Below are 137,803 nucleotides of genomic sequence, written 5' to 3'. Positions count from 1 at the left end.
CCCTCATTCTGCAGGAAGCCACTGGTCTGCTTTCTGACACAATAATTAGTTTGCATTTTGTAGAATTTTATATAAATAACATAAGTATTTTGAGATTCATCCATGATGTTGCATATATCAATTGCTCGTTCCTTCTTACTGCTAGGTAGTACTTCATTTCGTCGTATGAATATACCGTAATGTGTCAATTCACCTATTGTTAAACATTAGAGTAATGTCTAGCTTTTGGCTACTGTGAATAAAATTGCTAAGGGCAGTCATGTGCAGATCTTTGTATAGACGTACTCCCTCATTTCATTTATGTAAACACCTAAGTGAATGGCTGGATTTTATGTCAGACCTTTGTTTAACTTTTTACTAAACTATAGAGCCATAGTTCTGGAACATAGTCCTGGGTTCACACCCACTTCTCTATGGCCTGGAAACTTGATGCAAGAAAATGGATTAATCATAGGGCTCACCGCTCTTGTTTTCTGTTTCTCTGGGATCACTTTCTTTTGTTGCCTGATGTTCAGTATGTTGGCAACCACTGTTTTCTACATGTTGCCTAGTTTTTTGTTGTTTCAGGCAGGTGGGTAAATCCAGTCCCATCTCAACCATATGCAGAAGTGTACCTTTTCCTAAGCTTTAAATTCTTTTTTATTTTTGTCACTCTTTAAAAAAAAAAATAAATACATTTAAGGCTACAATTTTTCTGGTGAATATTTTTTACATATCCCCTGAATTTTTGATACTTAGTTCCTTTTCTGCTCATTTTAATGGCTTCTAATTTCTACTTTGTTATGTTATTTCATCTATTGTCTAAAAGACCTTAAATGATTTTATTATAAAACATGCCCCAAATTTCAGAGAACAGTGCCATGAATGCCTACATACCATTTCCCCAGATCCAGCAGTTTAACAAGATTTTTCCACATTTACTTCACCTATGCATGTCTGTTTTCCTTTTCTTTGCTAAAGTATTTTCAAGAGAATCCTAGACATGTCATTTCCCTCCAGCATATTTTAGTCCCTAAAATATAAAAACATTTTCTTCTTTAATCACAACGTTATTATCACACGTAATAAAATTAACAATAATTCTTCAGAACCATTTTATGATCAAGTTCTCCTGATTATCTCAAAATATTTGTACACATTGTTTATTCAAAATAGGATGGAATCAGGGTCCACTCATTACATTTGGTGGTTGTGCTTTTTAAGGCTCTTTGCATCAAACTGAGGCCTCCCCTTTCCTCCACCATTGGCTTGTTCAATAAGCCAGACCAGTTGTCCTGTAGAATGTCCCACACTCTGATTTGTGTTTTCGTATCTCTGTGATTTTATTTAACTTCTTTTCTATCCCCTGTATGTCTTCTAGTTCGCCCTAGAGACTTGATTAGATTCAGGTTTAACTTTTTTTTTTTTGGCAAGAATATGTTACAGCTGGTGCTGTGTTCCTCATATTGCATTACATCTGGAGGCACCTAATGTCTGGTTTCTATTTTTAGTGATGCTAAGACAGATCAAAGGGTTTGGGTGGTGACAGCCTGATCTCTCCATCATAGCTCCCCACCAATCATTGGTCAAGTGATATTATCCTTTGATGACTATTGCCTGATTCAATTATTTCATTAGGGGTGGCTAAGTGATACTTTCATATCATTTCTTTCGTATGTATTAGCTGGAATTCCTCTGTAAATAAGAACTGTCACTCTTCAGTTAGGGCTATTTGTTTATCCTGAAAGGCAAGATAACTCTTTCCGGGGCTTCCCTGGTGGCGCAGTGGTTGAGAATCTGCCTGCCAATGCAGGGGACACGGGTTCGAGCCCTGGTCTGGGAAGATCCCACATGCCGCGGAGCAACTAGGCCCGTGAGCCACAACTACTGAGCCTGCGCGTCTCGAGCCTGTGCTCCGCAACAAGAGAGGCCGCGATAGTGAGAGGCCCGCGCACCGCGATGAAGAGTGGCCCCCACTTACCGCAACTAGAGAAAGCCCTCGCACAGAAACGAAGACCCACCACAGCCAAAAATAAATAAATAAATAAAAATTAAAAAAAAAAAGTTTAAGATAACTCTTTCCTTCTAATTGCCAATTTTCAGAGTAAGAAATTGGTGTCCTCAAGCGGGAAGCAGCCTCATAGCACAGGGAGATCAGCTCAGTGCTTTGTGACCACCTAGAGGGGTGGGATAGGGAAGGTGGGAGGGAGGGAGACACAAGAGGGAGGAGATATGGGGATATATGTATACTTATAGCTGATTCACTTTGTTATAAAGCAGAAACTAACACACCACTGTAAAGCAATTATACTCCAATAAAGATGTTTGAAAAAAAAAAGAAAGAAATTGGTGTCCTCAGACAAAACTACAATTCAAAAAGCTACATGCTATGATCATAGCAGCATTATTCACAATAGCCAAGACATGGAAGCAACCTAAATAGCCATTGACAGATGAATGGATAAAGAAGATGTGGTATATATATACAATGGAATATCACTCAGCCATAAAAAAAGAATGAAACAATGACATTTGCAGCAACATGGATGGACCTAGAGATTATCATGCTAAGTGAAGTAAGTCAGACAGAGAAAAACAAATACCATATGATATCACTTATATGTGGAATCTAAAATATGACACAAATGAACTTACCTATGAAACAGACTCACAGATGTAAGGAACAGACTTGTGGTTGCCAAGGTTGGGGAGAGGGATGGAGTGGGAGTTCGGGGTTAGCAGATGTGAACTATTATATATAGAATGGACAAACAACAAGGTTCTACTGTATTGCACAGGGAACTGCATTCAAAATCCTGTCATAAACCATAATGGAAAAGAATAACTGAATCGCTTTGCTGTACAGCAGAAACTAACACAACGTTGTAAATCAACTATACTTCAAAAAAAACAAATGAAATTGGCTCCCTGGTACTTCCAGTGATGTCCAATGAGCTGGGTCGCTCTCTCTCTCTCTCTCTCTCTCTCTCTTTCTCTCTTCCACATATTCAATTGGTTAAATTAATTGAAAGAATACATGTCTCTTATTAATTCCCCAGCTGTGCCCCTTTGTGAGTTGAGGGTCCCCTAGAGCCAGCAGCTTGGCTTTATGGAAGAGGCGGGGGATAAAATTGCCCTCAGAGAGCTAGCGGCCACTTTTTCACAGAGAGCTGTGACGCTGCAGGCTCAGGTGGGCTGAAACCTTCGCAAGCAGGGTTTGTTGGGTTCTCCGCACCTTGTAGTCATTGAGTTCAAGTTTACCCGCCTCAGATGGGAATATCAGGCAGGAGGGTCACCTGGCCTTCATGAGAGCCCAAGAGCCTAGCAGCTGCTTTTCAAAAGCGGGAACGCGGGGTGGGAGCGATCGCATCGGGGAGTGACACGTTCAAGACCCCTAGGTTTGCGTCTGAGCAGAGGCTGCCTCTCTTTGCCCGAGACTCCAATGGGCATAATCGTTAGTCACAGGGACTTATAGCTCGGAGGAGTCAGGATGACAGGTCCCCAAGGGTGGTAGTACTTCTCTACGTGACCAGAATCATTCCCTCTGGCACTTACGGGACAAGACGTACAAGCACATAACACATCAATGCGTGCCATACGTCCAGATGTAAAAGCAGCTGCGCCAGCAACATTCATTAACTCCACACCTTATTAGAGAAATATACATTTAATATACTTGCTGAAAGGGACACTTGCTGGTATCTACTTCTGCTTGGGTCCAGTCAAGAGAAAGAAACCACACCTTAATTTAAAAGGGAAAGTTGAATGTAAAGAATTAATAACTGTAACAGGAGATTGGAATGATGAGGCGAGAACGAAAGAATGTAGAAAGCGCAAAAACAGGGAGCAGCCACTGTACTTAGGGCTGAGATGGAACCCGCTTTTCTCCACTTACCCCACCAGGTGGGCTGAAATCCGCATCTTGTTGAGAGGGCGGCGGCTTGCTGAGAAGTTGTCGTGGTGTTGTGCTGGCCATATTCCTTGGAAATCTGCCCTAGAGGATGCCAGGGAAAGGTGCTCATGAGGAAGGACGGAGCTACAAAACCGCCCAGGAGTGCCGGGGGAGAGGGCGGTACGCTGCTGCCGCTGATGGAGGAGCCGTGAGCTCTGCGGAAGCTGGGTCCTGGGCAAGCCACCGGCTCCAAAGGAGGCTTACCTGGGGATGTGTGTTGGGCTGAGGGAGACACCGGAACTAGGAGGCAAACCCTGTCCTCCTGCGTCCTCTACCGACAAAGTTTAGCATTGTTCCATCTGGCAAAGGAAAAATCTTTAAAGGACCCACACCTATTTTCGCAGAGCAGGCAAAAAAGGGTGAATGTGAAGCAGAAAGTCAGGAAGCCCGTGATTGGCACCGTATACCTGTTGAAAGGGACCTTTGCTTGTATCGATATTTTGAAAAAACCCAGAATAAAATACAATAAAATGTTAAGTTAAAATGGTAAGTGGCAGGACTTTCGGTGTTTATTATATCCATTTTGTAACTTTCTAGATATTTTAAATCTAGTCTTGGTGAGAAAAAGTGCTTGATATATTTCTTAAGCTTGAGAACCCTTGAGCTGGTAGATAAATCCCTCTACGTCTAAAGAAACTGATCTACATGAAATTTTTAAACTTGTATGATCTGAATTCTGTTGAAGAAATAAGAAAGAACTTGTTCCCATCCTTTATTCATACTTTAATTTATTCATTAAACATTAAGAGCATCTCTTCTATGCTGATAACCATACCGGGTCCCAACACTCCTGTTCCTCACATCCAGGAGGTGAGAGACAAAATCTTGGCTAGTTAAACTGGACAGAAGAGAATGCAAGAGACATTTACACTCAGAAGGAGTTTTGGAAGTCCTCCTGGTACAGTGGTGCCTGTGTTGTGCTGAAGGAAATAACAAGAATTATCCAAGAGAGAATATTTCAGAGAGAAAAGCAATTGTTTGAAAAAAAGTTAAAAGTCTAGCTCAATTTTCACCTATAAATTAATTAAACCAAGAGAATGGGAAAATGTATACTCTAAATAAGAAACACCTAAAAATTTTAAAATGAGATATAGTCTAAATAAAGTGAGTAATAAGTTTGATGGAATTGAAGCATTTATAAATGACCTGTGATCCTACAGCTCTCATTGTGCCAGAAGAGTTAAGAGAGAGAGAGAGGCTAAATTTGGGTCACAGTCAATTTTCTGACCATCTGCAATGCTAAAAGTTGTAAATGGTTGGGATAACTCAGCATGCATTTCAGACTAGAACCAACAGATTCTGGGACAGGTAACACATACACCTTTCATGAAATGTGCATTTAATCACATTCATCTTCTAAGTGAAAGAACATTTGCACGTTCTCTCCTGTCTATCCTGGGCTTCTCAAAGAGATACTGCAAGATCAGATCGCTGTTTTCCATGTGTGTGCAACTGAGTATTTCCGATCTTATTGTCTATGTGTTGAGGCATCCTGCAATCCTTTCCTTTGGGAGAAGCCACTGTGCTGTTATTCCAATACCTAGCGTGATTCATATGTCTGGAATGAAAAGACGATCCCAAATTGGTTCCACTGATAATGCCACTGTCATTGCTGTGCTTGGCCAGAGGACCAAGACTCTAATTAAATTGGCTGATCTTTTGACACGTGTAAAACACTTAAGCTGCCCTGCCATTCGGGGTTTCAACTTGCACTGACTTGTCGACTGAATTCTGATTTCTACTCAGGGTTTTCTGTAAGGGGTTAGAAAAAGATTGACTTGTTAAATTTGTTTCTTGCAGAACACTAAAATGGAATCCATCCTGTACTGCGATTAAAATCTCTTAACTGAAATGTTAAATCTTGAGGCTTTTTATTGTCATTTCCTTTTTTAATTAATAACTTTATTTTTTAGAGAAGTTTTCAGTTCACAGTAAAACTGAGCGGCAAGTACAGAGAGTTCCCATATACCACCCCTGCTCCCTCACATGCACAACCTCCATCAACATTTCCACCAGGGTGGTACCTTTGTTACAATCTATGGACCTGCACCAATACATCATCATCACCTAAAGTCCATAGTTTACATTAAGTTTCATTCTTACTCTTGTACGTCCTATCACTTTTTTTTTTTAATTTATTAAATTTATTTTATTTTTGGCTGCTTTGTGTCTTCGTTGCGGTGCGCGGGTTTCTCATGGCCGTGGCTTCTCTTGTTGTGGAGCACGGGCTCTAGGCACGTGGGCTCAGTAGTTGTGGCACGCGGGCTTAGTTGCTCCGCGGCATGTGGGATCTTCCCGGACCAGGGCTCGAACCCGTGTCCCCTGCATTGGCAGGCAGATTCTTAACCACTGGGCCACCAGGGAAGTCCACATCCTATCACTTTTGACAAATGTATGATGGTGTGGACCCAGCATGACAGTATCATACACAGTAGTTTTACTGCCCTAAAAATCCTATGTGCTTAATTCCCCTTTTTATCCCTAACTCTCCCTTAACCTCTGACAACTACTGATCTTTTTACTATAGTTTTGCCTTTTCCAGAATGTTGTATAGTTGGAATCATACAGTACATAGACTTTTCAGATTGGCTTCTTCCACTTAGTAATACGTATTTAAGATTCCTCCATGTCTTTTTTTAGCTCATTTCTTTTTTTAGCGCTGAATAATATTCCATTATCCAGATGGATCACAATTTGTTTATCCATTCATCTACTGAAGACCATCTTGTTTGCTTCCAAGTTTTGCAATTATGAGTTTATGAGTAAAGCTGCTATCAACATCCACATGCAGGTTTTTGTGTGGGCGTACTTTTTCATCTGCTTTGGGTAAACCAAGGAGCAAAGTTGTTGGATCATATGGTAAGAGTATGTTTAGTTTTGTAAGAAACCACCAAACTGTCTTCCAAAGTGGCTGGACCATTTTGCATTCCCACCAGAGGTGAATGAGAGTTTCCGTTGCCCCATATCTTCACCAGAATTTGGCCTTGTCAGTGTTCTGGAATTTGGTCATTCTAACAGGTGGATAGTGGTATCTCACTGTTGTTCTAATTAGCATTTCCCTGATGATATATGACATGGACCATCTTTTCATATGATTATTAGCCATCTGTGTATCTTCTTTGGTGACGTGTCTGTTAAGGGCTGTGGCCTATTTTTAAATCAGGTTGTTCATTTTCTTACTGTTGAATTTTAAGAGTTCTTTATATATTTTGGATAACAGTCCTTTGTCAGATACATCTTTTACAAATATTTTTTCTCAATCTGTGGCCTGTCTTGTTCTCTTGACATATATTTGTCCTTTGCAGAGCAGAAGTTTTTAATTTGAATGAAGTCCACCTTATCAATTATTTCTTTCATGGATGAAGTTTATTTTTATTTGACCCATTATTTTACTTTTAACCCTGATAAACATTGCTGTCCTCTAAGCTTGCCGCTGCCCTCATAGAGATGATTAATTGAAACTTTCCTCCTACACATTGATGCTGTTTCTGTGGATCCCACAAAATTGCTGTGAGCATCAAATGAGACGATGTTTATGAATAGGTTTTGGAAACTGAAAAGCACGTGTTCCCATGTCAGGTAGCATTACTAGTCTCTTGATAGCAAACACACTTTTATTTTTTCTTTGGCCAATGGACTGTATTCATGATACCAGTTAAAAAGAGATCAAGTTCATATTACAGTCGACAATACCATTTGGAATCTAAGAAATAAGAGGCAGCAAATGTCATCTTTAATTCCAGAGGTTGTCAACTTTCACTCTCCTACAGAGAGAGTGGGTCTATTTCAGTGCTTTCTTCTGTCTCTGGAAGCACCAAGAATTATTTTGATTTTGCAAGATTTTCCCAGTTTACATTCATCTCCTGCTTCAGGATTTTCTTTCCATTTATTTTGGTATAACTAAATAAAAGTGCAGTACACTTTAACTGAATAAGTGAAGACAAGAAAAAGAAACCAGAGAGAGAGAGAGAGAGAATAGGTGACGCTCCAAAAGTTTCTGAGTTTTCTTGCTGAAATTCTAGTCAACAACTATAGAAAGAAAGTGTCATTATTGGCAAATGTCCTAATGAAGTGGTTTATGACAGCTCATGTTACCTCTATCCCACTGTAATGAGAGTATATATTTGGAGCTGTCTTTCCACTAACTAGAGGGAAAGATCTTGAAAAAAGACAATTTCTTAGAGCATCTTCAATAGATTTATTCCTTGGTTCCTTATAATTTTGGTTATGTTGCAAATGGCATCTTTTAAAAATTATCCTTTCTAAAATGTTGTGGTTAGTGTATCATATAGTTTTGTACATGATCTTGTACAAACTCGAACTCTTTCATCAGTTCTAACAGTTTGTTGATAGAATCTATTGAATATTCCATATTGGAAATCCTATGGTATGAAATTTATTTCTTCCTTTCTAATCATTATACCTCTGACTTATTTCCTTGCTTTTATTGTAGTGTCCAGACCTGCAGCACAACACTGACTACAAAGAGTGATAGCAGATACCTTTTTTTTTTTCCTGTCTTTGTCATTTTTCTCCATTTAATATAATTCATGCTGAGGGCTCTCAGAGGATACCATTTATCATGTTAATGAAGTTTTCTGGCTCTTATGTTTGTTTAAAAAAATCGTGAATGATGTTGACTTATAACAAATCTTTTTTTTTTTTTTTTTTGGATCTTTTAAGGACATCATATGGTTTTTCTCCTCTAACCTGTTAAAGGGAAGACTTACACAAATAGATGTTTTTTCCAACAATGAAGGTAGAATTCTTTTCTGATTAGCTCAATAATGGGCAGTCACTGGAGAAAATTCAACCAGTATATGAGTGTGTATGAGACACGCCTTGTGCGGCTCTTCAGATCATGCTTTCCTGCTCTCTGCTGCCTGACCCTGGGCTTCTTCAGGCCAGGGGGTCGCTTTACATCATCAAGAGAAAGTGCAGAGAGCTTTGCTTGATAGGAACCTATTATTAAGCGAGAAAACAACTCTTTACAAGCGGGGAGACTTGGAGAGGAAAAGTGGTCAAAGCTGAGCTCTCACCAGCTACAGCTCTGCTAGTAAAGAGCAAAGAAGAAAGGAAGCCTGTTGCTTTCTGCTGTGATGGGTCCCTAGGAACTTACATCTCTTCTAGGGTAGCACACTGCAGAGGCCTGCTTGTTCCAGGCTGACCGGCCAGGATGCTGGAAGGTTACCCGACACGGGGAGATCTTGTGTTCAACTTGAGTTTTCTTGCTGAAGATCCAGCCAACAACTGTAGGAAGAAAGGTCATCATTGGCAAAAGTCCTAACGAGGTGGTTTATGACAGTTCATGTTACCTCTAACCCACTGAAATGGGAGTTTTGTTGAAGGTCAGAGTTAGCATAGTGGGGAAATCAGGACAGTTTAAACTTTGGTTATGTGACTATGAGTATTTGGTGTAGGGCAGTTTTCAAACTGGGGCTTCCATTTTGGTTTTTCTTTAATAATATCTTCATTTCCAATATTTTTACTGACTGCCTGTCTCTCTCCATCTATATATGAGAGTGTGTGTGTGTGTGCGCGTGCACATGTGTGATATGTGTCCTTTCTCTCTTCGTCAGGTATGTCCCCTTAAGTGCATTAATTTTTCCTCTGTCTGCGTCTTGAAGTTCAAGTCCACAGATGCCTGGAGTTCATGTGCTTAAGCATAATTCTCCTACCAGTTAATAAAAAGGAAGGAGTAATATGAACACATTGGGAAAAAAGATTAAACTTCTTACTGTTTAATATTAAATGCTGACACTGAAGAAGATAAAATAAAACTTATAATTCACTACAAAAACAAGGGCATAGATCACAATCTGGTCAACGAGTGTTGTCAATTCAAAGAATATTTACAGCCAGTCTCTTCATAATTTGAGTGCCCTGTAATCTTACAAGTCATGTATGAAAGAAGCAAATTTGATAACAATCTAAAAATTCACATGACATTACCAATAATGGGTTACAAAGCTAAAAGAAATTTTATCAAAATATCATTAATTATAATAGATTTAAATTAATCATGCCAGAAGAAAAAAACTTTATTAATGTTTTATCTTCTCTAAGAAATATGATATTATATTGTTACCATATAAAGTAATCAAAAAGTAGGCAGGCAAAAATTTAGGAAATATTTTTAAAGTGTGGTAGGAAGTTTATATATTGATAGAGTATTTAATATATTATTATATAATAATGATTATATTATATAGTTATAATTATATAATGTATTATATAGTTATAATTATAAATTATATACAGTAAATCATGATTAATATATTATTTTTATGTACACTATTTTTCCTCTTTAAAGAATTTTTTTATTGAATGAAAGAGTCTTTAATTCTATAGTGCTTTACAATTTTCAAAAGTTTCACACACATGATTTTATATAATCCCATGATAAGCCTTTTTTTTCTCCTAGCCCTGTATTTCCCTCTCCCTGCTGGTAACCACTAGTTTGTTCTCTATGTCTATGAGTCTGCTTCCTTTTTTTTGTTTTATTCACTAGTTTGTTGTATTTTTTAGATTCCACATATATAATTATTATATAGTTATATTATGTAATGCATTATATAGTTATAATAATTATATTTATTATATATAGTAAATCATGATTGACATATTATTTTAAAAATACTCTTTTACATCTTTTAGAATTTGTTAATTTGGGTGATTTCTCATTTTGAATAAATATTACTTTTGTACCAAATTTTGGATTTGTAATTAAACATGTTTTTCCTTAAAGAGGACACTCCCCCCAGGTTGTATAAACATCAGGCCCCGCCCCAAACCTGGATTTACGCTCGCCGCACACCCTGTCTGCCCGAGGACGCATCTTCCGTCCTCCAAAAGCATCGGAACCCCAAAGCCTTTGGATGCCAGGCCTGCACCCAAGTCTAACACACCCCACGCTGTGGTGGCGCGCATTAGTTCACTTATTATTGTGGCTTTGATTTCCCTCTTCATTTATGGCATCTGGGGGTTTCCCTTTCTTTCAAGCTTGGATATGCATTTCTAAAGCATCTTTGAAAATACTTTATTGGGTATTTTATGTGTTGGGAATGGAAAGGAACGCCTGCACCATGTTCATCAGTACGTGGCCAGAAGTGAACACTTGCTTTCTTTCGTAACTTTATTGACGCACACATGACATAGGATCCAAATTCCTCTTGAAGGAACTAATGATAATGCTGAACAGGCCTTGGACTTTTCAAAGCTCTTTCATATACTTTGTTTCATTTGGCCCCTAATGGTGAAGGGGCCAAATGAAAAGGATCTATGAAGGATCAAATGAAGGATCTATGCAGTAAGTATGTAAGAGGTGTTATCACCCCTAACAGATGAAGGAAAGGGAGCCCGGGGCCGTGACTTCTCTGGGATCCCACAGTTGGAAATTGGGAGGTGTAGGCTTCCATGGAACTGCCCGCCCCTCTCTGCTCCTCCACGCCCCCTCGCTCCTTTTACCTGGCTCGGCACTGAAATCATTCAGCGTATCTCCCCAAACCCATGACAGCACAGCCCTAGATGAGAACCCGTGCTTCTCAAATGGAGTCTGCCCTAGAATGAGGGGAAAGAATGAAAGGAATTCTCCACTGTGGCCCATCCCAGAAGAGTCCCATCAGGTAAACATTCTTTCCTAGTAGAAATCTGTTGGGAAAAAATTATCTTTCTGAACACAGGTCAACTGCTGTTGCTAAAATTGGAGCATGATTAGTTACCACTAAAAAAAGTCCCTCTAAAAAGTGCCATTTCCAAGCAGCTGATGGCAATATGGAAAGAACAGATGGTATTAGAGGCATCCGCGTCTGGCGGGGAGCTGGAAGGGTTGTTGTAGTCATTTCTGCTTCCTGGGTAATAAAACTGGAACTGGGGGAAGGATCATCTCCCATCCTCATTCTCAAAGTTGAATTATTGTGAAGGGATTTTTTTTTCCATACTGATAGATTCATTTGGTTCCATCTATCCTACGATTAAGGTGAGCATCAGAAAGCTATTGTTTATTAAATGTTAACTTAAGAGGAATGTTACTAGCGAACTAACCCTTATTTCGTAGACATTTCGGTCAGAATTTCTTATCTAAACCTACTGCCCAAGCATTATGTTCCTCCATGTGACTAATATCACAGGTTTATAGCTCAGCTCCAAAGCATTTTTGTCTCTTTTGATGACATGAACCCTGGCAATTACCAATTGTGATTTACACACGGTTGCAGTCGAAGATTCTTCTAAAACAGCAATGACATATCTTTGAGGGGAGATCTGTTTTAAGAACTGGCTTGAGAAAAAATTAAAAATAGAAACAAACAACCAAGTACATCCCTTCTTCGAAATGCATGTAAGTCCGTCAAGGTACTCATGGTTTCCTGTCAGAGCCACTTTGTAAGGCGGATAATTTATGGGGAGCCGTGCCTTTCCGTGTGGTTAAGTGTGGACTCAAATGCTCAGGACCCGGCAGGTGCTATTTTTAAGATGAAAGGGCTATAACTTCACTTGCTGTTTCCAAACATACTGGATGATTTCACTCATACTGTTTCTTCCATCCTGACTGGTAATGTTTGTCATTATATAAAGGGCATTTAAAATGAAATAGAAGCAAATTCTTCTATGTCCACAAGCTTGACAAAATGTAAGTGTTGCCTGAATGTGTTTTAACTCCTACTTTAGAATGTCTCACGGTGGTCTCTCTTGAACAAGACAAGCAATCCATCATCTTCATGTCTCAGTCAAACCAAGACAAGAAGAGTCCCATTTTAAGGTCCTGCTGTGCAGGCTTCCCATGTCTGAGCCTCCACAGTGCTAGCTGGTCTAAATCTTTACATCTCCCAGAGCAGCGTCAATGAACCCTTTCCTCTGGCACCCTCAGGGGCTCCCCGAGAAATCTGGCAAATGAGGGGAGGGGGCATTGCAGCAGCCCTAAATCATTTGACAGAACGGATCATGAACTTCGAGCCACTGTGTTACCAAATAGTTGAGGGACCAGAAATTCTGGAATTGCACTTCACTGTGACTAAATATTTTCTGCATAACACACTGAAAATCACACACTTTTTGAATGCTAGTGGTTACCAGGGTTTTTCAGGAACTTCTAGTTTTCCGCTGAGACCCTCACCTCCCTGGAAGTGAATTACCACCGTAGCCTCCCTTATAAGTAAGGATGGTGGACATATATCTGTCTCATCAGCAACCCTTCCGTTGCAGAATTTTTGGGGAAGGTCACGTGAGAAGCATGAGCCTCTCGTTCACATTCTGGGATGGGACTAGCGGCCTGTGGTAAATGGTGATGAAACAATTAAGTTAGTGTCTCTGGTCTCCTGGGAATGCCTGCCTATTGAGGGACAAGCGTGGAACTAGTGAAGAAATGCCATTGTCTAGAGTTTTCAACTTGAAGAATGGCTCCATTCTCTCCAGATGCAATAGCCAATGAGACTAAGATTATCTTCCATTATAGAGAGGATGGGTCCCCATTTTGAAATTGTATTTATGAAAATAAGAAAGTGTGTATGCATAGGGTGGCAGGGAGGGGAGGAGGGCCACACACAACTCTTGCTTGTTATGGGCTCAGCATCCCTCCCGGAGTTGCCTGCACTACTCCTTGTGATGTGGTCGGATGCTTCTCTCACCCCGACCAGCCCTGACTATGAGGCAGAGCTTAGGACCAAGTTAAGACCAATCAGAGTCATGTCCCCCAGATCTTGAATCTACAGTTACACAAGGCGGAAGGTGAGTGCAGTGAGGCCCCCAGAGCACTGTTCAAAGAGAAGGCCATGAACGCCTGCTGCTGCTGAGATACGTGGGACCAGAGCCACCCTGGGTCCGTTATTTCTGAAGCCCCAGTGCTCAGCCTTTCCATTTGATTCAGAGAAATGGCCCAGAGCCCTTCCAAAGAACCCTGCTTGTCCGACCCACGACTTGAATGGCATACAATTTAATACAAGACATATTACTGATGACCTTCTAGGACACCAGACGCTGTGCCAGACTCTTTCAGATGTATAAAACTTCACTTCTTACCATGGGTAAAGGAATGACACCATCTCACATCCCTCGGACACATCAGGGCGCTCCATCCGCTGTCTCTGCATCTGTGCCGATGTGTTGGTGTAAAGACAGCCCAGAAACCCTCTGGACCTGGAGTAGAATAGTTCTGAGGTCTGTATTTTGCCTCATTTCCAAGTCTTCCCCCACGGGATTAAGTCTTTTATCATCCCCTGCGGTAGGTATTGCTTCATAAACACCCATTGCTGGTGGCCTCCCTTGCCCTGGATTATTCTCCCTTCCTCACTTCCCCAAATAAACTATTTTCTCTCAAATCCTTGTCTCTGGGTCTGGTTCTGGGAGAAACCAGACAAAGCCAGGGGCTGCAGCGTTGGATCTCTGTGAGGGTGTGGCTCAGAGTCTGTTGTGTATGAGCCACTCGTAAACGCCAACCCACCCATTTCATGGATGAGGACGCTGAGACGGAGGCGGCAGGGATCAGCCTGCTGGTGGATGGCATTTGCAGGACGGCGATTAGAATTTACCCTGCATTCAACTCCTACCGATCGCCTAGACTGGGGTTCTCAGCCTGGGCCCTGCTGACCTTTGGGCTGGATGGTTCTTTGCTGGGGGCAGTGGAGGGAGGCTGTCCTGTGTAGAACGTCTGGCAACATCCCCGCCTCTCTGTACCAGCACCCTCCCCCAGCGGTGACAAGCAAAAATTGCCAGATTGTCTCCAAATAGCCAAACAGCCCTGGGAGGAGGGCAGGATTCCCCCTTGTTGAGGACCACCAGCCGAGAGAGCCGGAAGAAAGCCCGGTGATCCCGCGGAGTCCACGCTGATGGGGAAGTGCAGAGTGGAGGCATGTACGCAGCGTTCTCCTTGACCCTGCATAAACCTTTATCCAATCTTGCATCCTCTGACTCCAAATCTGGCCCACTTTCCCTCCTGCTAGGCTCCCCGAGACCAGTTGCTCCATTGCTCGGCTTGTTACAAAATTCTTTCCTGTTGCACCCGAATCTTCCTCCTGGGGACTTACTTCATCAGCGTGTCCTGCGGGGCCAGGCGGGAGGCTAATCCCTCCTCATGAACTGGCACTTCAACTATGGGAAGACAACCTCCACGTCCCCTGCCCTATGATGGACACTACCGCGCGCCCGTGCTACAGACACGCCGGGAACAGCTGTCAGGCGGGGAGTGCAAAGTCCTAGACGCTTTCTCCGATCTTGAACAAGAACTTCCAGGAGCCCAGAGTCTATGTACTTTAAAGCTTGCAGTTAACTCTGAGGTACCCTGACCACAGCACAGTGTTTAGGACCCTCAGACTAACTTATTCCAGCTCCGGGCAGTAGAGTTCTGATTTGTTTCCTAAAGCAGCTACCGAAAAGATGGTTTTTGAAGAAAGTATTGAAAAGAAACTCTTAAAATAATGGACTAGTCCATACTAGGTCAGAGAGATACATATTTCTATCTCCAGTTTCATTTTCAGTCAAATAGTTTTGATAAGGTTTATACAAAAAAAGCCCAGAAGTTGACACCCAAAAATGTTGGTTCAGTTTCCTTCCCCAGATAGAGGGATTAAAGGAGATTCAAAACATTTTTCTTCTTTGTTCTTTTCTTCATTTTAAGGCGTGTAGAATAAACGTGTGTGTGTGTGTAAATATATATATATATACATATATATATATATATATATATATACATATATTCGTATAAATTGCGATCAGTTTTTGAGTTATTTATTAAGTTGTAATGATGACCATCTTTTTGCTGTTTCTTATAGCGGTGATGACACCTGGTGGAAATAAGTCACAGAAGAGCAGGATCAGTCACAGGTCTGGACCATCTGGGGAATAAGAAAGTGTTCGAATGACAGGCTTGGAAAAGACTGCAGGTCACCTCCCTTCATTTACGGGAGTGAGAAAGAAGATAGTCATGGGGCCACAGCATGTCCAGATGAAGATCCCGAGTTAAAAGAAAGGGACTAAAGAAAAAAAAAGTGACAGCAGAGAACAGACTTCCAAAGTTGAGTAAAAAACTAAATAAAAATAGGCTCGTGTCGACTCGAGCTAAAGCACTCACTTGCTCACCGGGTAAGCGCAGTCCCTCATAAATGTGAAGGATTATTCAATTCTCATTTGCCTAAGGCTTTAATTTACATGCCCTATATTCTATTTTAAGGGTTTCCAGTCTTCCCAAATGAGCACATGATTTTCTTCCTTCCTTTTTAACTGCCCCTTATTCAAAGAAATTATTGACAACGGCTGGCTTTTTTCTGGGAAGAGTTTTCTGATTTCCTGTTCACTGTTGCCCCAACTAACTTTACCCCTTAGGCAACTTTAAGCCTTTGACTCACATCCCTTCTTGTGGATAGATGTTCTCTCGCCCTGCTCTCAGGAGAGTCTTAACGTTCTTTCTGGCTGCTGGAATCAGGATCCAGGACAGAGCCCACGTCAGTCGTGCCCCTCCCTTCAGCCACAGGAGTTGGGCTGATGGGCACCCAGCTTGCAGGTTTGTACAAAACTCCACCTGTGCACCCGCCCACTCCTTTTTAAAATGAAACGTGAGTCTACATTTCAAACCGCATCACAGCCACTGGATACCACAGAGGACAGCCTCTATTCTGCTGGAACGATTTTCTGGATCTTTTGAGAGTGATTCCATTTCATGTTGAAAGAAGTGTGTGTGTGTGTGTGTGTGTGTGTGTGTGTGTAAGACAGAAAATTGAGAACTGAGAAAGGGATAGAGAGAAAGAGAGAGAGTAATTCTAGCAAAGTAATGTGTATGGGTACTGGTGGGTAATGCTACCCTAAATAACTTGGACTTCCACTGGCTGGCTTTTGTTCATAAAATGCTAATCCTCTCAGGTGCAGACCTATATAAAACATTGGGGATTAAAGTCTGCACAGAAATCTCAAACCTCTTCTGCTGCATAAGGTAAAGATATGTTTAAACTAACCGTTCGAAGTTATTTTGAGGGTACTAACAAGGGGTCCTTTTCAGAACTTCCCAATTCTTTATTAAATACTAACATATGATATAGATCATATGATGCGTTGAGCTACTAATGAACACTAGGTAGATTACTGTAGTTATTTTCTAGGTTGCTTTTTGGGGAAAGAATTAATGTCTCACGTCAACTATAACGATGGGGGAGGGGAGTCATTTCATTTCACAAGGAAAAATACTACCTGTTATTGGAGGGAAAACAGGTCTCCTTTTCTTGCATGCAAAATGAAGAAATGTCTAACTTTAATGCACAGAGTCCCGCGGTGCTGGGTGGGTGTCCTGTAAGGAGTGCTGTCTTGCCTGACTACTCTCTGGCTTTGGAGATGAGAATAACAGTTAATACTGTTTGCGCAAGAGGCTTTGCACAGGTTATCTCACTTAATTCCTACGACCGTCATGTGAGGTCAGAATCACCATTATCCACAATTTCAACAAAATTAGCACGTGGCAGAGCCAGCATTCAAATGCAGGGCCCTTCACCGCAGCGCTGAGACTCTTCCCTGGAGATGCTCTGGGTACTCACCAATAACCAGTCAGCTGTCCTTTAGGGGAACAATTAACCTCCTGGAGTCCGGGGCAAGTTGATGAGAAGGAGCAAGTAAGTATCTGCAAGAGAAAAAAAAACTTCCTGAGTTGAAGAATTGGGGTAAATATTTGACTGTTTGGTTCTAGAGCCGGTGAAAATGCTAAATTACCTTCACAGGAACCTCACTGATTTGAAATCCTGTTGCACATTAATGTGAGGGGCACACAACCCCTCCAGGTGTGGAATAGTTAGTAATGCTGTGGCTGGTTGCCGTCCCCAGCTGGCCAAAACAATATGATGGGGCAACTCTGGTATATAAAAACAAATTAGGAAAACGATTTACATTTTGTAAAAAAAAAAAAAAAAAGACTAGAAAACGTCACTGTGACAACTAAGCATTATGAGTAATTTCAGGGCAAACTCAGCCAGAAAACCCACCGCTGAAGCAAGGCAACTCAAGCCGTGTCCCACCTCATGGCCAAGAATATAGATCCTGCAGCTGGACCTCCTGGATTTGACTCCTGGCCCTGCCCCTGGCCGGCTGCGTGCTCCTGGGCTGCTTTTGAATCTCTCTGTGCCTGAATTTCTCTCATCTGAGAGGAGGCATAATAATAGCATCCACTTCATAGGGTTTGTTGTGAGGATTAGATGAATCAATTCGCTAAAAGCACAAGAACGGTGCTTGGCAAAAACACGCCAAGTCCCGCAGCGATGTCACGTGTTCTTATTTGGATGCTGATCAATGATCCCAACAGCCAGGTCCTCTTTTCTTAATCAGGAGAGTCTTCCTGAGCTGCACTAATCACTTTGGCTCCCCCGTTTCTTGCCCACAGCCCTAGGAGGCAGGTAGATGTCAGCCTTCCCTTTTCTGCTGATGAGGAAACGGTGTGCAGGGGATTAAGTGAGTTGCCAAGAGCAAGAGTGGGGAGCCAACCAGCCTCCTGGCTCTCAGCCCCCAGCGCTTTCTACTACCTTGCGCTAAAGCCTCCGATGAGGAGGGAGCAGCTCCGCATCTGGGGCAAATCCATGATGCCATTAACCCTGGATCCACAAGGTACCCTTAAAGACGTGTACGGCTGGATCAGACCTTCTTCATCAAGATTCAGTTCCAAAAGCTCTTAGGAATACACCCTAGACTGCAGCAAGGCAGCACCTGTCTGGCTACAGTGGCCCTGCTTTTGCGTTTCTCCAGGCGATGGAAAGGCGGGGTGATGTTTCACGGTCTCCTTCCACTTTGCTCTGCAAAACCAGGATGGCAGCGCCCAGGGCGGCTGCTCTCCCCACCCCACCCCGCCCCGCCCCGGGGAACTAAGCTGAAATGCAGGTGTTCTTTCCGGCCCAGCAGATGCTAAGGCGATAAGCTGCACCTTGCAGAGGCTCTGGGCGAGTCAGACCCGGAGGAGCGCTCAGTCCAGGCCAGCTCTCTCCTCCCTGGCGGCTCCGGGATGGATGCGTGTCTGCGCTCAGGACAGCAGTCCCAGTCCCTGGACGAGGCACCGAGACCCCCGGATGAGGAGGGTCTACAGACAGACGGCAGCAGCGAACCCCCGGGAGGTAACCTCCTTCCTCAGCTCCACATCTTCTCCCCTCTTTTCCTGGGGATGGCGTTTTGCAGTGAACCTCAGGCACAAGAATATCCATTTCCTTTTAACCCTAGATCTTTTTCTTATCATGATGCTTAGTAGAAAAATGCCTTTATGCAAGCAGAAGCATGACACTAAACGTAACCCCTATGTTTTTATTATTTACCTATCAAAGACCAAAACTTTGTTTTATCCAAATCTGAGAGAGTTAGATTTTTGTAACAAGAACTTTTAAAAAAGAAATGAAATCTACATTCCTTCCTGCTTTTCGCCAAAATGTATTCCTGGCAGCTGTGTCCTTCGGTGGATCAGTGTAAAGTCAAGTGTACTTTCCCATTATGACAACAGAACCCTTTAGTGTTGCTTTTCTGGGCAGGGAATCAGTAGTAAATAAATAACAGACATAACAAATAATGTCATAAGAGCCAAGATATAACATTCAAAACATTTACAGTCAACAGTGAAAAATTATGTCCCAACTCTGTAAAACCAGGATGGTATTCATTTTTACTAAACTGTTTACATAAAAATGCAACTCTGCCTATCCTGAAAATCTGATGTCTCTAAAACTGTCAGACGAGCATAGATGCAATAATTGAAAATCATGCGCAATCAACATAAATTTCTTTTATCTTTGTAGCATGGAAAATGGTCTTATGGAGAATATTTATATGCCCATGTTTCTTTACAATGTTGATCCAGAAAGTACAACCATTAGCTTATGATCTGTCATCTTGTGAAAGGATGAGCCACTTAAAATCAGCACATAGACTTTTCCTACAGTCTTGAGAGAAAAGTTAGCCTTCAGCCGGTTATTTGTGGGAGGAGAGGAGGAAGGAACTGTCTGGGTGATATCGAGGGGACGGAAGCTGGCAGGAGGTGGCCTGGGTCCCTGACGGTCTGGCTGCTCCAGTGATGACAGGCTCAGAGGTAAAGAGGGCACCCGGTACCCACTCCTCATACCAGATGGCCTGTACCAGCGCCTGCATTTCAGGACATCTGCGAGCTGATTGTTAGACATGGCCATTGTTAAAATTTAAGTCATGTAAACGTACAATGAAATGGATTATGTAAAAGGTAAAGGAATCTGAAAAAACTTGGGTAATAAATACTCACGTCTCATCAGGAATTATTTTCCTACATTTTACGATGACCTGTGCCCTTGAGGCTGTGGAGGGAGGTCGTATCCGTGTGGTAGAAATGCCTGTGATGCTGAGCTGCTTCACCTCTTTCCCAGGGATGGCCACTGTGGGAGCGTCGTCACCATGGTGACGGCCAAACCCTACACGTCAGTGCTTCCTCACCGCCCCCAGGCTGCTTGTTAAACGTTTCTGGGCACAAGATGGTCTGTTCCTCTGCCTTCTTATTTTCTCTGAAACAGAACTCAGAGTCAGCCTCTCAGCCTATGGGAGAAGCTGGGTCCTCTTTGTTGAGTGATAAATTTCAGGTTCATGTTTTTAGATGTTGGTAGTTTCCCTTGTAAGACATGGGTGAGGACCAAAGGTCCTCTCCTCTCCCCACAGCCTCTCCTGGGGCACATGACAGGGAAGGATGACATCTCAGGACTGACTTGGCCACTATTCATCAGCAGGTTCTTGCAAGCTCAGGGAAGTCCTGGGTTTCTGGAAGCTCGCCTTTGTGGTCAGGACAGAGAATTCTCCTTCCAGGAGATCAGAACCCACGGCCGAGAGCTGCAGGCGTCATTGTGCTAATTTACAAACTGGTCATTTGGCCCACACTGTGGTCAAAGACCATTTGGACACTTTTTTGTAAAATGCAACACAAATGAATCTCTGGAAGAACAACATGAAAAGAAGTACAAAGACATACACAATACAAGCTTTGGTTTTTCGTAATCAGATTCAACAGATATGGTCAAGTTGTTGTAAATGTTTCTAAGTGTTCACTGCACATTTCTGGACTCTTCTGGCTGTGACCCTGTTACAAAGCGTTTGCAGAGCCGTGGCACAGAACCGTCTAGTGCGGGTGGAAACCAGTGAAACCTGAACTCTGAGGGGTGGACCCCTGATTAGGCTTCTTCAAAGGCCCCCTACCCCTCACCCTGCCCTCACCCTGCCCTCACCCTCCTCTACCTCCTTGAGCGTATGTGTCTGGTTAGAGACCTTCAGATGCGCACTGAGCGCTCCTTCCCGCTACTCCATCCCTGGTTACGCGTCCGCAGGTAGAGCTCAGGCAGCCGAGGCTGGTCTCATGCAAGTTCCCCCCCAGACTCCTCGCTGCCCGTGCCTCTCACCGAGGGTCCCAGCAGCCCCCCGTCTTCTGCGCACGACCCCTCCGAGGGTGCTCAGCACCCTCATTCTGACCTTATTCCTCGCTGTTCTTTTTACGCTGAAACCCCCTGCGAAACCTTTGACATTCTGGGCTTCCATGATGTCAGCCCCGATCAGGTGCTCTTTTCCGCTCATTTTATATGACATCTGAGAGCTGCCTGAGTGGGTCATGAGCGTAAAGGAGTATTTCAGGAAGAGTAATTTAATAGCTGGAGCTCATCTGACAACCTCCCCCAGGACTGCGGAGCTGGCTCGTCTTGGGGTGACCTGTACCTTTTGAGGAGCAGTTGTAGAAGGACTTAAGGAACACGTTCCAGCCAACATGCGGGAATGTCGCATCACTTCAAGACCCAAAAATAGTCAGGTCCACGCTTGCCTCGGTCCTCCTTATGCAGATGGCTCATTCGTGCCATTCTGTCCGGTGGCCTAGCTTCCTCCTCTCACCAAAACAGAGGGAGGGACGGATCGACACCGCACTGTCTTCTCCTAAATCGAGGGAAGGGCCCAGGGCATCCTTGGGCATTTTGTCATATGATAAAAATGTCTCATAGAAATGTGAAGTCCCTGTCACCCCATATCATTCAGTTTGTGCTAGTTTGCAGCCGTTGTCACTGATAGCACTCGCCCCTCTGCTTCTGGAAGATTGCTCAGTCTCTTCCCATCTGACTAATTGTACCGAGTGTAGATTTGCACTGGATCAACAAATCATGAAACCGATTTAATTTTCTGTCCCACAGATTCTAACAAGATAGAACCATCGCCTCAAAGCCTCCAGAAATTTGTTCCTATGAATTACGCCAGCTACACCCAGGAGTACTATCAGTTTGCAGGCAAGAAGATTGTCATTCAAGAATCGATCGAGAGTTACGGAGCGGTGGTGTGGCCAGGGGTGAGGGAGCTGTCACACTGGGGTGTCGGGGATCCTGGGGATGAGAACAGCGATTTTGTACAACTGTGGTGCCTTGGACGACTTGCCATGTGCTCTAACGTCCTGTGCTTCTCAAACTGAGGGTCCATGGATGCCCCCCCAGGGCTGTTGCTGGTGTACCTAGATGCTGCAGAAACACGGCATCTTTCCTAAACACAACGATTTTCCTCTATGCCATGTTTCTTGAAACATTATTTTTTCACATTAACATAAACTTGAGTATATTGGGAAGTAGGATGAAAAATCCATATGAATTGTTAAAAACTCAGAAGAAAAGTCTGTAGAGTTTAGATTTCGTAGCGGCCACCTTTGGGCCTCTCCCACAGACCATCGGGTATCCACTCGCCTTTTACATTGTGGCTAGTCCAGTGGAGACGCTTAGGAAATGGTGCTTCATCTCATGCTCTCCCTGCAACAGTCCCCAGAGGATGGAGCTGAAACAGGGGCAAACACTGAATTCAGAGCCAGAAAACCTGCTATGTTCTGGCTGAGTGCACTGTTTCCCCTGGCGGGGCGCGGTGCAGAACCAGGCTGGGACGATGGACCTCGGAGGCCAGTGCCTTCGTTCTTTCCACTGCAGAGGTTCTCAGCCTGTGCTTAGAGAGGCTGCAGGTCAGAACTGCTCCACTGTTAGCTTAGATGGGAATCCTTCTGGGTTCTTGTTAAATGCAGACTCTGATCCAGGAGGTCGGGCTGGGGGAGGTGGACCGGGGCTGCATTTCTGACCCACTCCCGGGCGACGCAGACCTGCTGGTCCACTGCGTGGCTGTGATCAGAGGTTCCTTGGAGCGCCCTTTGCAGTCTGGGTACCAGCGATGGGGGAGATGGAGGGGGGGAGCAGGGGAGGGACAGCCAAGGGCTCCAGGCTCTTAGAGCTCCCCCCTCACTGACCCCAGCCAAGGAAGCTTGATTTTTACCCCTTATGCTTAATATAAGTATGATTTCCTTCAGCTAAATGTTTTTCTTTGGCTTAACAAGTTTGAAACCACCAAGCGACTCCACAGCTTTGTAATATAGTTGGCAAACAGACACCCAGAGCTGGGTGATCAGAAATCAGGAGTGGAAAAAGACGATTTGTCCACTGGACTGTTTTATTCTTAATAAGGCCTCAGCCTTCCGTGCACCAAACCCTGGCCCTTCTCGGGACCTCAGTTTCCTGAAGGCTGCAGAAGAAGGATCTGTATCGTGTGGGGAAGCACCCTTTCCTTGTGTGACTTCAAGAGCAGCTGTGAGAGATGACTTTTCGGAGTTTGCTAATAGGACTAAGAAGCGGGGGAGTGTTTGCTGAAAGGTGTAGCTGTTCCCGAGGGAAGATCCGTCCCCAGATGGCACCCACCGGGCCAGCCTGTCACAGGGCAGGGCCCTTCGGGAAGGACGCCTACAGCCACCCCTTCAGGAACTCCTCAGAGCACACGTCTTGGTGGCTCTGGGTGACACTCTTCCAAATATTGAAACCCCACACAGTGAATAATGCTCCTTTCTCCTCAAGAACCAAAGAAGGCCTCTCCTCAAAACTGCCGCCCCCAGCTGCAGAGCTCCTTGCCACGGCTGGATGCTGGTGTCACCTCGCACCTGTGCCGTCCCGCCTGTCCCCCCCCCCCACCACTCATCCTCCAGCGCCCAGGGCCCCTTGACGCCCCTCACCTCCCTACCGTGCCATTGGGAATTGGTTTCCGTCCTCCCCCCACCCCCGTCCCTGGCCCCCGACTCCCTTGAGAGGAGCCTAGGAGGAAAGGGAGGGACCCAGGGGCTTGGGGCTGCCACCAACCCTGGCGCAGGCCACCGTGAGCGCGGCATGTCTTGCCCCCTACAGCAGCCTGGGCCCCAGACGGAAAGTGAGTCATAAGGAGCCCAGAGCGTCTGCAGGAAGACAAGGGCTAGAAGTGTGTGCAAACGAGAGCGTTCACGTTGCCTTTTCAGCGCAGGATTCGCACTCCCAGCTCCGGCAACGCCCTCGCGCCTACGTACCTCTCCCCAGTCTCCCCCGTCCGCGACATCACCAACCGACGCCCATTGGCTCACACGGGAAGGGACCTTGATCTCCTGTATAGAAATCGATCTAAATTTATTCATTTTTTTTTTTTTTACTGTGTAAAGGATGTAACCTCCTTGCTGCTACCCCCCAAAGTGTGGTCCGTGGCTTGTTAGAAACGCAGCCTTGAGCCCCGTCAGCCCCACTACACGCGGCCGGGCGTCTTTCTCCAGGCCCCCGGTGACCTGCGTGTGCGCTAGAGTTTGGGAAGCACTGCCCGGCCAGTCGAGTGTTTCTTAGATGAACTGCTTTAAAAGAAAAATTCCTACGCAGTTGCTCAGTGCAGCAGGCAAAGTCCAGAGCAACCTGAACGTCGGTGGAGTCAGGAGGCAGGGGATGGCGCCGCTCACAGCACAAGTCTTACAGCAGGTGGAGGCCTGACACGACTTAAGCAGAGCGAGGGCTTGCTGCCCTGCGGCCCCTCGTCTCCTGGTTCTGGAAGAGCCGAGCTGACCTTCCTGTTCCTGGAGGCTGGTCAAGAGTCTTCTGGTACAGGCGCTTTCACAAGTCTGTGTCTCTCGTTCCTCTGAAGCATGTTACAGCCTTCATATTCCAGAGGTCAAAACACGCCGTTGCACGTATATTTTGATTCTTGTGAGCCCCCAGTAAGCTGAAACTGTTAACATGTCTTTTGAGTATTTAACTTGCGGTGGGGAACAGGGTCCCCGGTTTCCAGTGTCCAGGTGACAACTGTGAATGTTTTTCAGGCCATGGCTTTGTGCCAGTATTTGGAGGAACACGCAGAGGAACTCAGTCTCCAAGGTGCTAAGACGCTCGAAATCGGTGCTGGACCAGGCCTCGTTTCCATCGTGGCCAGTATTCTAGGTTTGTCTGTCTATCCTCGGCCTTGTTTCAAAAGACGGTTGCGGTGACAACAGTGATAATAACCACTTACTACTGTGGGACGGGCTGTGGTTTAGGTGCTTGGCCATGATGGCGCTCCCTGAATCTGCCCAGATGTCCAGGCTAGAAGGACTACTGTTATCCCCAGAGATAAGATAACTGTGCCTTAGAGGCTAACTCCTCCAATCCATTGATTGTTACCACGTGAGAAAGTTGAAATTCTCAAGGTGTGACTCTTGAATTCCTGTTGTAAACAGCTATGTTATGCTGTCTCCTGCTTTTCAGTGCAACTATTATCAACTAATGTTTTGGAAAAAACGAAAAATAAGTGAGTCAATCCGAGGTGAAGGCAGATTTATACCCAAAATGCCAGTTGTGAGTCCTGGGAGCTGGGCAAGAGGCGGGTATGTCTGGCCTACTTCAGCCTACACTATTACAGGTCTTCTTCTATCAAAACCAATCTGGAATTATGATTTTGTGAACCTTTATCGCTAGCATTAAAATGCCTAAAAATTAATTTAATGCATTTAGTAGGGGGGAGAGTCATTCAAAATAGATCATCCCTTAGGAAAGAAAACTAGGTGCTGACACCTCACGTAAGAGAAAACCAAAATCTTCAGATAAAGACAGTTTGGGAAGGAAAACCATTATAAATGATGACAGTAATCAAACGCTAAGAATCCTGGTATGTTTAGTTAATTATTTCGAAATCTCTCAAAACTGCACCGCCGTTTAACTTAGTTTCTTAAAAGACGGGAATGTTATTCTATTTCAATGGTTCTTAACCAAAGGTGATTTTTGCCCCATGAAGGACACCCTGCTAAACATCTCACAGGGCACAGGGCAGGGCCCCCCAGGAGAATTATCCAGCCCATATGTCCACAGGGCCGAGGTGAGAAGCCCAGTTCCATCTCCCCCCCTGAGAGCATGTGTACCCTGTGGCTGCCCAAATGTTCCAGGTAATGCGTACAAGTTTCCTCTTTCTCTCTTAGGAGCTCAAGTCACAGCAACGGATTTGCCTGACGTCCTAGGGAACCTTCAATACAACCTTTCAAGGAACACACTAAACCATACAGCACATCTGCCTGAAGTGAAAGAGCTGGTGTGGGGAGAGGGCCTGGAACAGAACTTCCCCAAGTCCACGTGTTACTATGATTACTTGCTGGCTTCTGACGTGGTCTACCACCATTACTTCCTGGACAAGCTGCTCGCTACCATGGCATACCTTTGCCAGCCGGGAACCGTGTTGCTTTGGGCTAACAAGTTCAGGTTCACCACCGATTATGAATTTTTAGATAAATTCAAGCAGGTTTTTGACACAACACTCCTGGCTGAATTTCAAGAGTCATCAATCAAACTTTTTAAAGGAGTGCTAAAATGGGACTAAATTCAACAAGATGCCTTTCGAAACATTAGTGTGTCTTTTGAACAGTGTTAGAAATCTTATAAGATTGCAAAGGTAGTGCACGGAAACAACTTGTATAACTAGAATAAACACAATATTACAGCAACTCTCCAAAGCAACCAGTTTAGGATTACCTGCTTCATCTAAATATACACAAATAACATGAAAACATGAAAGTAGCTTTGTTGGCTTCCGAGAGTCTCAATTAAGTGTTTAATAAATTTTACACAAATAAATTAACAAACAAGTGGATTTCCCCTCGTTATTTCTGCTGGAAAGCATGGTCTTAAACCTGTCAATATACTTTTGTCACTTGCTTTTTGAAAATGAGCTTGACAGGGTCAGTGTATCTTAATCTGAAGAGTCTACTTTGTACAGACTTTAACTGTAGCAAAGGGAGAGGGTAAAGAGTAATGGAAAACAGTTCTAGGCTTTACACTGATTAAAACTGAAAAATACGGAAACAGTGCTGGAATGAGAAAATGGATGTCATCTCAGGGGCCCACAACTAGTGCCGAGCACACACTCTGCACCATCCCTAGTGCTTCTTTCACAAGTTATTTATTTGTATCCAGCTCTTTCCGTTGTTTTCAGTGGTGTGGTGCAGACATTGGTCACCATTACCTGAAGTAGGAAAACTGTCCCGACTTTTAAAAGAATTTGAAAAAGAATAGATACATGTATAACTGAATCACTTTGCTGTACACCTGAAACTATCACAACACTGGCAATCAACTCTACTCCAGTATATAATAAAAAGTTAAAGAAAAAAAAAGAATCCACTTTATAATATAAAAATAAATAAATAAAGAACCATTTTGTCTCCTGTTATCAATCACACAGAAACGTCATAGTTTTGCCGGGGATGGCTTCTCCTGGAACGTTATGTGTCGGCATGGAGGCACAGAATAATCTAGCCTGAACGCAGGGCTGACAAGGCAGCTTGGCGTCACCGCCCCAGACGCCGGTATCACCCACCACGGGTACCACTGATGGACCACCCTTTCTAGGAATCACTGTTCAAAGCAGACTTTGCCAGTCTGTGGCTGTCTCTTTAATTTCCACAGCAAACTTAATAATCTTCATTCTAAAATTTCCTTATCTGAGAAAGACTTACACCCCACTGAAAGAGAGAAGTAGTAATTACGGATAGAAAAGTCCTTGTTACAACAGAGAGCCGGATGTGGCTCATAGATTTAAAAAATAAAGAAAAAAATTTGCCTGTGAACTTTCACGATGTACTGCACGTCCTATTAAAAAGCGCCATTATTCACCACCTCCCCCTGCAGACATGTACCTCACTCGACTGCTTCTCACTACCAGTCAGGACTGTGAGAGTACGTCCAAAACCCACCATGAACTTCTCCTTCCACATTAAAAAATATAGCGAAAAGACCAAAAGCCGAAGAATAAAGTGTGAGAAATTAGGGAACTCTGCAACAAAGGTGATTTTCATGTAAAAATAAGTCATATTTGAAGGATACCAGAATTTATTGTATCTTGACATAACTCAGAAGGTAGTACTTCAAAATCAATCTATTACTAGGAAGTTTCTAACCTTAAAATTACACTAAAATTGGATACTAAAGGCATGTTCTAAAAAAAGGTGTGATTTCAGTGAAACTGGTAGAACCTTTTGTCAGTGAAAAAGCACCTCCGAAAATTCTCTCCTCCGTTAAAGTCATGAGAAAACTGACAAAAATTCTCAGAAGCACGTAGCAATCTTAACCAAAGGCATGTAGCAACAGGAAGCATGTTCACTCAGAACGGCTGAACCTCAGTTAAGAGAGCAACGTGCTTTGTGATGTTTTCGATGGCCCTGTCCCCGTCCCATCTCCTGCTCCACGGCAGCCTTGAAAACCAGCAGCCTGGCAATCCCTGGAGACTGTTCCCCAGAAAACACCACGGGCAAGGCCGTCTTTGACTGGACTCAGATCTCTCGCAGGCCGAGAAGCCTTTTCCCAGGGGTTTGTCTAGATGATTCCAGGCAACTGTACAATTTTGTGGCTGCCTTAGATGATGGCTAACCGTTGGGACTACTTAAAAAGCTTAAAGGGAAAGGCTGGGAAACGTCCAGAGGGGCTCAGAAAGCTGTCATATTCCTGGGTACCAGCCACGCACATCGCGGGGCTGAATGCATCCTCAGGGAAGACCTGGGAAGGACCCAAGTGCTCACCCCTGGCTGACCCTGAGGCTCTGTGCTGCAGGTAGTACTTACAGAGATGCCAAACCCGGTTGTAAAACACGTTCTCTAATTAACATCCAGCCAGCAGCACGACCCTGGGGAGTCACCCTACCCCTTCTGAGCATCTCAATGCCCTGACTGGATTGAACCTGTGTATGTGCGAACCTGTATACGTGTAGGTGAAAGTATGTGTTTGTCAGAGAACATGCATGCGGTTGCTCATGGGTGGACTTTAGATTCTAGATGGCTCAGAAACTGTGCAAAATGTCTGCACGCATATTTGCAGCACTTTTTCATAAAGGGTCTAACGTCTTCATCAGATAAAGGAGTCAATTACTCAAAAAACAGTTACGAATGACTAAGACCAGATCTCTGGTAGGCCTTTTACAGTAGTAAATTCTAAGGGAAGATTTAAAAACCATACACACACAAACACATTTGCTATAAGACAGTAGAGGCCTTTTAATATTGTCTATGTGTGTTTATTTTACGGAGGAAGGATGAAAGAAGTATAGTAGCCAGAGAGATAAAAATAAAAAATTAAACCTACACAAAAGTTAATCACATAATAAAATTCGGAAATATATTCAAATAATTGCAAGCCTATAAGAAACATTATAAATTATTTCATGTTGAATTTTTTGTCTATGGATTTAATATATTATTCATTTCTGTTCTAACCCCAAATTTTATTTATGAAAAATTAAGACCAACTTTAAGAAGCTTCAATATTCACTTTTATTATTTATAAAAAAATTACGGTATGAGAGTGCATATGGTGTACTGCGATCTTGGGTTTGCACATTTATTCACGTGTTTACATTATTTCAACTTTAATATAAACATACCATAAATGTATCTTTACAATACCTGATACAGATTTAAGCTGTCTGGCACTTATACATGTATTATTAGCTCATTCTGATGCTCTGCACGTCAAGAAGGTGTTAGAAGTGATCGGCCTGAAATAACTCCAAGATGAAGACTGACTGAAGCAGTTATGCTCCAGCGTCCGCCACGCATTTATTTGTGCCGGTTTTATTTTCTCCCCTTAATTGAATGTAAACGTTTGCCAAAAAAAAAAAAAAAAAAAAAAAAAAAAATCTGGAAATGAAGTTCTGTTACTTTTTAGTCTAATAAATAATTTTAGCTACGCTTAATGTAGCTTTTTTAAGGCCTTCATACAATTGAAAAAAATTAAAGTCGCGCATGTTAAAACCCTGTTCATTTATAAAATAAAAAATAGAATTTTATAGGTTTGCAGTTAAAAGTTACTGTTGAAAACCTCTCATGCATGTAACAGCTGCAACCCAACTGAAAGTCCTTGGTGCTGGCAGCCAGGGCACAGCCCGCTGCCAGCAATGTGAGGCATTAAGAACACACCATGATGTCAGAGGTCTAGATTTACATGTATTAAGCCACACACCAGCAAATTCTCTGATAAATACACATCATTTTAATAATCAGCATTTGATAGCAGATGAAAACATGCATTAGACTAAAAATGCCACAAATTTGTTTTTATATCCATTCACTATAAAACTTTCTTTTTTAAAATTTAAAGTCTTGGTTCCTATTTTAGAATACAGAGTAATCAGGAGGATACATGATGGGGAGCCAGTTTTCAGTAAAAGACGCACAATGGGTCCATCCAAGCAGCTTCATCAGCTATAATAAAACACACACAATTATTAAAGAACAAATGTTTCAAGCTCAGCATTTAGGGTAAATTCTGTATTAAATATTTAGTAATAATAAAGACGTAGCAGGTAGAACTTTCCTTCCATCAACTCACCCACCAACCTTCCTTCCTACCAACCAGCCTATTGTGGTGATTACCATCATCCCTGCCAACCCTCCTGCTTTCCCTCCCTTCTGTCCTCCTTTCTTCCTATCGACTTGACGTGACTTGCTCCTTTCCTTCCAACCACCCTAGTTTCCTTTCCCTCATTCTTTCTGAGTGCCTACGGTAGTCAAACACTGTTCTAGGCATTAGGAAAAATCACTGAACAAACTCACTTCCCACTTTCCGGAAACTTAAGTTCTATTCAGGAAAGCCAAAGAGAAAGTCAGCAAGCTAATGAACAGATAACAAATGAGTAAATAATAAGAAATGTATCAGGTATATAGTAAAAATAAAACTTGCTATAATACAGACTGGGAAGTGAGATGGTCAAGAAAGGGATCTCTGAGGAGGTGACACTTAAGCTGAAATCTGAATGACAAGAAGAAACCTACTCTGTGAAAATCTGGGGAAGAGCTCTCCACGCAGCTGGAAGAGCTGGGTCCTCGAGAGGGGAAGGGTGCGCGGTGTCAGCCAAGCAGAGAGGAGGCTGGGACGGCGGAAGCAGTGAGGACGCGGGAGTGCGATATGAGATGCAGCTCGAGAGGCCGCTGGCAGAGGCCGGACCACACGGGCCTTACAGGCCATGGGGAGGAGTTTGGATTTTACTCTAAGTGTGACGGAGCTTCACCAGGAGGGGTCTAAAGCCATCTTTTCCGGCTGCTGTGTGGAGAAGAGCCAGCAGGCAAGCAGAGTGGAGGGGAGACAAGTTACGAAACATCCCCTGATGTGAGCATCTGGGTGGATCGTGGGCTTCACAAATGTAAGAGCTCAGTTCATAGCCTACGTGATGAGAAGACATTAAGTTCCAGAAAGAGCTCTCTCAACCTCCTCAAAGATCTGAAGAAGTGAATTTGAAATGTCTTACAATTTGAACTGACAGAAAAGGTCTGAGAGTAAAGATAACCTATAGTTTACTCTAATTACCAGAAATTGCCCCAGGAACCTACAGGTGAGTTTTACATCCAAAGAATACCTTCAATATGAAGACCAGACCCTCGGCTGCCTTTGGCAGGACCAGCGTACCCCAACCTCCATATACCCTTTAAGCATAAACCAACTATACGTGTACAAAGACAAGGCGAGGCTGAAACAATTTCTGCAGAGTTCAGTAAGTTCTTACACTTGACATTTAATTTGTGCAGAGAGCTCAACCACAGAACTTCCCTGCATATAATACATGGTAAAATAAAAAATGGCCTATCATGTCAAATGAAGAATAAGATCAAACATAAACTCTAGAAGTTCAACCATTTTAGAACTGAGCCAACATGTACTTAAAAGAAATCATCTGTTTCCTTCATAAAGGAAACCTGTCTTCTAACTACACAAAATACGCAATGCATTTTGCCTATGTTGAAAACACTAAAAGCCAAAAATATAGGTTTTCTGGACAGGAGTGAAAAATGTTTTAAAAATTTAAACAGCTTACTGACTACCTTTCATGCATTTATTTTATAGTTCACGTTATGTTAATTAGACTAATAATTAGTCATGATAAAGTTGGTACTGTTTTATCACTACCGTAAGGCTTTCTATCTTGTCACTCTACAATACTGAAATGACACCCAACAGTGGCAATTTAAATATCACTTACTTGAATACAATTTTTCCAGTTTTCTTTTGTTGGTTTTTCTTCCACAAGTTTAGTTGCAAATTTAAGGCCTCTCCCATACATTTTATTTACGAAGGCATGCTTGTATGCAAATGTCAAAACCTACAACGTAAAACAAGATACAGCTTATCTACAAAATATTTACAATTTAAGGCATATTGCTTTAATAATGAAAGAACTGGACTTCCCTGGTGGCGCAGTGGTTAAGAATCCACCTGCCGATGCAGGCGACACCGGTTCGATCCCTGGTCCGGGAAGATCCCACATGCTGCGGAGCAACTAAGCCCGTGTGCCACAACCACTGAGCCTGCGTGCCACAACTACTGAAGCCCGCGTGCCTAGAGCCCGTGCTCCACAACGAGAGAAGCCACCGCAATGAGAAGCCCGCGCACCGCAACGAAGAGTGGCCCCCGCTCGCCGCAACTAGAGAAAGCCCGCGCGCAGCAACAAAGACCCAACGCAGCCAAAAATAAATAAATAAATAAATAAAAATCCAAGAAAAAAAAATAAAGAAGAAAAATAATGAAAGAATTGAGGCTTTAACAGAGGTGTAGCTTTTCAAATGAACATGTTACATCAAGTAAATTTTAACAACTTTTTAAAACAACAATTAACATCTTTAAAAGAGCTGGGTATCCCACAGAACAGATAATTTATTTGGGGAAAGAAAGCTAGTATGATAAGTCACTAGCTGTTGGAAACCATACCAAAATACCTCTCTGCAAAAGAAAGCAGAGCTAACATAAGTGATTACAAAATTGCAAGTCAGAAGTACAAAACTACAGAGTCACTACGAATTCCTAAAATTGCAAAAGAGGATAAAAGTAAACAAATGAAGTGTCAGATTATATAAACATGTTCTTACTTTCAACTGCTTCCTTTTGTACAAGTTTTCTACCTTTAATTACTGCATCTGTCAAAAATACTCATAACCATTTGTTTATATCTTTAGTCTCCACTTTTAGAATGTGGAGCATGTCCTCAAAGAAAGGAATCCTGTCACACTTACCTGTGTTCTAGAGACAAGGAAAGGGCTCAACAACTGTTGCTACAGACACAGTAAACAGACAGGTGACATAATGCACGCCCCTAACGTAAGAGCGCTGTGGCAAGAATAGAATTCTTTACGACAGCTTTACTGTGACGCTCATCAAGTGTCTATCGACCTGATGCTGGGCCAGGCTCTTATTCACCTTTTTCCCAGCAGCGAGTGCAGTGTCTGGCACACAGCAGACACGAGATAACTTTGTTAGTAGTAACAGCAAGTATTGCTGACGCCCTTCCAGGTACGTGATACTCATTCATAAAAGCCCGCGGTACGCGGCCCCACAGCCCCACATGAGCATTCAGTCACCCGCCTACGGTCACACAGGTCAAAGTGGCAGCGGCAGAATCCAAGCTCCAAGAGCCTGATTTCAGATCCAAATTCTTAACCTCTGGTGCTGCTTCCTTCAGTTTCTGGAACATTACTGAGTTCCCTCTATAAAAGCACTACTGTACTGAGGTGGAAAAACCTGAAGCAGATAGGAAGAATTTTCTCCTACTTCAGGAGTCTTTACTACTGTTCACCATAGTTAATCTTGAAAACAAGCACCTGTCTACTAAAAAACCCCAATAGTTTGTGCTGGAAGAAGAATTCCACTGATTTCATTTCCTTTTTTCTTCCTTTATGTTCAGAAGAAAGGAAGACTGGCAAATACCTGTAGCTATATAATCTCTACTGTTAAGAATTATAGTAGAGAGCTAGAAGGCATTTTACATGTTTTTATAATCTAAACCCAAAAAGTTCATCAATGTTACTTTTTCTAAACTGGGCTTTAAAAACTGATCAGGTATAAATCAAGATGATAGTTATTTAGAAGTTACAAGAGTTTGGAGAGAAATAACAAATATCTAAACTAACCAGAATACCCCCATCTCCATCCCTGACAAATGCGCACAGGGACAGGTGCGGGAAGGTACGAAGACAGCTTTCAGATGCCCTTAATTTTAGCTGATACATAAATGGCTTAACCAAAGGCCCGCCACACACGTTCTCCAACTGTCTCCCAAGCTAGCGTGGTCCACCAGCCACTGTGCAGACAGATCAAACAATGGTCAAGTGCTTTCTAAGCCGGGAAGACCAGGGAGGCCTCGCTAAGCGCCTCGTCTTCTTCGGAGCCCAGCTCAGCCTCGTTCCATTTACCCTCGTCCTCTCCGGCCGGGCCCGCTGGGCACAAGGGATCTGGGATGCACCCCCAAGAACTGCAGCGAAACAAGAAGGAGAAAGGGTACCTTACTGTCGAAAAGATCAGTCCATTTTGTAGCTTCCCAGAAAGTTTCCGTCAGAGCATCCAGGGCGCTCTCTCCCTCCTCCTCTCGCCCTTCCAGGTCGCTCGAGGCGGCGCCGTCCTGCTCCTGGGCCTGGAGAAGGCGGTCGGCCAGGGCGCAGCCCTTCCTACACAGGGCGTCCACGAGCGTCGACTTCAGCTTGTCCATGTCACTGTGCGCCAAACCGACACATTCCACACGTCAGGAGAGCGGCTTCAAGAGCGCAGCCTCACCCGAAATTAGCCTCAGGCCTTCTCTGCCTAAGATTTACAACGCAGGAATGCGGTGCGGCCACGGAGAGACGTCTGCACTGCACAACACCTGAGCCACTGTGTTCCACACACAGACTAAATGAGTTAGGGTCGTGTAACTGGCTGAAACAGCAGGCCCTGCGCAACACAGGGGAAAGACTGCTGGGTTCTCAACTCTGCCAGCTAAGAAACTCTTAGAACAGTATCTTTTAAGTGTTTCAACGTCTTATAAATGTCAGTCGTTACATACTTGTGTAGTCGTGAACTGTCACGCATACACAGAGCAAAGGAATACAAGGCTTACTCTAGCATTTTAACACATCAACTCATTTATACTCAAAATAATTCTATGAGCAAAAGACCCTCAGTTGCCTCTATTTTGCAAAAGAGGAAATCGAGACACACAGAGATCAGGCGATCTGTTCAAGGTCCCACAGTTAGGCAGCGGCAGATCCAGAACTCCGAGCTCTGCGGCCGGTCCTGGAACCCCTGCTCTTAATCGCCGGGGCCAACTGCCTTGCTCCAGGCAGGCAGCTTTGTTTCTGATGTGTTCCAAATGCCCAGAACAATGCCTGGCGCGGAACAGGCACCCAATAAATTGCTGCTGAATGAAATACAGCAACAGCCTACACTCCTGGGACAGTACTGGCCCCTAGAATGCTTATTTGACGCATCCTGTCCAACTCCTGTCAGATACGTCTAAAGACGAGGATTAAAAGTGCTGAGAAGATGACCAGGAGGCACTCAGATATGGGATGAACAAACTGTCTAACAGTAAGCATGATTTTGAAGGACCCAGAGTGAAACGTGCCACCGATGAAATCTGCTGGGACTATAAAATCAACAATTTGTACAAAAGACAATTTAAATGAGAAGAAGAAGAATTTAAAAAAAAACCCAAAACAACGCCAATAACCTGCTACAACCTAAGTTACCCACCTTAATACATTTGCAATGCAGATGAAATTACGCCTAAAAGATGCCCAAGAGTTTATGAGCAAAGAGTTTCAAAGTTTAAAAGAGCCAACTTTCACTCTCTTTCCTGGGAAGCGTTTCTGGGGACTTGAAGTGCTTGGTCACTGTGGACTTAGGAACGGAAGGATGGTCGGGCTTTCATTTACTGACTCCCTCCTCACCCCACCTCTTCGATGCCAGGCGGCGCCTGACATGTCTCGGCAGTACTTCACTCATGCTTTACAGCAGCCTCAGCGGTCAGCAGTCAAGTGCTTTCCCCACGTTGTGAGGGAGAACGGGGGCCGTGGAGCAGAACTGGGCAGGCAGGGCAGGTCTGGATATCCACTCACATACGGCATCCTGACCGACTGTCCTGGTCACCCAGAGGAGGGCTGCAGGATGCAGAGCTTGGAGGGCGAGCTGGGGTGACAGGCGTGCTGGACTCGCCAGGCCTGGATTAAATCACCTTTAAGACCCCTTTCTATTTCCGCATTCTCTGATCCAATAACCTAAATTCCACATATCTGGAATGTTCTCTTCCTACCCTCTTCTAATTTTGAACTGACCTGCTCAGATTAAATACCTATTAATCCATGACGGTTTCCCTGCTCTCCTTCGCATGGGCTTTCACAGTTTAAAATACTTATTATGACCGTTAATCACATTCCATCTAGCAATTATCATCTTCTGTATTAGGCTGTATGTTTTCTAAGAGTAGAGAGTGTCTTGTTCATTTTTTTTACATCCCTCTCAGTGGTGCTACATACAGTGTTTGGTCTCTGAATCAAAGTTAGTTAGGGACTGATCAAGGTGGTAATAGCTACATTTTAGGAAGCAACTTCAATTAGATACTTTAGTGGCCTAAGTAAACCGCAGTTTAATTAAAACTTAGATCCCCTACAAAAAGTTAATATTTTTAAGATTACAAAATGGCCATCTTGCAATTTTTGACACGAGTGACTTAAGCGAAAGCAGCTGGAAATGAGAAATGCATGCCCCAAATAATCCTTTGGCTGTAACTGGCATTTCATAATGCACATAACTGGCATTTGTATGTAACTGGCATTTCATAAATGGTGGCTGCACCAGCCACTATTATTATTAACAACAATAAAATAGCAATGTTTCGAGAAGGTTCCTTTGGAAAGTGTGAAAGGGTGCTGACAATGGCCAAGAACCTATTTTGAACAAATTTTATTCCGCTTGAACACTGCTGCTTGTAAGATTCGTTGAGACCTATAATATCAGTATAAACGATGTAAGGCCAAGAGTTCTAGCAGTTTAAAATCAAGCGTTTTGTATGTATATAAAAAAAATTCTGACCGAAGCAGATGGAATCTTTAAGGGAAACTACCATATTTTCAGGCAGCCTGCACGGTTTCAGTTTATTAGTTACAACAAAGCTAAGAGGAGGAAACTTCCACCCTTGTAAGTTAAGGACCCCCAGGGTTGGAAATAAGCCAAAGCGACAGAGGGGAAACTGGTACTGGGGGTGTTATCAGGAGATGATGGTAAGAGCTCGTGGAAGGGTGAACGGGAAAGCCGCCAGACCATCACACCAGCAAGTGGAAACCACAATCTCACAAGGATGGAGCCTTACAAATGCCTAAACCCAGCTACGTGTCTGCTGTACACATCACGTTAGAGTTTATTAAGGCTAAACTATAATTCCCCCACCCCTGTTCTCCTCAAGTAGTACTGTACTGTAAACCCAGTTTCATAAAACTGAAGTTGCCAGATAATGGTTTTAACCCAATTTTATTTCTTACCACTTTACTAATAAGCATTATAAACTAAATTTGGAGTCTGTCACGCTATTGGTCAATAAACACTTGAAAAAGTAGTTTTACAGGGCGCTCTGTGTTTCCTTCTCCATGTGTCCAGTTCACACATATCCCCCAAATGGCTGGACTGCTTGACCACTGTCACTCAAACCTCTCCACCATGACAGCACCTGATGGTGGAGGAAGCAAACGACTTTTCTTTTGCTTAATCTTAAACGACTAGAGAAAATTACTATAAGATATTTAAGGATGGAGTACCCCCAAATCGGTAACTCCAATGATAAGGATATAAAAAATACCAGAAGAGAAGGATATTTTCAATAATTAAAAAAAGTAACTAAGAAATGAGATGCAAGAAAGAGTATTTACTGGTTAGGTACTTTTTTATAATAGCTGCATCGGGCCTGGGGTCAGTCTTCATCGCAATGTAAACTGCTAGGGCCGTCTGATCTATGTGAGAGATAACAGCATTTGCAGCTTCGACAATTTCATTAAGTCTTTTCATTCGTTCCTGGGGAGGAAAAAAAGAAGAAATAAGAAAAAACTGGATGTACCCATGAGTCTCCTGACACATTTCACTTCTGTGGGTCACGCCCGTGAGAGTTAGGACTCCCGTGGTGCGGGACCAGGTAGGCTGTGCAGCCCAGGGGCTCCGCACTAGCTCCTGGTGTGACCTTTACGACGGTCAGCATCTCTAGAAAACCTGAGCTCAGACGGGAAAATACCTACCCTACGCTCCCCACTGGCGCTGAACAGAGTAATACGCAAGATACGAAGTTCACAGAAATCTAAACTGTTTTCTACAGAGGCAGCTCTTTCCTTGGGTAACTTAAAAGTTCAGAAACGTGATCAGCTATGTTACCCCAGTCCCACAGCACATGAAAACAGAAGTAAAAAAAGCACCAGTTGATGAGACAAATTCTAATTTATTACTGAAATCTCAGAAATGAGAGTAAACAGGAATAGAACCAACAGAGTCTCACTATGGGCACCGGGGTGTCCTGGTGTCCTCAGCAATCTGGCTCCTCACAGGGCCTTCGGGCTCACACTCAACCCTTGAGGACTCTTAACTGATTATGGCTACAAGCACTTTCTACAGCCAGGACTCCCAGTGAGAGCTGGTCCACTGAAGGCAGCTGGGAGCTACATGGCCAATTCTTAGAACTTAGAAACAAAGTTAGCCAAGTGAGTGCAGAGGAGCTCCGCTTTTGCGGCGGGTGCCTTAGACTTCCAGCAGGCCCACGACCACTGCCTTGTGCTCCTGGCTCTTCAGGTCAAGGTCAGAAAAGCCATCCTTAGGGTTTCCTAGCTACTCCTCCTCCCACTGACCAAACGTGAGTCCTGAGTCAGCTTAATGAAAATAGCTCAACAGAACATTCAATCTGAGGCGACACGTTTTCAGTCAGCAAGAAGAGAAGACAAAGACTGCCCCCTTATTCCAAAGGCAAACCTTATCTAATACTGCAAACAAAATAAGAGAATCATAGTAAAGTTGAACACGCCCAACCTTTTCAGCATCCAACTGATGGAGTCGTGCAACGTACAGAGGGAGATAATTAGGGTATGTTTCCTTCAATTCATTATAAATGTCACTAGAATCCAGCCTACATATGCAAGAAAGAGAAACAGTCATTATTTCAGTTCTTTTAGAAAGAAAATAATTTGTCTTTCATATTACTTAACATTGTTTTGAAGTTCCAGTCAATAACCTAAGGTATCAATCTGAAATATAATTACTGACAAAGATTGTATTTATTTGCAGGCAGTATAAATATGCTTACCGAGAAAACCAAAAAAAAAAAAAAAAAAAAAAAACCGGAAATTATTTCATTTATGAGTTTAATAAGATGGTCAGATGAAAGTAAGCATCAACAGCTTTCCATCGTACCAGCTATAAGTAGATTTATCAACAGGAGGGAAAAAAACATTCAAAAACAGTTAAGAAAGATTAAAAGATCTAGAAATGCCTAAGGTCTACAAAGAAGGAAAATTTCCACTGTTTTGGAAGAATCTGAAGTCCTGAATGAACAAAGAGACAGAAGTTCCACGTTCCCAGCTGGGGAAGCTGAATAAACCAAGTCTGTTCTTACTGACTACACGGCGGGAGGGGCGGCGGGAGGGGCAGCGGCCGTGGTTCGCCCCGCCTGGCGGGACACCACGGCTCCCAGTAGGGGCGGGGCCACCGGGCCTGCGTTCTCAGCAGGGCCCACCTGGCAGACCCTCTGCGCCACGAGCAGGGGCTGAGCAGGAGAGAGCCCCCGCCTCCCAACGCAATTCACCCAGGACTTGGCCTCAGCAGCAGGCCGCGGGGCTGGGGTGCCGGCCGACACGTGCCGACCCCCTGCTCCTCCCGGCAGGAGAGTCCTGCAAGCCAAGGGGACAGGAAGCCTGCGGTCCTGGCTGCAGCCAGTCTGGAGGAGGCTCCGTGTCACTGAGCTGGGAGCGGAGCGGGAGGACAGTGACCTTGGCTCACATACCAGAGTCTCACTTTTCTTACTGAACTGTTGTAGATAATTCTTAAATAGGTGTTTCTCCGTTTGCTGTCTGTCCTTAGGATCAATTCCAGAGGTTTAAAAAGGTTGTTTTAAATTTGCTCGTAATCAAATAGTAACTGGAAAACCAGGACACAGTATCACTCACCTGCTACATGTATAAATACAGAGACAGCTAATAATAACAGGACAATGATTATCTTTGGAAAGGGGGCAAAAAGTGATTTATTTTCTCTTTTGTACGTTCCAATAAAATTCTCTTCCAAGAGCAGGTCAGAGTAAGGATTACAATTTTAAAAATTCTTATCACAAAAGGGAATTAAAGACTAAATATAATTACAAGAAAATTGAAGAGCACTTGCAGGCGTATCCACTGTTAACATTTCTGAATATATAGCCTTTGCATACACACACCATATTGTAGTAACTGGGAAAATAGAAGTAAACGCTTAGAGGATTAAAATTCATTTAAAACTTACTTTGTCATCCACTGAATTTTAAGATCTCGTAATGCTTCAGTAAACTCTTCTTTTAAATCTTTCTCTTTTTCTGAATCTTTTTCTTTGTCTTTGCTGCCATTCTTAGTCTTTGTTGGTGGAGATATTAAGTAGTAATGAACAGGGATTACATCCTGTGAAAAATGAACGTGGAGAGAGTCTTAGATTAACATGCTTAATTTTCCTTATTTAAAAATCTTCAATAGCCGAACAGCACGTAACATCGGCTGCACTTGAGCGGTACTACACTGTATTTCAGATTCTAAGGGCCAAAAATACATCTAAAGTTTCAATCTGAGATCAAAGTAATTTTCTCCCAAACTTTAAAGCTCATGCTTCTAATAACTCCTTTAAAACAAGGAAATAAGAACAAACTTTTCTCCATTTAAGTGTTATTTGGTATTCTTAGTTTTACTTGACAGACTGACTACAAAAACGTACTGAGCTTTCACATTTTACATCTGAGAAGAGAAAATAATTAAATTTTAAAGAAAGAAAGAAAAGATCCGCTTTTCTAATTAAATTTAAAGAGAAATTTCTTTCTTTATTCAATCCACAGGATTTACTGAGCTCCCGCGGTGTGCAAGGGTAATAGCTCCGAAGAGGTGAGGGACAAAGCAGACAAGGGCCTTTCACCCTCTGGGAAGACAGCCAACAAACGTGTAGGTAAATAAACAACTTCAGGAACGACACGTGATACGAAGACGACAGAACAGAGTAAGGGGACAGAGCGTGACGGGTGGGTAAGGGGGGACCCGCGCAGACAAAGTGGTCATTGAGACACTCTGCGGAGCCGATGTCCGACCTAACGGAGCCTCAGTGACCTAAAGGAATAAACCGCAGTGAACCTGAATAACCAAAATGCGGAGAGGAGGAGGCGTGCGGGGACAAGACGAGCACCTGCAGAAACCTGAGGGGGGCGCAGCAAGTGCAAGGTGGGGTTCTGAGAAAGGGCAGCGGCCGCAGTAAACAAGCAGGGAGGACAGAGTATGGGTAAAAAAACACAGGTTTTATTCTAGGTGCCACAGGAAGAGCTGTATGCAAGGCAGTGACACGATTAAGGATCTTTGCTTTTTGTTTAATAACTCTGGATCCTGTATGGATTAAACACTTTGTTTTTTTTTTGTTTTTGTTTTTTAATAACTCTTGATACTACGTGGAGAATGGATGACAGAGGCCAAAGTGGAAAAAGAGAAAGCAAGTTGGGATGCAGACCCAGGTGTCCCTACACTGACTGGAACTAAAGGACAGGCTATAGAAAAGGAAGCAATAAATGGACATGAGATGTCCCGGGAAGGCAGGACCGATGGTGGTTGCTGGTGGTATTTAAGACGAGGGGCTGAATGAGACCAGCAGGGGTGGGGAAGGGGGAAAAGAGCAAGCCCAGGAGTGGTCCAAAGCTTTCCACTGCGGAGGGAGAGCCTGAGGTCACGGCAGCCCCGGGGAAAAGCCAGCATGAAGATGGAGCGTGGCCGGCTAGTGACAGCTTGCTGAAAGGCGGCGTCAGGTGGGAGAAGTAACTGTCAAACCTGACAGCACAGCGGCTGCTGATCACCGACAGAGCAAGGGCGGCAGGGGAGGCTGGCGGGGGGCAGGGGCGGAGAGTAAAGGCCGAGTGAGAGGGCGATGAGAAGTAAACAGGTATGCGTGGTCCTTTTGAGAAGTTTTGCTTTAAAGAGAGCAAGTGTAACTACACCTATTTGTGTCTATTTTATTAGCAAGTGAGTCTTGTGAAAAGTAATGCAGGATCTGGGAAATGAAATCACCCGTTATAGTTGCTAGATCCGTTTCTGGCACAGTAACTAGGTGTCCCTAATTAAATCATTATTTATTAAGACAATTTCTAAAACTCTATCTTTAGGTTTATATTAAAAACGCTGCTAAACTTAAAATCTTGTATTTGTTTTAATTAACAAAGTTTCTAAAATTGGAACAAATTACACTATCAAAATTGTTAAGGCCCTCATCACATAATTTCAGAAAAAACTCTGCACAGGTTGAGTCACAAACTAGTACTGGCCCCATCTTCCCTGAGGTGTAAATACTACATAAATGTGTCCATTTTAACAATTTTCACAATTAAACTTTATTTGGGGATATAACAGTAAATCTAAGGAGCTACTGTTGTCGTAGCTCTAATAAAATAGTAACCACCATTTCAGTACAAGCCATTTAAAGCGCAGAAAACCACTGATGGAGGAGAACCGCAGAAAGCCTTTCTTAGCCGTTTGAGCACCACTCTCCCCTGAGGTCAGGCAGCGAGTCTGCAAGCGCAGGTCTTCAGTGAAGTGTGAGCCTGGGAAGGGGAATCAGCCCTCCCGTGGGCAGCCTCCTTGCGGTCCCTGCCACCCATCCTGCGCTCCTTCTCGAGGTTTACTCTGCTGGGGGGACACTGCCCTGAGCTTAAGCCGAGTTAAAAGGGTCTGCAACACTGAGTGGGTAACTGACCACCAAGTTCTCAGGGTAACAGCCCACTTCAGCGTCCTCTGTTTAGCAGAGACAACGCACCTAAGCATTAAAGGTGTAAGTGGCCTCCAACATTTACTCTGTTAACAGGGCCCCACTTCCTTTGCAGTCAGGCTCCTGTGCCGCCCAGTGTGCTGGAACGTGCCTGCACCTGCGTTCACTGCGTGCACCCCCCTGCTGTCCCCTCCTCCTCGCCTGAGCAGGGAGAGGGACACACTTCAGGAGGCCAGGTCTCTCTGTTGTGAGGCAATTCTTCCTCTGAGGCTCAGAGGTTAAGGCATTTGCTGAGATGTTTTAGTAAAGAGAAAAAACAGAATTGAATTGAAAGTGAACAATCCATTAAACTTAATCGATGGTCAACAATGAACTCTAACAAAGATCTGCAAATAGAGAGAAACCAGATATAACAGCAACCATAAACTATCCCTAAAAATGCAAAATATACTGGGAGAGTTAATGATGAATGGCCTTGGGGTGGGGGTGGGGGTACCAAGATTTTGTAATCGGCATTTTACATAGTAAATCTGTACCAAATTAGTAATCATAAAGGCTGGTGTTATCCTATAAAATATTTCAGGACAAGAGCTGCTTCTTGTTACTAAATATTATGGACACGGTAGTTTTAGTCCCCGACCAAAAGAGACATGAAGTTATTTTTCATTTATTTTATCATGGTCATCTGTTCTTTTTGTCAGTAAGTACTTTTACAACTCAACTTCTCACGGGCTTAGCATAGGGTCCATTTAACAGAAATGATTGTGTACCATTAAATCATAAGAAATCTTGATTATGATTTAAAAAGACAGTCAAAGAAGACTCTTCAGAGCAGAAATACTACAATATAAGCTCTCTATAGCAGACACTTAACAGTAAGCATATTTTTTAAGAAAAAAATTACTCCATTATTACAAAGTATTTCAACAGTGTTTGAACTGAATGATATTTAGAAAATCAAATCTATCTGCCAAACCAATAACTATTTAACATACCACCATTTAAATTTCGGTTCAAAACATAATACCCTTAGCTCTTACATGATTAAAAACTATAAATTCAAAATTTTAATATCTTTACACAAACTAAAATAGCTATTTAAAAAATTAATGTCATATCTGAGTGCTATTTATGTTAAAAATAACTATATTCTTTCATATTACAATGAACTTAAAAAAAGGGTAACATACATTTTCAACTCAAAAGTCACTGAAACCCAGAGGACAAATCCATTGAGGATTATGTGTACAAAGTTGGTATTTTGTTCAGGCAATAAATTATATATTTTGTAATGTGACTATAAAACTATATAAAATAACGATTATTTTTAAAACAAGAGCTTCACGTGCACTCGCACTGAAGATGGGGAGAAACGGGAGGAAGTGACTCCAGCTGCCCAGCTCTAGAAGCTTCACTAACCGTCAATTAACAATAACGTTCCTGTTCATTTGATAGTTTCCCATCTCAAATAATCTAATACAAACCAAAGGCACCAAAACTCCACAAGATCCACCAAACAACACAATAGAAAGAAAAACCCCAGCTCTGCCTTCGGGACGTGCACCTTCTTTTTAGTAGGCTCTGAGAATGCCTGCTCCTCATTCTCTGAAGCAGTGGCTTTGAGGCTATTTTCAAAATGAATCAAAGATAATTTGTGCATAAAATGAAATTACAGTTTTATGAGTCTGATGAACGGACATTTTCTGTTTTTATTCTGTTTTTGTTTTAATGCTGGTTAAGTTCCATTAAATGAATTTACATGGCCTTCAAATGGGTAAAGACGCTCAGTTGAGAAATACGGTCTACAGAGAAGCCGATATTCCTTTACCTGGGAAGATAACCCCCAGTGGTGTATTTTGTTTGCACAAAGTCTTTACCACTACATAATCATATAGAATTTTAGAGGTCATTTTAATAAAGACATTTTATCTATTATAAAATGGTGGTCCCCAGTTTCACATCACTATGAATTAAGAAACACTGAATTATCTTTTGTTTCTTCTTAAAACACTAATTCTTGCCCTGCAGTGCTCCCTGCACGCAGGAGAGAAGTCCCTACGATGACGAATGATGTCAGCAGGTCAACAGGCAGGTTTACTTTATAGTTTCAAACTTGTGCTTTCTGTTAAAACAGCACCTCTGCCGGAGAGCTCATCAAATATGTATCCCTTTCTCTAAACTAGACCTGAAGGACCATTTTTCAAATTAAATTTGGCTCCAGCAGTCAATCAGAGATTGTCAGGTAAGCTGCAGAGAAGCTGCTCGGATCACCTACTAGTTACGGTCTTACAAGCTGCTCCTGCTCTCAGTGTAAGTTTTTTTTTTTTTTTTAAGATTTAATTCTTTTTAATTATTTATTTATTTATTTATTTATTTATTTATGGCTGTGTTGGGTCTTCGTTTCTGTGCGAGGGCTTTCTCTAGTTATGGCAAGCGGGGGCCACTCTTCATCGCAGTGCGCGGGCCTCTCACTATCGCGGCCTCTCTTGTTGCGGAGCACAGCCTCCAGACGCGCAGGCTCAGTAATTGTGGCTCACGGGCCCAGTTGCTCCGTGGAATGTGGGATCTTCCCAGACCAGGGCTCGAACCCGTGTGCCCTGCATTGGCAGGCAGATTCTCAACCACTGCGCCACCAGGGAAGCCCTCAGTGTAAGTTTTAATGTGGGGCCAGCAGTCCTCATTTCTGTTTCTGCTCCGCCCACTGCCCTTTCCGTCTCTGCCTTTCCAGGACGCAGAAGATGCAAGAGCAGGAAAAAAAACTTCACTTTAAACATTTTAATAACATTTTATTAATCAAATCATCCAATTTAAGAATGACTTTAGACTTCAAAAATAATTGTTCTGTCATATATAGCTAAAAAAAATCATTCACCTTTCTATAGGATTTTAGATATGCCAAAGTTCAAATATTATTACTTGGTCATACCTGCAGTAAGAAATGAATAGCATTAACATGTTCTCTATACACATATAAACCAGGGGTCTTCAAGCAATTTATGGTAGGAAAAAAAACTTTAAGAAAGCAGTTTGTCAACACCGCACTATACTGCAGAACTTAAAGAAAGGAAACTAAGGGAGAGATTTTTTTTAAAAAAAGATAATAGTGACAGAAAAAGAAGTTTAACTAATATGCAAATAAGGCTTTAAGACATCTTTTTAAAGAACTGACAATCAGTACCTTTTTAAATTTTCCTTGTCGTTTTGCTGCAGACTGCCCCTGGGAGTTAGAACGACATTCTGTAAGAAAACATGCGTAATCTACACAGGATGGAGATACCACCTCTGTCTATTTTTCTGCCAGTTTCCGTCCCACCTGTATGCGTCACAGTACTTAGAAGGGTCAGGTCTGTCATCAAAATGGCAGGCTTTTAAAGAAAGCAATACTGCCACTTTCATTTTTTTTTTTTTTAATAAAAATGGCACTCAAATGTGTTCTTCCTAAGGGTCAATGTTTTTCAGCTTTTTATTTCAAAAGTTTGTAGAGCAAAATTCATTAGTTACCCAAACAGTTTTGTAAACATTAAATTTAGGTGACGGTCCGCAGAGTCAGACGTTCAAGGCTGTGACAACAATCACACATGCCCATGCAGCACTAGAAACAGCATCGTTCGAGGTAACTGGGAATGTCAGAGAGGAGCAAGAGGGACAGTTACCTTCCCAGCTGCCAGAACCGCAAGGAATGCGCCACGACTGAGATCCGGTGAAATAAACAATGTGCTGGGAATTATAATTAACTCTACAGCTTTAGGTTTTCTCAAGAAAATCTACCCTGGTAAGTAATAACTATAGTCAATCCCACCTGTTTATAATTTAATTTCACAACGGCCTCTTAAAGAATGCAGCCAGGAAGCAGTAACTATCTCTGAATTGCTGAAAGCATACTTCTAATAACAGTGCTCTTCTGCTCTCTTACTCATCACAGGCAGTGGACACTTCAGAAGTTATCTGCATGAGAAGCCTCACTGTCGAAGCCCCACAGCAGAGGCAGCAATATTTCCCATAGCGGAAAATGAAACCTACTTAAAAAGACCTAGACCAGGACTTCTTAAATCAGTGCACCTATGAATTCCAGTAACTACTGATTCACTTCACATTCTACTAAGGCTATATTATACTGAAGTACTTATAATTTATACTAAAGTACATATAAGTAAATAGTACGGACTGAAATGAGACTCAAGAAATGTCAGGGCAAACGACTTGTTCTAAGCACAAAGTCCTACGTGATGACGCTCCTATGACAGCGAATAAACCATCTTTGGTTCAACAGCGGTAAGACATGAGAATCCTTGTGAAGAGGTTTGAGCTCTATTCATTTTGATAACAGCACTTATAAATTCCAGAATTAGGTGGCAGACTTACTTTGTAAAAACTAATGCTAAAGAGAAATGCAGAACTATAAGAATGACAACTTTTACTGGCATTGAGCTAAAATGACATTATGACAGAGGGTGATAGATTTATATAAACACTATTCTCACAATAAATTTGTAATGAAAACAGATGGGAAAACTAAAACAGGTACTATCAAACCATAACAATTATCTCTAAAATATAACAACCAGAAACATGTTTTTAACAAAAAGCACAATTTTGAAACTATAAAATAAACCTTAACGCCAAAAGAAATAACTACCTTGTAGTTAACTACATAACTACACAAAATTCCAATAAGAGAAAGATCTGTACAAGGGAAAAATACTGTTTATTAGTAGTAATTGTCCTGACTGGTTTTTAGAAGTCACCCAAGAAGATCTGATTTATTCCTATATCCACAATATTATGTTAGTTAAAACTCTATAAATTCTCTAATTTTAAAAACATCCCATTCACTTAAGCCAAGTTTGATCTGGACCTACATATTTCACAGGAAGTTCAAGTATATTAGCTGTGCAAGGCAGAACAGGTTCAAGGCCCAAGTACTTAGGCTTGGGAAAAAGAATACTAAATATATAAAAATACAACCAAATATTAATTGACCTTTACTAGCAACTTGGGGAAAAAAAACTATTAAATTTCTTTTTCCAGAGAGATCTTCTCTTTTACTCATTCTGAAATGTAGAATTAATTTCCATTTTTAAGGAAATGGAAATTTTGGAACAGGCACTTTTCAGTGTAAAAAAAAAAAAAACCTAATACTTACAGCTTTCTTTCCGAGTTCGGTCTTTGACAACGTTAAGGATCCTGCAAGGTAGCATCCAGGTCCTGCCCCTTTAGGTATTCTAATAAGAAGATTCAAAAGAGGGGAAAAGGAACAAAAAAGAAAGTTTGACAATGAGAATTAGGGGGAAAAACATCAAAACAATTGCATTCTGAAATAATTTCCGTAGCTAAGATTTCAAAAACCAAAGGGAGAAATAACCTTAGTCTAAAATGGCAAATGACAACACAGCGTAAGTGTAGCCTAATATTATAAACCAGTATTTAAGGACTACAGAGTATAAGATGGAGAGTGAGTGTTAAGCAATGTTATCACTTACTTGTCATCAGGTAAGGAAGTAACAAAGAATGGCTGGTTATATTTGGGTGGTAATGTCAAGTTACTTGATTTCTTCTTTCCTAGAAGTGCAAGACTATGATTTTCATGAATATCTAAGCTCAAGGTATTAGACAACCTATGAGAAACAATAAATGGAAGATCTTTAAGACGTTCCAAATCACTGATTTGCTCATGACGAATCTGTAGTCGAATTGTATAATCTCCTTTCTCCAGTTTCAAAGAATACTATAAAAGAAAAACAACATTTGGGAAAAGTAAGGTTTAGCCACATGAACGAAAATTACAGTAAGAGGATAAACAGTAAGAATTACCACTTACAGAGTGCTTACAGTATGTGAGGTACAGTGCAAGTTATGACACACACATGACACGCACACAACGTCCCGACTGGACGTCAAGTGAGCTGGCCAAGGTCACGTCCAGAGCAGAGGATAAGGGAGCTGAAGGCAGCCAAGCCCTCAGCCCTCAGCCCTCCCACAACAACAGGCCACTCCTAGGCGCCCAGCTGAATCAGCATCCGCTCAAGACTGGAAAAGGCTACGACTTTCTAGTTCCTGGGTCTTCACAGGCACGGATAAAATGACACCAAGAATGAGCAAAACTGAGGTGCTGTGTAATATCTCAGACAGACACACACACGGGTCTGGATACACATGACTGGTAACCTTTAGATCATAACCACCATGCCACGCCAGTTTACTGCAGACGGGAACGACAGGGAGCCAGTGGAGACACAGGAGTACAGATCTACCACGCTCCACCCAGGCAACCTGCTCAAGAGGACGGAACGCTGCATTCTGCAGCTGCAGTTTCTTCTGAGATTTTAAAAGCAACCAAAGGAATGGCTGCAATAACCCAGTCTGTACTGAGGAGACGTGCCAGGGCCTGGCTTTGAGGAGAAAAAGGAAACCATTCCTTGAATGACTAACTGAAAACCCTGCGTAAATTATTTTTATTATTTAGCATAAAATTATAAAGGTTACAGGAAATAGCTCATTTCTCTGTCACAGTCTTTCAATCAGGGATAAGATTTCTATAAATTATACGATTAAAAGATTATTTTCCCTTCCAAATGACAGTGCCAGGCATATAGTGAGTGCTCACTACACAGCTGACCAAGAAGAAACATATTTCAAAGTTCTAATAAACTGAAGACACTTGGCACTGTCGTTGTGCTCTGGATCCAGTTCAGACCTGGGATCACTTCAAGGGGCTCACATATCCCGGATGATGTGCTTTCACCATTCAGATAGGGGGAAGCACTGGGTAGGAAGGAGAAATACTAAAAATAAAAAGCTCTGCTGGCCAGCGTCTGCGAGCATCCCCCTGGCCCTCCTTTACCCCGAAGCCGGAATCAGCCCAACCGTGGGGCTGAAAAGCTGTCATGGTCTGTCCTGCAACAGACAGCTGAGCTGCTAGCCGTGTGTCCAAGTACTAAACGCACAACCACACTGGTGTTTAAAAAGCAGGCACGTTACCAGAGCGAGAATCTGGGCTTCATCAGCTCAAGAAACAGCTCCTGTTAATTCTAAAAATCATACCTGATGAGGGTAAGCATCGCCGGAACCCATCTGTCTTTTGTTCTGGTCAAATATAATCCACAGCTGGCTGTCAAATTCTGATTCATACAACAATTCACAAAGCAGGGGGCAGCTTGGAGTCACTTCCCCACTCTTGGGCTGTGGGGGGGTGGGGGGGGGGAAGAATGATTATTTGATGTGGTTTATATGATTTCTAATGTAGATCTGTAATATTGCTATTGATCAGACTTTTACATTAAAAGTATTAAAAATATTTTCTTGCAGTAACCAATTTCAAAAATGCAGAACACATCCAGGATTTCGCGACTAATAAAAGGTACTTCTCTTTTACAAGGTTTAAAAAACACAAACCTAGCTAATTGTATTCATTACTAAAGCAATACCTATTCTTCAGGACCCCTAATTAACTGGTTTTTTAATAAAACTAAAAATTTCTTTATGAAGTTGAAACGAGACAATCCACTGAAATCAATCATCTCCCCAACAGTAATTCATACTATGCTTCAATAAGAGTTTTACTAAAATCTTACTGATCCGCCATAAACTTCGATCTGATTTTTATGCCCATCTCAGCTACCTTTACCACCCATTCAACCTAGGAGCTATTCTGATGTCTCACTGTGCCAACACCTGCTTCACAGAGAGCAATCAGGCCTGGTTCCATAATCAAAAGGCATCTGGCTTTGACAAGACATCAAACCAGTGGACAGCTATCACAGAACAGGCAGGTGTCAGTGATTACAAAAACTAAGGCTCAAAGGCCAGGTCACCACTAAATTAGAATCTGTGACTTCAGATCTGAATGGTACTTAGATCGTTCTATATCATAATTTCCCAAAGAATAATTCTAAATTAACCAGGGTTAATTACTTGTTTCTATTTCATATATATGTATGTCTCACACACACACACACACACACACACACACACACACACACACACACTGAATACACTGTCCTTCCATTTTTGATTTTATGATTCATAGAACACAAGAGTTCTCTGTAAGGGTATACTTGGTTACACAAACACTTACTTGATGAAAGTTGTAAGTCAGGATCATCTCATAAAGTTGACGATTATTTGGCAAAACGTCCCTTGATCCTAAAGGTTTTGTTTTTGCACTCAGTGGGCTGTAATCAGACAATTGCATAAGAGTTCATTTAAATGAGAGAAAACTATAATCAGCAAAATCTATATCATATATCACAATAAATGACAAATGAGCATTCCTAGACGCTGTCCTTTTCCGTGTATTTTGTAATATTTTAATCATTAACTTATATAATTCTTTATTGACTGAACCACAGCAATACACAGTTAAATTTTGCAGTATTACAAAGGTAATCTTCTCATGATAAAAACATTTTCAACCATCAACTGACAGTCTCAACAGAATCAGATCCCAGGACTAGGTGACAATCCCTCACAGTGCTGAAGGACAGGGTTTGACCGCAGACAGCCCTGCCCTCGTCACGGGATGGGTCCTGCCAGGTGCCACAGCAAGGGCTCTAGGCACGTGTTACTTAAAGCCACAAGCTGCTGCTGCGGCTGCCTCTGAGAGACCCGCCGGGTTCCCTGGGCTGGAAAGTCATGAACTGAATTTTCACGTCCAGCGCTCACATGATTAAAAATGAAAGAGACCCTTTCCAAAGAGTGAAGAGACGCCCATCCCCCCACCCCCGTCACACTGATACCCAACATTTGCAGCCCTAAAACATTGAAGATACCGCAGTGTTTGGACCCAGCTCTTCAAAGTTATGCAGGGAGCCAGATCTTCATATTTCAAGGAGGACTGAACATCAAAACGGTTGATTCCTTCTGATGCGTGCTACAAAGGATATTTATCAAATTAGTTTCTCAAACTTTACTGAAAACAAACTGCATTTTTAAACAATACTTGGACCTAAATGTGTCAAACACAAAGTTTATAAGCACCCATGAACAAAGACTATTGTTATTTCCAGAACCATAGGTAATCTCCCCATTAAAATGTAAACCCAACCATTGAAATTATTTCACAATAACACAAATAACTGACATTAAAAATGATGGAAATGTGGAACTTACAATGTTTAACTGAGGAGCAGTACATACTATCCCATGAAAAGAAACGGTATAATCAATATTGACGTCGCTAAGACTTGCCCACCAACGAGCAATGCAAAACTCAATTGCCTTCCCACCCTGCAAGGAAAAATGAAGTTAAATTACCAATGCGTAAGTCACAAAACATAAATAGGTGCTTCAAAGCAGTTCTATGCTTTCAAACTTTTCCTATTCGTACAGCAGGAAAATTCACAGAACCTTATCATTAGCTATGCTTGAAGTTACACAAATCACAGTTGCTGAGACAGAGTGCAGGTATTTAAATACACAGTTATTTACTCATAATCCTAAACTGCTTGTCGTAAGAGGTCTGAGGTAGCTTCTGAAGTACATGTAATAAAATAACGGTGAAAACAAACTGGAATAAAAACTTGGGACCAAAGGAAAAATAATTAAGAACAATGACAAGAGAAGGGGTATGACAGCTTTGTGAGGCATATTCAATAGCCACAGCTGAGTTTTGGGCTCAAGAGCTGCCTGGCAACCAAAGTCAAATGAAATTATGGTCACTCATATCTTTCTTCCTATTAAAAAAATTAAAAACAAAAGCTGTTCTTTGAACACTGAGTTTTAAATTAAGTTTTCTAGTAATCAGTGCATTAGAAAGTTTAAAGTGAACCATATTACTCTATAACACATACAAGGACACAAGTCAAAGTTATCAGAAACATAAGAGATACAGGAAAGATGAGGCAGCCATCTGAAAACACTAAGTAGCAAGTTCAAGAAAGACCATCAGTGCATTCACCTTCTAGAAGGAAGGACTGGGCACCATCTCTAACACTACAGACAAGCCTGGAGAGCTGCCACACTTGAAGTAATTTGTAGGAAGGAGTAGCAGTTTCACCTACACAGCAAATTAACCTCATGGATTCTTAACAACAGGGCATTAATAAAATAACTAAAATAAGTAGAAAACACGGAGAAAAGTCTTAAACATGGATATAATCTACTGTACGATGAGGAGACAATCTCAACCAGGGTCCACTTTGTGATGCGTCAGCATCTAGCAGACCAGCACTTTCCTAAGAGATAAACATTTACCTCGACTTGGTCGCAGGTATCCTAGTAAGACGACCTATCTTCCCACGTTATTCAGCATTAATAAAATATACAGTCCCAATGTGCTCTGAATACAAACTATAAAATCAAATTCAAATACTCAGTCTTAGCCCACACCCAGAAAGAAAGGAAACTGTTTCAGGATTCCACACTGTTAATTAAAACTTACTAAGACAGGAAAAGCTTCAGTCAGCGTTCCTTTCTCTGGAAGGGAACAAAACTTATAGAACTCATGACTTCGATAGGCTCTCTGCTTCACAAGCTGCACCGCATGAAGAACAAACTTGGCAGACACCTCAGAAGAACAGGAGCACACCGTAACTTCTACGACGAGAAGGGAAGAAGCAACATTTTAACTGACAAGATTTAAAATGGACACAAAATGGCTTTCATAATGCCTACTTTGGGGGAAATACTGTATCAAGAGAATGAAATGATATATTCAAATGAAATCTGCATATTTCCTTAAAAACAATGAACTGACAGAGTATTAATAAAGATGAGAGGGTAGAAAATTTAGCTATGGAAAATAAATAAATCAGGACTAAAATAAGCAACCGCTATGCTGCAAACAGCAGGAAACAGCAAGCTGTCCACAGATGGACACACAATTATCCTAGTCAGGTAATTTTTTAAATCCCTCCCTCCTCTGTTACTAAGTTCAACCTTTCCTCTTGGTTTAGCTAAAAACCAATCAATTCTTGGTAAAGAGGGTATTAATTTTAGAAACCTCTATTTGTTAGCATGCCTAAGTTCCATTAGTATCCATTTATCCAACTTCACTGATAACTTTTCCTAGTCTCTCGCTCTTGGTTTATCTCCACTGTTTGCTTCTGGAAAGTATGACTATCAGAACTACATATGCTTAGCTGTGCTCTGCGGCTGAGCTGGAGATGAGCCAGGATCACCATGAAGCCAGGTCAGCAGCTTATCTAACGAATACCTGGCCCTGAGACAAGGAACTGAATTAATTCTCTGCTTCACAAGATCAAGTGGTCACAGGGCTCTGGGAACCTAATCACTTGCTAAGAACACAGAATCTAGTGTTATGACAATATGTCTAAGTATTTGAAATAGGAATCATCTGTAGTACATTTCTTTTTTTTCCCCTGCTTTAACTCTTTTTCCCCCCAGTTTTATTGAGAAACAACTTACATATAATATTTTCAAGTTCAGGGTGTACAACGTGATGATTTGGCGAATATGTATATGTTATGAAACAATCATCACAATAAGGTTGGCTAACACATCCATCACTTCATACAGGTACCAATTTTTTTGGGTGGAGGGAACATCTAAGATCTACCGTCTTAGCAAATTTCAAGTATACAATCCAGTATTATTAAGTACAGTCACCATGCTGGACATTAGATCCCTCAAACTTTTTCATTTTATAACAAAGTCTGTACCCTTGACCAACATCTCTCCCACCTCTCCACCTCCCACAGTATATATCTAATCAAAGACTGCTAAATGCTCTGAGCTACTTCTATTCTGGATGATCTGATCAATTCTTATTAAAAACAAAAAACAAACAAACAAAAAAACCAAAGAACTAATTATTTTCAATACCCAACCTAAACAAATCATAATTAGGGCATTATAATCACTGACATTTACCAGACATCATGTTCAATATGAATTAACTATAGATCTTTATTCTTTGGTATGATTAGCGCCCGTTTTATTAGAGTTAGATGTTACACAAGCATTGGGCCTATGTGAGTGGAAACCCTGAGTTGTACCACGATGCAACTCTGACTCTGATTGTGAACAGAGAAGGCATTATTCTGAACCAAATTAAAATCCTGACTATTAAGACATCTTAAGATAGCCTAGATCAGCGGTCCCCAACCTTTCTGGCACCAGGGACCAGTTCCGTGGAAGGCAATTTCTCCATGGACTTGGTGGGGCGGTGGGGGGGGTGGGGGGGTTGGTTGGGGATGGATGGTGCAGGCGGGGATGCGAGCGGTGGGGAGGGAGCGGCAGATGAAGCTCCGCTGGCTCGCCCGCTGCTCACCTCCTGCTCTGCGGCCGGGTTCCTAACAGGCCCCGGACCGGTACGGGTCTGCAGCCCAGCGGTTGGAGACCCTGGCCTAGATAGATGACTGACGTATGAGCCAAGGCAAAATACGACTAGATCTTTAAAAAGGTTTGAACCTAATAGCAAATCTAGGTGCCAGGCACCTATTACTGTTGTGAGAAAAGTCTACTGCAGATATATGAACTTTATATGGTCATAATCAGAGCAGAGATAGAATGCACATAAAGGTAAATGGGCAAGACAAGACATTAATTTTACTTACCAGCCCATGTTGCACCCTCAGGAACCTCAATAAAATGCCTTCGAATTTGACCAGGTTTAAAATGTACATCTGTCAAGGCTAGATCATAATGGGTTGATTCATTTACTCTGAAAATTAATAAAAATAAATGATTAAACATGACACTCTCATTAAAAAGCTTTAGATTTTAAGCCCATTGGTACTCTAGATTTCAACAGTTCATGAGAAATGAACACAGGGAGTTAAAAGCTGGTAACAAAACAGTACACACAATGTCATCTCAGTTTTGCAACATGTTAGCAGAGATACACTGTGGAGATGCTTTTTCTGCTTTTTACTTGTTTGCTTTATAATTTGTCTGAAGTCAGACACATAGCTCCCTCTTTTTTGGTTAAAGGAATTCTACAACATTCACAGGATTTTCCGGTTACCAGAATCTGGACTATTTTGAGTCCAAAATATTAAAATCAAAAGTAATGTTTTGTGCCACTGATACTGCCTTATAGTTGAGACTGATATTTAAATTTAATCTCTTTCGTAGCTTCAAAATGCACCCATGCCATAAATGACACAGTAAAGAAGAGAAAGTACTTCCATAGCGTTTTTGTGAGGGATCAGTGAAACATAAAGGTCAAATGTATAATTACCCAACCCAGAAACCTGAAGTACATACTAAGAACAAACTCTAGTCAGTATGACAAACATTTAATGAGTGCCTACTATACCTGAGGCACTGCTATTAGGTGCTACAATTACAACAATGAATATAATGTTTTCCTTTTCCCCAGCCAATCTAGTGGGGACGGAAAACCCAACAGGGACGTTGAACGTAATATGCTCTGGGGAGACAGGAAGCGTTAGTGGAGAAGATGCAAGGTTCCTGGTTCACGAGGAGCGGTCAGGGAAAGCTTCCTGAAGGAGATGAGGTCTCAGCCGACTCCTGAATCTTGTACATTACCTTGTCGAAGTTCCTACAGGACTTATAGGGAATATGCGGCTGAGAATTTAACTGTTCTGCAATTTTTTCATGTGTGTGTCACCTGTTACCTCCTCAGTTTCATCCTATGTTTCATATGGGCTGAGACCTACTGCATATTAACTATTACTGTGCAACTAACTCAATGGAAGCTGTTAACTCAGAGTTCTCAATTGTGTCCAGTACTCTCATCTCCATCTTGCCGTTCATGAACTGAATAATTTGTTTCGTACATTCTGTACACGAGCTCCATATGGGGTCACGTAAGATGCAGTCCCCGTGTCTTCCGTGGGCTCACAGTCAAATGGGGTGAATTAAAAATGACAACACACTAGCTAAAGTCTGTACCACAGGCATGTGAAAAGCGCCGTGAAGCAGCAGGGAGGGACTCCCTCCGCCCGGAGATGACCAAGAACACGCCTGGTCATTAAGTTAAGGGACAGGAAACTGAAGCAAAGAAGCCAGCTGTGCAAATGCACCCGTCCTGAGGAAACCAGGGGGTCAGCACTGGTGAGCTCGTGGAAACGTGTAATTTGGTGATGGAGCCGCGGCAAACACTGGCTGTGAAGCGCCACCATTTGCTATTTCAAGGAGCACGATCCTTGGGCACGCCACTGAGGTACTTTACACAGGAAGCAGTGGGATCAGATCTCCGGGGTAGAAGACAAGATGGAAAGGGAAGAGTCTGGAAATGAGGAGGAGATAACGGTAATCCCAGAGATAAGGGGGGAATGTGGGTCGGGGGTGGGAGGGGACAAAGTCATTGTCAAACACTGCAGAGGCATCAGGCCAGATGAAGGCTGAAACAGCCTCTCAATCAGGTGTCAGGAGGGCGCCGCCCTCCTGGTGGAGGGCGGGTGACAGATGTCATCCTGGTGGAGGGCGGGTGACAGATGCTGTCAGTTACCCTCACCGTGAACAAGGAACACCGTGACTGACTACACACCACCTTGAACGTTAAGCAAGGAACAGAACCAAAACCCAGTCACCTGGTTCTGGCCTATGGATCCTTTAAAAGTTCACCCCACTTCCATAAACAGCCATTACATAATTACACGTAACAGCAAGCTGTTGGTAGCTGGGCACTTACTTTGCTGCAATAGCTGCAGTGATTGGGACTCTGAACAGAGGACCTGCGTTAGGCGATGCTATATCATAGCCACACACCTTGAAAAAGGAATAAGTGTCAGTATCCATAAACAGACTTTTTTAAAAAGAGAAAATAAAAAAAAAGAAAAGGGTGAATCTACTTAGAGAATAAATTAATCTAATATTAAAATGTAAAGGTCCTAAGTACAAGTTGGCATCCATTTTCTGATGTCAGGCCACATAATTAATGGCAAACAGCCTGGACAAATACACGCATGACCACCCCTGACTTATTCAGACTAATGGGGAAATGGACTGCTACACAAAGACTTCTACACATTTTAAAGACTACAGAAAGTAAAAATGAAGACACCCCGATAAATACCTCTGTATAATGCAATCCTTCTCTTAAGCCCCTGGGATCCACACGTATGTTTATGTGTCTGCATTGATTCATGAGTTCCAAATGGCTGGGACACTGAACCCACGATGAATTCGAAGTTAAAGCTAAATGAAGCTGAAGGGATATTTTCTCAGAGTTTTCTGGAGTTAAAAACACCAAAAAGTAAAGATTAGTTATTTTTTTCCTTTTCTTCCATTTTAAAACATTCTGTCGTCTGTCAAGAAAACTCCGCAGATAAATGTGGTTGGCTGTAAAATGCAGTAGGCACGGGCTCCCGAACCACAGCTTACATAAAACAGCCACAGAACCTCCCTCACTCTTATTTTAGGATGCTCGGAATCCATTCATGTGTTCCCCCAACACGGCTACAACCTCAACACAAACCATTTCAGTGAGTATTTTTCATTACTGCATACAGTTAGCAGAATCTGACTAAGAGAAAAGACTCCTAAGTTTATGGTGATGACCATTTTGTTTACACTCGCTGAGCTGGGGTTCTCCCTGGCCACTTCTGCTTCCCACTCTCCAACCAAAAACTCTGTCTTACACCCAAGTAGTAAAAGTGGGAAAGAAAAGGAATTTGATGCTTTACTATCCACAATTTAATAAAAGCTCCAGGTCCCTGAAGGCCCATTCTACTGTTTTTCTGGTAGTCACACTGCTAACTGAATTGCCACTGTATCAGGATCCCTAATGGCCATCAGTGTCCCCTACACCTCTATGAAATACAAAATAATAACATTGTCAATTCCTGTCTTCTCTTTAGAACATTAGCCTAAACAGCATTTCTCTATTGTGGTACAATTCATTCAAAGCATAAATGTGAGCACATCAGCTTACTGTCTGGTTATTACTCACCAGTATTTTCTGGAAATACAGGTTCAATGCCAACACCGTGATCTGAAGGTGCAGCCACCTGAACAGGATCTCGGAGGTAGATGCCACGGTTATTTCCAACAGTAACAGTGAAACCTAATTTATTAGCAAATGATGTATTCTGAACGAGGTAGTCATAGGCTTTATCAACCTAATTAAGAGAATACAAACAGTAAGATATACACGGTTGGGTCAAGAAAGTACTTTATCACAGATCACCAATTCCTTTTCCGTTGTAGCAAAGTACAAGCAAAAAGTCAGTTTCTCCATCCGCCTCTCTGACCTACACGGAAACCCCATTTAGGAGGGCAATTCTACCTCACTGGCCAAAACACTGGTCTAGCCACTGGACTCGCCTTCCACTCCACCCTCTTTACTCCCAAGTGACGAAGCTAGGAAACCTCCACGTGCCGTGACGACTGGCCGGCTTCTGCCCTCTGCTGCTCTGCCGTGAACTCCACCCTCTACGTGCCCTACGTCTATTACGTTTCTCCATCTTAGCCCCACATATCTGTCTTAAGTACAAAGTTTGTTTTCATACCCTCTTTGCTTACAGTTCAGAGACTACTCTGGCATATAATCAATCAGAAAAACTCAATCGTCATTATAATAGGAATATTATTCAGTAATCACTAAAATATTATCCTGCTGATTTACAACCCGTTTTTCGTACAAATGACAATACCTGAATAATACCATGTCCTTGGGCAAATACTTCTATATTGTCAGCCTTCACTGCAGTGTTTTCGAGAGCTCTTCTGACTGAATGAACCGTGTAGTCAACATTATTAGCTTTCAGACCTAAAAGCCAAAAACAGAAAACAAGAAAGTAGTGTCCATCAGGTGAGCTGGTTACTTGAAACGCTCTCCGCTCACTAGTACGGATAGCGCGTACATCCTCTGGTTTTAACGTCTTGTGTTTCAACAAGCACTTTTAAATCTTTTTTTATTAAAAAAACCAAAACACCAAAAAACTGACAAACAGTCTGACTCAAGCTGCTTGGGTTAACGCAAAGACTTCATTCAACGAAAATTCCTGTGCGCCCACTAGGCAGCGGCATGAACGCGGGCTCTGCACTGGGAATGTAAACGTCTGAGCAAGTACCAAAAGGCATCGAGTGACACCTTCCTTAAAATACTGCTGGTCAAACAACATGGTCACTGGCAGAAGGTCTCAACCCGGGTGCCCATTATAAACAGCAAGGGTACTGAAAGGAGCCAGAAAGATGCTGAGGTCCTGCTGCAATTAGATCAGCACCTTTGAGACTGGATCCCAGGCATGGCACCGATTAGAAGCTTCCCTGGCAATGCCAGGGAGCAGCGAGGCTGGGGCTGACTGTCCTCTGGGAAGGATGCGGCGGCGCCAAGCTGTTCACCTTCTGGTAACGACTGCTGTTAGAGGTGCAAGATGAGTAAGAGCGCACCCCTGTCCTCTCCAGAACGGAACACGCAGACACTCAGGAGAGTGAGCCCTGGGCAAAACAAACATGGAAACGCTACGGCGCTGAGAGCCAGTCAAGAAGGTGACCGTTGTGTCAGTGAGAATCCACGAAAGGGTGACGCTCCATGAGAACAGATACGTTAGTCGGTATCCTTAGTAGTGTCTATCAGAGGAGACACAGGGAACACACAGGCCGAGACACGGCAGAAAGGAGCTCCAGGCAAAGAGAGCAGCGTGCCACAGACAAGAGGCGCGAGCGACGCTGAGATACTCGGTGAGGCTGACAGGACCAGGAGTGGGGGTGGAGAGCCCGGGACTTGACCAGAGGGACGCTGCTGGGGAGGGGTCTTCATGCCCACCGGGCTGTCCGGACGCTGAGCCCTCGTCGGGGCCGACGCCCTCCCGCCCAACACCACGGCAGCCTCCGCACGCCAGCCTGCCACCCCGGCCGCTGCGCCGGCTCCGTGCCAGTACTCACTGTCTTCTCACGGGTAACAGAAATCATTCTTTATTTTGTTCACAGTCTGTTTCTCCTCCAACTTTAACATCAACTCCACACAGGCAGGTATTTTTGATGTTCTGTTCACTAATTAAGCCCCAGAGCTAAAATAATGCTTAAGAGTCATTAATAGCCAATAAATACGCTTGCTGAATGAGTGAATACACATTCAAATCATTATCATCACATAAACGAGTATCCACCTTAAACTTTACTTTGGGCCAGGACATTGCCAGTTGTACCACATTTTCTCACCCTGAGAAATTCAGAAATTAAAAATATCTGCCTGGGCTTCCCTGGTGGCGCAGTGGTTGAGAATCTGCCTGCCAATGCAGGAGACACGGGTTCGAGCCCTGGTCTGGGAGGATCCCACATGCCGCGGAGCAACTAGGCCTGTGAGCCACAACTACTGAGCCTGCGCGTCTGGAGCCTGTGCCCTGCAACAAGAGAGGCCGCGACGGTGAGAGGCCCGCGCACCGCGATGAAGAGTGGCCCCCACTTGCCACAACTAGAGAAAGCCCTCGCACAGAAACAAAGACCCAACACAGCCATAAATAAATAAAATAAATAAATAAATTAAAAAAAATATATATATATATATATCTGCCTGAAATAAGAGAAATTTATTCAATTACTTTTCACGGCCACAATCTGACTTTATTTTGTGCTATGAACATGAAATTGTCTAGATACTTCACACCTACTTAACTAAGCTTATAAATAAATCATGCACTTTAGAACCAGGACCAAGATGAAATATAAATGATACTTTTAAAATACATTCTATCATGGTACTTCTATCTTATTAAGAAAAGTAACGAAACTGTGGCTGAAGTACACGCGGAACAGCCGACAACTCGCTGTCGCTTCACTGGGAAGCTGAGCAACGGCTGTAAGGTGAGCCACGTGGTTACCTGACAGAATCAGGGCGATGCCTCCGCACGCGTTGGGAGAAGACATGGACGTCCCGTTCATGAGCTGAGTTCCGCGCAGCGTCCAGTTGGGAACAGAGGCTATGGCGCCCCCGGGGGCGCTGATGCTCACTCCAAGGGCCCCGTCAGCACTGAACGAAAGCAGTTAGAGTCGGCTTACGACGGTGGACAATGGATACACAGGGCCTTTGCAAAAAGGCCACCGGCCAAATAAATCACAGTACAACACACGAACCATCCGCAGTCACGGCTATTTCGCTATTACGCAGCAGTTTTTTCCCTCATAAGTAGACAAAACGTCTGTGTGTGTGTGTGTGTGTGCACGCGTGTGTGCGTGTATGCGTGCGCGTATCTGGGCTTACACGTGGCAGGCCATAGCATCAAGTATGTTTTATATAAGGACAGTAAATGAGTGTCGCTGCTCAGACGCCTGATGAATGTACTTTTCTCGTCTGTAATAAGCAGAAGCACCCTCTAGTCTACAAAGTCTAAAATAGCCCTGTCCAGGAGAAGCACGTGGGACACACATGGCATTTAAAGTTTTCTAAAAGCCATATTTAAAAAAAGCTAACAAAAAGATGGTTTACTTAATTTTAGTAACATATTTTATTTAATCCAACATATCTAAAATATTATAATTTCAACATGAAATTGATAGGAAAAAATGAGTTAATTTACATTCTTTTTTGTACCAAGTTTGCAAATCTGGTGTTCATTTTATACTTGCAGCACAGCTCAGTTCAGACTCTCGTGTGACCAGCGGCTGCCATGCTGGATCGAGCCAGCAGGGTCTGCTGAGTTAAAGCCCGCAGAGTTCACCATCGCATCGTCACCAAGCACCAGCTCAACAACTACTGCTGTTCCTGGCTAGGAATATTGAGGCTATTTGGTTTCACATTTTAACAGAGAACTGAAAGCAATGCAAACAACTCCTGTAACGGGTTGGTAGCAGCCCTTCTGGTGACTATCCTAAAACAAATATTATTGGGTAAATATCTGTTGACCTGTAAAGATGTTCTCACTGTATTACACAGTGACAAAAGTAGGTTATAAAAGTGCCTGAGTAGCGTGTGTTTCCACTTACGCACACGGCAGTGACAAAAAGATGCTCTTCGAAATCTGACCCATACACACGACAGATGATGAGGTTTAGGGTGATTCCCACTTTTCTCTTTGCACTCTCTATGCTGTCTACCAATGTTTGCACTGAACCTTGATATCTTGTAACTGGAACAAATAACTGGGAAGACTCATGAATTCTGACTACTTCCTTACTCTCTATTAATTTTCCACCAGTCTGTTAAAGTGGCTGATCATAAAGCATTTCTGGTGTTGGAAAGTGTTCTAAAAATAGGTTCCATAAAACGTAAATAGAACTTTCATTGAAATAAAAAAATAAAATTTTCCTTATATGAACCTTACATATTCTTAGTGAAGGATTGTAGACATGGGCGTAAAATTTATAACAGAATAGTTATGTCATACATCTAACAATGAAGTAACTGTAATTTATTTCTTTAAGTACCTGTTTCCCTAAAATGAGATTGTTAATCAAAATGAAAATGCAAAAACCAATAGAAAGAATCGGTAAAATGACCAAAACTCTGCCCCTCCCCACCATGCAGTTTAACAAAATATTTGTAACCGTCCCCTGTACTATTCTCAACCTACCTGGGGCCTCTAGAAGACCATGTGTACTGATTTGCAGGTAATTTCTCTCTCAGAGAATACTCGGCAACCATCATGTCAGGAGAAACGTAGGCACCAACACCTGTGGAGTGGATCCGGTCATTAACAACAGGACACAAGACAGGGATCCCGATTCTAAACCCACTGCCCCCTCGGCTGTGTGACCCTGGTAAATCACCTACTCTCCCGATACCACAGCTCTCTCTCACAAAATGGAAAGATAAGAAAATTTAATAACCAAGGCAAGTTTACTACATGCCAGATGTTACACTAGGTGCTATGCTTTTGTATATAAAAATATCTACCAGGATGATTATGTGGATTAAATATAATAATGTATCTAAAAGTGTATCTATGTGTAAAAGAGAAAGAGAAATGTGTTTCAAATTTTAAAAATATAACTTTAGAAAGATATGGAATCAGTTGATTGGTCTTCATTTTTAAATGACCACTGTATCTAAAATTCTTCCAGCTGGCAGCAGCCCTCCCCACAAAAATGGCTGTAGTAAATAAGCAAATAACAAACATATAACATGCTACAGTCTTTTTTTTTTTTTTGTATTTTTAAAAGTCCCTTTTATTTATTTATTTATTTTTAACATCTTTATTGGAGTATAATTGCTTTACATTGCTGTGTTAATTGCTGCTTTATAACAAAGTGAATCAGTTATACATATACGTATGTTCCCATATCTCCTCCCTCTTGCGTCTCCCTCCCTCCCACCCTCCCTGTCCCACCCCTCTAGGTGGTCACAAAGCACCGAGCTGATCTCCCTGTGCTATGCGGCTGCTTCCCACTAGCTATCTATTTTACGTTTGGTCGTGTATATGTGTCCATGCCACTACCTCACTTTGTCACAGCTACAGTCTTTTAGATAAATGTGCAGATGCAAACTAGTTAGACTCTGAAATCGCAGAACACAGAGATCAAACTCAGTTCCTTCATTCTAGAAATTTGGAAGCAGAGCCTAGAGAGATTAAAAAAATTTACTGAAGAAAATGACCGGCAGAGACAAGACTTAGAATTGAAGTCTAGCATCTCCTCATTCTTCTTCACAACACACATTTTCAGGGCAGAAGGCTGGATAAAATGAGTGAGTTACGAGGACTCAGGTTCATGATGCTGCCGCATAAAACTGTAATCGTTTTGTAAAATTTAGTTTAAAATTTTCAGTGAAACTGGGGATACAAAAAATGACAAAATACTGAGCGTTGTAGCAGCGTAGTGTATTTTGATCATTAGATACCTTTGAGATCTATTTTCTGTTTCATTTTAATTTGTGTACTTAAAAATATCTAGAGATCCGGAATACACAAGGGATGTATCACTGGCAGGCACTGTTAACATATGATTTAACAGAATTACTGAATCAAAAAGTTTCAAACTACATAAAGGGGTCCAGTGGTAAAGAATCCACCTTGCAACACAGGGGACGTGGGTTCAATCCCTGGGAACTAAGATCCCACATGCCGCAGGGCAACTAAGCCTGTGTGCTACAACTACTGAGCCCGTGCGCCTCAAACTACAGCGCCCATGCACTCTGGAACCCGCATGCCACAACTAGAGAGAAGCCCACGCACCACCACGAAAAAGATCGTGCATGCCTCAACGAAGATGCCAGGTGCCGCAACAAAGACCCGACGCAGCCAAAAAAAAAAAAACAAACAAACCAAAAAAACCAAATTATATAAAGCAAGCTACACCTTGCTTAAAATTTACAAGCTATAAATAAAAGCACGTCCTATAAACATAAGGTCACTGATATTTCAAAACAAAAACATTTTCAAAAGGACCAGTTTGTTCTAAGCTTTGATGCCCAAATTTTGTTGTGTTGTATCTACATCAATAATATCTTTACAACTATAGTAACACCTATGATATGTATAATATGTACATATCTGTGCAGTTATTGATGGATAGACCAGAAAAACTGTTTGGGACCAGTTTTTATAGTCATGCATCCAATCACAAATGTTAAGAGGTGTAAGCTTTATTTTGATCCCAAATTTAAAAATAAACCAAAAAACTTTAGGCCTCATTTACTACATAAGGGATCTCTCAATTCATCCTCCTCATTCATGCTCATATTAAAAAAAATCAGGGGTGGGTTTCATGTTTTGTGGGGGGGGGGGTTTGCACAAGGTGGCAGCTACTGTACTATAATGGAAGTTAATTTGATTATTTTCATATTATGACTGCAACTAATTTTGCTCTCCTACAACTCCTGTTGACAGGCATTTTATCCCGTTAGATTACAGTGAAACAACACTGCATCAGATCCTGAAGACCAAAGAGTGGGAAAAAGCCACATTCATAGAAGAAATGTGATTCGACTGCTTTTCACAATAATGAAGCTCCCTTCCTCTACATCTAAATCTTTCTGCATGTTCCAAGAGAAATTAAAGGAGGAAGCGCGACTATAAATAAGTTGCCCTACACTATAAATAAGAAGTGAAGCAAGTGTCTTTATTTATGCTGTTTACTTAGCCTGGAAAGCCCTTCCCTTGCTCGTTTCTACCTATTAAAATCCTCATTCCCACACTGCTTTCAGAGAGCCTCGCCCAAATTCTCAAAGCAGAGGTAACTGCACATCTGAAATCCCACAGCCCTGGATCTGTACTTCCAGCAAACCCCTTACTCCAGGCTGCCGTAGGGGAAATCCTAGATCAGCAAGTCCCTACTAGATTTCACTTTCCTAAGGATCTACTTAAGGCTCACAGTGTCTTGCACAGAGTAGAGATACAGTTAACACTGGATGAACTGAGGTTTCTTTGCCTGCTTGTTTTTAAGTCTATTTGTAAAACAGGAAACTAACCTATCACACTTGATGTGGTTCCTCCTGGGCACCCGACTGTAGAAAGGCAGGGGCCGTTATTCCCAGCACTTGAAACATAAATTATGTTATGCTTCCACACGGCTTCACTAATTACTTCACATATTCTCCTGAAAGAGAGAGACAATTCCGCTGAACATACAAAACTGTCCCACTTTTCAAGAAATATATTACAATATGAAAATATTTTCAAACATGGTTTACATGAAAAAACAAACCAAACAAGGGCTCTAAGGAGCAGAAGCAAGATGGTGGTCACGGGTCGGGGGGGGGTGCTTTAGAATCACTCAGGGACATTCTCAAACTACAAGTGCTTAGCTCCTATTGCCAGAGTGTTTATAATACCAAAATACGCTCAAACGCACGGTTAAGTAAATTTCGGCACATCCACCACTGGTGGAACACGATACAGCCATCCCAAGAGATACACCCTAGTTGGATTTTAGTGGAGGGAAGGAGTTAGGAGGCCCCAGGTTAAACAAGGCGAAAATGCTAGATACAAAACTGAATATATGTGGGGAAATAAACTACAAAAGGACCAAGAGCAAAGACTGAACCATTAGCAGTGACTGGGTGGTGGGACAACGGGGGGTCCACCTCCATCTACCACTTAAGGTATTCAGAAATGACTCCTCGGGGATCCCCACACACAGTCGTGACGAGTGGCAAAGGTGGAAATAAGGCACTAAGAAGACCTTAAGTGTAGGATTTAAAATATGAGAAATCTGGTTAGAGCTTGACAGCAAATAAGAAAAATGTACTGGTATTAATTAAAGGAGACGAAGTTAGACCACAAGGAAGAAAATGGGGTCAATATAAAAAATGTAAAGGGCCAAGGACACTCCAAAGTGATAAATGTGAAGGGAAGAACACTAGGGAAAGAAGACTTTAAAAGAAGGAATGTTAAAGGAGAGAAAGAAATACACTGAGGTAATCAAGCTACTGAAACAAGAGAAGAGGCGAGATTACGTTCATGGATGAAACAACTGAGAGACAGAGGGTACCTGTGAGACATTCCTTTCCTGCCCCACAAGGGACTTAGTACCAGTGATCTAAGAAAATTAAGGTGTTTTTTTTTTTTTCTTTAACTTTTTAAACTTTTTATTTTTTAAATTAACATACAGTAAAATTGACTTTCTCTTTGGTGTACAGTTCTATGAGATTTAACACAGGTATAGACTGTGCAACCACCACCATAAACACAGTAATAATTTTAGCACCTCATTAAAAAATCTCCTGGGTGTTATCTGTCCATTTGTAGTTACATGTTCCCTTCTAAGCCCTGGCAACCACTGATCATTCTTGATTCCAGTCATTGTGTCTTTTTCAGCATGTCACATAAATACAATCTTGAGATATACAAGATTGGGTGTATGTGGATGGGGGGTGCATGTGGATGGTGGGTGTACAGGGATGGTGGGTGTATGTGGATGGTGGGTGTATGTGGATGGTGGGTGTATAGAGATGGTGGGTGTATGTGGATGGTGGGTGCGTGTGGATGGTGGGTGCATGTGGATGGTGGGTGTATGTGGATGGTGGGTGTATGTGGATGGTGGGTGTATAGGGATGGTGGGTGTATGTGGATGGTGGGTGTATGTGGATGGTGGGTGTATAGGGATGGTGGGTGTATGTGGGTGTATGTGGATGGTGGGTGTATGTGGATGGTGGGTGTATAGTGATGGTGGGTGTATATGGATGGTGGGTGCATGTGGATGGTGGGTGTATAGGGATGGTGGGTGTATGTGGATGGTGGGTGCATGTGGATGGTGGGTGTATAGGGATGGTGGGTGTATGTGGATGGTGGGTGTATGTGGATGGTGGGTGTATAGGGATGGTGGGTGTATAGGGATGGTGGGTGTATGTGGATGGTGGGTGCATGTGGATGGTGGCTGTATAGGGATGGTGGGTGTATGTGGATGGTGGGTGTATGTGGATGGTGGGTGCATGTGGATGGTGGCTGTATAGGGATGGTGGGTGTATAGGGATGGTGGGTGTATGTGGATGGTGGGTGTACGTGGATGGTGGGTGTATAGGGATGGTGGGTGTATAGGGATGGTGGGTATATGTGGATGGTGGGTGCATGTGGATGGTGGGTGTATAGGGATGGTGGGTGCATGTGGATGGTGGGTGCATGTGGATGGTGGGTGTATAGGGATGGTGGGTGTATAGGGACGGTGGGTGCATAGGGACGGTGGGTGTATGTGGACGGTGGGTGTATAGGGACGGTGGGTGTGTGTGGATGGTGGGTGTGTGTGCACGGTGGGTGTGTGTGGATGGTGGGTGTGTGTGGACGGTGGGTGTATAGGGATGGTGGGTGTATGTGGATGGTGGGTGTATAGGGACGGTGGGTGTGTGTGGATGGTGGGTGTGTGTGGACGGTGGGTGTGTGTGCATGGTGGGTGTATGTGGATGGTGGGTGTGTGTGGACGGTGGGTGTATAGGGATGGTAGGTGTATGTGGACGGTGGGTGTAAAGGGATGGTGGGTGTATGTGGATGGTGGGTGTATATGTATGGTGTGGTGGGGAGTGAGGGAGAGGTGATCAATAAGTAAACACTCTAAATAAGGTAATTTCAAAGTTATTACTATGAAGGAAAAAGAGGTGAGGCAACATGAGGTCTACGCTAAGCCAGTGGACTTGGCGGCAGGAAGATCCTGACAGCACAGGGAGGGGGTGGGGCAGTGAGACACGTCCATTGAAAACAGTGAACGTACGTAACTAAGTTTTGCTGGAAAGTAACTGAAGGCCGTGTGAAATGAAGAGGTTTTTTAGTTAGTTAGTTTTAAAGCTAGCAGGTGCTAGAGCATGTCTGTGTAGTAATAACGACAACCCAGGAAAGGAGAGGGATGATGCTGGAGCAGTCTTTGAGGAAAGAGGAGATGAGAGCCAGATCGTAAGTGCTTGAGTGGCTTTGGATCCCGGCACTTCTTTCATTACAGAGGAAGGGAAGGCAGAAGGTTGGGTCAGACAGGTCACAGGAAGGGCATGGAAGTTCCCTCTGAGCGCTCCTATTTTCTCTGGGAAAGAAAGACGTGAGGACATCAGCGGAGGAATGAAAGGGGAGGTCGCTGAAAGTCTCCGAGGAGAAAAGAAGGTGTACAATGGAGGAGTGGAAGGGCACGTGCAGTGTGACCAAAGACGATGCTGCCGAACATCTCCGATTCGCGGTCATAAACGAAGTATGACATCAGTGTGACCTCCATAGACCCGGGCAGATGAGTTGTGTGATCACTGAAGGATCTGCCGGGCTTCCACAAGTCTAGATTTTGTCAGGAAAAGTACACCTGGAAGAGGTCAGGCTGCGTGTGGATGAGGAATTCTAGTGACGGATGGGCCGTCGGGTCCACCTGGCTGGCTAGGAGGGGAAAACTACATCAAAGATGTGACTGTGGGAATGGGGCGGGGTTCTCAGAGACAGACACTTATCATCTACCCACCGAGTCTGCTCTTTTTCAGTTGTAATATCCAATCCAGTTCTAAAAAGCATTTAATACTTTTCATCAGCTAAGCTTCTATGGCTGACAAGTGCCAAAGAACACTCACCCAGAATTTGGCCAATGAGTTGCTTCTCCATAGCTGTAGTTGACAAGATCACACTTATGATTTATAACCTCTATCATCTATTGAAAAGATTAAGAGTCCAGTTTAGGCAGCCATTTATAGAAACAGATGAGCCAGTACAATAAAGGCATGGAATCCCATAGTTTCTTAACCAATCGTATTCCAATTCAAATCTAAATTTATAAGTTATCCTCAGGCATATGGTTGATAAACTTAAAAAAATGTAGGAGGGAGTCACAGAGTACAGGAAGTAGTCAATAAAAAACAAACTAGCATTTGCAGAGTGGAGTTGGGGAGAGGAAGGGGGATGGAATGGTTCTTATTAAAGTCTAAATTCGCTAAAGTAAAATGTAATTCATATGTTAAAATGAAATGCAGAATAATAAATTCTTCTCACTGACGGAGCAAGCTGGCTAAGAGGTCTTTTTGCTTTTTAAAGTAGCTCAAAATAGCTTGCTAAGGGATTTACTAGAAGTGAGAGTATAATGTAAATAATATTTTCATAGTTTCCAAAAAACTTTATCCTAATAATTTTCAATATAAATATTTTTAAATGAATTAATAAGCATTTTTGCTTTTAAAAACAAAGTCCTATACACCAAATACAGTTCCACATATTTTTTGTAAAGCCAGAGCACTTTATAAACCTGAAAATTCCATGATCATTAATCATTAGTCTTTGAAGTCAACAGCTCACAAATACTCACAGCTCTGATAAGGCCTGTGCCTGTTTCCATGGTGCTTAGCCTTGTATCACCAATCTTGATGGAAAGAATCTGAGCACCAGGAGCCACGCCATTCCGTTCAGGTTCTTCTGGAAAATGCCCGGCAGCTATACTAGCGACGTGTGTTCCGTGAGCTCCTAGAGGCAAAAAGGGGAGAAGATGATGAAACATCCTCAGAGACTCCAAGTTTTAACCATTAGATTCAATTTGCACATTATTAACCACAATAAAAGTAATAGAATAAAAATATAGTCTTATCTTAACATCTAATTGGGTATTATTATCTTAAGTCTCATAACGATAAGTCACAAAAAATGAATTACACACACTATTCTGTCACACTGGATTCTACACCCCGTTCACTGAGAGTGAAAATGTAAGTCACAGAGGCGAGAAAATATCTGCAACATATGTAACTGACAAAGAGCTAATATCCAGAACATAATCTTTCGAATTCAAAAGGAAAATGGGTAAAACATTTGAAAAAGCATTTCCCAAAAGAGAATAACCAAATGGCAAATATACGTATGAAAAGATGTGTAACGTCGTTAGTCACCCGGAAAATACAAACGAAAGCCACACTGAGGTGCCTCTTACTAGGGCTCTGAGCCTGACAGTGGCAACTGTGGGTGGGGACGTGCACGCACCCCCTGCTGCGGGGCGTAAAGGGAGCAGCCGCTGTGAAGAGGAGCTCCGAGAGTCTTAAATAGGTAACCACCACACCCAACCAGTTCTCCCAGATGCTGGTCCAAATTAAACAAAAACGTATTTCCACAAAGACCTGTACACAACTGCTGAAACAATCCAAATGTGCATCAACAGGTGAACGGATAAACAAACCATGGTGGATGCACATGACGAAATACTACTCAGCAATAAGGAACAAGCTAGTTACAATCACAATATGGATTCTGAAATAGGAAGGCAAAAAAAAATTTTTCTTTCATTCCATTTATATAAAACTCTAGAAAAGGTAAAGTAAGCTAGAGAGGACAGAAAGCAGTTCAGCGGCTTCCTGAGGATGTGCGTGGAGACAGGGCTGGGTTATAAAGGAAGACGTGCCAACTTCTGGGGGTGATGACTACGTTTGTAATTTTGATTGTGGTGATGGTGTCCTGGGTGTATGCACATATCAAAACTCACCAAACCGCGTGTATGCATACGTGCTGTTTCCTGTACTTCAGCTGTACCTCAACAGAGCTTGCGGAGGGGGAGGGAAAGAGCTGGCTGTCCTACTTCACTCTCCTTCTCCCGCCCCAGAAGTACCCACTACCCTTACCCTGAAGCTGGTACACACATTCTTCCCACCTATGTTTTTATATTTTTACCACACACACACACATAAACATAATATTGTTTGGCATGTTTAAAAATTTTACACAAATGTTTTACCATGAGTACATTTTTTTCAGTAAAGTTTATGTATCTGAGATTTATGCATACAGGTATATGTAGATTTATTCATTTTCATTCCTATATAATGTATTCCACAGGATGAATAACACAAGTTTTTAAAAAAACCTATTTTTTGTTGATGGGTATTAAAAAGGTTTACAACTTTTTCAAAATTACATAGAATGCTGTAGTGAGGATCCTTTTACCTGACTCTTTGCACTCATGGGTGAATTTTCAAGGGTTAATATTTGGAGGTGAAATTACTGTTCATAAGATGACTTATGCTGATGTATTTTTTGTGGTTGGACCATGCTTATACTCCTCGAATGGAGCCTACATGGTTATGGCTTTAAAAAAAGCCAGGGAATTTCCAGGGAATCAAGTCACATCCATTATTCCAGACCTAGTTCCTTAGTAGGGATCATTCGATTAAATTCTCTATAAGGCTGCTTCTGGCTAGAAGAATTTGTCATCTTACCACTTTGTAAGTTTATCTCTAGTTAGCAAATCTGAAGCAGAATACCTCCACTCGTCACTATGGAGAGCAGGTTTCCATCTTCATATATATTAACGGAGTAATTCAACATCTCAGCTGTGCCAAAGGAGCCATATTCCTGGGCCTCTCTGTAATTTCTCAAAACCGTAGATTTACTCAAATCCCCATCTTCATTCGAAGCAATGCAGGCTCTGTAAGATGAGAATAAAGAGTAGGTAATGAAATTTATCTTATCTTATTTTCTTACTTTTTAAAAAATCACGCAATACTGTTTCTCGGATGTCTTCTCACCACTCTATCTGCTTTTACCATAACAAACATGGCAACTGCCTGTTTCACAGAGTCGACAGTAAAGATTAGGTAAAATAACTTACAGGAACCAGCCCTTAAATGAAGTCATGTACAGAGAGCTTTAGGAACTGTCCTTCACGAAACTCCAGGCACAAGACCATCTATCTGCTTAAGGAATCAGCCCAAAGCTTAGCCTCGACCTTCAGAATAGTTTAGGGTGATTCTCACAACACAGTTTAGGCCCTGCTTCCTTCTGCTTCTTTTAGAACTGATTTCATGAATCCAACAGCGTACGTAGGCCCTCGAAACCAGATGAACTACACGGAGCCTCGGACTCATATTTATAACAGCCTTAGGCAAACATTTATTTTTCACAAGAAGCATTTTCTACAGTTTCATGGTTCTCCTCCTGTCTGCTCTTTCCTCATTTTATTCACTTTTTAATTTTTAAAATATATATTCCAAACACTTTAGAAGATAGTCTGATTAAAACTAAATAAATCTAAAACAGTCATAAACAAAATGTACGTCATTTAAGGATCAACATTATGTGTTTAGCTATTAGACCTTTCTGCTCATTTTCTAAATAAGAAGAACTGTGTTTTAACAAGCTAAGTACATCAATCACAATCGCTATAATGAATGAATGGAAGCCCACTAGTATAGTGTAGAGAGGGCGTTATTATAAATACTAAGGCATACATTTCATTAACACGCTACAACAATTTGGAAAGAAGAATCTCTGATATCATCGGTTTGTTTTTATGCATACTCCAATGTGTGCCTAAAATGATTTACGGCATTTCAGAAAAATACGTACAATATAGCAAGACACAGGAGAATGAACACTTACGGGGAGAGTGAGGCAAAGAGAAAACAAGCAGCATATCAAATGGAATCAGAGCTGAGGTTAGCGGATAAAACGTATGCCAACAAAGCTTCCACGTTTGCTAGAAAGCAGCACCGTTGATGCCAAAATGTAAGTACCTGGCCAGCCTCCATGCCGGAAATCACTCTCAAGTCCTCCCTTTCCCTCACGCGGCCCGTCACACACTGAACTGCTAACAGTTCCTCCATCATTCTCTGCATCTTTCCCCTCTACCCTCAACCCCCTTTCCTACCCTCCGCTCAGCTAACTTGTGCTGACCCTTCAATGACATCTCTCTTGATGCTTCCTAGTCAGGTTCAGATGTTCCCAGGGAGTACTTGCTTCCAGAGTCTACAGTCCATGGAGCAGCTTCTAGAGAGTCTGCTTGGTACAAAGAAGCTATTTGCCAAATGATGAAAGAAGGCATCAACATCTTTTAACAACATTCTCACAGCAAATACTGTGACACATTTCACAGAGCACTTCTTATAACCACCATCTACATGGAGGGACTCAACAATTCAAGCACCGTATCAAAATATAAATACAAAACTTAGTGACTTCACTAAATAACTCCACAGAGGGCAAATGTGAACATGGTGCAAGGGCATACGTTTCTGAAGGTCTGGTTGGCTTAACTTAAGGGACAGTCGTTAGAAGACAGAGAAGGCCTGTGGACAGGATTAGAGTACGTGTGTGTGAAAAGAATCCACACTTTTCATCAAACTCTCAAAGAAAAACTGAAACGAGGTCAAAAACCACTGAAAAGAAACCAATTAATAGTCTTTCCTTTATGTAGTCCTCTATAAATAGTGTTTCTCCTTTACGTAGTCCTCTATAAATAGTGTTTCTCCTTTACGTAGTCCTCTATAAATAGTGTTTCTCCTTTACGTAGTCCTCTATAAATAGTGTTTCTCCTTTACGTAGTCCTCTATAAATAGTGTTTCTCCTTTACGTAGTCCTCTATAAATAGTGTTTCTCCTTTACGTAGTCCTCTATAAATAGTGTTTCTCCTTTACGTAGTCCTCTATAAATAGTGTTCTCCTTTACGTAGTCCTCTATAAATAGTGTTTCTCCAACCAGGTTTTGCTCCCTATTGAGGGACAGTACTTGACACTATGCATCCTGGCAAATACCTGAGTGCAGTCACACTAGGTTACCTGGTTAAGTGCAGAGACAGGGATTTAACAATTAGCAGAATTGTGCCAGGGGGAGGGCAGACCTGACATTCTTGAAACAAAACAGACTCTTAAGGTCACTTTACCTCCCCTCAGAAATGGTTGGCATTTCTGACATGAGACGTGAGAACACCTGCAGACAGTGCCGAGGTTTGCCTTAGGTGATTTGAGATCTTTAAGATTCGCTTCAAAAAATTCTGGATCTCACTCTGAGATGGGGTGGGGGAATCAAAGCCCCATACAATATATAGTATTGTGCAAAAAAAGTTAGATTATTTCTAGTAGCGCTTGAAAGCATGATTCTGCTGTATTTTTCACTGATTATACTAACATTTTCTAAAATGTTTTCTAGTTATCACAGATTTCACTTCACTTAATATTTGATTAAATTTCATTTCCAACACAAAAATTCCTCAAGATGTCTTAGCATACTGTTGACAAACGATTACACTTATCACTTTCTTTGTCAATTGTCTTAAAGACCAAGAAAACCTTCTGGAAACATACACTGGCCCCCTTAACATCCTAACCCCAAGCCCTTCCCCTTAGGACAACGTAGTCTGCAGTGCTTTCAGCATCTGTAGAAACACTTTAATTGAAACCACCTATTGCTCCACTACCCGATCCCCGCTAACATTAAAGTATTTCCTTAAGTCCTCCTGTGTGTTTTGTAGTAAATTTTCTGCGTACACTGGATTTTGTATCTAGTATTTTCCTCACACTTAACCTTGCTTCCTCTCCCATGACAAAAATCACTGAACGTTTATGACTGGGATTGACTGTATCGTGTTATGCCACGGGGTAGATGTCCCAAAATTTACTAAACCATATGTTTGAACAACTTTTTAATATTACAAACACTTGATCAAAGCTTCTGCAAAGCTTTTGGAAAAAAACTGTTCACAATGTGTGCACACCTGCACATATACACACACCAAAACATACTACGATACACGGAAAAGTTGCATGAATGCTAACTATCATCTAGATTGAAATATTGTTATATGCAAATATTTTATTACCACTTTCAGGCCCAAATGGAGTAGAGATTTCCGATTCAACTGACAATTTTATATACCCGTTATCAAAGATGAGTTAGTACCCACATCTGTGAGAGGAAAGCCCCCTTTTAAGTCAGTGCATTATAAACTAAATAACTGGAGATGGCAATCAAATCACCGTATCTTGTTCTGTGTTTGCCACATCTCGGGAAACAATTCTTTGCATATGAGCAGGGACTCAAACTACAAAACAATTTCTGGAAGGGTCCCTGGTTTATTGCAGCGACCCTGAAACATATATATGCCTAAATACCTGTATTAAGAACATATTCCTGCTTCTACACAGATAGTAATTCAAGAAGACATACTAGCTGACATAAAGAAACACAACTGCAGTGTGTGATTCACTAAGAAAGAAAGTGGAAAATGTATGTGATAGGTAACTTGGTATAAATCATCATTATTAGTAGTAGCAGAAGCAGCAGATACAGCTTACACTTATCCAGTACCTACTATGTCTAGAAACATCAAATTTACAAAACCCTCTAAGGAGGTACGATTATCATCCCAATTAACAGATGAGGAAATAGGCCTAGAGAGGTGCAGATAAAGCATTCAAGCTCACATGCTAGGATTCCGTCTCAGATCTGAGCTCTACACTGCTGCCCGCATCACGCTGCCTCGCTTCAACTTAGCTACTAGGTCTCTGTTGGTAAATCTTTACCCAACTTTCCTCCTCTGCTCTTAAAACATTTATAGTAGATGCTCTGCAACATCCTCGTGCACTTACTTTCCAAACTGCCCAGCTTCAATCAGGAACATTTCTACATACACCAATCATCAACCTGCTAATATTATCTGTTTAATGACTACTATCTGGTTAATGAAATAAGATTCTTTAAAACAGATAAGGGTCAGCTTTCGTGTCTAAAATACTAAGAGGTTCAAAAGGCTTATCTACTAAAACTACCCAAAAGCCAATTTGGCCCTCAAGTAGCTTTGCTTGGAGATATTAATGTCACATAAACCAAATCTCTGGGCAGTTCTGAGGGTTTAATGTTCTTCAGAGCAGATAAAATGACTTTTAAATGAAGAACTGGAAACACACGGCTTACCCCCAGGTCTCACCATCATGCCACACCAAGCAGTCATATACAGGGCCAGGATCACTGTATTTTTTCTCAAAAGAGTTAAGCAATTCCACTTGACTTTGAAGCTCCTCCTTGATTAGTTTATTTGCCTAAACAATTAGAACAGATGTTAACATTAGCACATTTTGTGCTCTTGAAAAGTGATATTAACATACAACCAAAGACACCAAAGGCACAGTGTGACCCAATAGTAAAGTCATTTTACCCTGGAAAAATGTAAGAAAATTTTCTTTTTATATCTGTGCAACTTGTAGTCCAGTTAGTTTAGTGGCAGTAACAATTAAAATATTAAACAGTAAAAAATACTTCTTTTACTCACTATCATATTCAGTCACTCCCTACAGCTGTTTTGGGAAAGACACGGTGCTACATGGTGGTGCTATCATTTGGCCAAGGGTGTTGGTCACATACCTATAATTGTGTAATTCATTTCCAAAAGTAATGCTAAAATTGTTATAAAATAGTTTCTCTATCGACTTTTAGATTTTTATATCAGGAACATTTCCATTTCAAATTTGTTTCTTAAGAACCCAAATAAATAACAGGAACCATGAACAGTCTTACCTCTTTTAGAATTTGCTAAGTTAAGTACATACTATGTTCATGACCAAGTACATACAAGCTGCTATTCAACCATTTTGATCTATAAAAACGGGAAATTCATATGCTTCAACCTAGGCACTTTTTTAAACTACATACTATATTAGACTGCCTTACATTCACCTGAATAGTCCTAATGAATAAAAATTTAAGTTTCACATGTTCCCAAAATCTGAAGTTGTGCTTCATTTTTATTTATCCAATATATTCAACATTTACTCCTCCTTAAGGAAAAAGACAATTATATAAACAATTCTGGCATACAATATAAAAAGGATAATTAAATTCAGATCCCTCTTCTATAAAGTTAGTTGTCTATATGTAGCACCTGAAATACTACATTTCATATCTCCAATAGGAGGCTGAAGAACAAATCTTGGTCTAATAGAAGATTATACAGCTGTTAAAAAAGGATGATGTACACAGATTAATAAAAGTTAAATGTGTACATAGATCTATACAGGCCAGTGGTCCTTGACCCAAGCTGCATGTTAATTAAAACTCCTGAAGAGTTTTAAAAATGCTTGCCTCCTCTGCAAGGTTTTGATTTAATTCCTCTCTAGGGCACAAGCACTGACAGTTTTTAAAGTTCCTGATGTGACTCTAATATGCACCTAGGGCTGAGAACCACTAATACAATTCCATTTCTTATTAAGAAATGCATGCATTAGAAGCCTAAATAGACATTTCGCCAAAGAAGACACACGGATGGCCAACAGGCATGGGAAAAGATGATTAGTATCACTAATTATTAGAGAAATGCAAATCAAAACTACAATGAGGTATCACCTCACACCAGTCAGAATGGCCATCATCAAAAAGTCTACAAATAATAAATGCTGGAGAGGATGTGGAGAAAAGGGAATCCTCTTACACTGTTGGTGGGAATGTAAACTGGTGCAGCCACTATGGCAAACAGTATGGAGATTCCTTAAAAAACTAAAAATAGAGCTACCATATGATCCAGCAATCCCACTCCAGGGCATATACCTGGAAAAGACGAAAACTCCAATTCGAAAAGATACATGCACCCCAGAGGTCATAGCAGCACTATTTACAATAGCCAAGACAAGGAAGCAACCTAAATGTCCATCAACAGATGAATGGATAAAGAAAATGTGGTACATATATACAATGGAATATTACTCAGCCATAAAAAGGAACGAAATAATGTCATTTGCAGCAACATGGATGAACCTAGAGATTAACATACTAAGTGAAGCAAATCAGAAAGAGAAAGACAAATACCATATGATATCACTTACATATGGAATCTAAAAAAATGATACAAATGAACTTACTGACATAACAGAAAAGACTCACAGACACAGAAAACAAACTTATGGTTACCGAAGGCAGAAGGCGGGAGGGATAAATTAGGAATTTGGGATTAACAGATACACATTATTACACATTAAATAGATAAACAAGGACCTACTGTATAGCACAGGGAACTATATTCAATATCTTGTAATAATCTATAATGGGAAAGAATCTGAAAAAGAATATATATATATATGTATGTGTAACTGAATCACTTTGCTGTACACCTAAAACATTGTAAATCAACTATACTTCAATAAAAAAATTCATTAAAGAAAAGAAATGCATGCATTAAAAGAAAAATTCAGAAGGACGAATGTCAAGTTGTTGTTACCATCCCTGGGCGGTGGCATTTCAGAGGCTTTCACTTGCTAAACTTTACATATCTGTGTTGCCCCAAAGTTTCTGCAGCCACCACTCATGATTTTCATAATAAACCAAGAATTATTTTCATTTTATAAACTGATTCACAAAAATATAACGGCAAGGATGTTGAACAATGGGAGCTCTCGTACGCTTCCTGTGGAATTGGTACGATCACTTTATAACCCATCAAAAGACAGGGACGAGAATTTTCAAAATAGGATTTTTCATAATAGCCAAAACCTGAACACAAAGCAAGTATCAATCTGCAGAATGGATACATAAATCGTGGCCCATCAATTATATAGCAAGGAAAGTAAACTACTGCAACACCCCACACATGGAGGAACCTCACAAAAAAACAACGAACGAAAGCAGCTACGCATAGAAGAACACACACTGTATGAGTCCATTTTACAAAGTTCAAAACAGGTTAAAGTCATCCGATAAGTGTCGGACATCAGGATGGTGGCTGCTCTGGGGAGGAAGCAGCAGCGAGTAGGAAGAGGCAAGAGAGGGGCCGGGGTGCTGCATATAGGGGGTGCTCACTTTGTGACAATTCATGACAATTCATGACAATACACTTAGGAGTCATGCACTTTTACGTGTGTGTATTCTATGTGTGTTAAGAACTTTCAAACAGTTGATAGATACATATATAAACTGACTTCAGGAAAAATAAGCAAAGAAAAATTAGTAAAAGCAAACAACTTAAAACTTGTGAAAAAGAGTCTATTAATTCTCTAAGAACTCTTAATTCCCTGACGACATGGTAACGTTTAAATAAAAGCGACTAGCACCAACTTGGGAAGGGCAATTGTTGGCAACGTCGAATTCTTCCTGCTTTCGACAGGCTTCTGCAAGGGCGACTCTGTGAACAGGGTCCCAGATTTTTTCCTTCCGTTCTTTCTGCAAAGACCGAAAAATGACCTTCCGATGAGGTTGACAAATATTCAGGTAAACCTAGACAGTCATTTATAGTTGTTATGAGCTGTGATGCTATACAATTCTCCTATAAAGGTTAAAAAAATCATTTATAATCAAGCTGATAAAGCAATGGATCAGCTATAAAAAATTGATTAGTTAACTCACCACATCTAGGTTTTAAGAGAACAAGTTTACCAAGGCACAAACAAATGTATTTTTACACATCATATGTCCCAATTTAAATCCTTCCCTTCTCCAAGAATAACTAATACCATGTCAGGTAACTGACTGAAATCCCAGTCATTGAAGAAAGAGTTTATTCTGAACCCTTACAGAACTGGGAAATGCCTTCAGCCAAGAGCAAGCAGAAGACAGGAGTAAGAGTGCCTGCAGTTGCATTTTGATGGACCTGCCGGCTTCCTCAATCTCCTTCCTCTCTAGCTTGTTTTTTTTCCCCACCCTCGCTGACTTGATAGGGTTCTTTGCTACTGAAATTGGTCTTACTTTCATCTCTAGTGCCTCCCAATGGAAGTCTGCTAGTTAAAGAAATCCTTTCCAGTAAAATAATCAACTCCACTGAGCTAAGGAGGGGGATCCGCTTTAATTTAACCACTCTATTTGTATGTTAATTTGTACCTTAACACGGTTGATTAAATTTAATATAGTGCATAAAAATACTACGCATTTCAGCCTGAAATTTTAAAATAAAATAGTATCCAATAAAAGTTGAGTTATGTGCATTTAATTTTTGTATTTTTTTTTTCAGAATGATTGGAATCTGACAAATAAGTAAAGGTTATATATGTAAAGTACTGAGTAACTTCCTATGGTTCACTGACCCCTGGAGAAGCAAATCACAATACTAGATTAGATAAAAGGGCCCACAGGTCTTACCCGTGAGGCCCCTCTGCAAGGATCACATCTTGTTTTATAGTTGAAACGTGTATGGGCTACTAGTGTCAGCGGTCCTCTAACGCAGCACTGTCAAACACGGCAGCCACTAGACACATGTTGCTATTAAAACTTAAATTTTAAAATATTACATAAAATTAAAATTTCATTTCCTTAATCATACTAGCCACATTTCAAGTTCTCAATAGCTACTTGAGGCTCATGGCCACCATGATGGACGGATAATGAACATTTCAAACCTTTCCATCTCACTGAAAGGTCTATTGCGTTGTCTTAAAGCAGGCTCCTTCTCTTTCAATTCACAGTTCTTATCTCTCTAATGACAGACTGTGTTTCCTATCCTTCAGCTGCTTTAGGTCTGAGTAATTCTTTCCCTAATACTGAATGATGACTGGGATCAAGAAAGCTAGGTAAAGACTAAGAAAATGGGACAAATTACCATAGAAACAATAGCAACGGGAATAAATAAGGCAATCCACTTTAAATCGACTGTCTTTAACTTTTCTGAAGTTAAAAAAAAGTCCTTCAAAAATCCAATGAAAGCATATCCCATCTCCCAGAAAAACACAAATACACAGAATTTGAATATAATTTCAAGGTACTCACAGATTCCCTAAACTTATCCATATATCCAAGATTAAGAACCACGAATGCGTGACATTCCATTGAACAGAATCTTGCTTTAAGCAGTCACCATTTGAAAGCCTCCCAGACCCCCCAAACAATTAAGTTAGTGAGATTTTAGGAAATGTTTTTCTTCAGTATGAATAAAATTTGAGGAAGAAAAGAAGTCACTGATACTTGATCGCACGTTACCTGTATTCTTTCCTTGAGAGCCTTTGGATAGAAATCGTAGCCGTTTTTTATGCCAATGTGGTATCTGCCTGAGGGATTTGTCCAGCTCGCAGGAATCTATAAAAGATAAAAAGTAACTTTCTCACTCACTAAATGCTTCCCAATTCCAATAACGTAGCACCGGGGAAACAGGTATTCGAACGGCTCCACTTGGATCGGCAGGCTCACGTGTTAGAGCAACGTTTCTAATATTCTAAGTTGCCACTTAGTATCTCTCTGGCTCTTTTTTTTCCATCAATGAGATGGTTTAAGGAGAATATCTTTCATTTACACAATGCTTTATAAAGTGCTTTCAACATCACATTAAACCACTAAGATCTTCAATTCCCAAGCATCAAGGACACCTCACCTCCCCCTTCGCCACTCCACTGCCCATCAACCGGGGGAGGGAAGCAACTTACAGAACCTCTCCACCCTGAGATTTCCCATTAAGAAAAAGAACTTCACTCTGTCCTCTATGATACTACAGGGATATGCCCAGATACTAAAAAAAAGAGCTCCTTGAGTTCTTAAGAAAAAAGTTCTATAAAATCATGTTAATTACATATAACATCTTACAATAGTCTTTTCCACTATCTCAAAGTATTTAAAAATAACAGTTCCAGCTTTTAATTAACAGAATGATGTAAAGAGTATGCCCAGTTTACAAACGGAGAAAGCAAAGAAGCAAAAAGAAATTAAATTGCTGGCCCAAACAACAGAAAGGTTGAGAAGAAAACTGGAATCTAGTTCTATCACAGAGACAAAAACGTGGTGGAAGGGATATGGAATTTAAAGTCAGATACACCTGGCAGTGCGCCCAAACTCTGCCACTAACCAGGTGGGACCTACAGGCTTCTGCTCCCTCATATGCAAAGGGAAGAAAATAATCTTTACCTCCCGATTTGCATGAATAGTAAGACGCATGAACATCAACCAACTGGAAATGTCAGTCAAGACAATGGGGACCCTTCATACTCTTTGTCATCACAGGACCCATGATCACTAAAAACAGCTTTTAAATGCATACAGATTATGAAGCTGAGCCATCAACCACTCAGAGCTGGTGGACTGACCAGTGATTCTTACTTGTGCAGGATCTTTAACCGACTCATCCCCAAGCCCCTGTTCGTCAAATTATTCCCCAGGTAGGAAGCCTTTGGAGGAAATTTTCTCACAACTAAATAGAAGAAGACAATCATTCACAGAACTTCAAAGATGTACTGACTTTAAAAAGCATGCATATCAGTAATCTTTTCTGAATCAACTGGATGTCTGGAGTTTGTGAAATTTCAAATATGTTGGCACACAAACTAGTGCTTTTCATTCAAAACTTATCAGCCTTCTTTAGAGAACAGAGATTCTTAACTCTAACATTCCTGTAACAGCCCGTGACATAACAACAACAATAAATAAAGCACTGCAACAACAAAAAGGTAAGTAGTCACTAGCTGGCAAATCCAAAGACTATTTCATCACAGGTGTCTCACGACACAGGTGGCTTTGTAACCCTACGCTAGCGACAATGTCTTTGGGCAAAGAGATTACAAAAGCTGTGAAATGCCAAAGGATTAAATGGAGTAACTAATTAAAATGACTGCAAAATAATCAGGTGTTAAGACAATCACAATTACTTAAAATACGTATATAATACAATAAAAATAATCCAATAGATATAATTTATATTTAATTAAAATGAGACCAAATTCTGCAGGGTCCATGAACCAGATACTTCTCAAATCACTACTATGTATTTGTATTTCCTCAAAGTAAAGGCAGACTAGTTACTTACAAAAATTGAGCTAAAAAAAAAATCAGAAAATAGAAATTATGTATAATGATGGTTCTGCCAGCTAACCTTAACCAAGTTAGAGTGAAGCTAACTTTACTCTGAGGCAATTATCGAGTATGTCATTTCACATACTTGAGTATTTCATAATATGAAGTTACTTTTGGTCTCTTTTAAGAATCAAAGTGCTTATTTTGACCATTTTAAGCTGCTCTCTCTAAAAGAGTTTTAATTACGTGGTAACTACAATGTGGTTAAGACCGATTTTCAAACGAGAAACAGAATGTCTTTAATTTCTAATTACACCTCATTTCCCTGACTCTTTTTTAGAGAGAGGATGCTTAACGAATTGATGGTTTTCTTCACGAGACAAGTGTCATCATGAGTTGGTTAACGTTCCAGGCAGGAAAATCTGAGTTTCTGCCTCAGAGCTGTACTTCAGCCTCGTCAGCCTCATGGTCCTGCCAGGACACATGGACCCTCCTTCCTTCAGCTATCACTGCATCTAACTACAGTGCTAAACCCGGCCAAGGCATTCACGGTCTCTGGGCTAACCGCTTTTTTACCATGTGAGGCTAAATATCGATGATTTTAAAAAATGACTTCAAGTTAAATGTGGTAAAATTTTAGAAAGCACTGTGCTCCCTTCCAAATGCTACTAAAATTAGAATAAGGAAAAGGAAAAAACCAAAAACCCAAAGGACAAAGAATGGGCCATGAGGCTTTAGAAGCCAAAAGTCACCACATTTTGAAAGTTGCAAAGTAAAAAGAAGGCCCTGAAAATTAGTGGGGCAACTACGGAATTTTAATACATGGTGTTGGGACAAGTGGGTCTTCAGATGGCAAAAAGGATACAGGACTCCTATTTCAAACTAAGCATTAAATCAATTCCAGGTGACTTCTAAGAACAAATATGAAAAGAAGAACAATGAAAGTTTTCAGAAAATAAATATGGGAGAATATCTTCATGATTTGGGGTCAGGAAGGATTTTTTTTTTTGCTATCAAATACGATTTTAAAAAACTCAAAGCAGTCCATCGTATTTACTCAGACATTTTGCTTCTTTTGCTAGTGCTTCATTTCTGCTGCTCCATGTTTTCTTCCTGTCTGAAAAGCCTCTTTTTACTATTTCTTAAACGTGTATCTGCTGGCTATAAATACTCTTAGATTTACCTTATCTGGGAATGTCTTTATTTCACCTTTTCCCCGAACATATTTTCACTGGATATAGAATTTGCAATCGACAGATCTTTTCTTTCTGCACTGGAAAAATGCTGTACCACATCCTTCTGGCCCCCAGGGTTTCTGAGGAGAAAGCTAAAGTCATTTGAGTATCTTTGCCATCTATACAATGGGTCCCTTCTCTCTGGCAATTTTCAAGATTTTTTTCCTTGTCTTTCATTTTTGGCAATCTGATTAGAATGTTTCTGGGCATGAATTTCTTTTGGTTTATCTTACCTGGGGTTCACTCAGCTTCTAGAATTGGTAGGTTTATATCTTTGCCACACTTGGGAGATTCTCTGCCACTATTTTTTCAAGTATTTTTTTTTTCAGCAGCACACTCCTTTTCCTCTTTCTTGGGGTCTGATGATGCAAATATCTGCCCATTTGTTATTGAGCTACAGGTTCCCAAAGCTAAGTTAGTTATTTTTCAGTGTTTTTCTCTTCATTATTCAGAACAGATATTCGCCATTGGTTGATCTTAAAGTCCACTGACTCAGACTCCTCCGTCATCTCCATTCTGCTACTACATCCACCCAGCGATGCTTTCTTAAAATTTCAGTCATTGTAAATTTCAGTTCTAAAATATCCATGACAGTGTTTTTACAGTTTCTATATCTTTGCTGAGTGTATTAGTTATTGCTGTGCTATAAATACGACAAACTTTGTGACTTAAGAGAACACACTATTTACAATCTTACACATTCCGTCAATCAGAAGCTGGCACAGCTTAGCTGGATCCTCGACTTGGCTTCAACCAAGGTGCTGGCCAGGGCCCTACTCTCATCTGGCACTTGACTGGTGATGGGTTTGGCGGAGTTCGCTTCCCTCTGTCTGTGAGACTGAGGGCCACTGATTCTCACTGGTTGTCAGCTGGAGGAAGGACTTCTTAAGACACAAAAAGCCCCAGACAAAAAGGCAAAAGATTGATATCCAACTACATCAAATTTAAGAACTCCTACTCATCAAAAAACATCATCTGGAAAGTGAAAATACGAGTACAGAGTGGGAGAAGACACCCGAAACACATGTAACCCAAGGACAGGTAATCCCACAAATCGTACAGTAAGAAAACAACAGACAACTCAGTATTAAAAACAAAGGGCAAATGAACTCGAAGAGTCACTTCACAAAAGAGGAAATCCAGGGGCTTCCCCAGTGGCGCAGTGGTTGAGAATCTGCCTGCCAATGCAGGGGACATGGGTTCGAGCCCTGGTCTGGGAAGATCCCACATGCCGCGGAGCAACTAGGCCCGTGAGCCACAATTACTGAGCCTGCGCGTCTGGAGCCTGTGCTCCGCAACAAGAGAGGCCACGATAGTGAGAGGCCCGCGCACAGCGATGAAGAGTGGCCCCCGCTTGCTGCAACTGGGGAAAGCCCTCGCACAGAAACGAAGACCCAACACAGCCATAAATAAAAAAAAAAAAAAATTAAAAAAAAAAAAAAAAAAAAGAGGAAATCCAAATGTCTAAGCAACATATGAAAAGGTGCTCAATCTTATTAGTAATTAGAGGAATGCAAATTAAAACCACAACGTGATACAGCTAGATTCCCAGCCTATAAGCAAAATTTTAAGTGCCTAAAAACACCAAGTGTTAGCAGTGCAACTATTAAAACTCCTATATACAGCTGGTGGAAATGTATTTTAGTACATAAACACTTGGAAAAACTGTTCGGCATCACCTAGTAAAGGTGTATCTCTATGACTCAGCAATTCCACTCCCAAGTACACATCCTAGAGCTATCTGTACATGTGTGCACAGGATCTGTCTGCAAGAATGTTCTCTAAAGAATTGTTAGTGACAGCTCCAAACTGGAAACAACTCAACTGTTCCCCAGCAGAATGGACAGAATGTGGTACATACAAACTATGTCACAGGCACAGCAATGAAAGTCAACACATCATCGCTCCAGGCAAATCATGGCTGAATCTCATGAATCCTGCAAACACCCAGGAAAAGAAGACATGAAATGACACACAAACGAGGCCATTCAATATAAAGGTCACAGTAGGCAAAACTAACAAATATATTCCATGTATCCACATAGAGGTGGTAACACTGTAAAGGAAAGCAAAGAAGAGATTATCACAAAAGTCAAAATGCACTGGGATCTGGAGAGCACAGAAAGCTTCTGAGGCCTGGCAACGCTCTCGGTCTTACCCGGGGTGGATAAAATGGCATCCGTTTAAATTACTCATTAAACGGTACATGTGTGCTTTGTGCACTTTTCTTCTTGCCTGTACAGTTTACCATGAAAGGTGTTATCCTTCTATTCACTCTTTTGCTTCTACCTGCTCCTACGAGTACCGCTGGCCGTAAGTAACGGACTGCCAGTTTCTCAAGACAGCTTAGGAACAGCATCCTTAGAGAATGAGACGGCAGGAATCTTCAACGCACCTAACTGTCGTTGATCTTAAACTGGCAGAAGAATTAGACATTAACCGTCAGCAGTTTACGGGCTATTTGGAAGAAGCAGAAGTAGAATACAGCTATTTAACTCACTTTAAAGCAAGGTTAAATCAAAGAAACTTGAAGACTTTACTGTGCTGCTTTCTGAAAACTGTGTACTAAAGAGTTCTGAGAGATCCCACTAGCTAGAATCCCAGTGACTAACAACATTATTCTTTTTAATGACTACTGCAAAATATGTGAACACCTGCACATGCTTGAAAAACAATTAACTGAACGTGTGTGTAGCTATGGTCTGTGTATGGCTGGAGAAGGGAAGTGTAACCAAGACGACGGCGGGAAAGCTGGTATGAGGACCACTTAGTCCCCCGCTGCCTACCCCACATCCTGCACGAAGCTGGCGAGAGACGGCTGGGATGGGAACTCTCTAGAGAGGCCTGTGGAGCAGAGGGGAGAGATGAGACACAGTGAAGAGTCTGCAAGAAATCTCCCCGGGTGCCTTTCAAGGCTCAGGTCCCCGGATGCTGACGGCCAGGCTTCTCTCTCACTCCTCCGCCCCCAAACTCCAGGCCAAACAGGCAAAGGTCCTCTTTGAGGTAACTGGGCATCTCAATGGAAAAAATATACCATATATGGAGATCCTGGGGCCTCCCATGATAGTATCGTGACCCTACAGTGAGACCCACACCACAGACTCTCCACAAGCAGAGAACTTCCAATCACCTTTCATGTGCCACTAAATCAGAGACAGCTGGGGTGAGGGGACACCCAAGGAAAAGCGCTCACGTCAAAAGCAAAGCACAAGGAAGAACAGGCAGGGGAAGGAGGAGGAGGGTCAGGAGGAGGTGAAGAAAAAAGGAGAGTAAGATCAGGAGGAAGAGTGAGAATGGGAGGAAGCAGAAGGTGAGTAAAACGAAGAGGAACAGAAGAAATAACGAGACAAAACTTTGCAAGACAATGATATTCTCACAGATAAAACGCTGTATACATGATACAAAAATGTGCTCTGAGGGAACATGAACAGACTTCTGCAATTAAAAATTGGCAATAGTCAATATATGAGTTAGAAGAAAATGTTGAGAAAATCTTGGAACTCTCTCAGGAAGGAAAAAAATCAAACAAAAGCAATGAAGAAAAGGTAGAAAACATAAGAAAATTGGAGGATCAACTAAAGAGGTCAGTGTCCACTTAACAGGAGTCCCAGATAAAAGAACAGCAAAAAAGTGGGAGGAAGTAACCCAAGAGACAATGCAAGAAAATTTCTCAGAAATGAAGGACCAGAGAGTTAAACCCTCTTCTACTTTTAATTCTACAGATAAAGTCTAACACTAGGGGGGAAAAATTAAGAATAAAAAGTATTTTAGCTTGTCATTTAAAACTCCAAAGATAATATATCAAAGCCTTAACCCTGGTTGAGCAGGAATTGGTGGTGAACTATGGAAAGGGGACTGAACTTTTCTTTAGAAGCCTTGTAGAAGGTTCTTTAAACAATGTAGACATATTGGATACAATTAAAAATTAAAGTAAAAAAACTCACTATACTGATGGGCCGAGAACAGTTAATAGCACAGCTAAAGAAATATATTACCAAGTTGAGAAAGGATGTAAATATCAATCTATCAATTTTCTGATCTTACTTCACAGCCATGTATACGATACACTAATTCTACCTTTAAGCACTAGTAACATTACAAGTGTGGATGGTTTATCTAGAGCATGGGCTACAACTATTCAAAAATAGATTTTTGAGATATTATTGATACTTTATATGATTCTAAATCTGCCTGACTTACTAAGAATGCTCTCTAGTTTCCCAGAGTACTGTAACTCATAGGAATCCCATGTTTCTCTTTGAAACATACTCTAAATAACAAGGTTGACTTGGGAAAGACAGGCAAAACTAGAGCAATTCGGATGTGCAGAAAGTCATTTCCCTGCAGTGTTTCTTTTTAAAGCATGTGGTGCCTCTGTCCGCTTGGGCGGCCGTAAGAAAATACCACAGACTGGGTGGTTTAGGAACAGACATTTGTTTGCTCACAGTTCTGAAGGGGCATGAGATCAGGGTGCTAGCCTGGTCGGATTCTGGTGAGATGCCCTTCCTGGCCTGCAGGCATGGCTGTCTCATGGTGTCCTCACAGAGCAGACAGCAAGCAAGCTCTCCCTTGGAAGGGCACTTATCAAGACGCTAATCCCATCACGAGGGCCCCTCCCTCATGACCTCATCTAACTAACGCTAATCACCTCCCAAAGGTCCCAGCTCCTACTACCATCACATTGGGTGTTAGGGCTTCAACATACGAATTCAGGGGTCACACATGCAGTCCACAACATGCGGAAAAAGAAGCAAAACTGGGATATGAATGCCTGCCATCTGCCTGTGACAGGCAGATTCCACCTTAGAGAAGGCGGAACTGTGAACGTAAGGAGATATTACTCCTGTGATTATGTTATGGGAAGTAATATGGCAAAGGTGAAGGGCTTTTTCAGATGCAATTAAGGTCCCTAATCAGGTGACTGAGTTCATCAAAAGGAGAGTGCCCTGGTGGGCCTGACCTAATCAGGCAAGTTCTTTAAAAGAGAGACTGGGGCCACCCCCGAGGTCGCAGAGATTCTCCTGCTGGCCTTGAAGAAACACGCTGTCATGAATGAATTCTCCCAACAACAAGGTGAACCTGGAAGATGATTCTGAGCCTCAGTTGAGACCACAGTCCCAACCAACACCTGACTGAGGTCTTGTGGGATCCTGAGCAGAGAACCACAAAAAGTCGCGCCCAGACTCCTAACCCACAGAAACTGTGAGATAGTAAATGTAGGAACGTATGTGGTAAGCTGCCGTTTGTGTTAATTTGTTGTGCAGCACAGAAAACTAATACACTGCCGTGATGATCTTACCCAAGAGACAAGGTCTAAACATGATTCAGATAGATGGTAAAAGATGGGAAGTTAAATATAGCTCTTTAGATACCTAAATAACCACAAATTTACCTTCCAAACTAATTCTGCTTATTGTTTGAAAAGAGTACTGAAACACAATCAAATTCTTGCCATCTAACAAACCCATTAGCTAATATCTCATGAACTGCTTTATGTTTGTTTCCTAATCTTCTTTCATGTTAGCTTATCCCAGCCTTTCTACCAAGTACATGGAATAAGACAAGGTCAGATATTTAAGTCCACAAATATTAAAGCCTAAATATTTCAAGTTCAAGTTCCCAGAAGGGAAAAGCAGAAGGCAAAACTACATTCTCATCACTTTTCCCACCTTTCCACTTAAATCTTAAAATTTTTAGAATTCAGCAGCCATACTGGGAAAAAAAAAAATCCCAATTCCAAGCCCACTATCAAACAACAAAAACAGTAACTTCCACCAAGATGGACCCTAAGGGTCCACACCACCTAGTACCCATGCCCTTGTAAAATCCCCTCTCTGTAAGCATGTGCTGGATCTACTGACTCACTTCGAATGAAAAGAACATGGCAGAGGTAATGGGCATCACTTCCAACATCATTTTATAAAGGGACCAGAGCATCCACCTGGGCTCTCTCTGACTGCTCACCAGGGGGAAGGCAGCTGAACGCCGTGAAGCGGCCGCATGGAGAGGCCCATGTGCTGAGGAACCAAGCCTGCCAATAACCACAAATTCCCCTTCCCCAGCCACATCGAGCCTTCAGATGAAATCACAGCCCTGGCTGACAGTTAGCAAGCTCAGGAGAGATCTTGAACAGAGGCACCCAGTTAAGGCACACCCAGATTCCCGACTCACAGAAACTGTAAAATAACAAATGTTTGTTGTTTTAAAGCATGAAGTTTTGAGGTGATCTGTTATACGGCAACAGGTAACTAATACCATACCATGAAATGTAAGGTAAAAACGTAAAATGCTTTGAGGTGATAGTACAAAAAAAAAGAAAAAAAGTCAATAAAAAGATAAAAGCTCCAACCTTAAGCACTCTTCCTGAAAGACCAATAATTTCACCATCTTTTGGCTCTACCACTGTAGCAGTGTTCACATCACCACTTCCTGTTGTGTCAATGATATCAATGATTTTCGGTCTTCCATCAGTTGTAACCTGAAAATTAAGAGACAATTAACATATGAATTACAGATTTTAGTTTTTATCCTTAAAGCAATGCCAGCTCCCGTATGTGTGTGTGCATGCACATGTACCCATACCTAAAATATCCTATAAAATCTGCATTCATTTTAAAAAGAGAACTGACTCGTTTTAAGCCAGAAGCCCGACAGATACTAACGAGAAGATTTAGTCACAGAAAACAGCACAGAATCCTTCAAGTGGTTTCACGTGTTCAGGTAGATACTTCTTGAGCTCTTACCACAGGCCACACTCTGTTAGGTGTCAGGAGTACTGCAATGATCAGTACACAGAATTCCTGACCTCACACGCTCTTTCAATCAGGGAAAGGAGACAGGTGGTATGGGGCTTTCAATACTAATTAGGCTGGTCAAGAAAGGTATCACGGAGAAGTTAACATTTGAGAAAAGGTCTGAAGAAGGTGAGTTTTTGGCTGGACAAAACTTTAAGGGGAAAATGTTTAATAACATTTCATTACTGGAGGCCACACTAACACTCAAACTTCTTAAATCAAGTTCAAACTTAGCACTCAAACTTGTCTCTCCCCAGGCCTTGCCATCTCAGGAAGCCAATACACACCCAGTTGCTCAGGCCAGAAACTTATAGAGTCCTCAGATTCTTTAGTTTATGCCTCACAGCAAATCTCTCAGGAATTCCTCTTCTTCTACCTCTGAGGTACAGTTCAGACCCACCTTCCCTTGATTTTTCACTGCTGGTGTCTTGAACCCCTCCGCCACCGTCACTTCCTGCTCATAAGGCGATGCCGGCTCCCGGGAGGCCCTCCACGAGCAACAGTAAAGCGAGCCGGGCCGTGCCGGTCCTCCAGTGAACACCCTCAGTGGGCTTACAGAGCTCGGGACCGGACCCGGCCCAGGGTGCCAGTCACTCCCGCCTCTGGCCACCTGGTCTCCTTTCAACTCCTCGGACGTGGCCACCTTCCTCCTGCCTCATGACTTTCTGCGCCAGGTCCTTCTGCTGGGAATTCTCTGTTTCTTCAGTTGTTCCACAGGTATCCCAGCTTCACCTTTCCATTTTCTAGTAAAATGCCGCCCCCTTCAGAAAGGCCTCCCTGATGGTCTCATTTAAGGGCCCATCATCCTAAGCCTGATTACTCTTTCTCACTGTACCTTGTTTCCTTCACAGAACTTAACTCAATTCGTAATTACAGTTTGTGGCTCTTTACCTGTTTGCACTGTCAGAAGATAAGGTCCATAAGGGCAACGGCTATGTCTATTTCATTCACCAAACTACCCCACACCTAGCAGTGCCTGTTAGGTACTCAAGGCCTATGGGATTGTTGGATGGCCTGACACGAATTACTTAGCATTAAGATTGATTTTCCTCAGCTCTGGTTTCTTGGCCAGCCCCAGACTTTCATCTGGGCCATGCTGACTGCTACAGCTAACAGTAATACTGAATATCCTCATTGTCTTTGTGGGAAAAACCATTTTGGGGCTCTTTCTGGGCTAGCTTTGCAAAGGGAATTTGCAGCATTCAAGATATACATGCTGAGTTACCAGCAGGAATCAGGTACGGAGACACAAAAAATACAGAAAAATGAAGACCCCCCCCCCCACCCTCAAGAGAGAAACAGGAATGTAAAAAAATGTCTATGGTGTGACAAGAGTACAGCCTTCAGATTCCTTTTCCACTCGGAGAATTCCCCCTCTTTAAGATGAAGTGTAGAGTCCATCACTAGGCGTCTTTCTGGTCTCACGCCCTCCTCCCCAACACCAACCGCAGTGTCCTCAGAGCCCTGCAGTTAAGGTGTACCCGAAAGGAGGCGGGGGAATTCACTATGTGGAGGAAACAAACACACGTGTTTTTTTTCCGACGAGGCAAAACAAGGTGGTGGCTGGTGGATCCCGGATCTCACTCCAATCATCGACCAACTGGGGGCTGACAGCTCTGTCAGGGGCTGCACAGCTGTTATTTTTATGTATGGTAATTCATCAGCTGAATGTTTATTTCTGGGGGCTGTCTATACTAGTAACAAGTATTCTAATATACTGAGAAGGCTCAAAATCATAATTAAACAAAAATCACTGCAGAAATCATACCAAACCCTGATAAAATTATGATAAAACTTAAATCAGGGGCTTCCCTGGAGGCGCGTGGTTAAGAATCCGCCTGCTAATGCAGGGGACACGGGTTCGAGCCCTGGTCCGGGAAGATCCCACATGCCGTGGAGCAACTAAGCCCGTGCACCACAACTACTGAGCCCAAGTGCTGCAACTACTGAAGCCCATGTACCTAGAGCCCATGCTCCACAACAAGAGAAGCCACCGCAATGAGAAGCCCTCGCACCACAAGGAAGAGTAGCCCCCACTCGCCACAACTAGAGAAAGCCTGCACGCAGCAACAAAGACCCAACGCAGCCAAATAAATAAATAAATTAATTTTAAAAAAAAAGAAAAAAGAAAAGAGGACAGCAATATAGCACAATAAATAATAATGATAAGGACAGTGTCTAGGAAAGCATGTAAGAACACAAAAGCCACCCTGGGGGAATCAGGAAAGGCTAACTGAAAGGGAGGTAATAAAACTTAAATTAATGGAGAGCACCCACTATTAGTAACCAAGTACATACCTATGATAACTTCCTTATTGTACTCCATTATATTTTAGTGAATGTAAAATTAGAAAGACTTTTACAGGACTACTTCCTCCTTCCCAAACTATTTATTCCCCATGAGGAAATTGAGGACATTATCACATATATACATTTTTTTTCCATTCAACACAAATTGTTACAAGCACATTTCATACAAAATGAATTTGGATATATGCTTTCAAGGAATTTTAACTGAACCAGGAAAAAGGTATATAAGCCGATATACTAAAATGAAACATTTTAGAGAATTCCCTGGCGGTACAGTGGTTAGGACTCCGCGCTTTCACTGCTGAGGGCCTGAGTGCGGCCAAAAAAAAAAAAATTTTAAGTGCTACAGGATATGAAGAAAATTGCTAAGAGAGCAAACTAAGTAACTGTCACCAGGGACTGGGCCTTGCTCCTCTTTGGACCCCCGGGTCCCAACACAGCGGTTGGCACATACACATAAATACACAGCGGGGGGCTGAATTAGTATCACTAGATATCCCCAAAGGTAACAGGTGAAGGCCCAGCTGGTCTTCAGGGATTAAGCAGGCATTTACAGGTGATTGTAGAAGGCCTGCAGGCAGATTAAACCCCACATGCAAAGGCATGTGTTGGGGAAAGACCTGGAACATCTGGGTGAGGAAAGCTGTGGAATGCTGTTGGTGGAAGCACAGGCGGGGTGCTTCAGTGGTGGGGTGGAGTGGATGTGGACAGAAGAAGCGGTGGGACCGAGGCTACGCAAACAGCTGGAGCTGAATGGCAAAGAGCCGTGCAAAGTTCAGATCCGGGGGTTTTAATGCAAAGACAACTGGGATGCCCAAATAGTTCTGTTTTATATTAAACAAAGGTGTGTTGGGTTGTTTGTTTTTTTTTTAAGGACGGTAACTTCGGCAACGTGAAGGGTGACCAATGGCAGCCGGGAGACCCGCTGGCCACCGTGGGTTTATTTCCAGGTCCAGTCCAAGCCCCATCTCTTGTCCGCGAAGCCTGCTTGCTCCAGCTCTCAATGGTCCCCTGATCAACCTCTGTTAACAGTTATCTGCAGGACTACATCACCTCTTAACGCAGAATGTTAGGGACCTGGCAGGTGCCTGAATATTTGCTGAGGAAAAGACTTAATCATTTATTTAATTACTCCTCCTCTCATGCTGGCCACCCTCTACATTTAACGAAGCCTACAGGCCATCACAAAAGAGAACTGGGCCCAAGGCCGTCACTGAAGAATGGGACTAGAATGGGACTCCCCACTGTGTTCCTGAAAACTCTCCCTTGCACCCTTAGTCCCCTACTCAGACACCATCTGCCTTTCCAAATGTCCAGTTTAACCTCCTCTTCCTATTTCACTCTTTCCTTCCACTTTATTTCTATCCACCTTCTTATCTTAATGATATACACACACATCTACAAAATACATTTGTTAAAGGTAAAGGGGGGAAAAAAACCTTAAAAATTCACTCATGTTTGCAAGCCACCTTAGTGAACTTCTTTCAGATGGCCATGTTTAGGTCAATCTCTCAGAGTTCAAGTTGTTACAAGATAAGAGTTATGTTTTCATTTTACTTCAAACATGTTGTTGCTCAAACATTTATGATTACATGCACATAATATCTAATGCGTATTTATCCTTCAGAGAGATGGTGATTCAAGATCCAGCATAAACTCCCTCTACTAAATAGCCTTGCTTAAAAAAAATCAGTGTTTGTTTAACACTTTTCATGAGCACTTTAAGAAGTCACATGTAATTGATCGCCTCAATTTTCAGAGCAACACTGTGGGATGAGAATTTCTGCTACTTTACAGAGAGAGTAACGGAATCATTTGATAAGCAGGTCTGGGGAATTCTACAAAAGCATTTTTACTGAGACACTTCTCCTCCAAACTCTTCCGATCCCCTTATTATCCTGACAAAAGAGCCAGTGAACCACTTACCCAGCTGTTCTCCTCCCACTTATCCCTATAAAAAGTAAACACACACCACACCAGAATGGAAACCATTACTGCCCTGTAATGAAGCCTCAATGAGGTGATAGCCGTCACTGCTGTAAGCCTTCGGAGTTCTTAAGAAAACTGGACCACCAGAGCTACCAGGAGGGAAGGCATCACCTGCTCCCCTTCTGACGCACCAGAGCTGCCTGGCAGGGCCACCATGAGGTGTGTTGCGTTTCAGAGTGCTGCTGAAGAATGAACAGGAGAGAGCAACATTCCTAGAGAGAGTCTCTACAGAGTCGGCCAGACCGGGAACCAGACTGGTTCCCTTTTCCCTCAGCATTACATCCTAACTTCCAAAATACTACCTCAGTTATAAGAGAGCACAATAAGGGATGCAAAGGAAGGAGAGGCATGGGGGAGGAGGAGAATTATTAAACTTCAGGGTTTTAAGAAATACAGGGGAAAGATTGATACAAGGAAGAGATCAGCATACAGGAGGATTAGCCAGGTTAGACATTTGGGAGACGAGTCTTGAACAACTGCAATTCTGTTTATTTCTGGGTTTCGGTGTAAGGCTCAGGCTACTAAATTTACAAACGTCAAACTTTGAAGACTTTAATGAGAATGCTTTCAACAGAGAGACACATTTTAAAAAATTACCTTTCGGCATGGTACCTTGATCTAACGATTTCAAAGGTGGCTAAGGCAAAACAAAATAACTTTAAAAAATCATGAAGTATGTTGTCTTACATTTTGAGGCTGAAAAAAAAAATACGGAAGCATAATTTAATGCAGTCTGAAGAGTTCGCCAAAAACAAAGTTGGGTTCTTCTTTATATCAAAGACTAAGCCATGCGTTTCACTGACCCTAAACAAGTACACTGCGGAAGAGGGTTAAAAATAGAATACATAAAACTACCAGAGGAAACAATTCCGGAAGTTGACCGAGTTATCTTCTTGAAAGCCGGCTTTCGTGTTTCAAGATAAACTATTCCTCCCCAAACCAAACCTCCCGAACGACACCAATAAAAATGAAGTTCTGATAGGTCATTTGCCCCTGCCCTGTTTCCTTCCCACCCCCGGCTCCCATGAATAACAAAACAGTAAAATCCTCGTTTGCAAATAACAGGCACCGGCCGGTCGGTGCCCAAGACACGAGGCAGCCGCGGAAGAAGGCGGTGTGCTGGGCAGGAGCCCGAGGGCCCGGGCCTGGAGGCGCCTGGGTAGGAAAGGGCTTCCTGGGCGACCGGCGGCCCCGGGCGCCCCGACCAGCCGCTTTTGTCTGGGCCGGGATCAGGGCCCAGCCGGGGCGCCCGGCCGCCGGCCCCTCGCACCCCGCCCCCCGCCGGGCCCTCCGCCTCCTCCCGGCGGCTCCCGCTCGGCCGCAGAGCGGGCTTCGGCCTGCGAGGCTCCGACGCCGCGTCCCCTCTGCGTCCCCGGCCCGATGGCCGGCCGCCCGCGCCCCCGCGCCCGGGCCCTCGGCGGCTGCCGCACCTGCATGCCCGGAGCCCCGGGGTCGACCCCCGTGTCCAGGACGGCGATGAGCACCCCCCGACCGTCATACTCCGGGTAGCGGCAGAGGAAGGACGCGGCCCCGGTCTCCTTCTTCGGGAGGAGGCCGTGGAAAGGGAAGGGCTCCTCGTTCGCAGCGGTGGCCATGGACGCAAGCTGGAGGGCGAAGAAGAGGCAAACTGCCAGCCTGCGCGCGGAAGAGCGGCGCGAGGACACCCGGGCGGCCGCGGGCCTGGGCGGGGGCGAGGGGCGGGGACAGCCGCCGGCCAATCCCGGCCCGCCAGGGAGAGGCGGCCAATCACGCGCTTCTACGTAAGCCAACGGCGCCGCTCTCTGGAGCTGGGCCCGAGTGTTGCCCGGGCCGCAGAGAAGGAGGCGGAGTCGGAGGCGTTGCTGGAGGCTTCAGTTTTCGAACCTGGGGTCTTAAAGAGACTCGCGTTTGGGATTTTTAGGGGACGGCCGGCTCCCTGGCAAAGGGTCCGCGTGTTCTGGGCCGAAACACTCCTCCGGGGACGGGAAAGGAAATGGGCTGCCAGTCTGTTGTAGCAGGTACCTCCCGCTGGCAAGCTTTGGTTTCCGAACTTGTGGTTGTGGACTAAACTTTTCGGTCAGCTGCTGCAGGATCCCCGGTTGACCCGAGGAAAGGGAGCCAACTCAGTCTCGCTAAACCCCTAGGAGTGTCGGATTTTGGCGAAATGCCGGTACAAAAATTTTTGAGAGGGAGTTCTTTGATTCAGTGGTGTAGGGATTGTGTTCCCCTTTCTCGAGTGTGTCCCTTTGATGGGGGACGGGGGGCGCGTATAGGGTGGGGATGGGCCAGAGCTGCAATCAACAGGAAGTGGGTTGTTGGCCTTTCAGTCGGCCTCGTAGCCAGTAACAAATACCAGCCTGAAGTGGGCCCCTCCTATCCTCATTGCTCACCCTGGGCTTCCGGGATTTCTGAAAAACATTCTTTTTTTTTTTTTTTTTTTTTTTCACTCTCTCTTTAAATTGATGTTCCTGGTTGGTCCTGAAGGTTCTGAAGGTTCTCCACTCAGTTATCGAGCCATAATTTGCAGTTTTTCAGATTAACAATGGCGGCTATCAATTGCTCCGTGCTGCACTAGTGGCCCTTAATGATCTTTCTGTCTGTATTCTTGCCAGGGTAATCTTAGTGTTTTGTGTGGGTGTGCCAGCGACCCCTTTGGCAATCTGGCGGGGCTTATGGACACCTCAGAACAATTTTAAACTCATAAAATGTAATATATAGAATTACTCCGGAAATTATGTTGAAATAGTTATCAAAATATGAAAACCAGCTTTATTATATAGCAAGTATTATACATATAGTTATATGTATGCTTCTTTGCATGAAATAACCGGAGCTAGCGCCAAATCTAAAAAGCTCCCATAATTTCAAAATAGTAAAGAGCATAAATAGTATTTTGAGACACCTGTAACGTACTGTGATAAACATTTTTATTGGTGAAACAGTAACAAACAGTAAGTGCTGATACCAGTCTGGTTATTACCTACATCTGTAATTGAAGGGAACATTTAATTAAACGGTTAGTGGAAGTAAGGATGTATTTTTTTTTTTCCTACTCAAGTTTTTGAACCCCTCAGATTCTATCATGGACTCCAGGTTAAGAATGCTTGGTGTAAAGGGAAATCCTATGTACACGAGTTTCCAATCCATAGGATTGGGAGATTCTCCACTAAATCTCAAAAATTACTGTAATGGCTGTGCAATTTCTTTGAATTCATTAGTGGTCCATTTCTTCTATTCCGTAAGTCTTAGAGAAGCATGTTCTCTTTAGTGGAGAGGAAATGGAGAATAGTTAATGTTTTCTTTCCTACTCCCAACTGTGTTTATGTTACCTCTAGAAAAGGGCTTAAAATTAATGGTAAAGAAAAGACACACTCAGAAGATATTCAAATAGAACATGTAGTGACAGAATGGAATAGCTTCCAGTTTCAAAGGAACCGGTAGTCCAGTCGCTTCATTTTACAGATGAGGAGCAAAGGTAGACAGGTTTACTGACTGCCACGGGTTTTGAAACGGAGTTAGTGAGAAAGCTGGATTTCTGTTCTCATAGTCTGCCCCCAGTGTTTTCTTTTTTTTTTTTTTTTAACTTTTTTTTTTTTTTAATTTATTTATTTTTGGCTGTGTTGGGTCTTCATTTCTGTGCGAGGGCTTTCTCTAGTTGCAGCAAGCGGGGGCCACTCTTCATCGCGGTGCGCGGGCCTCTCACTGTCGCGGCCTCTGTTGTTGCGGAGCACAGGCTCCAGACGCGCAGGCTCAGTAGTTGTGGCTCACGGGCCTAGTTGCTCCATGGCATGTGGGACCTTCCCAGACCAGGGCTCGAACCCATGTCCCCTGCATTGGCAGGCAGATTCTCAACCACTGCGCCACCAGGGAAGCCCTCTGCCCCCAGTGTTTTCTACCACACCTGTTGTGCTCTCCGACCAGTGTGTCACCCAATGAATGGATGGTGAATGAACTGTTCATTGTGAAACCAAAGTGGCAGACTTTTTATTAGACTCCTATAACAATGTTCTTAAAAAAAAAAATTTTTTTTTTGTTTACCGCTCCCATAAAAATGTTTTAGAAAAATTACATACCCTCTTGTATAGTTTTTATATAACTTTTGAAATTTGTCATCATACGTTCAAGAAATTATAAAGGATGTGATATCTGGCATTTTATAAATATTGACATTCTTTAATGAAACTTCTACATCATTCATTTAAATATAGCCAGTTGAATGTTATTCTTTGATATCTGCCATTCTATTTATATACCTGAACATACTCCATTTAAAATCAGATATTTGACATCACTATTTCTTCTTGAAATTTTATTAACTTTCTACACAGAATTTTATCCTAATGTAATTTACATTTATGATGGAAAGTCCTACTGATCATTTATTATTATCTGCAACAAAAATATGTATGTTAATATTTAATTTAAAATTTTTTCCTGGGATCAAAGTGTTAAAATTTTCCTTTTGGATTATCTTTCAATTATTGGAAAGTTGATCAAAAGGACATAAATAAATCTTAAGCTTTGATAAATATTTGATTAAGATAAAAATTACAGAACAAAAAGAAAATTTTTATTGAAAATGCAGTTCTTAAAAAGATGCATGTTTCGGGGCTTTGATGAAAGGTTTTACTGACAGTTTTTCAAATCGTCCCTTTATTTGATGCCCAAGAAGCTATTCCACCTGAAGGTGATGCACGATAGTAAGATGCCTTTTTTTTTTCTAGGAAGCTGGAGACCCAGCTGTGAAACAGGTGCAAAGGGGAGGCGGTATGTCCTCCCATCACAGGCACGTCTTCAAGCAGATAAGTTTGGAAAAGAGTAGATAGGACATGTAAGCCTCTGGAAATTGATCATATTGAAATTATCCATGACTTTAAACCACAGTTTGAAGACCACTGTTTTATAAAACCCCTGAAATCACTTTAACTCAATACGAAGTCATTTACTCTTTGTCTTCCAGCCACAGTATTCTCCACATTCTGCGTTTACACCTCCTCCTCTCTGGATTTAATGACATTGCCAGCTAAGGGAACGCTCGCAGTGCCAAGTCCGTTTGCGCAACTTGACAAACAGTTTGACAGTTTATTGGCTTTCAGAAGAAAACAATGAAGATATAGATAAATACAACTAGGGCTTAGGAATGGGGAGGAGGAGGAGGAGGAAGGGGATGTCAGGACACAACAGGGTCAGCAGACCGGGGCATCCTATGTGGGGTAAAGTAATAGGCTGGACGCACGCACCCTCCCACACAGCGTTGTTCGGGGCGGGAAGGGCAGAGCAGGGTGTTCCCGAGGGCCACCTCCCTTCCCCATCACCTGCCGGGTGGGAGGCCGCGCGCCAGTGCAGAGGTGCGGGCAAAGGCATCGCCTCCCATGAGTCACTTTCTTTGTAGCTATTGCGGCACCGTATCATTTAGAGAATATTCTTTAATCAAGTATCCGAAACTGCGCAGAGATTGTGAAAGCGTCAGCGTGTCCCAGAGGCCGGGCGTAGACGTCCTGCGCAGCGTCAGCAGCGAGGCCACTCCTCCCGTGGCTGCTCCCAGGCGGTGATGGAGGGAAGCAGGAACGCTAGGGCCGGGCCGTTCCTGGGCGATGAGGAACTTCCGTGACGGCAGATTTGGGCTGCAGGACTCCCCCCCCGGCTTTGCCAAGCCTCCCCTAGGCTGCGTGGCACCCAGCCTTTGCTTTCCTCTTCTTTTCGCAGGGTCTAACTTGCCTCGCGGCCTGATGGCCCTCCCAGCCTTTGGTGGACCCTTGACTATTTTACCTTACACAGGCATTTCCCCCGATAGAATCCTTGCTCCTTTAAGCCAGCCTTGGCACTTGCTTCTCGGAGGACCCGGACTAAACTAGCTCACACCAAACTGAGATTCAGGTGCTTCAAACTTCACCACTGCTGCCCCCTGGAGGCCAAGGCCGTTATTACCATTCCTATCAAATATGCCGGCTTCCTAGACATTCTCCAGTGCAAAGCCAGACGGACAAAGGTATTTGGCAAAGCTTAAATCACATGCCTGCGTTTAGCTGTAAAGGAGGCTGGGAGATTAAGTTCTGACTTCTTGCATGGGTAGACAGGACTGATAATGTGGGAAATTCTATAAACATAGAAAGGCCTTTCAAAAGATGCCTCTTAATTCAAAAGATTTGTTAATTATACCAAATAGCCACTTTGCCAACATATATGTATCTATAATATATCCATTTAACCTTAAGACTTTCATGATTCTAAATACTTTAGATTATGCCTGCTATCCTCTCACTTTCTAGTCTTTCTACCTCCAAACTAAATTAAGCATTATAACACAGTTCCAGGTCCTTGAACCTTCAATAACGAAATGATAAACTAGGCAATTTGGACCAAGACTCCTGCTGAGAGTAATCAGAAAAACTGGACAACACATGAAAAAGTATACTCATCGGCAAAAGAAGGCTAACAGTGTGGTGAAGAATTTCTGGAGCAGATGTAAACTCAGAAACTTGAGCCTAACATTTGGGACAGCCTTGCCTTTCAGGGCAAAGGGAAGTGGGGAGAAAATCCTGAAAAATTAGAAAAGTGAAGACCAGTGCTCACTTCAGCAGCACATACTAAAATTGGAACAATACAGAGAAGATTAGCACGGCCCCTGTGCAAGGATGACACACAAATTCGTGAAGCGTTCCATATTTTTGACCTAAATGGGAAGGAAATCCAAAAAAGAGGGGACATATGTATACGTATAGCTGATTCACTTTGCTGTACAGCAGAAACTAACACAATGTTGTAAAGCAACTATACTCCAATAAAAAAATAAAAATAAAAAAGTGAAGGCCATGAGCCAGGGAGGTGGGCCTTGTCAGATGGCCATTCATGTCTAACCAGTGCAAAAGTTGGTATTGGGGGGGTGGTTGAGAGCTGGCTTTAGGAATCCGGAGATCTGAACTTTAGTCCTAGCTCTCTCTTGGTTTGTCGTTTTTAGACAAGGCAGTGAACCTCTCTGGACCTCAGTTTCCTTGTTTGCATGGGAAAGAGTTAATGGAACTTCTTTTGTAGCTACGGGGGTAGGGGGTGGGGGAGGGATTTGAATCAATTTCAAAACAGTACGTTTTATGGTCAGTTAATATAAAAAAAGTATTAAAATATCCCCCAGGGCAGAGAAAGGTCATGTGCTCTTAGCATACTAAGGCTAGGGTTGTCAGTTCATGAGAAATAGAGTCAATGTTATATAAATAGGAGAAGTGTGAATTTTTCACATAGGAAAGATAGGTGCCTCACAAGCCACAGTAAAAGTCTCTCACCGTTTTCCTCTCTTCTGTGGGACCAGAGCTGCCCTTTCTCCCTTCCTGACAGCTCTGACCAGCTGTCCTTAGGAGCAGAGGTCATCCCTTCCTTCTACAGAATCCGTAGAAAGTGGGTAGAATAGCAAATGCATTGGCTTCCAGAGGACATTGGAGCTGGTAGACTTACAGACACATGGAAAACGTGGTGGATGGGGCTTGATTATCTGTGTGGGTCGGGATGGTGTGCCCTGGGATAAGCATGGGGAGGGCTTAGGCAGAGAGGCTGCCCTCCTGCAGAGCACAGGCAGATGAGGAGCTCAGCCACGGGTGGCCACAGGCGCAGGTCCGTGCCCCTGTCTGCAGCCTTCCCCAGCTGTGTTCACTCCCATCTTCAGGAAAACACCGATTGCCACACACCTGATTGTCAGTCCAGGCTATGCTGTGGCAGCATGAAAGCCCACATTTCAGGGGTGTAAAGGCAGTTTTCACCCGTGCTCCAGCTCCACTCCAGCTCCACTGCGGGCTCTGCTCCAAGTTCCACCCAGTCTTGGAGTCAGGCTGGAAGAGCTGGCAGTCCCTGGAATGTTCCTGGTCACCACAGCAGGAAAATGAGAACGTGGGGAAGCACGCACTTGATCTTAAAGCTTCCGTCACTCTGCTCACACTTCACCGGCTACGGCAGATCCCAGGGTCATGGCCACGTTCAACGGGGCAGGGAAACGCAGTTCTATCATGGGCCCAAGGGAACAATAACTGGGATATTTGAATTGTCCTAATTACTACCAGAAGCTCATTGATGTTCAAGACGTTTTCACTGTAGTGAAAGCTGGTTATGTGATGCCCAAAACAGATGTGCTCCTCTCCCCCATGGTCAGTATCCCGTATGAACTGCCAGACAGACAGTGAGGACATCTATTCCTGGATGGCCACCTAGGGGGAGGCCCAGGATGGCAAATACTCCAGGTCGCCTCAGGGGAGCTAGAAATACATCTTAGGGTTCGGAAATAGAACATTCAGTTGGGGAGTTTGGGATTGACATGTACACACTGCTATATTTAAAATGGATAACCAACAAGGACCTACTGTATAGCACAGGGAACTCTGCTCAATACTCTGTAATAATCCAAATGGGAAAAGAATTTGAAAAAGAATAGATATATGTGTATGTATAACTGAATCACTTTGCTGTACACCTGAAGCTAACACAACATTGTTAGTCAACGATACTCCAATATAAAATAAAAAGTTAAAAAAAAAAGAAATAGAAGGGGTAGATTATGACTGCTAAGCTCAGATGGTTCTATCCTTCCAACTACATACCACCTAGCACAGGAGTGCTCGATAAATAGTTAAACTACACCAGGTCCTCCTTGGGTAAAGAATTGTTCTGAAATAGCCAATTGCTTCTTACATGGCTTCTAATACAGAATACGTTCTCAACCTTTGTGTATTAGCCTAATTTAATCTTCAAGTTTGCACACTATTTGGTTATTACTGATTGCATTGTCTCTCGGGCTCTATTTATTTGGGGGTTTCTGATAAGTGAGAAAAGAAAATAATAGAAAAATAGAGTAACCTTATGGTTTCTACTACCATGGATAAATAGGAATGCCCAAGAAACATCTCAACTTGAAGAGTGTAAAATTCTCTAGACTTCTTTGTATTGTATATCTTTGCAGAAATGTTGCATGCATAAAAAGAATATGTGTGTATGTATGTGTACATATACTCTATGACTATATGTATGTATGTATGCATACATAAATGTGTAAATGTGTGTGAAAAAATATGATTCCTCTCTCCTTTTTTATATAAATGGTAACATACTGCACTGTCCTGTACCTTGTTTTTTTTTTTCATTTTACACTATTTCCTGATGAATATTAGTACAGAGAATTATTTCTCTTTCTTCTTAATAGCTTCATACTATTCCTTTGCTTGTGTCATCATTTATTTAACATGTGAGTTAGTTTTATTTTTTATTTTTGGCTGCCTTGGGTCCTCGTTGCTGCATGCGGTCTTTAGTTGTGGTGAGCAGGGGCCACTCTTCATTGCGGTGTGTGGGCTTCTTCTCATTGCAGTGGCTTCTCTTGTTGCGGAGCATGGGCTCTAGGCTCACGGGCTCAGTAGTTGCGGCTCGCGGGCTCTAGAGTGCAGGCTCAGTAGCTGTGGCACACGAGCTTAGTTGCTGCACGGCATGTGGGATCTTCCCGGACCAGGGCTCGAACCCGTGTCCCTTGCATTGGCAGGCAGATTCTTTTTTTTTTTTTTAATTTATTAATTAATTTATTTATTTTTGGCTGTGTTGGGTCTTCGTCTCTGTGCGAGGGCTTTCTCTAGTTGCGGCGAGCGGGGGCCACTCTTCATCGCGGTGCGCGGGCCTCTCACTGTCGCGGCCTCTCTTGTTGCGGAGCACGTGTTCCAGCCTCGCAGGCTCAGTAGTTGTGGCTCACGGGCCTAGTTGCTCCGCAGCATGTGGGATCTTCCCAGACCTGGGCTCGGACCGGTGTCCCCTGCATTGACAGGCAGACTCTCAACCACTGCGCCACCAGGGAAGTCCCAAGTAAGTTAGTTTTTAAATCTCTTGTTTTTGAAATTGGAAATGGGTACTTCCTTGCCAGTACAATTGTTTCTAAAATGTAAACGTTTCAGGCCATAAAAATCTTCAGGGGGGCGTGGGATGAATTGGGAGATTGGGATTGACATATATACTACTATGTATAAAATAGATAACTAATGAGAACCTGCTGTATAGTACAGGGAACGCTACTCAGTGCTCTGTGGTGACCTAAATGGGAAGGAAATCCAAAAAAGAGGGGATATATGTCTACGTATAGCTGATTCACTCTGCTGTACAGTAGAAACTGACACAACATTGTAAAGCAACTCTACTCCAATAAAAAATTTTTTTTAAATCTTCAGTTCCTTTAGTTCTGACAAAGTCAAATTTCCATGCATAGCTGTAGAAGTCTCACTCCTATCCTTGGAGGACTTCAGCCCCCAGTCCCTGCTCAGTGGGCAGGAAGGATATACCCCACCTCCTTTCTGGCCGTAGGTGATGGAACCAGGAGTGGTTCTTGTCCTGAGGCAGATGAAAGAAGCCCACGGGCATGTAGTGTGCGGTGGAGCGTTTGAGTGAGGTTCTTGAAAGCTGGATCCTTGGGGCCCGCTGTTGGGAGGCTGAGAGCTCTCTTTAATCCAGAACTGCTCTATTCTCAGACAAGCCCCGGCACACCGAGCTGCTGCTTTTGGTTTGATTTATGATCCCTCCGTATCCTTATATTAAACGTTCTTATTTGATATGCTTTGGAATTTTCTCTTCCTTAATCAAAAGAGCTTTACCTAGAACAGAGCCTATGGTGCTTATTTTGTTTCACCCATTCCTGATGTGTATTAGTTAGCAAACGCATACTCCCACTGAATTCCGTGACAGTAAATCACACTTATGTGGACAGACATGAATTAAATTGTGCAATGCAGGAATTGTCCCCGGGTAGTTCCTGCCCTCTGTGGTTTCACTGTAGGAAGCATCTCAGCGCCGTGGGTCTCTCCATGAGATGGGCACAGACCGGGATCTGCCCAGCCACCGTGGCTGTTTTTACTTGCAGTACCTGCGTGGGATTTCCTAAGTCCCATCCACCGGCCCGAACTTGGAGTGCCAGAAAAACATGTCAGGCTTTGGATTCCGGTGAAAGCCTAATCCTCATGATGATCCTGAGTATCCTGACTTGATGGAGAGAGAGGCAGAGAATATGTGGGTGAAAGCACTGAGAGGTTAAGGGATCTTGTCCCTGGGGACTGGCTCTGCCACTGATTCGCTCCACGGTCTTTAACAAAGCCTCAGTGACCTCAACTACAGATCTGAGGGTTTCGTCAGCGTTAAATGAGAAAAGGTACCTTCCGCAGTGACAATAAATCATTGCTATTATTCTATCGTGTCTGGGATGCAGCAGTGATTCAGTGCACTGAGGCTGGCCATATCATTTGGCATCCCACTATCTAAAGTTAAGACTTCCACAGAGCAGGCAAATTGATTTTTTTTTTAAACGGTTATTCAGTTTGCAAGAAATGGTTTTTAAAAATCAACTTAGGCCTGTAGTACAGAGACCTTATAAGCCTGTTTCCTTCAGGTAAATAGATCAAACAATTTACTCCATCACTGGTGAAACATAACGTGGGCAGATATGTTTTTACTGTTTCTAGAACTTGATGGGTTTTTTTAACTGTAATAAATACATCTCCAATTTCGTAGAACTATTTTTTTTTTCCCTTAACAAAAGAATGATAACTGGAGGACAGCTTATAAATATCACTTTGTGTGTGAGGGTGGGGCGGGGGGAGGGTAAGAACACTTAACATGAGATCGACCCTCCTCACAAACTTACGAGTACCAGTACCGTATTATTAACTATATCTGCTGGTGTACAGCAGATGTCTGGAACTCACCTTGTGTAACTGTAACTCTATACCCCTTGAACCAACAACTCCTCACATCCTCCCCTCCCCCATCCTGGGAACCACCGCTCTATTGTCTACTTTTATACCTTTGACATTTAAATGCCTCCTGTAAGAGAACTCAGGCACTGTTGGTCCTTCTGACGGATGTACTTCACTTAGCATCCCTTCCAGTTCCATCCCTGTTGTTGAAAACGGTAATTCCCTTCTTTTTTTAAAGGCTGAATAATATTCTATTGTATGTATGTACTACCTTTTCTTTATCCATTCATCTTTTGATGGACATTTGGATTGTTTCCATATCCTGGCTATTATGAATAATGCTGCAATGAACATGAGGGTGCAGATATCTCTTCAAGATCCTGATTTTGATTCTTCCAGTGTATATCCAGAAGTGGGATTGCTGGAGCATTTGGTAGTTCTGTTTTTAATTTTTGAGTGAACTTCATACTGTTTTCCATAGCAGCTGCATCGTTAAACATTCCCATCAAGAGTGTACAAGGGCTTCTATTTCCCACGTCCTTGCCAACACTTACCATGTTTTTTCTTATAGTAGCCATCCTCACAGGTGTGAGGTGATACCTCATTGCACCTTTGATTATAATTAAAAGCTCTGTAATTCCACTGCTCTGAAACAGAGACCAACAGCCAAAATTAGACTCTTTCTGTGGATTAGAATGTCATGTACAAACTTTTCATTTAGCATTATATTGTTCTTATTTTCAGAGTTTAAAAACTTATTTTATAAACATGATTTGTATATAGTTCAATGGATATACCAAAATTTTTTGAAACATTCCCAATTTCTGAACATTTAAATAGTTTCTAAGTAATTAAATGGTTGTAATATTTACAGCTGAAAACTGGCTATAGAAGAAAGTAAACTGCAAATCTACACATTGTAGGAAAGTAGCCTGCTGTGGTCGCAAGCTTAAAATATGATTATAATTCCATTATAATTATTCTTAACAGGAGTAAAAATTTCTCAATTCTTTTATTCACATAAACTTTCATTCAATATCTGTGTGTGTGTAAATCCTGGAAAATGTTCTTTATCAAAAGCAATTCATTTAGGTTTTTTTCACTCAGCATTGGCTTTGTAATAGTGCCACCTTCTGGTTGGAATTTGCCTTTACAAGCTGGTGTGGTGTCCAGACCATCCCACGGGGCTCGGTAAATTGTGATTTTGTTCCAGTGAGTGAACTGTGGTAAATCAATCTCAGCAGACTACAACCCTAAAGATGCTGGTCTGCTAGGTGCTAGAGGACAAAAGGCATAGGGAATGCAGGAAACAGAGAGAACTAAGAAGTTATGCCAAGCATATAAACAAACAAACCATGTAAACTTGCAATGCTTCTTTGCTTGTAATTGACCCATTCTCTTTTAGAAAGATACAGTGGAACTGTATACGTCACAGAAAATGTCAAATGAAAAATGTGGGTGTACGTGGGTCAGGAGCTGTCCAAGGTGGGTCTTTGGGCTACAAGGGCTTCTGCTTATCTTTCGTCTAAGCCTTTGAATGTAGCCATTTGAATTCATCTAAAGTGATAGACCCTAAGCCCCGCCCCCTCACCTTTTTCCCTTTACAGTATGAAGTTAAAATTTGAGACAACTGCCGTAGGCATGCCCAGATTTTCACAAAAGCTGTTCCCTCTTTTATTTTGGTAAAAATAATGCATTACAGCAATTTGTATTCAACACAACTATTCAGAGTCAGTAGTAAAGATGCTAAATTTCCTGCTTAATTAGGGTCCAGGATACAGAGAGTTCCCCAGTTCCACTGTTCACTTTCTCAGGGAAGCTTGTAGGTGTGAGTGAGCATCTCCGTTATAGGAAAAATCATGAATTCCCTCCCGTGTATAAAGCTCAAGGACTTGGATCCAGTCTCAAGATAAGAAAACCCACACCTTTCAAATGGCCCCTGGTTACCACAAAAGGGGCACTTTATAAGTAGTGAGAATTAACTTGAGACAAACCACGTGCATGATCAGGACAACTTATGTTAAGACTCTCAGGCTGAGAATCTCCTACCTAAATGTCCCAAATTGAATGACTGTGGGTGCACTATTTATTCTCATTTATTCAGCCTTTCAGAATGTGCTTAAAGCAAAACCTTCTTACAGCCAAGGCCACTAACATCTTACTAAATGAATATCCAGATGCATGAAATTCTTGTCGTACAGTGATACTTTTTAAAGATTTTTTTCTTGATGTGGACCATTTTTAAAGTCTTTACTGAATTTGTTACAGTATCGCTTCTGTTTTATGTTTTGGTTTTTTGGCCATGAGGCATGTGAGCTCTTAGCTCCCCTACCAGGGATTGAACCCGCACCCCCTGCATTGGAAGGCAAAGTCTTAACCACTGAACAGCCAGGGAAGTCCCCAATACAGTGATACTTTTAAGCAAAAGACATATACTCATAATTCTCAGTCATGGAAAATAATACAGGGGTCTTTTCTAAGATAAAAATGGGCACCTACAAAGGTTAACTGGCTTTTTTTTTTTTTTTTCTTTTTGGTTTCTAAAGTTGCCAAACTTCTCAACACAAAATAAAGCGGACAAAGTGCCTGTTGATCACTTTTGCAGCCAACAACCCAAAACTTAGTCTTGAATTGATATGTGAATATTGAGAAATTGATCTGATGATTTCCTTTTATTCCCTCTCTAAATCTGATGGCAAACAAAGCCCTTAAATCTCACAGATGTATTTATATATTCACTTGTAAAGCCTATTCATGTTATCTGGATGTCCGTCAATCACCACAACTAAAAATCGACCTGACAGACCAGATATGGTGACTCATATATATTGATTTCCCTCAAGGAACTAGGAGCTGAGCAGCTTTCCCAACAAGGAAGAGCCTGTAGATGTCTCTGGTTCACCAGTTATATTTGGGCTTGTGAGCTCATTAGTCAGCCGTATTCTTCAACTCCTACACTAAAGTATTTCCAAGTCTGTAGGCGTTTTCTCTAGTTAAGGTTGATCAATCTTTATTGCTCTCAATTTATAGCTTCCCAGATGCTCAAGTTAGCCAAAACTTTTTTATTTAAGAAAAATGAGTTGATAATAGTAAATATATCATATATTTTATAATATTGATTATAATAGATTATAGTTAATAATACCATATTACATACTTGAAAGTTCCTGAGAGAGAACATTTTAAATGTTCTCACCACCAAAACGAAACAGTAATTATGTGACATGACAAAGATGTTAGCCAAAGCTAAGGTAGTAATCATTTTGCAAGATTTAAGTGTCTCAAATCAACACGTTGTACACCTTAAAGTTACACAATGTTATATGTCAGTTAAAAGAAAGAAAAGCAAGTTCCTTATTTACCCTCCTTTAACTGTTTTCAATGAACTGACGTCACGTAGCTATTAAAAATGAATTAATAGAGAGACTTAAAGAGATCTTTCTTTGGAAGTCTCTGGAAAGCATCACCAGAGTAGATGATATACAGCATAGTGTCATCAACTAAGAGTGAGGGGAAAGTGAGGGGTAATAGGTTTAGGCTTTTGACCTCAATATGGCCTCTCTGACCTTTTGAAAACCCATAAACTCTACGTTTTGAAACTGAGAACTACAATTTAATTCATTCAGTTAGATAAATCATTTCTACAGGAGCAGAGATTTGGTGCTAAGCCCTAGTTTACTGTAAAACAAAGAGCTATATTTAATATAATTGCATTTCTGCTTCAAGTAAAATCACTCTATAAATTTTATCCTAAAAAGGGATATAGGATTTGAGCTAGTCCCTTGGCTTCCTTGTGACTCTGACTTGTTGTTAGAAATGCTGCATGTGACTAACGTGGAATCCTTTTCTGTAACTGAAAATCTGGTTTCCCTATCTTGCATTGTTATCCTCAAATATTGCCTCTGCCAATATTTTCTTCACGATTTCTCATGAATATTTATATGATCCAGAATTTCTTTACTGGTAGAGTGAACCATCCCATCTATGGCTCTTTGCTGAGTCCTCCCGGGACACCCTCACCCCGCAAGACATCATGGATTCTGTTGGTAGGTTTCTATCTCCACCTCTGGCTTTATGTCCTGGTCTCCAGCTCTGGCTGTAGCAAAGCCAGCTTGTCTTCCGCCCACTCCCTCCAATCCTGTCTCCAGCAGGTCTCTTTTAGCATCCTTTCTCTGTTATCAGCCAAAGACAGCAGCAGAAGAATGTCAATTTTGCTATCTATGCCTGCACTCTAATTCCACTTCACAGCCAGCCATGGGGTTTGCCTTAATTTAATTTCTATATTAACCTGTTTACAATTTCCTCAGAAGTCACTACTCACATTGTATTTATTCAATTAAGTCACTATTCACATTGTATTTATTCCAGTCAACAGATACTTCACAGATTTGGCATTGAAAAGCCCCCTGGAAATGCAACTCAAATAGAATGTTCACTTTAGAAAGGGCTTTCAATACAGCATCTCAACAGACTCAGTGGTTGAGTATCATGGAACAGAGGCAACCATGCCTCTACAGTAACCGTTCCCTACTAGGAAGACTGCTCATATCTTTAGACTGAAAAATATACATGCCATGTGTATAATGATTCCCTTGCACGACTGTCAAAGAAAAAGGAATGGGTAATATTTCTGGCAAAATTGGCTCCAAGGCTCAATGGGAGTGAAGATTGGAGGAGATACTTTCTTCTGATACCGCAAATAGGCTGAAAAAGTGTTATTTGCATGGACTTTATTCCTTTTGAAAATAAGACACGCCGACGCTTGTAAAGCAGGTATATAGGTGAGAGTTAGGGGCTGAGAGATGGGGGAGAAGTCATGAAAGCAGGAGATAGAGCAACTCTCTTTTCATTTTAGTATTTCACAAGTTTGGTGATGGGGGTGACTGACCTAGATGGGAGGCCATCCATCATGAGAACGCTGCAGTGTGGTACCCACACGCCCGAGCAGAGGGGAGGCGCTCAGTGTCAGGAACAGCTGGATGAACCGTCCTAGAACCACAGAAGGATGACCCTGCAGTGAAACTTGCATGTGGAGCTTTGGCACATGCTCCTTTGTAGACTGTCATCCACAGTTCCTGTGTCTTTTCAGTCTTCTACTGCCCTTCATCGCTGAGGGACTGCCCTCCCGCTCCCCCAAATTTGACATCTCAGTGAATTCCCCGGGAGGTACAACCTCCTTAGTTGAGGATTGAGGAAGGCGCCCAACCTGGGGTGGTGGTGCCAGACTCTTCCTGGCTGCTAGGCAAAGGCAGGCACTGCGTTAAGAGCTGGGTGACTTGCAAGAAGTCTTTGATATAATAGCCTCTTAGGTTTTCTGAGCAAAGTGTCTTGCGCACAATAGGTGCTTCATAAATATTTAGGATTAATGGTTTCTAGGACTGGCATTATGGATGCCGTCTTTGCAGCCCACCATTCTGGCTGGCGAATGGAAATTTTGAGAAAACAAGCCAGCCCTGTATTTCTAAGTATGAATCTCCCTAAGGAAACAATCTAATATCGTAAATTCCCTACCAGAATGCAGTTTCCCATTGCTTATGATGAATTCTGTTGAGCATACGTACGCGACGACTGCTCAGACGATTCCCTGTGCCACCCCCTCAAATGGGAAGGTGTCTGTTTGGATTCAGCTGGGAAAGCATGCTTAAAATGTCTTCACTTTGGCATTAAATCAGTTTATTGGAACATGTACACTCCAAAACTAAACACTTCTTACTTCTCTTTTTTAGTAAAGTATTTCACGTTTACAATCTATTTCTGGAGGATCCAGGGACTTTAAATACAAAGGTGAGGATGTGTTTTTGCTAGCTAAAAATAGTCATTGTTTTAATTAAAATGTGAAATGATCAGATAGGAGAGTGTTTTACCTAAACATCTGAAAAAATTTACCACTGAGATAGAAATCATGAGGACACATGGATACATTAGTGTGGCAGAAAAATCACCTTCTACCATAAGCCAAAAATAGGCTAACAAAGTTGAACCCAAAAGGAGGATTTTCATAGCTCGTCTTTGACAACAAGCTGAAAATTTACTTTTAAACAATGGAAAGTAATCCAAGCTCTTCATGTATTCATAAAGTAACTAATTCACTCATTTAGTTAGCATATGTAACCCTGTTGTGATAAGGGAACATTGACAGGTCATGTTTTGATGCTTTAGTGATAGATGAGAATTTACTCCTAATTAGTATTTGCAGTAGCAACGCTGGAGTTTAGTGCAAGATGAGGGCTATTCTATGTGTCCATGAGCTGGTAACTGGTGACATCATAGGTGTAAATGGTGGCTAAAATAATTGTGTTGGAATAATGCGTATCTTGACTGTGGAATGTCTCCAAGACAGCTCTGAGGGTCCTCTATTTTTGTTTGTTTGCTATCATGAGAAAATACTCATTGACGTAGAACTGTGACTTACATCTCATAGTGTGGTGGGTGATTCCATGCACTTCTGGTATTTCTGCCAGATTTGGGGCAGTTATGATTTCCCCCTTTTGGGAAGCTATGTTCCCTCAATATCGGGATGAGTGTCGCACTTATTAGAGTTGAGATGTGGGGACCATTTGCAGCAGTAACCAGGCCCAGAAGCAGATGATTTCGGTAGGGGAAGGAGAGTGTGTCAGGAAGAGGGGAAGCAGTGGCTGGGGTCTGTGGGAAGAAGCCGGCAGAGGAAGGTCACCTTGGCTGCTGTGGCTGCGCTAGAGAACAGCCTTTGCAGTGGGCAGTGCCTTTGACCATTCCTGATTTCCTCAGCCACCCTGGGGGTGTTACAACCATGGGAGATATCCCAGGATATGCCTCTGTTCATGGAGGTGTGCACAATGGGACTCTGAGTTCCTTAGGAAATCTATTAGGGTAAACATGCAGTGGTTTTCTATTGGTTAGTTGAGAGCTTCAGGCCCATACACAACTCTGGAAAAGAAAAGATGCAGCAGAGCCTGAGGATCCACTGGAACCAGGGACACACATGCCACCAGGGGCCTTCTTCCAGTTCTTGACTCTGCTTTACTCAGAATGTTGGCTTCAGTCTCTCATTTCATACACTTCCTTCACTTAGTGGGACACACGGACTCTGACTTCTTGAGTTTTACATCTCACGGTGTCAGCCCCTAGAGAAAGGCTGTCCTTTAGCTCTCTCCAGTATCAAGTCCAAAGTCTTTTGGATTTTACTGTCAGAGAGGGGTGGGTAATTTGGATTTTGGGGGCAGACAGTCAAAAGTCCCAAGGAAACCCCATTGGATCCCATTAGCTCACAAACTCATTGTTGTCCGAACTAGCTGTGGTCAGAGGCTATGGGTCTTTTTGGTCACTACCCTTCCTCTATACCTATTCTTTCTGGTTTCTTGTGCATCCTTCCTGACTTTGACCATTCACCTACGGTGATGACTGCTCCTGAAGAGCTGACACGTGTAGGCTGCCTGTGACATCACTGCCAGCAGCTGGGCCCCAGTTCTTCACTGAAATGGGATCTTGATGGTGTATTATTGTGTCCACTACAACCCAATGGTTTCCACATCTGTATTCAACTTCCCCCTGGTCTTCAAAGACTTTTCTAAATTAAAATTTCTTTCATTCTGATTTTAACTTTTTGTTCATAATCTGAACTTCTACTGTAAACCAAAAAACAAAGAACATTTATTGAAGGCCAGGTACAAGTCTAATACTATGTTAGACATTTCCGTAAATAACTATGTAAGATATATTACAGATCTTTATGAGACTCAGAAAGATGGAGCTTAAGACATCATGTCTGTTTGGCATGGATACCTACATTATCACCACTGTGAAATCCTTCATGCAACAAGGCAAAGATAATTTACTAATTAAAGTAAGTATAATAACACATCCAATGCTGTATTCTTTTGTTGGTACTGTCCGTCAGATGAAGATGAAGTTAGGATCAAATAACCATGTTAGAACCAGTGAGTTCTTAAGCTACCCCTTTAAACATGCTGATTTTTTTCCTTAAACTCATTTTGGGCTTTTTCCCTAGAGAGTCCTCAGCTGTTGCTTCTGACTGTCCTGGCTCCGTCGTCACCACCCGCACATCTGTCCTAAAATCAATTTACCTTCGCTTCCAGGCTTGTTGGAGCCCATCTTTGCCTCCTCATCATAAGCACCCATCTGTTTGCTGTTAATCTCAAATATATATATATATATATATTCTATTTCAGATTCTTTTCCCTTATAGGTTATTATAAAATATTGAGTATAGTTCCCTGTGCTATACTGTAGGTCCTTGTTGGTTATCTATTTTATATATAGTAGTGTGTATATATTAATCCCAAACTCCTAATTTATCCCTCCCCACGCCCACTTTCCCCTTTGGTAACCATAAGTTTGTTTTCTATGTCTGTGAGTCTGTTTCTGTTTTGTATATGTTCATTTGTATCAATTTTTTTTTTTTTAGATTCCACACATAAGTTATACCTTATGATATTTGTCTTTCTCTGTCTAGTTTACTTCGCTTCGTGTGATAATCTCTAGGTCCATCCATGTTGCTGCAGATGGCATTATTTGATTCGTTTTTATGGCTGAATAATATTCCTTTGTATGTATGTACCACATCTTCTTTAGCCATATATTATGAAAAATATATGTCATTTCTCAACCCTCCAGCAATGCTGCAAGGTAAGAATTATCTATATTTTATAGACAAGGAAGCTGAGGTTCAAAGAAGTGAACTGACAGGTAATATGGGGCAGAATCATAATTGAAATTTGCTATCTCTTTGACCTCAAAGTCCCAAGCCTTTCTACTGGGTTAATCTGCTTTTTCAGAAATTTCTCTAAGTTGGTAATTTGAAGTTAAATATTTTTTTTCAGAGAAGCAGTACCTCCCATATGTTTACTTAACCTAAAATGTACAGCCATAGATAAATGTTCGCATATAAATCCCAATTTGGTTTACTTTGAATATATCCTTCCCAGGTGAGGCAGCAGAATTTGGGAATTTAAAACTCTAGGTTACTGGAAACCAGCCAGGTTCTCCTTGGCTTGGTAGGATTTCTGCTGAGGTAGATGCTTAAGGTCATGAAAGAGATGCAAAGTTTCTCATGGTCTTTTGCTAGATTAGACACCTAGTGGGCACCTTTGGGCCCCAGGCTCCCTTCCTTCTGCCTGTTACTTTACGAAGAGTTCCATGGTACAGAGATTTTGTCTTCAAGCTTTCACTTCCGCTGCATGAAAGAGTTGATTCTGATAGGGGTTACCCTCCCCTGGCCTACTGCTGAGTAAGACAAAACCTCGCAGCTTTTCTTAAATAACTGAAATAAGAACAGAGCCCCTTGGGAATATGTCACGGTTATTAATCACTAGCATCTACGGAGAAATATGGGCAGAAGTGACAAAAGAAAAATCTCACAAGTTGAGAAGACTCCCCAAAGAAGTTGCCCCTAATGTTCATTGGATGCCATGAGCGGGAACTCACTTTCTTTCCTTTGCTCCAAACTCTTCTCCACTTAGAAGCTCCAGACAACTTTCTCTTTCTTTTATCTTCCAGAATCGGTGGGCTTGGGTCTCACTCCCTTATAAAATAAGGCTCTGGGACTTCCCTGGTGGTCCAGTGGTTAAGACTCCAAGCTCCCAATGCAGGGAGCCCGGGTTCAATCCCTGGTCAGGGAACTAGCTTCCGCATGCCATCAAAGAATCCCGCGTGCTGCAACTAAGACTCAGCGCAGCCAAATAAATAAATAAATAAATAAATAAATATATATATATATATATATATATATATATTTTTTTTTTTTTTTTAAAAGGCTCCGTCCTATGTCTTCCTTTCTCAGCTGCTTGGCTCTTGAAATTAAATGTCATCCTTTTTATTTTGGAGTTTTTTGATTAACCTCTTGGGGGCAGCAATCCCTCAGTTCTTTATGACATTTTCCCAGACTAGATGATGTTAAATTTCAAGTGAATCAGTGTCGGCTTATTTGGGTTTTTTTTTTTTCCATTTTAGTTTGTTATGATGTCATTGTTTTCATTTCTGCCTCAGTCCATTAACTAAAATAATAAACCTATGAATCAAAGTCAGATGTCTTTGTAAATGAACAGAGGACAAATTTGCATGTTCAATGAAGAAGCAGTTGATAAATTGACTTTCAGCTTTATTTAACTCATTTTCATTTTTCTGAAAATCTATAGTGAAAAATTCTTTTTTCCCCATTAAGTAACCCAAAGAATTGGGTTATTGTTCTTTAATTGTTTTATGTGTTTGTTTTCATAGCTGACTGTAACCTCCATGAGGTCAAAGGCTACAAGTTATAATATCATTTATTTTGTAATTAGCCCTGTACTTATGAATGTATTTATGTAGGCCCTAAATGGTGTGAAAGCCATTGGTTTGAACTGAATTAAATTCTTTTAATGGCTGTGTCCATTTTAGAAAAGGCATAATGCTAGATAATTAGAACACAAAGGTAAATAAGATACAACCCCTTCATTCTCAAGGACCTCACATGTCTTTTTTTATCTTGGTGTCCTAAGTCTTTGTGCTTTTTTTGAGTAGGTAATAGAGACACATGGTTCCCAATTAAAATGAGATACTGAGATGTACATTGAGAATCGCTGCTCCTACTTATGTCTGTAAACATTCCCCCTCCAAGTCCAATCAATCCCCAGTTGGTAATCATCTTCATTAATTAATCCCATGTGTCCTTTTAGTGCTTCTTCATGCAGACACAGGCAAATACACATATTATGTATTTTCTTATTTTTCTTTTCTTATACAGAAGTTAGCATATAAACCATCCTCACCTTGCTATTTCCACTTTATGTACTCTGAAGATCTTTTTATATCTGTACGTACATAGAGAGTGTTTTTATCCTATTCTTATTTAAATGGCTGCATGATATTCATTACATGTACGCTTGTTTAACCCAGGATTTCTCACCCTTGGCATTAGGGACATTTTGGGCAGGATAATTTTTGGTCGTGGACGTTGTCCTTTGCGGTGTAGAATGCTTAGCAGCACCCCTGACTTTGACCCACTAGATGCTAGGAGTCCTCCCCAGTCGTGACAGCCAAAAATAAATCACCCCTTGTAGAGAACTTGTGTTTTAAACAATCCTCTATCGAGGAACACTTGGGTTGCTTCTGATCTTTTGTTATCACAAAACACGCAGTGGTGAGTAATCTTGCACATATGTTATTTTGTATGTGTGCAGGGTATGAATTACTAGTCATAGGATTGCTGGGTTAAAAAAACAAATTTCCAGGACTTCCCTGGTGGCGCAGTGGTTAAGAATCCACCTGCCAATGCAGAGGACACGGGTTCGAGTCCTGGTCCGGGAAGATCCCACATGCCGCAGAGCAAGTAAGCCCGTGTGCCACAACTACTGAGCTTGTGCTCTAGAGCCCACGAGTCACAACTACTGAGCCCGTGTGCCACAACTACTGAGCCCATGTGCCACAACTACTGAAGCCCGTGCTCCTAGAGCCCGTGCTCCGCAACAAGAGAAGCCACTGCAATGTGAAGCTTGTGCACGGCAACAAAGAGTAGCCCCCGCTCGCCGCAACTAGAGAAAGCCCACGCGCACCAGTGAAGACCCAACGCAGCCAAAAAAAAAAAAAAAAAAAAATTTCCCCCATAGGGATCTTGCCATTTTGGAGTCCTTTCAACAAGGTATGAGACTGTGATTATCTTTCTATGTAACAGATGAAAAGATAAAGAAACATAAAGAATCCCGAAAAGGCCTGGTACACTTAGAATTCAGTGGGGCAGAGGTGTGGCGCTCCGAGAGAGAGCGCGGGGCAATGAGGCTGAAGCTTAGACTGGAAACAGCCTTCTGTGACAAAGAGGAAGGTTAGGATTTAATGAAATAGGACATGGAGCTCATAGCCTTCGTTAGCAGGAGAGTGGGGACAGGAGAGTTTGGTCTGTGGTGAGGCAAACCTCGGGGAACACAGGATACTCACCAGAGTTGGAAGGGATCTGCCACCTGGACCTTGAGGACCGTCGCAGTGGTCCAGAGAGAGATGGGGGAGGAAGGGGCTGGAGCACAGAGGAGTGACACAGGGCAGAGTCCACGCGGGGAGGCTTCTCCTGGCTGTTCATGCTCTGTCTTCCTCCCTCTCCAGTGGAAGGTTAACCATAAGTCAGATCACATCACTCCTCTGCTTACCCCCTCCAGGGGCTCCCAGTGCATTATGCATAAAAACCTCACTGGTTAGAATGACCCACAAGGCCCTCTGTGATCCCAGGGGAAACAGGCTTCCCAGGAAATAGGGGTGCACAGAGTCTGAACTTCTCACCCTCCCCTGGCTTCTCTCCCCTTCCATCCCTCAGTCATGCAGGCCTGGGAAGCACCAGGGGTGGCTGGTTTCTGGGCCCATCTGGGCAGGGGGCTGGTGGCTTGTTGGGAAGGATGGGGTGTGGGAATTTGATGTCCATCTACAGTTCCTATCCTAGCCTTTAATGTAGGTGGCGCTGATGGATGCAGCAACTAGAAACAAGCACATTAATTCTGCTTCTGTAATTGTTGAGCTTCTGGGCATGTTCTTGCAACTAACATAATATATCACATTTTCTTCAGGCCTTGACTGCCACCAGTTCACCAGTATAGGCATGTTTATTTGTAGTAAGTGTCTTACCCAGGTTTCTTTATGGTTTGTGATCTCTCTTTTCTTTATCTTGATTGTGCTTTTGTGTTCTGCTGACTAATAGCCTCACAAAGATGACCCAGCTCCTGGCTGCCCAGGGAAGGAAGGGCACAGGAGTTCCTTTGGGGACCTGTTCGGGAGGGAGGATGGGGGAATGACTGCTGGCCAGGCAACAGTGATCAGCATAGAGTTAATTATTTCTTTTTCGTATTGAATGCCTCTGGAAACTGCTTCAAGCTTTTCTCAGGTTGTCCTCCACGTGTCAAAAAGGAAATATTCTACTTAGACATTTACAAGTGGCTAAGCGTACAACTTCTGAAATCAAAATTTTAATATTCAAGTTTTTTTTTTAATGGAAAAAGACAGCTGTATTTTCCAAAATTTTAAATAAATTCTTTGGGTCAAGATATACCGTAGAAAGTTTCATGTGAGAAGGTGATTTAAAAATACCTTAGAGCTTACTGAGACAACATCTTACTACTGTAGTCACAAAGCTTTGATAGCTATTGCATGAAAGAACCTCACTGTTTAATTTACAAATCTGTAAAATTTCCTCTGTGCAACTGGTGACACGTTTATATATATATATATATATATATATATATATATATTTATGTAAAATAAACATATACTTATACACACATATATACTATATATAATGTATATGCCTACCTATACTAAACATAGATATACACATATATATACTATATATATAATGTGTATATATTGTGTATTATACATGTATGTGTGTATATGTATACATAATATATACATATATAAGAGATATAATACATAAATACTTTGTATACATAGACAAAGAGATATCTATATATACATGTATTATATATAGTATCTGTATAAATGTATATTATGTATGTAAGTATACAAATGTATATATAGTTATCTAGGTATTCCTATGGAGAGAGAATATATCCATATTTGTATATATATATCACTGTAGGTCCATTAGAATGTCAATGGGATTTATTCTCACAAAGCTCTCACGGCAAGCTTTGGTTTTCTACTGTGTGAATGTGTCCAGAATTGTTCCTCCTGTTGCTTCTGGTCTAATATTGCCTCTATCCCAAGGCTTTCTCTCTTTGGACTATATCCTAAGGCTGTTATGGTCTTTGTTGCCCTGTTTATTATAAAAAGAGACAAAGGAGGGGGCTGTGTCTCACTCAGAAGAGTAGCGTTAAAATGCCAGGCAATACTAACAGGAATTGAAGAGATGTAAAAGAAAACCATATTTTGAGATATTGTTTTGCCTAAATTTGTTAGCAGCCCCAAATTATTCTCCATTTTTCCACAGGGAGCTTATTTAATCACAATAATTGAGAATTTCATTTCTAGGGCAATTTAAAGTGTTTTGTGAAGGTTTCACATTGACTCATTATTATTAGCCTCATGGAGCAGAGAAATGTAGAGAAACGATATGTAAAGGGAGCGAGATCTTGAGAGGCTGAGAGATGTAAACACAGGAGCATATCTGCTATTTCAAAAATAAGGCGTTTAATAGAAACTTCTTTGGGAGATTCATAAACACAGAAGCTTAACACATAACAAGGATGACTCGGGCTTTAAATATTAAAAGGGTAAAATTAACGTGTTTAAACACCCCTCAGGTTTAAGGCTGTCTTTAATCACTTTATGAGTCCTGAGTACTTTCCCTTCTTAAAATATGCATTAGCCATGTCAGTACATAAGCAACATCCCTTTGTAATCACTACTGTGAAAGCCTCAAGGTTGATTACATAGTTTCTGTCTCACACCACTGATCTCCCAGCTCTTTCCCAAGTTCCCTACACAAATCTAACTCCCCTCAACCACCCCTGCCCAGAGCATTTTAGGGGCCTTCAACTCTACTCTTAAAGCTCTTGGGGCATTTTTATGTATAGTTCTCGTCAACATCTACAATGATTGGTGATGTTCTGGTCTGTCTTTCCTACTGGAGCATGAAATATTTGAAGACAAAGGCTGTACCTGACTCACTTTTATGCCCACCATCACGAACACAGTTTGTGATGTTAGTGCAAGTTCATGTGCCCGACACACAGTGAGGCCAAAGAAACTGAGATGTGGGAATTTGGAGCAGAGAAAGGTTTATTGCAGGGCCATGCAAGGAGACAAGTGTCTCATGCCCTAAAAAGCTCCAAGCTCCCCCGAAGGGTTTCAGCAAAGCATTTTTAAAGCCAGGTGAGGGAGTGGAGGGTCTCAGGGTAAGTGATCATCTCGTGCACAATTCTCTGGTTGGCTGATGGTGAGGTAACAGGGTGGTGTCACGGGGCTTAACATTATCGGTCCTTAGACTGGAGGAGACCTGGGGCTATCTGCTCATGGTCATCAAGTAGTTAACGTCTTCCATTTGGTGGGGGGTTTTCACATCTGGAAAGCAACTCAGGAAACGTGCATCAGATACTGTTATCTAGGTACTTCAGAGAGGAGCTAAAGCAGAGGATATGGGGGAAGGCCTGTCCTGGGAAGGCCCCAAAGGGTCCTGCTCAGTTACAATGACACATGGTATTGAGGAAGCAAAGTAAAGGAAGGCATTATATATTTTTCCTAACTCAGTTTTCCTTTTAAAAATGTCCATGGTTATCTCTGAAATATTTACATGTTCAACAGTACCAGGATTTCCAGGTCGCTTTAGTGCGAGGGATGTGGCTGGCTCCTTCTTGTTGAATTTCTGTGTTGGAAAGGAGGCTGATGGCAGGAAACTCCTCACTCAGTCCACCTACAACCCCATGGGGAAGTAGGCAAGCAAGGGAATTGTGTGGACGGTTTAAGACAGAAACACATTTCTCTCCAATATTCAGACAGTGGAGTCTGAGTATATTCAAGCTGTTATGGGCAGATGTAGATTAAATATGATTTGTTTAGGTTAAACACAGCACAAATGGCTAATTTAAGATAAAATCCACCTTGGGTATTGCAATGCCCAGATTTTTCACTTTATTTTGTTATCAAATAATTGCCAAGTCTGTTTTTTTTGTTTTGTTTTGTTTTTTTCCTATTAGGTAGATACAGCTGAAGGATTTGTTGTTTGAGTCACCTGGATAATTGTCTTTTTTTTTTTTTTTTTAATAAATTTATTTATTTATTTATTTTTGGCTGTGTTGGGTCTTTGTTGCTGTGTGTGGGCTTTCTCTAGCTGCGGCGAGCAGGGGCTATTCTTCATTGCGGTGCACAGGCTTCTCATTGCGGTGGCTTCTCTTGCTGCGTAGCATGGGCTCTAGGCACGCGGGCTTCAGTAGTTGTGGCATGCGGGCTCAGTAGTCGTGGCTCGTGGGCACTATAGCACAGGCTCAGTAGTTATGGCGCACGGGCTTAGTTGCTCCGCGGCACGTGGGATCTTCCCAGACCAGGGATCGAACCCATGTCCCCTGCATTGGCAGACAGATTCTTAACCACTGCGCCACCAGGGAAGTCCTGGATAATTGTCTTAGGTTTCCTTTCCTGATTGATAAGTTTCAGAGGATTAGATTCACTTCCTATGACTAAATGATAGTCATAATGAAACCAATTGGTCAATGGCGAGGGATAAGGGGAGAACCCTACAACAGACACTTCAGGAGAAAAAGGAGTTGTCGAACTACTGAGTGGAAATAATGGTTGTGAGACTGATCTCCGTGCCGTTATCGGGAGCCTCCTGACATCGGGGGTTCAGGAATCTCTTTGGCTCTTCAAAGTCGGGTCTTTATGAACCAGGCCCCAGCCTGGTGGGAGGGAGGACCACTCAAGGGAAGAACTGGGGGGTTGGGGCTTGAAGCACTTCCTTTAGTGCAGACCTTTGAAGACCACCATGAAAACGCACTTCTTATTTTGGAAAGTTAGCATTTGATTGAATTACCCATTGTGCCTGTATATCCTAGTTAAATGGAATATACAGTGAGTTTATTGCAAAGAAATAATTTTGCAAATTTTCACTGCTTTAGCCTTGAGTCATTTTGCTATTTTTCACATAAAACATTCAATTAATTATAAGACATTTGTCCTGGGCCATTACCCTTTCAATCATTTAAAAATATACAGGCTATAATTACATAATTATTGGTTGTTAAAATGTTAATGCTTAGTTTTAAAATGTCAAGTTAGATTTCAAAAGGAAGATATGCAACAGAAACGTATTTTTTGTATTTCAATTAGCACCATCACAGTGAAAGAATTTCTAGTCACATTACACAAACATCACTTTTTTTTTCTCTATTAAGGTGGAAGAAATAAGTGACTGTTTCTTCATCAATTATTCTCATAATAACTTCAAAATGTTTCAAAATCTATGTATAGGTGATTGATTTACTGAATATCACTTTTAAAATAAAGAGGAAGGAAAGAAAACTGTGATACAATATTTTAACAAGGAAATAAAAATTACATGGCCAGTGTGCCTATTTGAATGAATCCAGTCAGTTAGCTGTTCAGTTCAGACAAATTTAACGGAAAAATCACCTAGACTCAAATGCTAAAGCAAATTTTGTTCAAAATCATCAGATCTTAAGAACTTTGTTAACAAACACCTAAAGGTAAGATAGGAAACTATAAAATTCCTAGAAGGAAACATAGGTAGTACACTCTTTGACATTGGTCTTAGTAGTATTTTTTTGGATCTATCTCCTCAGGCAAGGGAAACAAAAGCAAAAGTAAACAAATGGGGCTTAATCAAACTTAAAAGCTTTGCACAGTGAAGGAAACCGTCAACAAAACAAAAAGACAACCTACAGAATGGGAGAAGATATTTGCGAATGATATGTCTGATAAGGGGTTAATATCCAAAATATATAAAGAACTCACACAACTCAATATCAAAAAACCAAACAACACAATTAAAAAATGGGCAGAGGACCTGAACAGGAATCTTTCCAAAGAAGACATACAGATGTCCAACAGGCACATGAAAAGATGCTCAATATAACTAATCATCAGGGAAATGCAAATCAAAACCACGAGGCATCACCTCACACATGTCAGAATGGCTATCGTCAAAAAGACAACAAATAACGAGTGCTGACAAGGATATGGAGAAAAGGGAACTCTCATAGACGTTGGTGGGAATGTAAATTGATACAGCCACTATGGAGAACAGTATGGAGGGTCCTCAAAAAATTAAAAATAGAACTACCATATGACCCAGCAATTCCACTCCTTGGGTATACATCTGAAGAAAACAAAAACACTAATTCAAGAAGATACATGCATAGCAGCACTGTTTACAAGCACCAAGCAACCTGGGTGTCCATCAACACATGAATGGATAAAGAAGATGTGTTATATATATATACAATGGAAAATTATTCAGCCATAAAAATAATGAAATTTTGCCATTTACAAGATGGATGGATAAAGAAGATGTGGTATATATATATACAATGGAAAATTATTCAGCCATAAAAAGAATGAAATTTTGCCATTTACAAGATGGATGGATAAAGAAGATGTGGTATATATATATATACCACATGAATGGATAAGGAAGATGTGGTATATATATATACAATGGAATATTATGAATGGATAAAGAAGAGTGGATAAAGAAGATGTGGTATATATATGGATAAATGGACAAAGAAGATGTGGTATATATATATATATATATATATATATATATATATATATACACACAATGGAATATTATTCAGCCATAAAAATAATGAAATTTTGCCATTTGCAACAAGATGGATGGACCTGGAAGGTATTATGCTTAGTGAAATAAGTCAGACAGAGAAAGACAAATACTGTATGTTTTCACTTATACGTGGAATATAAAAAGTAAAAGAAATGAATGAATATGACAAAACAGAAACAGACTCACAGATAAAGAGTACAAACTAGTGGTTACCAGTGAGGAGAGGGTGGGAGGAGGGGCAAGATAGGGGAAGGGGGTTAAGAAGTATAAACTACTAGGTATAAAATAAATAAGATATAAGGATGTAATGTACAGCATGGGGAATACAGAAAATATTTAATAATAATTTTATATGGAATATCTATAAAAATATAGAATCATATGCTGTATACCTGAAACTAATATAATAAGTCAACTATACTTCAATTAAAAAATTCTGCTAACTATGATATTCTCCATGAATCTCAGCTATAGCCTTTATATTTTTTAATTAAAAAGAGTACATATGAAAAGAGAAAGTAACATTCTTTTATTTACAGACACCCCCCATATTAATTATTCAGTTTCTAAAAATTCAGAGAAGTTTTGCATCTTCAATAAAACAGTTCTAATATAGCTTAAAGCTAAACATTTGTGAGCTTCTGGAATAGGTCTGGTTTTCTTTCCTTTATAAAAGGATTCGATTCTGGCCTTTTCTAACTTCCAAGATTTCTTTTTTTTTTTTTTCCTATTTAATAACTCTATTTTGAAGATTGCCAGCTTTTGCTAGGCAGCGCTTCTCGGATTTTAATGCATGTGAATCCCCCTGGGGATCTTGTTAAAATGCAGCTTCTGATTCAGTGGGTCTGGGGTGGGGCCTGATGCTCTGCATTGCTAACAAGTTCCCAGGGGATGCCTGATGCTGCTGGTCTATGGACCATATTTTAACCTTCAAGGACTTAGAGAAATGTTTTCTTTTCAAACCTTTAGCTGTCTCAGCACTCCTTGAAAACCAACTTGCTGGACAGAGTTGAGGTCTGCCTGTGTAGACTGGCCATGAAATGCACATAATAGGGGATAATTCCCCTTCCCTGGCCTTCCTACTGTTTCAAGAGTATTTACGATGGGCAATTTCCTTATCATTAGAAAACTCTAAAATTTTTGAATAAAAGCCGATTTATTCTCTTAAAACTTCCTTAAAAATCTTACTTTAAGATTCAAATTTCTAAAGATAAATCTGAGTTATTAAATAAAAACTCCTTAAAATAATTTTAAAATCTACTTTTAAAGGAAACTAAGAGGGTAGATTTTGACATCTTGAATGAGCCATATTAATAGTTCCTTAAAATCCAGGAAGCAATGTAAAAGAATCTTTTATCCTCAGAAACAGATTTGCTTTATCTTCTGAATAACATCTATCAAAAGTTCTACACCTGGGACTTCAGAATTTCTCTCTCTCTCTCACACAGAGAGCACTTTAAATTCATTATAAAATATGATCTTTCCCGTAATTCTGAGAGAGAATTATTCATTTCATCTCTTGATCTGGCCTGCTAACTCTAGTACTGTGGTAGGCAAAAAAAAGCTAGAGTGTTGTCTTTCCTGTGTCACAAGAGGGATTTGAAGATCTAATAAATTTTAAAATTTCATATAGAGATGTAGGAAGTAAGAAGTATGAGGGATTTTCCAGTCAGTAACATCAGAGTACTTTTTGTTTAAATAATATTCAAGGGACATGTATTAATCATGGAAACCTCAGGTGGGTGTACAGGAAGATGTATATAGAACTGCTGGCTGTGGATCAAGGCAATCTTTGCTTGTTTTGATTATTCATTGTTTTGTAACGAAATATTTAAAAAAAGCAAACATCTTTTTTAGGGATATACTTTCTGACCTCACAAATGGTTCAGACAGGTGGTTTTCAAAGTGTGGTCCGTGAATCGGCAGCATCAGCATCACCTGGGAACTTGTTAGAGATGCAAATACTCGGGTCTTGCGCCAGACCTACTGAATCAGAAGCTCAGGGGGTGGGGCTCAGCCATCTGAAGTTTAAGAAGCTCTCAGCTCCATCAGAATGGAGGCTTAGTTAAACTAAATCAAGTGTTCTCAACAGGAGTGATTTTTACCCTCCACCTGGTCCTGGAGGGATTTAGCGATGTCTGGAGACATTTTTGGTTGTCGCAACTTGGGGGAAGAGTGCTACTGCCATCTAGTGGTTAGAGGTCAGGGATGCGGCTCAACATCTTACAACGCATGGGACAGCCCCCATCCCCAGCAAACAGCACCCCAGAACTCACCAGCCCCAGATGTCCATTGTGTCAAGGTTGAGAAATTCTGCACTAAATCCTTTAGGAGGAATTTCCGGAATGTAGGTAAGTTGAGTCGACAGAAAGGCAGCATGGATTAGGGAATGAGACAAAGTCTGGAATTCAGGTTCTGCCTCTGCTGATTAAAAGTTGTGTGATTTCATGTAAATCTCTTAATCTGTTTCAGTTGTCTCACTTATAAAATGGGATTAATCCCTGCCTAGTGCATGGATTAGTATGAGGATCAAATGAGATAATGTGTATGAACCCACTTTGTAAACTGTCATGCTAATTAAATTGAGCTGAAGGATTTTTCCAGTGGGAGGAAGACACAGACCAGAGGTAGGTGTAGGATGTTATAAAAGGTTAAACATCTGATTCAGCTGTCTGAAAATAACCAGATTCCTTAATGTAAATCTGATTTGTGTTGGAGTTTTTATTTTTTGGTTTTTTTTTCTTAGTGCTTTTTACATCCTTTCCTGTAACTACTTGAGTTTAGCTTTGTTTTTGTTTGTTTGTTTGTTTGTTTTACTCTCAGTCATAGCATGATAGCGAAATAGCTGGCTCCTGACTTCTCTCTACACTAGGGGTTCTCAAAGTTTAGCCTGTATCTGAATCACCAGGGGATTTTTATTTTGTATTAATAAGAACACTTAACATGAGATCTAATCTCAACAAAATTTTAAGTGCACAATTCAATACATTGTTGACTATAGGTTGTACAATGTTGTACAACAGATCTCTAGAGCTTACACGTTTTGCTTAACTGAAAATTTATGCCTATTTATTAGTAATTCACCATTTTCCCCTCTCCCACCAAACCCCTGGAAACCACCATTCTGCTCTCTGCTTCTTTGACTTTGGTTACTTTAGATACCTCACGTAAGTGGACTCATTCAGTATTTGTCCTTCTGTGACTGGCTTATTTCACTTAGCATTATGCCCTCAAGGTTGATTCATGGTGTTACATATTGTGAGATTTCCTTCTATTTAAAGACTAAATAGTATTCCATTGTATGTATATGCCACATTTTCTTTATCCATTCATCTGTCCACGGGCATTTAGGTTGTTTCCACATCTCAGCTGTTGTGCATAATACTGCAATGAACGTGGGAGTGCTGATAACTTTTCGAGATCCTGATTCCACTGTTTCTGGGTATATACCCAGATGTGGGATTGCTGGATCATATGGTAGCTGTACTTTTAACTTGTTGAGTGAACTCCACACTGTTTTCCATAGTGGCTGCACCATTTTATATTCCCACTGTTAGTGCACAAGGGTTCCAATTTCTCCACATCCTCACCAGCACTCACTGTGTTTGTCAGAAGGCTCTTGTTACCGTGCAGATTGCTGGGCTTAATCCCCAGGGTTTCTCACTCAGTGGGGCTGGGAGGGGTCCAAGAAGTTACCTTTTTTTTTTTTTAAACAGGGTCCTAGATGATGCTAATGTTATTGGCCTGGGGAACACATTTTTGAGAACTTACCCTATTGCTAACTGGACAGTGGTAGAATTGCCGATAGCTAATTGTCACTGGCAAGCTTCGGCTTCAAGCTTCTTTGTGAAGCCTCTTTTGACGTAAGGAATAGCTTTTATTTTCCTGGCAAGTGATGCCATTCCCCCTTATTAATTCCTTGCCTGAAAAGGCCCATTTATTTCTCTTTCCTCTTCCCAATGATGTTAGCAATTTTAGCAATCTAGTATTGATAATAGCTTTGGCATATTCTCAGTTAATTGAGGCCGCTCTGCTTTAGCAATCACAGTTAATGATAGAGGACTCAGACTTGGCCTGAAGACAGGATGTCCTAATGTATCTTAGATAAGTAGTTTTGTTATTCAGTGTTCGTCTTTAATGCAGGAATTATTGTACTATCAAAAAGGCAAATACACAAAAATGAAGGGACATGTCTGACTTGAAGGCTTTGTGTTTGAAATGTTTTTCACAGTGTGGCTCACAGGCTATTTGCCTCAGAGTAAATTGAGATATTTGCTTAAAAGGCAGTTTCATAGGCCCCATTCCAGAAGCAAGGGCACTCAAATGTTATTTGCTGTAGAAGGACCGTGAGAAGGGGCCATGCAGGGCTCTGGACAGGGTGACATCAGCAAAATGGCACAATAGGTGCTTCCTACCATTGGCCCCTCAAAGAACACTGATGAACCTACGCTAACACGTGATTATCCCCCGAAAGTCCATAGTTTACATTGGGGTTCACTCTTGGTGTTGTACCTTCTATGGATTCGGACAAATGTGTAACGAATGACCTGTACCCATCATTATAGAATCATACAGAACATTTTCACCGCCCTAAAAATCCTCGGTGTGGGTTTCATTTCTTTTCTCCCCACTGTGCTGTGTAGTTTATGACATAACAAAAACTTGTTGAATAAATATCTGCACTGTATTAAGGTACATTTTTCACTTGATTGTCTCCTAAATCATTGAGTGTTTCACATTGAGAAGAATCTTGGAGATTATCTACCTTCCTTTGTTTCTGTTGTAGTTGAGGATACTGAGGTCCTAAATGGTTAGGATGCTTGTTCAAGGTCCCACACCTAAAACTTCTGTTTTAAGGAAGGTGTTTTTCCACTATTAAAGGCATTAACAATTGTTTTGCTAATCTATTACTTCTTCTCCTTGTTTCCTAGCCACATCAGACTGCTCACTATCGGTCCCCAAATAAAACAAATGTTTTTACACCTCTGTACCTTTACTGATGCTGTTCCTGCTTCCGAGCATGTCTTTACTTTCTTCTGCTCTGTCTTCAAATCCCATCCCAGTAATGACATCCCGACCTAACCCAATGTATCGCTTACTTTTCCTCTGAGTTCCGGCAGCATTCCAAATATAACTGGTCAAATTGTATGCAAGACATTGTCTCCTCTCATTGCCTACTAACTGATGATTGCTAGTGATAAGCTGAGGTCTCGAAGGAGACAGATACACAAACAACACGGGACCCTAACATTTATTCTGAATCCTTCTTATGTAGAACCAGGACCAACAAATTTGCCCAAAGAAAGTAGATTCTCCCTTTGCATTGATTTGTAGCACATTCAGGCCAAGGGACCTTTCTAGTCTTCCAGGCATAGTGTTTTATACTGAATTCTGCCCAACTAAAGCCTCCTGTTTGTTTCCGATTTCTGGGCTCAGAAAGATCCCCTTTCTCAAAATGAATGACTTCCTGTTTCCTGTGAAATTTTACCTTTTACGTACTGTTCATCTTTCTGCCCCCATGGTATAACAAGATCTTGCCAATTCAGTAATCAAAGCACATAAGAACCACACATATAAGGGGCTGGTTACAAGCTACCCTCCCATCAACTAGTAGGTACTCAGTAAATATCGATCGAATAAATAGATCAGGGAATAAAGGAAAATAACCTATAATTTCCCATGGTAGTGAAATGAAAACATCTTTTCCTGTAGGCATCAAGGCCCATTCAATATTATTTTAATACCTGAGGTGAGGTAAAAGCTTACCCTTCTCAAATGAAGTACAAAACTAACATTATTTATTTATAATAGCAATTAAGTTTTCAACGTCTTCCCAATCAGCTGCTTGGTCTCTAGTCACGACCTACATCAACCCAGGTTGCATATATTTCCTTACTCTTAAATTTCCTTATAATGTAAGCAATATATACTTAATATGTTCTATATTTCCTTATTCTTGCACTTAAATGAATGCAGACATAGGCATATTATGCATTTTTGTGTTAAAAATCAGGTTCTTGTTAGTTGGAGAAAATAGTGTACTAGGGTCTAGGGTCACCTCACCTTTAGTGAATGAGCTTCTTATGGTCCCTTGAGAATCCGGAGTGAAGTTTCCATTGATCACATTTCCTACTGAGTCGTCTATCATATTAATCAATGATTTTTAAAGAGTAGGTCTTGGTCTGGATTAATAGAAGACACGTAGCTATCAGGACTAGTGTGAACTTTTTTTTAAAAATTAATTAATGTATTTATTTTTGGCTGCGTTGTGTCTTTGCCGCTGCACTCGGGCTCTCTCTAGTTGCGTCGATGGGGGGGCTACTCTTTCTTGCGGTGCACAGGCTTCTTACAGCGGTGGCCTCTCCCGTTGCAGAGCACGGGCTCTAGGCGCGGGGGCCTCAGTAGTTGCAGCACGTGGGCTCAGTAGTTGTGGCTCGTGGGCTTCAGAGCACAGGCTCAGCAGTTGTGGCGCACGGGCCTGGCTACTCTGCGGCATGTGGGATCTTCCCGGACCAGGGCTCAAACCGATGTTCCCTGAATTGGCAGGCGACTCCCAACCACTGCGCCACCAGGGAAGTCCCAGGACTAGTGTGAACTTTTAAACCTCGCTAGAGTGGAGTGTATAGTCCATAAAGTCTTCCTCTGTTCTAATATTAATGTGTATGGAAAACTCTCAAGCAAACCTTAATTAATTTATTGATGCCAGGCAATTATTTTCAAAAAATCTGTTTGCAGGCCTGAGATAACTCTCTCTTCAATCATTGACTCATCTATCCAGCCAAATACTTATTGAACTCCTATAACTTACAAATTGCTGAGCTTGATGAGGAGACTATAACAACCAAAATAGCAACTGATCAAGGCCCTGCAGGGTACCTGCATGTACTACGCTGAGTGTCTTATGTGACTTTCATTTACTCATCATAAAGAATTGTATATCTTAATTCTGCTCAACCAGCTTGAGAAATTAAAGAGTCTATGATCTACGTGCTGTTTGTAAATAGTTTTAAAATCAAATCACATATTTGATGCTCATTTCAACAAAAGGATGGACACATTCCTAAGGACCTTGGATGTATGAGGAAGGAAAGGATGTGTATAATGATCAGAGAGGTGTTATATAATCTGGTTAATAAGTCACACAGCTACAAACACGCTGATGTTATAGGGCACCTTAAAGTGTTAAATGTACAATTATTGGAAGAATTCAAAGGAAGAAATATGCATCCAGGATTAGGCAATTCGATTGGCTGTCCTCCCTGATTTTGAAAGGCTGGTCCTGAAATTGTAATGCTATAATGTGGTTAAGGCTTTGTTTCAGTAATATGAGTAAAACATGAAAAAGCCTAACTCTTATTTTTAGTCTGGGTCTTAGAAGCATTTTTTTTTATCCATTGGCCTACCAGGCTTGCTTTAGCATCAAACAGAAGCTGAAGACCAGAAAGAGTCCAGGTGGCAAGTGTTTGCTTCTAACTTACAGGGGAAAAAGCAACAAGAAAAGAATTTCATTTCCCTGCAAAAACATGGAGCAGCTGCTCTGTGCAGGAAAAAGCACTGGCTTCTGTAGACCATTATACACAGTGTGCATTGTGTACAAGGCTGAAGTTCTGGAACCTTATAGTGTGTGTGTGTGTGTGTGTGTGTGTGTGTGTGCGTGTGTCTTCAATCAGCCTCCTTGCTGAATGAGTCACCATGGAGTTGTCATGGGGGAAAGACAGAAAGATGAAGCAGATAAAGCAGCTCCTTGAAGAACCTGTATTTCCACCCACAAGCATGCCAGATATGGTGATCTTCCTTTCTCGAAGCTTCTTCTTCTTGGAAGGAATTCTTGCTATTCTGCAGCAGCACATGGCACTAAGGTAAAGGTCGGGTTTTGAAGAGAGTTTTGAGCCTGGACAGTCCATATTTTCGTGGGAGATAACGGGATGTTTTTGACAAAGTGAACAAACGAAAAAATGGTTCCTTGCCCCTAAAATTAGACAAATGTCACGGTCAAGCAAAGGGTGGAAAACTAGTGACCATCTTGAAGTCATTTTTGCTAAAGTAAGCAAACTGAATTTTAAAAAAGGTTTTATATTCTCATTTCATGGTAATTTGATATATTATGCTCCATGAAAAGAAGTTTCCTCAAATCCTAATATATTCTAAATTTGCTCATTATGAAAATGTTCTTCTCTTTGTTTACTGGTTTTTATTATATTATTACATTATCCATCAGAGATCAGTGAAACTCTGCTAGTTAGATAATAAAGTTTAAATCATTTTTATTTCCTGTAATTTTAATTTTGTAATAAATTATTATATAATGTGATTCCTTTTGCAAAATAGTCTCAAACTATTCTGTTGCAGAAGATAAATATATATTATATTATACTATGTGAAATAATATATAGTAAATATCCATATATTTAAAGATCTGAGTAGCTCCTGGATATTTGCAGCTACACGATTGTTAACCGGAGGTCCATGGAGCACCTGCAATTTGGGGCACAACTGGCTTATTTTCCTGAAAATTTGATCCAGAGCTTTCATCACCTCCCTCAAAGGATCTGGGATTCAAAAAAGATTATTAATTACTATATTAAATAAATATTTAATACAGCTTATATGGTCTTTACACTGACAGAGCATATTTAAATGCCTTGAGACCTCCCAGACAATGCCAGCAGGAATTACTATAATTAAGAAAAATGTGTTTTTCCTGCTAAAAAAACAACGTGTCTTTCCCTAAAATCTGTGTTGTAATAAACACTTATACAATGAAAAAAAGTCTTGTTGGACGTTTTCATCCTTTGTCTTCTGGCAGTTTTGGTACCTCTGTGTATTCATGGTGTGTGGTTGATATTTTATCAGGACTTGGAGTTTCATAGCTCAAGATTTCCTCTAAAACTGACTGGGTTTGCATCCACACATTTCATATCTTTGACTGCACAATTTCCTGGTAGATTCCTTGTTGTTTAACTGTATTAAATAATACAGTGATAGATCTCTGAAAAATTTGTCAGAGTGTATATGCAATTTATCTGGTTCTGTCATTCACATTGCCAGGAATGGAAGACTGGCAATTTTTTCCTCAAAATAGATTTTCTTAATACATAAACTATAGAAGTGATTTTTCTGAAAAGAATTTTTTTCCCTGAGCTTTTTAGTAGAGTAGATACTTGTAGAACATACTGATCATTTCTAACATTTAAAAACAGTCATAGGGAAGTAAAATTTCTCCGTTTCAAAACATTGAAAATCTCAGACATTTACTTGCTCAAAATTCTAATTCCTAGTGTATTGTTGGGTGCTGTATTAGGCACCGTACGCTAGACTAGAGAAAATTAAAGGCATCATAGTCCAAATTATTTATTTTATACATGAAGAAACTTCAACTATTCTGGATGGCTCCTATGTTAGCTAAGGGAATCGGAAACCACCCATTTTGGTTCTCTTTTAACTGGCTCCCATGCTCCGATAGATCTGAAGACTCCCTCCCAGGCACTTATGGAACAAGGGGAAAAGATCCGACTGTCCTGTTGGTGGATAACAGCGGAAGCGGCACCACCCAGGCCATCCCGTCTTTTTCTAATCCTTCGTCATAAAGCAGGACACTCTCATTTGCCAGGCCAGCTTCCCCTCTTCGGGGTCCTATAGCCCCTCGGGTGGCTGTGATGAACCTAGACCCACAGCTCCTCCACCCCGCCCCCACCGTGACTCAAGCAGAACCAACGTCAGAGACTTCAAAGGCTTAAACTACTGTTGTTTTTGAGTTGAGGGTACTGATTATTAGAGCTCCTAAATTCAAGCTCAATGAAAGAACGTCAAAACTTATGCATATGTAATCAGAGATGTTAGGAAGCTTATTCTGGAAAACACTGAGGCTTATTAAATGTGTACCGCACCTCTTTTCACACTAAAAGTTTGACAACTGTCTCACAAGATGAAATATAAAGTTATCCACCATGAGAAGGAAGGCAGCCTCGCAGATAAGAAATAGCAACAGTTTTGGAGTCGTTCAGGGATGGATTGAATCCACTTAGGGATTGTTTCGTCCTTGGTCAAATTGCTTAATCTACCTGAACCTCAGTTTTTTCATCTGTTAAACAAGAAAATGTGGGGATGAGTAGCATTTACATCAAATGGCTCTTGTGAGTGTCATATTATTACATGATATTTAGAAGATATACAGCTCATGGTAGGCACTCAATAAACAGTCATCAGAGCTCATCCCATGTACCCAACAGTCACGGTTCTTTGTAGGGTAAGGAAAAAAGTCTTTTAAAAATGTGTTTATGTGTCATAAATTAATATCAAAACTGGAAAGGCAGAGCAGACTACTGGACTGGTACTTTAATAGTATTCAAGAAGATCATTACAAGTAACACATAAAATGGACATCCTTAAAAATATACACTACTATATATAAAATAGATAACTAATAAGGACCTACTGTATAGCACAGGGAACTCTACTCAATACTCTGTAATGACCTATATGGGAAAAGAGTCTAAAAAAGAGTGGATATATGTATATGTATAACTGATTCACATTGCTGTTCACCTGAAACTAATACAACATTATACTCCAATAAAAATTTTTTAAAACTCTTTGTAGCTTCTTTAGATTACGTTTGATTTTCTGTCTTGCTTAGAGCCAATAATAGTAATAGCAGCAGTAAAACATAACTCATTTTGGGGGGTAGCTAATATAAATGTCATTCTACAAATTCTGAAAGTCAGATGCAAACAAAATGAGTTTTTATAACTACAGCTCAACCTGTAAATAAGAACATTTGCAGAAACATCATTGTAAGTATTTTTTTTAAAAAAACAAGCTAAACACACTATGAAAGTAAAATTGCATAAATATATGCCTAGGAAACAAAAGTAGTAGCTCGTGGTGTTCTTAAAGCCTGGTAAAATGCTTTCAGTAAATTGTGTTATATTTGCTTTATAATAGAACTCAGAGCAAGTTAAACTAGTTATGTGACTAATGACATAAACAATTGACATTATTCTGTCTGAATTCTGTCTAATTATGCCTAATTGACATATTATGTGATTTTTTTTATCAGCAAGAAGAAATTAGTAGGAACTGTTGTGATTTACTAAAAATACGAGCTCTGTTTGGTCTTTCCACCTTGTTCCACTTTTCTCTCCTCCCTCCCTCTTTCCCCTCCTCTTCCTCTTATTTTCCCTCCTCTTTCTTCCTCTTTCCCTCCTCCCTCTCCCCCTCCTTCTTCTCCCACCTCCTCTTCTTCCTCCTTTTTCTCATCATCAGTATCCTAATAATCCAATATTATTCGAGAAAGGTTGTTTCATGCAATTAAGTATGTACCTGGATTCCATCTTTCTAAAATGCAGCAATCCTAGTTAATTCCAATACAAGGCTCAGTAGGTATTGAGTAAACACTAGTTAATGACTGATAAGAATACAAATAGAATCTTAACTTTTTTTAAATTTAAATTTTAATTTTTTATTGAAGTATAGTTGATTTACAATGTTGTGTTAGTTTCAGGTGTACAGCAAAGGGATTCAGTTTCTTTTATACATTTCTTTTATATATTCTTTTTCATATTCTTTTCCATTATGGTTTGAATATAGTTCCCTGTGCTATACAGTAGGTCCTTGTTGTTTATCTATTTTATATGTAGCAGTTTGTATCTGCTAATCCCAAACGCCTCACTTATCCCCACCCAGCTCGTTCCCCTGTAGAAACTGTAAGTTTGTTTTCTATGTCTGTGAGTCTGTTTCTGTTTTGTAAATAAGTCAGTTTGTATCATATTTTAGATTCCCTGTATAAGTGATATCATGTGATATTTGTCCTTCTCTGTCTGATTTACTTCACTTACTATGATAATCTCTAGGTCCATCCATGTTCCTTCAAATGGCCTTCTTTCACTCTTTTTTTTTATGGCTGAGTAGTGAGAACCTTAGCTTTGATGGATAATATACATATTTTCCTTTTCAGTTGACGTTTAACTACATTGCCTCGGTAGTGACAAGTGCAGTTGCACTGAACTCACTCAGAAGAGCTCTGTGCTTG

At 41.6% G+C, this 137,803-nt stretch overlaps 2 protein-coding genes, 1 long non-coding RNA gene and 1 other non-coding gene across 12 annotated transcripts; 3 read left to right on the top strand and 1 right to left on the bottom strand.

Annotated features, from left to right (window-relative positions):
* The first annotated feature begins 16,229 nt into the window (after window positions 1-16,229).
* On the top strand, window positions 16,230-27,318 carry METTL21C (methyltransferase 21C, AARS1 lysine). Of its 2 annotated transcripts, none has more exons than XM_059902663.1 (6): window positions 16,230-16,421; window positions 16,778-16,847; window positions 18,791-18,999; window positions 22,057-22,208; window positions 24,987-25,104; window positions 26,115-27,318. In XM_059902663.1, exons 3-6 carry the CDS (start codon window positions 18,891-18,893, stop codon window positions 26,507-26,509), a joined length of 774 nt encoding a protein of 257 aa, XP_059758646.1. In that variant the 5' UTR covers window positions 16,230-16,421; window positions 16,778-16,847; window positions 18,791-18,890; the 3' UTR covers window positions 26,510-27,318. The 2 variants fall into 2 exon arrangements, with proteins under 2 accessions (XP_059758646.1, XP_059758647.1); XM_059902664.1 differs by having other exon boundaries at window positions 16,257-16,421; window positions 18,788-18,999.
* Window positions 27,319-29,426: 2,108 nt separating this feature from the next.
* On the bottom strand, window positions 29,427-97,560 carry TPP2 (tripeptidyl peptidase 2). Of its 8 annotated transcripts, none has more exons than XM_059902700.1 (30): window positions 97,314-97,558; window positions 91,140-91,268; window positions 81,759-81,854; window positions 79,908-80,012; window positions 76,782-76,906; window positions 72,356-72,519; window positions 70,420-70,574; window positions 69,695-69,771; window positions 66,134-66,261; window positions 63,300-63,399; window positions 61,611-61,759; window positions 59,442-59,557; window positions 58,739-58,907; window positions 57,863-58,020; window positions 57,479-57,555; window positions 55,434-55,540; window positions 53,297-53,451; window positions 52,027-52,143; window positions 51,687-51,787; window positions 50,993-51,089; window positions 49,960-50,097; window positions 48,399-48,643; window positions 48,062-48,140; window positions 46,097-46,135; window positions 40,441-40,592; window positions 38,977-39,073; window positions 37,850-37,980; window positions 34,445-34,652; window positions 32,153-32,272; window positions 29,427-30,380 (listed from the first exon to the last, which is right to left on the bottom strand). In XM_059902700.1, exons 1-30 carry the CDS (start codon window positions 97,476-97,478, stop codon window positions 30,291-30,293), a joined length of 3,789 nt encoding a protein of 1,262 aa, XP_059758683.1. In that variant the 5' UTR covers window positions 97,479-97,558; the 3' UTR covers window positions 29,427-30,290. The 8 variants fall into 8 exon arrangements, with proteins under 8 accessions (XP_059758683.1, XP_059758675.1, XP_059758676.1 ...); XM_059902692.1 differs by lacking the exon at window positions 46,097-46,135 and adding an exon at window positions 78,856-78,912 and having other exon boundaries at window positions 97,314-97,557; XM_059902693.1 differs by lacking the exon at window positions 46,097-46,135 and having other exon boundaries at window positions 97,314-97,557.
* A 141-nt stretch (window positions 97,561-97,701) lies between these two features.
* Window positions 97,702-102,834, top strand: LOC132352286 (uncharacterized). The gene is made up of 3 exons (XR_009498645.1): window positions 97,702-97,880; window positions 100,587-101,851; window positions 102,171-102,834. It is a non-coding gene; the product is annotated as an uncharacterized LOC132352286 (long non-coding RNA).
* On the top strand, window positions 102,430-102,532 carry LOC132352779 (U6 spliceosomal RNA). Its single transcript, XR_009498862.1, has one exon. It is a non-coding gene; the product is annotated as a U6 spliceosomal RNA (small nuclear RNA).
* Window positions 102,835-137,803: the final 34,969 nt, after the last annotated feature.

The sequence above is a fragment of the Balaenoptera ricei genome, chromosome 18, assembly GCF_028023285.1.
Source record: "Balaenoptera ricei isolate mBalRic1 chromosome 18, mBalRic1.hap2, whole genome shotgun sequence".
In the NCBI taxonomy this organism is placed as follows: Eukaryota; Metazoa; Chordata; class Mammalia; order Artiodactyla; family Balaenopteridae; genus Balaenoptera; species Balaenoptera ricei.
Note: the sequence above shows the minus strand (reverse complement) of the source record. Positions and strands in the feature narration are given on the sequence as shown.

Coding starts and splice junctions, on each gene's coding strand:
- METTL21C (XM_059902663.1), top strand. CDS start 18,891: ATGGATGCGTGTCTGCGCTCAGGACAGCAGTCCCAGTCCCTGGACGAG. Junction 19,000..22,056: donor CAGCAGCGAACCCCCGGGAG/GTAACCTCCTTC, acceptor TCTGTCCCACAG/ATTCTAACAAGATAGAACCA. Junction 25,105..26,114: donor CATCGTGGCCAGTATTCTAG/GTTTGTCTGTCT, acceptor TTTCTCTCTTAG/GAGCTCAAGTCACAGCAACG.
- TPP2 (XM_059902692.1), bottom strand. CDS start 97,478: ATGGCCACCGCTGCGAACGAGGAGCCCTTCCCTTTCCACGGCCTCCTC. Junction 58,908..59,441: donor AAGGACATGGTATTATTCAG/GTATTGTCATTT, acceptor TCTCTTAATTAG/GTTGATAAAGCCTATGACTA. Junction 30,381..32,152: donor ACTGGAAAAATTGTATTCAA/GTAAGTGATATT, acceptor GTTTTATTATAG/CTGATGAAGCTGCTTGGATG.